We start from the raw sequence: 144,179 nt of genomic DNA on the forward strand, positions 1-144,179 counted from the left end.
TGCATTTTTTTATTAGCACTAACAAAACACTACTATGTATTATTATGTTTTTGCAGAGTTTATCAATCTTATTTCTTCAGAGTCCAACGAAGTATGTGGCAAAGATGAAAGATGCACAATTGTACCTGAGCATGTCCTCAAGGCTCTTGAAGTTTTTCATGGATCTCATGTGTTTATTTCCTTATGTTTGAATTTTAACGTCCGTTGTCTATCGCATAACTTAATATGCTCATTTTCTTTTAATCTCATTGATTTTTCATTTAGAGTTGGGTATCAGGGTCATCTTATAAAACTTCCAACTAAATTTTACTAGTTACTTTCATTTCATTCTTCCATGGAGTGAGTATTATCTGGGAAAGGCAATATGCATACTCATAGACTTACTCAGTTTTGAAATTGATGTGCCATCGAATTGATGTGAACAAAATAATCAGTGGGTCATATAGGTCATAGTTTCACATTCAGTTACTTAATTAGTATAATAGCTCTTACACCAGAGAATAAGCAACTTATTTTCTTGTCAATTCTGTTTATGTTTGAGATAGTTGGTCATCCAATATTATGATAAAAATAGGAATGGTTGTATTATTTTTACTAACAGAGAGATTTATAAATTTATCAATTCGATAACACATCAATTTCATAGCTAAGTAAGTCTATGAGTATACATATTGCCTTTCCTAGATAATGCTCATCCCATGGAAGAACGAAATGAAAATAACTAGTAAAATTTAGTTGGAAGATTTAGAAAATGACCCTGATACCCAATTCTAAACAAAAAATCAATGAGAATAAAAGAAAATGAGCATATTAAGTTATGCAAGAGACAATGAATGCTAAAATTCAAACACAAGAAAATAAAACATGGGATCCATGAAAAACCTTAAGAGCCTTGATGACATGCTCAAGTGTAATTGTGCGTTTTTCCTCTTTGCCACATACTTCGTTGGACTCTGAAGAAATGAGATTGATAAACTCTGCAAAAACATAATGATACACAATAGTATTTTATTAATACTAATAAAAAAATACAACCAAAGATCTGATGGTAGTGAACATTAAAAATTAGCAATCCAAAAGAGTAAGCCCAGGCATATATAAATAAATTAATACATAAGAAAAATACAAAAATAAATTAAAAATGGACAAAAATGAGTAGAGAATGATCAATAACTAGCAGAAAAGATAACAATAAACTTAAAAAAATTAATTTGATTTTCTGTACAAAGAAAAATAGATATAATTCTTTTTTTTATAGGTCATAATTCTTGATTGGGAATTTGAGGGAGGATAATTTTACCTATGTAATCAAATTAAATATTCTTAATCTAACATCATATCATTCCCCAATCTCTAGTGAAGCAAGGTTAAAGATTAACAAACTCACGCCTTTCTGATTCGAGAATATCATTTCTCAATCTCCTTTAGTACTTCACTCAATTGTAAAGTTGACAAATAAGCAGTAATCCAAAAACACTCTAGAAAAAGAAAAAAGAAATAACAATCCCATAAAATAATTCATACCATGCCTAGAAATAGAGGATAATATCACTGAAAAACATATAATAAATACAATCATGAACAATCTCATTTTTTATTTTCTTACCTATACAACACTTATACGGTAGAGATGAAACAAAAACCATAACTCTGAGATGAAACAAAAATCATACATCAACTTCATTCAAGTCGACTTGAGATGAACAATCGCATATGACAGAGATGAAGAAGACGAGATTGAGATGAGCTTTTTATCTGTCGTTGTCTTTGAGGTCAGAGTGTCATAGAGATGGAGTGGTAATGTTCGCCTGCACATTTCCATTTTCTTCGTTGCGATGGTCGAAACGATAGTGAGTCGTTGTCATCATCGTAATAGAGAGGAAGAGGGTTAGGGTTTGAGGTAAAACGAGAAGAAGAGAGAAGATAGAAGATATGAGAGAAATTCGATCTTCGTTTATAATTAGGGTTTGACTGTTGGAGAAAAGGCAAAATGAAGGAGAAGAAATAAGAGATAAGAGAAAAGAGAGAAATCTTATATGAGTTTAGTATTTCTTCGGGGAGGTGTTTACAATTTTTAAAATTATTAAATGTGAAAAATCACACGTGAGTTATTAACATGTTAATTCGATCTGCACTGTTATATTTATGTTGATCCAACGATCACGATAAGTTGTATGAATGTTGGTTTGAGATTTTGGCTGTTGATTCCTTCCCTATTATATATATTGAATGTTTAAACTATATATTTAAATTATCAATATTATATATATGATTCAGTCGATACTCTATGCATATATTATCAACATAATATGTATGATATGTCAATATTTAGTTTTACGAATGTTTTGTCAATGATTTAAGAAATATCTATTTAAAAATTGTCAATGTTATGTAGATTGGATGTTAAAATTATATATATTATTAACATAATAAGAAAAGTATATCAATATATAATATCAATTTTATACAGATTTGACACATACCACATTTAAACATATTCATTGCCTTCCATGCTTCCCTGCAATTGATATTATTTAATATCACAAATTTTATCCTTGGACTTTAAGTTTGGATTGTCACTTATTTTCATCTTGATAAAATATGTGACCCACTTTGCTGAAATTTGTAAAATTTTCAAATTCTTCATATTTATTTTATATGAATGTCTATTATTGAATGTTTTTACTTAAAAATCGTATGTTTTCAAGACAGACCGATGAGTTATAATCATGCTTGAAATAAAAAGTATTATGAATGACAAATATTCTTAAATCCTTTTTTATTGCTTGTTTATTCCCAATGTTTTTGTTGTTAGATCTTTCATATATTTAACATATTTGAAGTCGATTCTTTTAAATTTATTATCTTCAATTTCATTTGGTACGTACATATATTTTTTTTATCCTCCTCCAAAATCTTAATATTCAAATTTGTGTCCATTGATTCTAAAATTAGATCGGTATCTTCCCTAATCTAATAAGTGTTATCCGATTTATCATCATAATTTAAAATAGTATGATGAAATTCTTCATTGTAATATTTTACGTCTACTTCTTTAATGTTATTATTGTATCTTATTTTTGATGGAATATAATAAATTCCTTTATTAATTACAAGTCTTATATATTCTACTTTCACTTTTTCAATGTCAATATTCCCTTTTATGTGCATGCCATCCGTTAATCTAGATAGTGATGAGTGTACTTCATTCAAAATGTATGTTTTTGGTTGATTTGAAAATAAAGAAATTTTTGTTGTTAGACTAAAGTAAATTTTTTTTTTCATATTTTAAAATTTATATGATTATGAGAATGTCGGGATATTTCGATGTCTATTCATCATTGCAATGTAGTCGTATTCCCCATTAATATCACATTAAAATCAATTTTTTTAAGGTTATCCTTATTTTTATTTATTTTTGAATAATTTTAGCTAATCTCATAAAATTATAAAAATTGATTGAACTAAAATAATTTTGAATCTTCTTACAACATTTTTTATATATATTTCTTCCATCATTATCTTATATAATTCCATAAAAATAAAACAAAATCAAGTTCATTTTTTATTTCATATTTGATTTCAAACTGTAAAGGAAAACATAATTGATTACTACTCGAATTGCATTTTTGTCAATGTGTTGCTTAAAATTTATTAACATAACAAATCATTTTATCAATTATATATTAAACGTCTATCATCATGTAATATATGTTTAATTAAAAATGAACCCAATTTTTTTAAATATATGATGGATATAATGTCAAAAGAAAACATAATTGATCAACGTTTATATTGCATCTTTATCAATGTGATGTTTAAAATATATCAATGTAATGTAATTGTTTAATCAATAATATATTAAAAATCTGTCAATATTTACTGTATATTTAATTATCAATAGACCCAAAATCCTTTAAAATTATTAATAATTGACCCAATATTTGCCAATATAGGATGAATATAATGTTAAAGGAAAACACAATAAAAATACAATATATGAATGTTCATATGATAGGTCTCTCAACATATTACTCAACGATTGTCAACATAATGTACTTTTTGAGTCAATTTTATTTTAAACATTCATCCTTATGTAATATATGTTTAGTTATATATTAATAATATGTATAAATCTTTTCAAATTATCAACAATAGACTCAACATATGTCAGTGTATTCTTGACGCTGAAATTTTGTCTATTAACAATTTGTAAAAGTTATTTGCAATTTTTATGTGTTTTTCTTCAATCTTTTGTCTATTTATTTTAAAATAATTAATACATCACACATTCATAATTTAAAAAATCATTGAAACAACACCAAATTTCATTAAGTAAAATTTCGATCTCATATTAAAATGTGTATAAAAATCTTAGATCACATTAAAAAATGATGAAGAAGATGATGCTTTCAACTTTGATCGTATAAAAAAATGGAGGAAATTTTTTTTAATTAGATTTTAAACTTTGACCAGTTACACGAATGAAATTGAAAAAGAAGAAAAAGAAAATAAAAGAAGAAAGAAAGCAAGTTTTTATATTCTCTCTCCTTAATCAAATTGAAATATACACTCTTTCATCTATACCAAATCTCATAGCTATTTTATGAGAGTAGTTTGATCATTTTTGTAAAAATACAAAAATCTTTAGTCAAATTGAAAGATACACTATTTCATCTATACCAAATCTCACAGCTATTTTATGATTATTTTTGTAAAAATACAATCACGTTTTGGTAGTACGCATAACTTAGTAACGTTTTGGTAATAAAGAAAAATATCGATAATTTCTTTTTATAAATTACCCATATAATATTATATATTTTTACTAATTAATATATATTTAATTATTTCTTTAATATTTTTATTTTATTTATTAATAATTATATATAATATTATAATACCATTCTAATTTTTATTAATATTAATAAATAAATAAAAACATATCTGATATCATAAATAATGCCTAAAAGGACATATTTTAACAAGAGAATTGAGAGAAAAGTAGATAAGGATTAGAGATGAGTGGACGTGTAGAGTGAGTTGAGTATAATGTTTAAAAATGCTAAAAAATTGACACAACACACATTTTCAAGTTGAAAACTGGCATTCCAAATATCGATTTTCAATATGAGGGTAATTTCATTCATTCAATGCAAAAAAATCAAAACTGTCGATTGTACCATCGATTAATAAAACATCATACTTTAAAATAATAAAACTAAATTTGATTTATACTACTATTGTTGTCTACTAAGATGATGGGGTGTCGATAAGAGAGACAAGTGAACATCCCTTGAGTCATAAACATAAGTATATACTAAGCATAAAAAACATACTCGCATACAAAAATTTTCATAATCTTGTTCTTAAAAGCAAAATCTTTTATGCGTAAAATAGGTTGTTTGATGCAGATTGCCATCACAATCCCCTTTGTATATTGAGATACATGCTTCAATCCTCTTAGATATCTTAACATCGACTTTATGACTAACATACTCATCATGATTATGTTTATGTACAATGTTTTGTAACTTCACTGATTAATAATAAATATTATGTTAATTATATTATATGGTGTGTCGACGTTGTGCATCTACGCTCAATGGACGCACCAACTTTAGACATCTGTTGTCTAAATTTACGTACGCAAGTATACGTATCGAAACAAGTAATAAAGTGATAAGAAAGTATCGTTCCCACGGAGACTAAATACCAATCTATTATTAATTACCAATTTATCTCAATCTAATTTTATCCAAACAAAAGTAAAAATAGGATTTAAGACTAAACAAGAAAAGTAACGGAGAAAATAAATTTGTAAATTAAAATCAATGAGTGATGAAATCTAGGTTTATAATTTCCCCCAAACAATCCACTTAATTAGATTATCTTCCCTTCTATGATAAATTAATCCACTATAATTGTCACCCAAGAACACTAAATTCTCTACAAGCCTCTGTCGATGGTCATGTAAAAATACCCTTCTAAATTAACTCCCTATATGTCTATGAGAATTAAATCAAGAAGAATTCATTAAGAATAAGCTCTCATAAGGGATGCACATGCAACTTGAGTATATGTCTATCTCAAATTAGCATATGTTACTCTATCTAGGTCATGAACACAAAATAACTCTGTCGATATTATTAAGGTTCACCGAATCAATTCAATCAATGGCCAGTTAATTAAATCGCATTAAACATAGGATAGAATAAACAATCACATGTGGAATCAGAGAAGAAAGAAATAAAACTAATCAAATATCATGAATGGGTTCCATTATAACCCTAGAATAGAAATTAGTTCATCCTTGAAAAGAAAACAAAATCACAAAAGTATTCAGCCATTCTTAGAGATTACAAATATCAAGAGAAGAGATAAAGTTTAGAAAGATAAAACTCAAAAGTCGAATCTCCAGCTCTCGTCCTCCTTCTCGATCTTGTGCCTCCAAGAAAAACCCCAAAACTTCTGTCCCCAAATAAGGGTTAAACTTTCCTATTTATAGGTATGGAGTCATTAGGGTTTAAGAGTCCCAAAATCCGTCTCTAATTCGGTCACCACAAATTAACGTGTAAAGCTGGAAACGTAAGCAGGCCATGGCCTCCCAATATATCATGCCGCGGCTTGTATTTCTATATTTCTGTTATGCCATTCTTGAATTCCCGCCGCGGCCTCGTTTTCTATCAAGCTGCGGCTTGAAGACTTTTTAGCTTGTATGCTTAGCTTCCTTCTTCCGAGAGTGAACCAATTTGAAATCAGAATTTCTCCTAAACGTATGCACCTATCCCAATGTTCCATATTGTTCCTAATCTGTAAAATAAGCATAAAAATCAAATAAAAACATATAAACACATAAAAAGTATAAAACTAAATAAACTTAAATAAAAATAACTAAAAGACTCTAAAATTAACAAAATATTATATTTAAAAGTGGTTAATTCGTAGGTATAAAACCTACTCATCAACATCATACTTAAAAATTTGTAATACAAAAAGACTTTTATATAATTAAAAATAATTATAAACTCAATAATTAGATTATGACTACCGTAAAACTGCAATTACATTATGTGATCATTAAATTAGTCAATTTGAGATTTTCAAAGTAGCTTTTAATTTAAAAATTTTAAATAATTTATGAGTTAAAAATGATTATGTTATATTATAATATTATGTTATTATTCTATTATTAAATAAGATCTTATGTTATAATACTATTATATTATGTCATAATATTATCATTTTATTTTAATATTACATTAAATTTTATTATTTTATCAATAATTTCTTGTATAATATATTCTATTAATTATATAATATTTTGTTATTTATGTTGTCATATTATTATAGATTTTATAGTATTATAAATTGATTTTATTATTATATAATATTGAATATTATATTTAGAAATTAAAAATAATAATAATATAATAAACATTACTTATTTTTAATAGTTTTTTGTATATTGTAGATACGTGATTATTGATTTTCGAAGATCACCTCTACGACGTTTTGGAGTTTTCACCATTCTTTTTTGTAAAAGGGTGTGAATGGTCACTTAGAATATATTTAAAAAAAAATGTTATTTTGGCGTCTTAGCGACTTTCATGTGGATAAAGTACTAGACTACTTAAGATCTAGGTAAGTGATTTAATTAAAGAAAGGGAAATATGATAAGCACCCATTTCTCTCCATCACATGATAATAATCTCAAAAGCTTGGTCACTTTAGAGAATAAAAGAAAATAAAAAAATTCGGTTAAACAACGATTTTGTGTCATTGAATAAAGAGGACTTTAAATGTGGATTTAAACTAGGAGTGTCATCTCATTGAAAGAAAAAAAACATTACTATGTTTTGTTTCAAACTTACATGATTCTGAAAAAGTATAGGCTTTGTGATTGTGGGCCTATTCTCATAGAATGAGAATGGCCCAATTATTGATAGTCTCAAAACGATGTTTTATGGTGTGTACAAATTGTGGATGGGCATAAAAAATAATAATATTTTATTTTGGAAAAGGCATTTCAACATTTATATTTTCTACCGAATCGTAATCTGATTTATCGAAAATAGGGGAGGGTTGACATTACATCTTAGAGGATTTCTAAAAATAACATTAAAGGAGTGAAGGTGGGGGAGATAGAAGTAGGAAATAGAAATGAGAGAAATAGGATATTTAAGTAAATTGAAACCCTATTCTAGACCTATCTTGAGGCTTGAACTTTCCTTCTTTTTCATCTTTTCCTTCTTTCTTTCTTTTTCTTTTTCTTAAATCTTTTGTAGAATTATGAGAGTAGATGAGTAATAAGAAGAGAGAAGAGTTGAGTAAAGAGTTAAAAAAAAAATTAGTATTTTTCTTGATGATTGATAATATGTCCTTATTTTGAAAGATGATAGAGGTATTTATAGGTGTTGAAGGTTACTTTTAAAGGTAGGATGGGGTGAAAAGGTAGAAAGGTAGGAAATGACATGAGGTTTGAAAGTGAGGGGTGTGAAAGTTAGGGTTAATATGAAGGTATTTGTGGAGGGGAGGTAAGTGGGTAGTTTTTTATCCAAATGGGTTGGATTTCTCAACCCATTTGGGTTGAATGTTAGGTAGGGTGAAGGGGTGTGGTGTTTGGTTAAAAGAATGAGTCGTGTAAGGGATTAGACAGTTAAGTTTTGGGAAGATGAAGAAAATGGTGACAAGTGTCCAAAGAGTATGGGTTAAGTGAGTTGATTAAGGAGAAGGGGTGTGGGTTGAGGGAATGGTGGGAGTAAGTTATGACATGGGGTGTGGGTGGATGTATGGATTGAGATGTGAGTTATTTTAATTTTTGGGGTGAGGATGGGGTTGATTAGAAGAATGTGGGAGGTGGGTGGTGGTGATGACAAGTGTTTCCCTTGATGATCAATGGTTGCATGGACCTTAATTGGTTGTGATTAGGGGGATGAGTATAGATAAAAATATAGATTTTTGGTTTTGGGCTTGAGGGTGTTAGGCTTTTGTAATGATGGGGGCTTAGGTTTTAAGATTCACTTGAGTTTAGGGTTTGAGTTGCATGGGATTAGGGTTAAGTTAGGTTTGAGCCTTGACTAGGGTTGAGTTCATTTTAGGGTGAGGTAGACAACGATTTTTAGGGAATTGAAGGTTGGTGGGTCTTTAGTGGGCTTAGAGTGATTCCAAATTCAAAAATGGAACAGTGAAGAATGGAAAAGGTGGGGACCATGCAAAATCTCATTGTGAGTCCATGAGACCTTTTGGAGTCTTAGGAGCCTTTGATTCGATCAAAATGCCGAGTATCGGCGATTTGAACTTTTTAGGCATGTTAGCGAATTTTGCTAGAAAATTACTTTTTTTCGGACCCTTTCGAGTGGGGGCCTGATCAAATTGGGGTGTCTACATATATAATATTATATGAATTATAAAATATTTTGTTGTTATATTACATTTTATTATAATATTATTGAAGTATTTTCATATTATTTGATAACGTTATAATATTATTTTAACATTATGTAATATGATAATAATATTATATTTTTATTTTGTAAAATATTAAATTTTCGAAAATGATGACTATTTTTTTATTTTATAATATTGTATTAAAAAATATAAAATATTTTATAATATTATAATATTAATTTATCATTACATAATACTATTATTATAGGTTATTATGATTACTTTTTACAAATTAATAAATATTTAATTATTTCTTTAATTTTTCGTTCAATCTATTAATAACTATTTATAATATTATACTATTTAATTATGTTATTTATATTTTATTAACACTATTTTAATATTATTAGTATAAATAAATAAAAAATAAAACTAAAAAAATTTAAAAGCATACTTGATTTAAAATCGACGAACAAAAAGAAGCAGACTTGGCATAAGTGGATAAGATTGTTGGTTTGACATTTGGTATGACATTAGAGACTGTGGGAGAACAAAAAAATATTGAATGAAGATTTAAATTTTTTTTACAATGGTTTTTCTTGAACCACAGCTGAGCCATCTCACTAAAATAAGAAAAAAAAATTCTTTATTTTTGTAGGAGATATAGAAGATAAATAAAGAGTAGTTTGTCACATTAAGAGTAGAAAGAGATGGATTTTAAAATCTAGAAAGTGACAATTAAAAATCAGTCAGAGAGGGATCATTTGCATATGAGAAACATTTTCCTATTATTAGTTACTAGGTTGCTCCCAACCTCAACACTTAAATCGAAAAGGAGCATTTTACTTACTAACTTGATGAGATTTTGTGTCTTTCCAAGGGTTTGCTCAAATGAAATATCACATTAGTCATCCAACACCACAACACCAACTTTCATTGAAAAACTTAGATAAAAAAAACATTTCAAAAATAATTTCTTTTGGGCTTGGTCCAAGGTTTTGAAAATGGACAGCTATCAAACTTCCACCGTACTCCACAATTTAAAATTAAAATTCAATGGTGAAAAATAGCTTACTTTTGAATTGAGGTTAAGATAGGAAGGGGATTACTCAGCATTACTAGTTGCTCAGGGAGGAAAAAAAAAAGGAGATGGAAGAGCCATCAAAGAAAGATAATGGGCCTGAGTTCGGCAATCGGGCACATGGAAAAGATTTGAGTAATGTCAAATGTTACTTTTGTAACATAAATAGATATTTGAAGAAAGACTGTCTCAAACGTAAGGGTTGATTCGAAAAGAAAGACAATGATTTTTTCTTAGTATGTTTTGAATCTAATTTGACTGAAGTACCTTCTAATACTCGGTGGATTGACTCTAGAGTCACAATTCACATTACAAATTCAATGTAAGGATTCCTTTTATACAGGAAGTTGATAAGAAATGAGAAGACCATCTACATGAGAGAACCGGTTTGGAGCGGAAGTGATAGTAGTTGGGACAATCGATTAGTACTGGAGACCGGTCGTCAGATGGATCTTCCCAACACATTTTATGTTTGATCTATTTTATGAATTTAATTTCATCGTCTAAAATCACTACAACAAATAAGGGTTATGGCAATGGCCAGAGCCATTTCTATAGAGCATTTCATGGTCGCTAAAGCTTATAGCGATGGCCTACGTGGCCGTCTTTGGTGGTGGTTAAAATTGTGTCATAATTTTACGCAACAATGGCCATAAATCAAATTTCGTCTCTATAGAAATTTTGCGAACATTTTTTTCTCAGAATTTTTTTTTTCTTAAACATATAGCAACAGCCACTAACCCTCTCTATAAGGTGTTTTGTGAAAATAAAAAGCTTTCTGCAGCAGCCAGCATTGGCCGTTGTTATAGATGTTTTAATTCAAACAAAAATTTAAAATAATTTTAATGAAAATATAATATTAAAAAAAAAAAAAAAATGGACCTCCCTTTCATGCAGCCTATACAACAAATACTAGTGAATCAATATAATCATAGAAAAACATTTCTTATGCCCCTTCCCAAGTCCCCTCAATCCTGTTATTGTGTCTACTTCCATTGGGTCTCAATCCCAAACGATATCAAATTACAAATTAAAATATGCATCAACTAAGATCAATAACTGGACTAGAAGTAAGAAAAGGTAAGTGTGGCATTTTGGAGAGAGAGAGAGAGAGATGAATGAGTTAATGTCACTGCACATTTTCCAACTGAGTGTTGAGTGTAATATTGGAAGAGTGGTGAGGAGATGGGGGGGGTGGGATGCAGCTAACTTTGACAGACAAGTGAATGTATTCTTTGATAGCTGTCCTCTGGGCCTAGAGATAAGTTGTCATGGACATTGCCTCTTGACCTAAATATCCTTTTCTTCAACTTCTAACTAAAAATCCCTGAATTTCTCTCTAAAATCATTCATCTTCAAGTTCTTCAACTATACAACTAACCATAATTTGCGCCCACTACAAGAAAATCCTGGCTCAGCCCTTGTGTGGGCCCAATTGGGCTCTTTGAGCCCAGGTGTAACGGCCACATCATCTGTCACCTAGAGTTAGGTGTAAGCTCGCCCCGGAGCTACCCGGGAGCACTCATGTAACAGTATGTAAGGCTCGTTATGAAGCCATGTCAGCCCCCGTACCAGGGCATATCTGTTAGCTTAGGGTACGTGTCAGCCCCGTGCCAAGGCACACTTGTTAGCTTAGTGGCATTTTCGTAATAAGGGAGTATGACCGGCCTCTACTTTTGATGTTTCCTTCTGGAAACCAAGTAAAGACTTAGCATACCTTTGTAGGAAGGGTGTCAGTGCTGTCCCAATCCCCGGTCTACACCCACGTTGTTGAAGCCCTTGAAGCCCAGCTCCGTGGAGGTCCCGCGTGTCATAGGATCATCAATTGCTTGTAACGCATCTATTTGCTTTTATAACGCGTTACACCGTGTAATCAATATTATATCAACAAAGTTGCCTTCGGGCTTTATCTCGTGTTGCCTCGTTTACTTGTTTGCTAGCTACGTGTGTGTGGTGCACGATCATTTTACAGGCTTGCAAGTGGATTTGACCCCCTTGCGCCGCACGACCCCGCTTCGAAAGAATAGGGCCGTGACAGTTGGTATCAGAGCAGCAGTTGTTTGAGCATAGTTGGTATTCCCCCTAGCTATTCCCCCGAGATTCCATTTAGTTCACGCGAACGATGGCAAGAGGAACTACTAGTACCGCGGACCAACCCGCTCCAAACACACCACCACCACGTACAAACAAGGAACGCATCGAGGTATTGGAGGAAAGGATATGTATGCTATCCGGTATTGTTGATGGTATTGCGCATTTAGATGATCGCCAGAGCACGCTGGAGGAAGGATCCGAGACATTCAGAGCTAGAGTGACAGCCCTCGAGGAAGATACCCGAGACAGTCTAGCCGTCTTACAGGAACAAATTACAGAACTCACTACGAAAGTAGGTCTCCTGGTCCACGCCGTCGGTAACGAACGACCTACCAATAGTGATGCTTCTCCCTCGCGCTTGCGAGTACCCGAGCCACGTACCTTCGATGGTGTTCGTGATGCGAAAGAGCTCGAGAATTTCTTGTTCGACATGGAGCAGTACTTCCGTGCAGCTCGTCCGGATTCCGAAGAGGTAAAAGTAACAACTGCTTCTATGTATCTTGCAGGTGACGCCAAGCTATGGTGGCGGACAAAGTACACCCAGATGGAAAGTGGCCAATGTTCCATCGATACATGGGAGGACCTCAAGAAAGAATTGAAGCACCAGTTCTTACCAGAGAACGTTGAGTTCATTGCCCGCAGAAAGTTGAGGCAACTCCAACATACAGGTACAGTTCACGAGTACGTCAAGCAGTTTTCCGCCTTGATGCTTGATATCCGTGATATGTCAAAGAAAGACAAGCTGTTCTCATTCCAAGAAGGACTCAAGCCTTGGGTTCAGACAGAACTCCAACGGCAACGTGTGGAAGATCTCGCGTCTGCAATTGCAGCAGCCGAGCGGTTGACTGATTATACTCCCGCGGGAGGGAGCCAACAGTATGTACATCCTCAATCGAAGGGTTACTACCAGCAACCTGAGTACACAAAGAAGTCTTCGAATGGCAAGAATGGAAGGCATAGAAAGAGTTCCAGTCCGGGATCATCACGGAACTCCTCTCCTTCACAGAGCAGAAGTACCTCGCCAGTCAAGCGTCGTCACAAGCATGGATGTGTTTTGTGTGGTGGGCCTCACAAGACATTCAAGTGCCCACAGCGAGCCAAACTGACTGCACTATTAGCTTCCCAGAGTGACCCTAGTCACGAGAGTACGAGTGGGCGAGATTATGAAGATTCTCCTCACATGGGAGCCTTGCATCTTTTGAATGCAATGAAACAGACATCTGAGACTCAGAATAGCCGGAAACGGAAGGGTCTAATGTATGTCGATATTGAAGTTGGTGGGAAGACCACCCAGGCAATGGTTGATACAGGAGCTACTCACAGCTTTATTACCCCTGCAGAGGCGAAGCGTCTCAATATCCGGCTCGATAAGGGTTCAAGCCGTATGAAAGCTGTAAACTCCCAAGCCACTCCTATCCAAGGTTCGGCCAAGTCAGTGTCCGTCAAGATAGGTACATGGAAGGGTAAGCTTGATTTACTCACAGTTCCGCTCGATGAGTTCAGAGTTGTCATTGGGATGGATTTCATGCGACAGAACAGGGTTGTACCAATGCCATTCGCCAACACCTTGGGCATGCTAGGTGAATGTCCAAGCTTTGTTCCCGTCTCCACAGGCAAGGAAGAGGGAAATTTGATTTCAGCCATTCAGGTGAAGAAAGGGTTGAAGAAAAGTAAGCAACCGTACCTTGCTTCCTTGAGAGTTGAAGCCGAAGAAAAGGACCATAGTTCAACTTCCACACAAGCCACACAGGTTTTAGCAGAAGTTGATGATGAGATAGCGAATTTGCTTCCGAAGACACTACAGCCACGTAGGTCGAATGATCATCAGAATGAATTGCTACCTGTTGCCACACCTCTTATAGAGAGGCCTTACAGGATGAATCATCCAAGACTAGCTGAGTTGAGCAAGCAGCAGTATGGGTCTTTGAGACGTTGTATCGATTATCGAGCAGTGAAGAAGATCACCATCAAGAACAAGTATCCTATCCAGCAGAGTGCCGACTTGTTTGATAAGCTTGGGACAGCCAAGTGTTTTTCAGAGTTAGGTCAGAGATCAGGTTACTGTAAGATTCAAGTTGCAGAAGAAGCCCCTCAGCCACTTAGTTAGAGTGTCAGCAAGAATTGTGATGTACCTCAAAGTGTTGTCAGCGTCAGAGATTCAAGAGTCAGAGGGAAGTTATGGAACGGACCATGCAGACTACTTAGATTCCAGCTTGATTTTCCGAGCAGTGTACATCATCAATCAGCTTGGCCAACGGAGAGATTCAGTTCTGCGTTGGAGTATTTTAGGCATCTTGCCAATGCCGATCATCCGAATTGGGCGAATTTGTTCAATTCCACCACTCAGAAGAACTCTTCCTCCAACAAGAGTGCTTTTGAACTTATTTCAGGCCAACAGTGTTTAACTTCTCACACTATTGTTTCAGGCTACAGGAGACACAGTCCAAGGACGTACAGGTTTGCTAAACTCTGGTTACCGTACAGGTTACACAGCATCTACTCTGTCATCCATGCAAGAAGTCTCAAGCCGTACCAAACAGATCAAGGAGATCCTGCGCGCAGCATTCCAACACGTACCACTTCTCATTCAGCTTTTCAGCCAGAGCGTGTTGTCGACAAAGTTCTCGAAGACGTCATTTCAGCAGCAGTTCCATCCAGCAACAGCAGCAGCAGCACGTGGAGTACTTCGTCACAGTGGACATGCCAGAATTTGAAGCTACACAGGAGAGTGCAGAGAACCTACAACCTTTCAAGCAGCCGATTGAAGAGTTTGCCAGGTCAATGCGACGAGGACGTCTGCAGAATAAGTGGGGGAGACTGTAACGGCCACATCATCTGTCACCTAGAGTTAGGTGTAAGCTCGCCCCGGAGCTACCCGGGAGCACTCATGTAATAGTATGTAAAGCTCGTTATGAAGCCATGTCAGCCCCCGTACCAGGGCATATCTGTTAGCTTAGGGTACGTGTCAGCCCCGTGCCAGGGCACACTTGTTAGCTTAGTGGCATTTTCGTAATAAGGGAGTATGACCGGCCTCTACTTTTGATGTTTCCTTCTGGAAACCAAGTAAAGACTTATCATACACTTTGTAGGAAGGGTGTCAGTGCTGTCCCAATCCCCGGCCTACACCCACGTTGTTGAAGCCCTTGAAGCCCAGCTCCGTGGAGGTCCCGCGTGTCATAGGATCATCAATTGCTTGTAACGCATCTATTTGCTTTTATAACGCGTTACACCGTGTAATCAATATTATATCAACAAAGTTGCCTTCGGACTTTATCTCGTGTTGCCTCGTTTACTTGTTTGCTAGCTACGTGTGTGTGGTGTACGATCATTTTACAGGCTTGCAAGTGGATTTGACCCCCTTGCGCCGCACGACCCCGCTTCGAAAGAATAGGACCGTGACACCAGGGCTGTGGGTTAATTCTTCTATCTTTTTCGACAAAATTTCATTTCTATTTAATTCCTTTTATTTCCCTTTCCCCCTCAAATATTTCACATTTTCTTTGATCTTATCTTTGATTACTTTTTATGCTTTCCTGCTTAGAATGAGAAAGAGGACTTGTTTAGCATATCAGTCCACTACTTGATTTAATCTTCTTAAACGTGTGCAACACATGTTCCTCAACGAGTAAGTGTTGATGATTTCTTTTCACGTGCTCTAGAGACATTGAGCACTAGCTTTCCTTATAAAATCGCGTCTGTAGTAGTGTTGCAGCCATACAGATCTACTTCGACTCTTCTGATCTCATATTCTATTTGGGTTTTGGATTTCCTCTTTAAACACGTGTCTGAAGTATATTTGAGGGTTCTAAGATCTCTTCTGCTGTGCTAACAAGAAGATCTAAGCTGTTGAATCCTAGAAGGGAAATCGCAGCAACCTGATAGCACGTTGAAGGTAGGTTGATATTTCCTTTAAGACAACGTGTACCACACGTGCCTCGGTCAACTATTTACTTTCTATTCTGATCATACAGATCTCTGGATAGGCTATTTTGATTCATTGCGGCTTGGATATATATTTCGTTCAGAATCTTCATTATGGGTCAGTTATTTTAGTTTCTGTTTTGGTTAATTTGTATGCCATAAGTATTGTTTAAATCAAATTAAGATCACAATATACAGATTCTCTCTCTAGACTCTCAAATCAGGGAACACAAAACCTTGATTTTTCTCTCAAAATCAATTGATTTATACCTTAATCTTCAAACCTCAAAATCAAGGCATTTCTACCCTTCCCTAAAAATTTGCGGAAAACAAAAACCCCAAATCTTTCTTCCTTGAGTTTTGAATGTTGAAGTAGACGGATTATTAGGTTGATATCTTAATGATGAAAAATGGAGGGTTGAAAATCTCTGGTTTTAAGTTTTTTTCTTCTACATCTTGAAGACGAGGGCATTCATGGATCATAGTATTTGGATGGAATCGGTTTCGAATTCAAATGTGATTTAGAATATCCGTCGGATTCGGGTTCGGATTCAGATATATGCGTATTCAAACCAATAAGCATTCGTCGACAGCCCTAGAGCAAATAAAGGATCAAGATCTATTTATATAAAGAGAAGCACAGTTACAAACGTGAACTAAGCAAGGTTCTTTATGGAGGACAAACGTGCATAAATTTTTTTTTTTTTTACGAATGAGGGTTAGGAGCCTGAATGACACCCGTATAAAAAAGGATCCGATCACTAGGGTTCTACCTCACTCAGACCCAAACCATCTATACAGAACTAGAACAAATACTCTGGGTACACTTGTTCACTCTTCAACAAGATCACCTCCAAAAATGCTCTCAATGACAAGCACCCTCTAATTTTAATTTCCTTTAAAATTTCTAGTCCTTCAAAACCAATATAGATTCTTCAATTGCACAATATGGAAATGTAAAACCTTTGTTTATGACATCATAGCACATAATTATTATTCTGACAAAAAGAAATTGAACATTCTCATACCAAAACAGCTGATTCCAACGAACTACCTTCGGATGATGTACTGTAAGAAAAATGGGTAGAATCAACATCACTCCATATAGATTATAATTTAAATGAAGCTCCACTCTTAATAAAACTAGCTTATTAGTTACTACTTAGTACCTCTTGGCGTGGTCGTCTTTTGGAATGTTGAGCTCTTCAAATATTGGGCTGTCAACTCCCACTCCCATTGCATTCAAACCGTTGTCCACATAAATAACTGCACCTGTGATGGCAGAAGCCAACGGTGATGCCAAGAAGGCAGCAGTGTTTCCAACCTCATCTGCCATTTTAATTTATTTCAAAGCTTGTTAAGACTTGAGAACTAGTTAAAAAGCGAGAGATGATGAGTACATAAATGAAAACCGATCACACCTGCGGTTAGTTCTTTCTGCAAGGGTGCATTAGCTAATGAGTAGTCGATCATCATGTCAATGAACCCTATGGCTTTCGCAGCACGGCTTCTTAGTGGTCCTGAGAAAATTTATTTTTTGGTTGAGACAGAAACATTACAAGACATAATTTAGCTATAATGAGTATTCAATCATGAATTAAGAGACAAGAAAAAAGCCCCAAAACCAAGAGAAGTAAATCATCATGAGGTCCCATTGATGGATGTGCTTGGGCCGAGTTATGTAGAAAATGAGTTGAGTCTCGGTTAGAATAACTCCAACCCAACCTTAATTCGGGTTAAACTCAGGTTGACGGTTCGGCCAACCCAGCTCAGCCCAAACCCGAGGCTATATAATAAATATATGAATATTTTTATTTATTTTTAAAATATTTATAGTTTAAGATATACAATTTATTTACTAATCAAAACAAAATTTGGCTTGTTCAACAAGCCCGACCTGCCTAATATTACCTAACTCAGACTAACCCTAGTTTAGAAGCTCAAGCTTGGGTTAATGTACTTCAGCTCAATGCTCGGGTTAAGGGCTTTGCGAGTGAGCCTGGGTTTACCCTCCAACCTGCCCAGGTTGCAGCCCTAGGTAATGGGATCCACCAACTAATGAATTTGATAATAATCATCCAAATTTATATATATTATTACCTGCCCTGGTCCAAAAATATAATAAAAGGTCCATAATGAAGTCTACACAGGATGGTTACAGAAATCCAAATTGATCCATTAGGTATACATTTCAAAGGTCATGTCCACCATGTGATTTGAATAAGGTCCATGAGACCTAGAGATGGATACCTTAGGTGCACCCGGAGAAACTATAAAATTATGAAGATGAGGTGAAGGGATACCAGCAGATATCGTATTAACTCTGATTTTGTGGCGCCTTCCTGCTTCGAAGGCCATAACCTGTGTCATGCAGAAAGTGTAACAATAGTGCCTGATCCCAATAAGAAGGAAAAAAATAAAATAAAATTACAAGTAGACATCCATGGAAGAAAGACTCACTCGAGTGTCACTCTCTAAGGCGGCTTTAGCTGAACTCATTCCGCCACCATATCTGGATGTAAAACAGTTTGAGATTAGATCAGTCCCAAAATTAGGGCACAAAATGGGTCGAATTTTGGCAGGTGGTTTGGGTCCTTGGAAAAGTTCCAAATAAAAAATGGGTCGAAAATGGTCTGATGTCCCATGATACGAGTTGGATCTGCATTGGATACGGATCCATCCATGCATCCGCCTAGATCCGAATTATATATAGCTTTGAAAATATCCTTTTCTACTACTTCAATATAACATACATTCTGATAAAATAAAGTGATTGTAATGGTAAAAAAAATAGTATAACAATTAACAAACAAGTAAAGAAGAAAAAAATGTTGAACCATCCGGAATTATCCGACCTGAATCAAACAATTCGATCGGGTTGGATCCGGATTAAGTGAAATCAAAACAATTCGGATATGGTTTATCTAGATGGATCCGAGTTGGGTTCGGAAACAGATAAAGAAATTCAGATTTGGATATGGATATACTCAGATCCAAGCCGAATCCGAGCCATTTTAAGTCCTACCCCAAAGCCACAGGAACAGATTCACCTTGGAAAAATGATCAGGGAAAACTAGTACACCATACATACCCTGGAATGATCCTTTCAGAAGCAATATATGTGAGAGAAATCGAAGCACCACCTACATTATTAACATTTGAGTTGAGAATTCCAGCTAGAATTACTTGTACCGACAAACTTTACCAAGTGCGCCCCCCCCCCCCCCCCCCACTCACACCCACAAAAAAATAAAGATGCAAAATGAGCAGAAATTAGGTATTAGATGATCCCAGTGAGAATTGTGCCTGGATTCATTATCGGAATGAAATGCTTGAGCAAAGAAACGTAGGAATAACTTGATGCAGAGATCGCCGCAAGATATCCTTTCCTGGATGTCTCCAGTAGAGGTTTAGTAACCTGTTTGAGAGGTGTTCACAATTTCAACTCCAACATAGATGGAAAAAAGAACAGCAAAGAATCTTTGTGCTCTAATTAGTTTGTGTTTTTGTTAGGTCTGTCACCTCGACTGCCTTCATAAATACTCCTTTGTACTTCCATTAGTTTTACTTTTCAAAATAAAATAAAAAAAAAACAAAAAAAAAACAAAGAAGCCATACATACCTCTGGCCCATTGGCTAGGGAGTGGACAAGGATGTCAATGGTCCCAAAATCTTGTTTCACAGATTCGGCAACTTCCTGTGAGAAGTTCAAAAACCATGTGAGAGAAGATGGCATGCATCAGCTCGTTTGATATATGAAGGTCCCTAGGCAGCTAATTCCAGATACTTATATTATAATCATAAAAGCCTCCCAAAGGGTGAACTCAGCTTGATTGGGAATTCATGTCTCTGAATGAAAGGAGTCAGGAGGTTATCTCCAAAGCCCGAATGTGCTAGGTTGGACTCAGGAGAGTAAAGAAGGAAAAAAGAAATTCAGACACGATTTCCCACCACTAGGACATGTTGAAATTTCCTATTGAAATCGTTTACAATCCTAAAAGTACAAGCTATCTTACAAGAACTTCATAAACTACATGAATGTTTCATTCTAAATCCTTTACAATTCTCAATTTTTGTAATTATTTCCTCTAGTATTATAAACTATCATTACATCTACAAATAACATAGACCAAAGGACCTTCTCCTAGAACCAAGGACCATTCCATAGTGATCAAGCTCCATATCCATTTTGAACCTTTGAACCCTTCACAATCATGTTCATCTTAGCCCATATAGGGCCCAATCTCATTTATTATTAAACCCAACAAGTTTGATCTAACATAAACTGATCATGGCTCATTTGAGGCCTATTGAGTTAAGCTATTTGCTCCTCTTCTGCACATTTCGAGGCATCATATTTCTTGGGCAGACACTCATGATGCAATTATTTACCTCATCAGAAATAGACATTTGGTAAAGTGAGTTTCAACTACAACTCATAGAACAAGATGATCATATTCATAATTGCATCAAGGACATCATTTTCCATTGGTAACTCTTCTTCGATGATAATGCTAATAGAGGCTATTGATTTCAGAAAAATCGTGTTGATCATTAATCACCACAAGTGTGAGGGAGGGTGTTAGAGACTTAGATATGAAAAATTGTTACACGGTGTACTTTGATACACCAAATCATGTTTTTATAGAGATTAAGATCAGATTAAATTGATTTAAGATTAAGAGTAATCTCATTCTAATTCTTTGTTTTTTGATCGATAATCTCATTCTAATTCTTATCATGTACTCATCTCTTGCTTGGATTGCCATGTTTCAATGGTTTGATTGCCTAAAATCCCTTTCAAGATGGGCTTCCTCTTCTTTTTTAATACTTAGACCACGGTCCTAGAGAAGGTGCTAACAGATCATATCATAGCCAGGGCTATCACCTCGGTTTGCTACTTATGCAAAGCAAGTGGTGAATCAATCAATCACTTGCTTATCCATTGTTCCTTTACACACGTCATTTGGTCTCATTTACTATTTCTATTCTATATACATGGGGCTTTTGGAAGGAAAACTAGTTGTTTATTTGATGGAAAGGATCACTCTCTCCATAAGGTGTTTATCAGTATTTTTGGATTCTTGTGTTTTCAATGTAAAGCGTCGATGGATTTCTAAGGGATTTTATTTTGAGGATTTTCTATATGGGATTCAGACATTTTGAGCCTCACAGCTTGAGTCAATGTTTTCTTTGGTTGGTCTCTTGATCACCATTCTTATGTACAATAAAACTTTATAAATAAAAAAATAATAATGTCTACAGATTTACTGGAAATCAATCAACACATGTTTAAGAAAGAGCTCTTCTTTACGACCACGTGCCTATGAGCCATGATTAACAAGCCAACTGCAACCCCCCTGCATTCAACCCTTTTTCAAATTATACATATTCACTTTGTTATAATTTATAGCCCTGCACTATTGTTGAGTAACTTTACCACTGGAAGGCTCTTGTAAGTTTTCTTTTGTAAGGGAATTTAAGAAAGGTTGAATCTAGCAACTGAGTGATTTTACATAAATCAATTCTAGAGTTGGGCCAACAATGAAATTATGATACTAAATTCCCTCCCTAGAAGTGGCTAATCAGGAAATATGTTTAAAGAGTATTATGTGACTGACGTGCATCGTCCAAACTAAAAGGGGAATTTTTACTAGACCGGTTATGCTCTATGAAGATGAATGTTAGGCAATCAATAAACACTATGTTCAAAGAATGAGTGTAGCATAGATGAAGATGTTAGGTGGATAACAGTTGAGACTATCAAAGACACAATTAGGAATGAATATATTTTAGGGAATCTAGGAATCACCCCAATACAGATAAAACAAAGTTGATTGAGATAGTTTGGACATATATGACAAAGACTACTGATGAAATCATTGAAATGGAATGCTATTGTACAGGTTGAAATAATCCAGATTGAGATACTGAAAAGATATAAATACATGTATTGACAGTAGATATAATTCAAGATAGAGCTGGATGGAAAAATAGAATTCTAGTTGTCAAACTTATAAAAAAAATGCTAGTTGTAGAACCAAATATTTGGGATATTTAATAAGTGATGATGATGAAGATGATTGCAAGTCAAATTCAATACCTGAACAGTCCAGTTCGCGGATCCTGCATAACGTTTATTTGTTTTAACCTGCAAATGACACAATGTACAAATTTAGATAAGGACCTGATCCAACCCACTTGAACAATTTTTGTACAAGCCATAAAAGTAAATTTCAACATTACATCTTCGGGAACATCCTCGAGGGTGTCATAAACAGCATCCAATGGGTATACTTTGGTAATCTCCATTAACGAACCATCTGGCAACCTGTGTGACACATTGAATTCTCCATCAAAGATAGCTCTAAAGGCATTGAGTTACACATGTTGAAGTACTTACACACGTGACTCATCAAACTTCCCACGACGTAAACTGCTCTCAAAGATTTTGAGTGCCTGATGAAGAAAAAACTGTATTAGAAATTGATTTTTTTTTTTTTGGGTGGCCATTGCAAATACTGATAATGAGTATGGAGGGTTCACTATTTTACATACAGGCACCCATGTACCGACGAGGATTTCAGCACCAGCAGCAGCAAGAGATTTTGCAATTGCCCAACCATATCCATTGTCATCAGCTACCCCAGCAATAAATGCTCTCTTACCTGCAAATAAGACGTGATTTTTATATATAGGTAAATGTAAATTGTATTAATGTGGTCAAGATGACCAACAAAAGCTTACAAATATAAAATACAACTTATATAGGAGGTAATGAAAGGACCCACTCCGATTTACCAACAAAATCCTCAAAAAAGACTCCTCCAATTTCAGAATCTTACACCCAAAAAAAAACGACCCAACTCCACCAGACAAACATCGAAAACTGAACTCTCCTTATCCCCGAAGATGCAAATAAGATGTGATTATCAACTGAATGTGTATTGTCATCAGACAACGTGACCAGGTATCGCTGACAAAAAGAATTGCAATTTCATATCTACTTTTGGTATAAAAAAAAAGCCACAAACTTAGAATGACTCAAGCATAATTTTAAGTCTGCAAGTTTCTTCGGTAGTTTAACATGCAAGTTTCTTTAGTAGTTTAACACTCAAAATGGCATACAAATTCATTTGACTAGACTCCCATGTGCTGGAATCCAATAAAATTGTTGAGGATAAATATGAAGCAGAACAATATAATATCAATTAAGTATTAGAAGATATGAATGTGTACTACCTGAAGCTACCATTGTTGTTATGTCAACTTGAGAGTTTGAAACATATCAGGGTGATCGACTTAAGGAAAGATATAGCATTTTCTCAAAAGCTCGTACTGGGTTATTGCCTCCATAAGGTGCAATGTGTGTTTTGGGGAAAATAAGTGATTCGTGTGAACTTTTTTTTTTACAAGCATAAAAATTTTATTAAAAGGAAAGAAAACAGGAGGATGAGATGGCCCCTTAAAGTACAAAATAACAACAGCAAAATGCTAGACAACTAAGAAAAGCAAAAGCAACTAAAATAACAACAGCACAAAGCAAGCAAACACTCTCAGGATTACAAGGAGCACAGCTCATCTCATCTGAACACATCCTCTGAAGCAGAGAATATATGTATGTTGTTATATTGTGGCATGCAAGGTAGATATAGTTTGGGTAAATAACAGTAGTATGCTAGAATTTAATGGGAACTCAATACTATGATGTATATATACCAAAATGTAAATTGGCTCCATCTTTCTCAAATTTTATTTTTTTCATTTGTTTTTTCTATTTTTTTATTTTTTTTTGATAAGTGTAATGTATTGATAAAAAATAATAAAGTACAATGAGGCCGAGGAAGCCTCTCAAAGAACTACAAAACAAAAAAAAAAGTTAAAGCATCAATGATTACATAAAGAGTTCCATCTAAAGACAAAATCATCAAAAGTAGTCCCTTTGAACTCTAATTTCTGTTTTGACCAAAAGTACATCAAGCCCAAAATCTCTAAGAAACTGCCATGAGCGCTTCTCATCTTGTTGTTGAAGACCCTATTATTTCTCTCACTCCACACCCCCCAAGCAATGGCCGAGGGAAGAATAGCCCAAAGGAATCTCTTTTTGGAAGAGAAAGCATTACTGGCCCATCCTTCTACCAACGAGGAGAACTTACAAGGAAAGACCCAGTGAATACGGAATAAACCAAGAAAATTTGACCAAATATGATGAGAAAAGGGGCAATGGATTAAAATATGATCGACAGACTCCCCATCATTCAAACATAATGGGCAACAATTAGGTGTAATCCAACCTCGGACAATCAACTTATCCATCGTTAGTATTTTACCAAGAGAAGCCAACCACACAAAAAAAGAGATTTTAGAGGGTATAGAGTTAGACCAAATGATGGATCCCAGGAATGATCGCTCGACATAAGGGTTAAGCCACTTCTGAAAAGAACTGACAGAGAATCTCAAGTCTTTCGCCCTCGTCCATTCCCACCTGTCCTGTTCCTGTACATCGAAAAGACACGATTGCAAGAGATCAAGGAAAGAGGTCACCTCAGTTAGCTCCCAATCATTAAAATTTCTCCTGAACCCCAAATCCTAAATAGAGTTGGAGTCGTTGCGTATCAAACACCGTTGGATTGTTTCATTTTTTTTCCGAGAGCAAGCGTACAAGGACAGGAATTGAACCGCTAGAGGTGATGTGCCACACCAACTATCCTCCCAAAATCTGATTTTATCCCCCATGCCCACCTTGAACCTAATCCCTTTCTCAAACTCCTTTCTTACTTTAAGAATCCCCTTCCAGACACTACACCCGTACGTACCTTTAGCCTCACAACTATACCAGCCTAATCTCTCTTCTCCATCGTAATGACCCTCCTCCACAAACTATCCCTTTCCTCTCCATACCTCCAGATCCACTTCCCCAATAGCGCTCTGTTTGCTAGTCTAAGACCCCTAATCCCCAAACCACCGTTTTTCTTGGGCATACAAATAACCTTCCATCTAACTAGGTGATACTTCCTTCTACCATTTTTGTCGTTCCACAAGAAATTTCTCATAAGCTTTTCCATTTTTGTCCAATTTGTTTCATATTACTTTCGAGACTACAAAGATTTTACCAACGAGACAATAAAACTAAAAAAGTTTTAACTGCAAGAAGTCATTGTGGTCAACATCAAAACTAACTTCCACATACTTATATTCTCTCTATTGCATTTTTCATCATGAGCTGAAATTTAGTTAATATCTTAATTGATAATGCTATCATCCTCATATATATAAATATATATATTTTTTTAAACAAGGAAATAAAAACAAAAAGACAAAACAAAAGAACTCCAGGGAATTATCATCGGAAACGTTACTATTTTTTTTTTTTTTTGATAAGTAAAACTTTATTAGAGTTACCAGTCAAAAAAAATTTCAGTCTTGAGATTGACAGAAAAGTGCAGTCAATTGAACCGCTAAAAATCTCAACTATAACCAATCAATCATTTTAATCACATATTTGAACAGGCATCAAAACATCATTTGGACATGGAAAATGCTGGAGTAACATTAAAATTCACATCGCTTCACACATTGCTGACATGGATGTGTACGGAACCATAGATGCTTTTCATCGAGATACGAGTGAAAAGCATTAATGGTTATGTATGCACCTCCACGAATAAGAATTTCATGCACATCTGATATAATCTAAAAACCAGAAGTCCAAACCTCTCAGATCGATAGGCAACCCTGGAGCAGACTTGTTCTCACTAGCTTCAGCCATTGCCTTCGTAACAACCTTATCGGATTTCACGGGGGTGGATGTGAAGCCCCGCAGTAAAGGTTGCAATGATGATATATTAGAGGAGCTCGTAAGCTTAGAACATGAGGAGGACCCAAACACCAAAACTGGAGTTTTTGGATTGAAAATCCTTGGAGCAGAAAAAGAAATGCAGGGCCTCGTTGTGGCCATTTGCAAACCAGAAGCCATGGTTACCGCCATCTTAATGAAACTGAATCTGCAAAATAATATAGCAGAAACAGAGCTAAAAATTTAAGAGAAAAAGAACAGAAAAGAAAAATTAATGTGTAAGTTTGAAAAATATAATTAACATGAAAGCTCAATTCTGAGTACAAAAAGTTTAGAACAAAAAAATCAAAAACATGTTCTATATTAGCATCATTTTACAGTAAAACTCAAATTTCTGAACCAATTCATGCGAAAATCCAATTCAAAAAAGAACGAAGAAAAGTCTCGATTAATCTCTCGGATCTTGTCAATTTTACATAAATCTCTACAAATGAAGCTTAATCAGGTCAAACAAGAAAATTTGTAATTAAACAGCGGGAGGAAACTACAAAAAAAAAAACGAAATTCAACAAACCTAACATCTAAATCACCAAAAATATAAATCACATTTGCAACAAATCTCAAAACGATAACAAATCCACACTATTACAAGAAAATAAAAACACTCGTAATCTCTCAAGAATCTCTCACCTCTTTGAGACAGAAATTGCCGTTGAAATCGACCGATTGATGGATAAAATTCTAGGGTTAAAAAGGAATTAAGAGGAAATCCTGAGCTTTCTTTGTTATCGGCTAGGGTTTGTATGTCGAACACTAAATTTATAATAAAGTTTCGATGAAATCGAGGCTCTCCCTTACTGCTTAGTCTCTAATCTCTCTCGCGCGTCCGTTAAAAGCTTTGGAAATGCAGACTACAGAGAAAGTCTGAGAGACACTAGGCAGTTAGTTGGTATGATTAGCTGAGTAGGTTTAGAAAGAGTATCTTTTGTCAGATATACCCTTCGCTTTTGCTGTATATTAATTATACCCCAGAAGTCAAACTAATGACCTGACCCTTGACCTATGTCTTCTGTGAGAGACTAATAATTTTCAATTGGACAATGCTGACGTAACATCGTGAGGGGACATTTCTGATGTGAAAGTGCGTAGGAACCAAGATGCTTTTCATCGAGATCTGAGACCCCCCATGATGTCCCCACAATGTTAATCCAACACGACTCTTTCTAAAATTATCAAAACACAACACCCCTTCAACTTTCCTATAAATTAAAGATACCCCATAATTCAAACTTATTACCACCCCCACACCCACTTTGTTATTTTCAATCTCTTACCATGCATTCTTGAATTTTTTTTTATTTTTAAAAGACCTTAACAATGCATATAATAGAGAAAGAGGGGTGAATGGGGTATTGAAGTTTGATGGTGTTTAATCCATATTCAATTTTATGGTTTAAGTAGATTATTTTAAGCTACTCATGATTTAGGGTTTAAATTTCATAGTTTTTGTTCCCTCTTTGATTACTTTTATAAGATTCCATTTACCAAATGAAGGGGAAACATATTTTGCTTGGTTTTGTGTGTTTTTGTTTTTCTTTTGATGTTTGTCACGTTAAGTTTATTCTCTTTTGGATAAAAATATTTGTTAGGTTATTTAATGGAATTCATTTAATATAAACTAGCATAAGTACGTTGCTTTAGACTAGTTAAGTAGTTGAGCCCAGCTCCTCTTTGCTCCTAGTAGATTACTAGACATATTGTCTACTCTATTTTTTATGAAAGAGCTAAGTGAGAAAAAAACGCACGAGCAAAAATAATATAATCGTACAAAACACAAGGATTTACATGATTCAACAATGTGTAGTAGGTCCACGGAACAGAATAAGAACAATCACTATTTTTTCTATTAAGTTTTGTAGTCTAAAAAATCTCTATTTATATAACTGGGAGTTACCAAAACAAATAAAACTCCCCAAAACAGAAACCCACAAATAGTAGAAAATTCTTTAAGAAAATATTATATGATTGCCTTTTTCATACTTTTTAAAAAATTTTGAAATGAAGACTCCGCCTCCCAACTCTTGGGAAGGGGCGTTACCCCCTTCACCCCTACCCGTTGATCAGGTAACTCTGCGCAGTGCAATGAAATACAAGACATTTACACAACACTAAGTCCAAGAAAGATTCTCCAAAGTAAATTATCAAACTTTTGAAGTCTCCTTGAAATTGATGAATGATTGCACGACTTGCAACAAGCCAAAAATAATGATAAGTACTATTTGGAAAAATAATGGAAACTAAGTAGGCGTTTGGATAGGACTCATTGGCTACTTCTGACTCTTGCGGGGAGTTAGAAGTCGTTTGGATGCGTTTTGATGAACAACTCCTTCGAAGAGTTACTCCGCGCAAGAGCAAGAAATTACTCTTTGTGAAGAAGTCGAGAAAACCTATTTCTCAAAACTCATCTTGCGGGGAGTCAAAATCTAACGGTTCATTTTACCAAAATACCCTTAGCTTTATTAATTTTCTATGAAAATATTCCTAATTCATTTGTCCTTAAATCAAATGAAAGAAACATTTATTAATATTAAAAAAAAAAATTTAATTTTGAGTATAATGGATTTAAACACATTATATTAATATTTAATATTTAAAATATTATATTATATTATATTAGTATTTATTATATTATATTATATTAATATTTATAGTTAAACACATTATATTAATATTTAATATTTAAAATATTATATTATATTATATTAATATTTATAGTTAAAATGTCAAAAACAATATAGTTTGAAGGCATATTATGACACTAAAAGACAGTCTGTCAATTTTTTTTAAAATTTTGAGTATAATGGATTTAAACACATTATATTAATATTTAATATTTAAAATATTATATTAGTATTTATTATATTATATTATATTAATATTTATAGTTAAACACATTATATTAATATTTAATATTTAAAATATTATATTAATATTTATTATATTATATTATATTAATATTTATAGTTAAAATGCCAAAAACAATATAGTTTGAAGGCATATTATGACATTAAAAGACAGTCTGTCAATTTTATTTTTTTAAATTTTGAGTATAATGGATTTAAACACATTATATTAATATTTAATATTTAAAATATTATATTATATTATATTAATATTTATAGTTAAAATGTCAAAAACAGTATAGTTTGAAGGCATATTATGATACTAAAAGACAGTCTGTCAATTTTTTTTAAATATTATGTCATACCATGTCAAAAACAGTTTGTCAAATTTTTTTTAAAATTTTGAGTATAATGGATTTAAACATATTATATTAATATTTAATATTTAAAATATTATATTATATTATATTAATATTTATTATATTATATTATATTAATATTTATAGTAAAAATGTCAAAAACAGTATAGTTTGAAGGCATATTATGACACTAAAAGATAAAAAACAGTAATTGGTATAATATAAGGGTATTCTGGTCATTTTTCTAGAAGTCATGAGAAGTCAGTATGGTTCCCAAACAGACTTCCAGCACAAAAGTACTCCTGCTAGTACTTCACAGAGTTGATTGCCAAACGCCCTTTCTACACAGAATTACTTTTCCAGCTCCTCCATAGAGTACTTCAGCTCCTGTTCTTTGGAAGAGTAGTTCTGCTCCTGGTATCCAAACAGGCCCTAATTATCTAACCTAATACAACCAAATATCATGAAAAAAATTCCAAGAAATATCAAACAAAAATAAATTTCAAGAAATCATTTTGTTGGAAGTTAATGTCTTCAAAAAATAATGTTCTAATCAAAGCATCCAAATAAAAATATGATCAAAATAATAAATTTGTCTTCCTACAAAAATCGAAAGAAAGTGATTTTTCATTAAAACCCCTTTTCAATAATTTTTTTTCCATTAATATAAAAGGTTGAGAGAGCATACTTCGCCCTAGGTCGCAAGATGGGTCATGATTGGCCCGAAATATGATCCAACCAAACACTTGTAACAAATTCCCTTATGGGCGCCACTGGAAATGAGTTGGTTTTAAAGTATCCAACGGTCCTAGATCTAGGATGGATATGGGCATATCCCACCATTGATCCGAAAAACCATTTGATTTCATGCGAGTTGAAAGATTACAGGATTACAGGACTTAGTTTTTTCTTTTTAAGAAAATAAGAAATTGGGGGAAAATGATCATTGAAAAATAAATATCACCATTTCATAACACTTAAGAGGAAAATGTCAAATAGATATGAGTTACAGTTTTGGGGTTGAGGCGAAAAATAAATTTGGGCAGAAAATTGAATTCCAAGTAAAATGTGCAATCTCTGACACCTGAAAATCACAATTACTGGGGGAAATCATTTTGCAAACACGAGCATACCGACCCCAAGGTTCTATAATCCAAACCCATATCTTAGATGCATTTGGATAATTATTTTAGGTATTAAGATACCATTTAAATCTGTGCTGTTATTACAACAAACAAAATTTTTTTTTCCCACACAAATCATAAGAATGGTCAGTCAAGGAGCCTAACAATATGCTGTCACTAGATCACCTTTCTGGTCCATTCATCTCACCCATACTCCAAAGTTCCAACTAAGAAATTTCATAAAATAGTTGAAAAGGAAACAAAACCTAGAGAGCCTTCATACACTGTAATCTTGTTTCTTGGCCTAAAGTTGCATTAGACAACCAAAACTCAAACAGTGGTCCTAAAAATACTACAAAAGCATAAATACAAGACGACAGCGATATGTCCTGAAAATGAAAACAAGGGAAGAAATACAGTACAAGGGCTCAAACACCTTGCTTACGCATCTCACTTGCACCATGTGCAAAGTGACATCTTTCTCCGAATGTGCACGAACCCTTGGCGAAGTTCCCACATAGCTTTGTTTTAAAGTTATTGGCTGGAGCAACCGCCGAGGGTACTGCTCCAGTAGGGTTGTTCTTCATAGCGCCAGCAGTTGAACCAATGTTCACAATTAGCTCACGAACCATTGCACTGGCTTGCTTGATCTGATCAAAGGTCCCTTCAAGCTCAATATTCCTCAAGTTGGCATCCGATTCATGCTCTTTTATGGAAAGCTTGGCACCTGTGAGTCGACATATCTGCTTCGAGTTCACACCGCCCTTCCCGATAATTGCTCCAGCAAGGGAGGCATCTACACTGATCTTAGCGGTAGCCGAAGCACCAAAACTAGCCGCGGCAGCAACTCCGGGTGGTGGTGGTTCGAGCCGGCCGGCTAATCTTCCTCCTGTATGACCCATAGCTCGAGGGTCTTCATGAGATGGAACGAAAGGCGTGCCAAGTTCTCTCTCACCATGGGCAAAATGACACTTGTCCCTAAATTTGCACCCTTCCGGGGTGTTAAATTTTTTGCAAATTCGGGTCTTAGTAATTGTCGGAGACAAGCCATTGGACATCGGTGGTGGACCGATTGGATTTCGAGAGGAAGGGGGAAGAGGTAGGTTGCCACCCAAGTTGGTCATCTGAGCAACCGTGTTTATTCCACCCGGAACATAGTGCAGGAAGTGACAGCCCTCACCAAATGGACACCCAGCAGTGCTGCACAGCAAACCATCATACAAGAATAAGAGCCCAAAAATTACAACAAAAAAAAAAAATGAAAAATGGGCACAATCAGAACAGGGGGAAGAAGGGGGAATGAGACTAGAGATAAACTAGGCCGCCAATATAATAGGATCACAACATGAAAAAATGTCTAATAATACAAGTACAGAAATATTGAATGAAGCAATTTAATAATCTAGAAAATTCCATTAATATATATTGTTAATAAGATACAAGCTGCCAGTATTCCTTACAGATTTTCCTCAGTAGGAGGGCATTGCCACAATGGCAACCCTTGACCTGAACCCACCTGTTGACCGGTTGGGTACTTATTGGGTCACAAATGGCAGGTTGAAGTTGGCCCAACCCAAACCGACCAGGTGGAATGATGAACCCAACAAACTTGGGGGTGGTTGGGAATCCCAAGAAATGAAAAGATTTTCATTTAATAAAATAACACAAAAGTGTTGGTGTACAAATAGAAGTTTTACTTTTAATCATGTAATGTAAATGACAGTTTCATAAAATCACATTTTAAGAGACACAGACAGTTCTTGGTATTCTGTACTGTGAAATGAAAATGAAATATTCAAAATATCCACAACAAATATATTAAACAATGGAATAAAATAAGATAAAACATTTGCATCTTCAGCTGCCTCAGTATATTTTTCTGTTAATAATAATAATCAACACTGCTTACTCACAAGATTTATACAAAAAGATTTTATACGTTATTTTCTTAATGCTTTCGTTAATTTCAAATTTTCACCACTCACTACCATTGGTGTCATTCATGATTCATGACTGAGATGAGATGGAATACAAAATTTTAGAACCATAATATATTCAAACAATCATTCATGCACTCATACCTTGTATTATAAAAAACCTTCCTGGCTCCATCCTTTATGCATTATTTTATGATGCAACTAATTTTCCAGATCACTAAGCATGCACCACAAAGACCCTTCTTTGTTGAGGTTGACATCGATAGGATATAGGCACATCAAAGCCTTGAGATAAATTACTCATAAAAAAAAAATGAAATGGGATGTAATAAGTAAATGACATGATTTAGACCTCCACATTGTGATCAATATTAGATATATCCCCCATGTTTTCAAACTGATGACATGCTAGCTTGATCAAGATCTTCTTTTCTAAGAGAAATGTAAATGACTCATATAACCTCATCTTCATCCTCTAGCCAAAGTAATATGGAACGCAAATCAAGTCAACAGTCAAGGGATTTAAGAAAATTTGTAATTATTTAGGTTTTCACTTATTTGGGTCTAGATTTATCGTTTTATCATTCAAGATTATTTTAGATTAGTTATTTATTTACTTTTCTATTTTAGGACTTCAATTTTATATTTTTGGGACTTATTTTGATGTTTTATTGATTCATGGTCTTAGTATAATATTTAGGGGCTGTTTAGTAACTTTAGTTCGTTATATATTTAAGTTTATTAGGATTTGAAACTTAGGAGAGAGAAAGTTACGAAGTTAGGTTATTTATTTGGTATTTTAGTTTGATTAAGATTCTTGGTTTTATTTTCTTTATATATAGAACATATTAGGATTTTTTAAAAAACGAGGATCTTGAGAATAAATAATGAATTTCTTTCATAGAGTGAAGTGAATTCTCCACCATTCTTGGTGTGATTCCAAGGTTCTATCTTTCTATCACTTCTCTTTTTTCTTTTAATCTTTACTTTTATTTTTATTATTTTCTCTTTTTTCTTTAATTCTTGATTCTTGAAACCAACAAACCTCAACCTTTAATACTTCTCATATTTTCTTAACCCTTTAATCCATACCCTATAAACCTTAACCTTTAACCCTTTACATTCATCGTTCCCACTAAAACTATCGTAATTGCAAAAATATTATTTTACTTTTGGGTGTACCCTATCTTAACCCAAATTCTTAACCCAATCCCCAATCCAAAACTAGAATTCCCTAAACCCCGTTATTTTCTTTTCTCCCCTCACCATCCTGCATCACAAAGCCCACTGATTTTCTCCCAAAACCAGTCATCTTCAAGTTGTTAACTTATTGGTAATACTAATTTTAACCAATTCAATTCGTCTTGAATCCATCATAATCAATTCCTAGAAAATCCTTGATTTTTCTTCCCAAAAGTTCATCATTATTCTTCTCCAAAATCCTATCTAATTTTTGAGATTTGAAAGTTGAAAGAGATAGCCTCTTAAGATTGAAGATGAGTTCAATATAAAAATCCATCATCTTCAACCTGTCAGACTCGAGGGTAAACTATTTTTAACCTCTTCAACTCACCATCTCCAACGTCATGTAAAAACTCTTGTTTTTCTATAAAAAAATCCATTCTTCTACTTTACCAAAATTCCACCTCGTTTTTGAGGTTTGAAGGTTGAAAAGACAGAATCATAAGGTTGAAAACAAGTATAAAAAAAACAGATTGGAGATGACTGGTTTGGGAGGGAAACAAATAATCAAGGCATTTAAGACATTTACAGTAGTTTCAAAGGAGACCTAGGTCAAGGGGGTATGGCTTCAGTTTGAAAACAAGGGTATCTCTAATACTTATTGACCAAAATGTGGGGGAGGGGCATGTCATCAGTTGGAAAACACGGATGGGAAGGCCAGGTACAAGACGTGTAAAAAAGGTTATAAATTTGAATTTAAAAAAATCAAAAGGGTATTTTGTGAATTGTATTAAAAATGAGAGATGAAAGCTATTGGATAAGGTTCGTCAACGTGCCAAAAAAGTGTGGAGAGTCAAACTTTAAGCACACGTGGAAGGGGCTGCCATGGGAGAGTTTTTCTTCCAATCAAAATTTTGTTGTTCCTAGTCTTCATAATCCTTTCAAAGCTTCTTTGAGTTTGGCTCTAACTTCAGTAGGTTCAGTACTCTTCTGAGAAGGAGATTCTGTTTCTTCAATCCGTAAGGCCATTATAAGACCTTTTTTCAATCCTACAAGTGTTTGGATTTACAGCCAGAGGAGAGTTGTTTACTAGACAGAGGGAGAACAAAGGTAAGGCTGAAGTCGATTAGAGATGATTTGATGGTCGTCCTGATTGACTTCTATGAACACAAGATTTTGGATCACGAATCGAATTGCACCTTCGTAGCTTTAATTCCTAAAAAGGTGGGGGTGAAAGACCTTACATCAATCATTTTGGTGGGAGCTACCTACAAGATAATTTCACAGAGTGCGGAACCTACTAGGGTTCCCTTGGTTACTCAATTGCAATTTGCAGATGATACATTGATTTTTTGGGATGCGGATATAAATAAGGTTAGAGTTCTTGGGGTTTTTTGTGTTACTTTGAAGCCGTCTCAGTATTACCCGTGAACTTTTGCAAAGTAAGGTTTTTCAAGTTGGCCATGTGTTCGATATGAAGTTGTTAGCAACTACTTTGGGTTGTCTTGCAAGGACTCTTCCCTCTTCTTATTTGGGTTTACCTTTGGGAGCATCGTACAAGATCAAAAGCATTTGGAAGTCGCTAATTGAGAAGATTTCTAGACAATTGAGTTCTTGGCAAGCTAACTATCTTTCTAAAGGTGGGAGGCTAACTTTAATCAAGAGCGTGTTATTTAGCATTTCCATCTATTATCTTTCTTTGTTTTCGATTCCTATGTGTGGTATTGAACTTGGATAAGCTGTTTATAGATTTTCTGACATGATAAGGATGGGACAAGCAAAATTCATTTGGTCAATTGGAGGAATGTGTCCACTTTGAAGAGTTTGGGGGGTCTTAGGTTGAGGAGTTTGGGAAGATTGAGTGGAGCTTTGCTAGGAAAGTAGCTTTTGGAGGTTTGCTAGTAATCGTTAGCTTATGCATTGCACGTTGACAGAGGAGGTGTGGAACCGCTTTTTATCATTGTTCAGAGTTGTTTATTGTCTTCCGGGTTTGGAGAGGGAAATCTTTGGAGAATGGCTTCAATTGGTCATGAGCTTTTATATTTCAAAAAGGTTAACTTGAAGCTTAACCCCATTTGCAGTTGTGTGGAATATTTGGAAAGATAGAAACTCAAGAATCTTTGAAGGAAGGTTTCAATCAATCGAAGAGTTAATTTTTTCGACTCTAGGGTTGCTTTTTCATTGGTGTTAAATTTTCAAAGAGTTCAAAAGGGTGTTTCTTTGAGGACTTTTAGTTCAGTGGGATTTTTTGTAACATTATCGAGTCTCTTAACTCTTTGTTTTTTTGGGTTGGTTACTTGACCTTCCCTTTCATTTGTATATTTGTTTTTTTTACTTTATCTATCAAAAAAAAATAAATAAATAAATAAACAAACACAGGATCTCTAATATTGACCGAAACATGGGAGGAGCGTTTCTAAAGAACACTCTTATATATGTTTTCTCCACATTTCCTCACTTTTTGAGGTTCATGGGGAAAATAGACCGCCATGGATTTCAAGACAAAAACAACAAGTAGCAATTGAAATCAACAAATAGAAACCACCTTGATATATGTATTTTAAAGATTTTTGAAAGAAATATGACATAACAAATGAGCAAATGCATCTTCTCTACTGCTTTTAGTTATTTACTAGAATTTATGGTAAGAAAAACAAAAAATTGAATAAATTCCACAATTTCTTTCTATTCATCCAAAAAAATCACAATTCAGACCATAGATTAATTCGGCGATAGAAATTTTAGATTTATTTATCTAAATGATTTCATCTTTAATAAGTACTCGTAAATTTTGTTTCTCTGATTCTTGATCCTATAAATGTGTTAGGATGCACAATTGAAAATTTATTATGTTTAATGATGTTTTGGCTGAAAGGTATTGGTATTTCAAAATGTCGGAATAGAACATTGAAGTTTCTTCAAAAATTTTGAATGCATCAAAATGTTTCTCAAAACATATTGGTTTTATCCATCATGTTGGGCTTACAAAATCACAAGCCTTTTGACTGGAAATCAAACATTGTTTTGGATGATCGGAGCCTCATGGCACTCAAAGTAACTAAATTAGAGTGAAAATGTCATGAAGAAAGACAAGGAGTGAAAGATTGTCAAATTGAAGAAAAAATTTGATATTTTACTTATAATAAAATCGCTATATGACGATTGCACAATCATTATATATAACGATTGTGTATATATAGCGACTTCACAATCGTTATATAGCGATTGCAAAGTAGTTATATTTCAATTATCTACCATTTTCACAATTTTAAACCCCCTCTATTTTGGGTTATTTGTAAAGGCCTCCCTCTATAAATAGAATAGGCATATTTCAATTGAAAAGAGAAAAGAAAAGAAAATTTAGAAATATAATTTTTTGTAATTTTGCTTGGAAGTCTTCCATTCGAAAGAATTTTGGATTGTTGTGGCCAGATTGAATAAATAAATTTTGTTTCGTGTCAAGGCTATTTCAATCACCATATGATAAGAACTCGTATCATGAAATAATTATTCATAAGACAAAACCCAACAACAAAAAGCGACTGAGCTACATGTCTTAAACAGGATATGATATAGCAGAGAAGAGTAAAAGTACCATTTTCTAACGTTAAGAGTACAAGATACGATAAAAATCGAAAAGCCTAAGTTTAGTTATTAAGCACATCCAATTCTGAGAAAGGGAAGTGGATTAACGTTAAAGCATCAAGGAAAGTTAACGATGCCACCCGGATCCGTTTAAATTTGATCCAGACTAAGGTAAAAGGTGAGGATTATAAACATACACCAGGGCATCCTAATGAAGGTTAAGTCAACTGGAATTCGAACTCGGTCCATCGAAAAACTTAAGAGCTTGAAGAATATCTTTAAGTCTAAAGATCTATCAGGCCAGTCAGAGGATAACTCGAACCAAGAATCTGTTCCTTAATAAGACGAAAAATTAAATGTGATATGAACTCTTCCGCACAGAAATCCTGTTAGTTAATGCAAGATTTAAGAGTGCTTATCACATTGGGAATGATTAGGACATTTTCTGACTCACCTACTCTCAAACAATGAAATCCTACCCTCTGTTGTAATGGGACTGAGACACTGCAAATCAAACTCGATGGGATTATTAATGGAGATATTGACACACGCCTAAAAAACTAGCCAATCTCCATCCAATTTGGGTAAACCATATGGTTAGCCTATAAAATAACAAGAAAGAGAAGAAATGGGGGGCTGAAGAAAATTAAAAGAAAAAAAAAATAGAGGAACTTTATGAATTCTACTACTCACCTTCATCTCCATTCTTTAAATTTTCTATCATTCTTTATTGTATTTTGTGGACAAGTATTTAGGCATTTCCACTCCTTGAGTTATACCTTAATCCAGGTGATGCTTATGATCTTGATCGATATCCTATTCATTGAATCCTTCTTGATCCAAGTAGTTGAAGACAACAGGAATAAGAATTGAGGCCCTGGTGTGATGCCTGCCAATGATTCTTCAATGATTTTGTTAGTAATAAAATACAAGGAAAGACAAAATCTTAAGAATGGAAAAGAAGATGAACAATAGAATTGTAGAGAGTTTCTCTATTTCCTTTTTTATCTTTTTTTCTCTTGATTTTCTTCAGTCATTTTTTCTTCTCTTTCTTGATACTTTATATACCAACCTCTCTAAACAAGTGTCACCACACGACTTACCCAAATTGGATGGAAATTGACTAACTTCTTGGGAATTGTGTCAATATCTACATTAATGCTCTCATCAAGTTTAATTTGCAGTGTCTTAACCCCATTAATGCAGAGTGGGTAAGATTTCACTGCTTGGGAGTAGGTGAGTCAGAGGATGTCCCAATAACCCACACTGTGATAAGTGCTCTTAGATCTTGCATAAAATGATAGGATTTCTATGCGGAAGAGCCCATATCGCATTTAATTTTTCGTCTTATTAGGGAATAGATTCTTAACCCGAGTTACCCTTTGATTGACCTGATAGATCTTTAAACTAAAAGTGATTCTCCAAGCTCGTATGTGTTTCGATGGGCCGAGCAGGAGCCCTAGTTGACTTCTTAACCTTTACTAGGATACCTTTGTATACGTTTATAATCCTCAACTTTCACTTCAGTCTAGATCAAATTTAAACAAATCTGGATGACATCATTAACTTTCTTCGATGTGTCAACATGAATCCATTTCACTTTATCAGAATTAATGATGTTTAACTACTGAACTTAGACTTTCCGATTTATATCATATCTTGTACTCTTGACGTCAAAAAATGATACCTTTGCTCTTCCCTGTTATATCATATTTTGTCTAAGATACGTGGTTCAGTCGATTTTTGCTGTTAGATTTTATCCAAAGAATGATTATTTCATGACATGTGCTCCTATCGTATGATGTGACAGAAATAGCCTCCACAATTGCCCCCTTTTTGGCATCTTAGTGTGTGCCGAGGTGGCAAAAAATATCTCGACTTCTAATCCTTTCGTTATTTGCAAATACCTGACTAGTGCTGAGCCCAAACCTGAATTCTATCAATTGGGGTTCAAAACGCCCTTTGGGTAATGATTCACTTCTTTCTAGGCAACAATATTGTGGGTGTAATAGGGCAAGCTGAATCTTATTTTCTGAAAAGACATGATATACGATGCATTTAATGCGTCTTTTGAATTTTCAAGGCGTTAATGATGATGGATTTGAACGAGAGAGTCCTTATAAATCTCCCATTTACTTTTTCTCTGGTTTTAGTCATTTCTGAGCCAAGGTTTTGTTGCTCCGAAGGATGGCAAACTCTAGCAGTCGTAGTAGATTGATTTTCGGACTACCCTTTTTCAAATTTACTGTTTGTCTTCTCCCCTTCTATTTTGATCCTTATTTTCTTGTGTACTTTTGTTTGCATGAACCCCCCTATTAAGCGCTCACACTTACCTTTTGTGTTGGGCTTTTTGTGTACCTTTTTTTTTTTTGCTTTCACGCTATTCTGCTGCATCTTTCTTTCCGTTTTCACTTTGTGTAGTCCTTTAATGACGAAACGTTATTACCCTGACTTGGTCAAAGTTAGGAACAAATTTGATATTCCTCCTGTTGTTCCAATGAGGTGGACTGAGGATACAGTAGAACCTACGTCGATCTTACCTTATGCAATCGGTTGTTTTCTAGGTCAAATTTACGTTGGTCTTCGACCTTTCCAATCTCCTTAGGGATCTTCTTCAACATCTCAACCTTACACTTTTTCAAATGAATGCTAATTTTTTTAAATTATCCAATTGTATAGAAGAATTGAATAGTAGGTACAACTATAGCATAGACTCAGACATAATCATACACATACATTTCCTCAAAGATATGCTTTGATCCATGATTTCAAGATATGCTGATAAGATGTGGTATAAATACCCGGTGATCATCTCGGGTGAATGGGGGTTCGGTCCAAAAGCACCAATAGAGGGTTCCAAGTACCAATGTCTCGAGGAAAAAATCTCTCCCAGGTAACTTGCAGGGCTTTTTTCCACCTTCCACTAATTATTCTGCCTCAGATGATTAGAGCTCAATATTTGAACTTTCACTAACATAAATGTAGGGCAACATTTGAATGTGGCAGTCTTCCAAAATGGAAGGAGTTAATGGATTGAGTTCTTAGACTATACAAGGGTCTTAAGATCGTACAAGGAGCTGTTGCAACTTCCTACTCCTCTTAGGCCTAAACCGGTGAAACATACTATTGAAAGGTTTAGATCGTTCCGTCTCAGTGTCTTCATCGCCATCCCTTCACCTTTTTTTGTTTTCGTTGTTCCTTCTCACTTTGTTGGAGTTCCTCTTATCGAGCCTATGATCACAGAGATTTTCAATGATAGTACTATTGAAGGATTTAACAACGCTCATTTCAATAAGTCTTCCTCAAGTTCAATTGAGGGGTCAAGACATAGATGACGACTCTTTCAAACTTCCTCCACTTTCTCAGACTCGACATCATCCTAAGACTTTCTTCCTTGGTCGGTAAGAGGAAATCTACTGATGTTCCCCTTTCACAAAGAAAAAGATGTTTAACAAAGTTATCATCCAAAGACCATGCTCCCCCTTGATCTAAGAATAAGGGGAAAGCTTCTTCTTCTTCCTTGATTCCTACCGAGGTAACTTGATCTCAATCGGCTTCCTTTTTACTTATTCCCCAGAGAGTTGGTCCTTGGAGGCCTCGGGTAGATACATCGAACAGCCCTATAAAGATTAATAAAAGTATTCTCTCGTCTGCTTCCCTTGCCAAGAATGTGACCGAATCAATGATTTTGTTGAATTGGTACAATTTGACCGTCTCTCTAAAGATCTGATTGGTGTAAGTAAACATAGCTTTTTCTTCCATCTCCTTTACTTAGCTTGTTTTTATTCACTTAACTTTCAACTCTTTTGCATCCTCTTTCCTCTTTTCCAAGTACTCTTTAAATCAACGGAAATGTCTTATCAGGCATAGGCAAAGCATGACCAAGCTTTTAGGGTGACCTTGGACTTTAGCTCGGACTAGGTTCGAAAGGGATAACTTGAATAAGAATTTGACCGGGGCCCAAGCAAAGATTGCCGAACTGGAAGGAAAGTTGGCAAAAATGAAAATTGATCTTGATAATGCTAAAGAAAACTCTCATAACGAGAAGCAAGCTCTGTTTGATAGGTTGGTTACTCAGAATCGACAACTTGTGGAATCTCTTGTGGATATTGAAGCTTGTTGAAAAAAAAGTACAGGATCGTGGACCCAGTGACAACCGTTGTTCCTGAAACGGTTCAATCGGAGGAGATAGGGGCGAAGGAGAGAACGATGACAAGATGGTGGTTTTAAACAGAGAGGTCAGTGTGTCCATGAAGGACGGGGTTGTTGAACAAGGGGGAGTTGCAGGGGGTGGCGGAGGATTCCGAAGATCGATTAAAGGTATCAAGAAAAGATGCCAATGTTGATCCTACTCAAATCGGTGAAGCGGTCATCCACGACGATATTGACAGATTCCCATATTCCTCTTCTTTTTCTAATTTTTGGTGATATACTACACCTCAGGGGTCTTAAACACTTTATGTTACGTACTGTGATGGTACTGTTTGAACATTTATGACAATCTGACCGTGATGGTCACTAAACAATGGTATACTAACCTTGGGGATGGCCAGGTTGGTGAACCTTTTTAATTTTCTTTCTGTTAATTGGTCATGTCTCTGGTTACAAGTAGCCCTTATATTTTGATTTTACATGCCATCCTCTACTCTCCTTCCGTGTTTTTTAGCTTTGCTCATCTATTTTGATGCCCTATTCATTTTTTTGTTTGTGTTTTCAAGAAACTCGTTCAGCTCGAAGACGAGGGATTCAAAGTTCATGTCTCGTCATATTTTAACTTTTGTAACCTCGTGGTATGCCCCGTATAAATGTAACAATTCTTTGAAAAAAAATAAAAAATGAAATTTGTTTCTTTCGTTGGTTATATTTCCACTCATCTTATGTTCCTTGTCTTAATACGTAAAATACACTAACATTTGCAAAAACAAAGCTTATTCTTTTAAGTAACTTGTTCATTCGTGTTTTAACAGGAATAAGAGCCAAGATTTTGGTTTCAGACCTTTTTCCTTTAAAATGTTTTTTGTGTGGAAACTTCTTTTCTTTTGACTAATCATCTTGCTTGACCCAACTTCCTCAAAGTAGCAATTGCACGATAGATACCTCGGCGTGTTACTTTATTTGAATGCCGATAGCGACCTCGGTCTTACTTTCCCACGAGTGCATAAAGTGACCTCGGTCTAACTTTCTTCTGTTCTTATTATCTTGAATATGAGATTACACATACTTACTATCCTTACATATACTCACATTTCCTTCTACTTTATTACATTATGAATGATTTTGCTATTGAGAACATTTCCTAAGTTGTATATCATTCCAAGGTTTGGAAACCACATCCCCTTCAGAGGTTTTAAGGTAATAAGTTGATGCCTTTCTATGTCTTTCTACTATATAGGGTCCCTCCCAATTTGCACTGAGCTTGCCACTATTTAGTCCTTTCGTTCATCTATAAAAAAGGAAGGTACAAAATAAAAAAATACAAGAAGATCAGATTTTAGGAGGAAATTTGGTGTGGAGATGCTCATCTGAAAGTTCAACTCCCCTCGCTTTTTGCCATTTCTTGTAGGAAGGAAATGCTTAAAGAGTCTTTTATCAAAAGGGCACTCAGGGACAACTTTTGGGACTTAGGCTTCCGTCAAAGTTTTAATGATTGGGAAGTTGGTGAGGTTGCAAGGCTTTTGGAATGCATTGAGGGGATTCCTCGATAATCGGATAGTGATTATATGTTGGTTTGGTAAAGAAATAAAGATGGCAGATTATCAGTTTGTTCCTTCTCAGGCATGGTCCCTCCTCCTTCCCAACTGTGGTGATTTGGGCTTTAGAAAGTGCCATCCCAAGTTTTGTTCTTTGTTTAGGCCATGATGTGGTATTAGATCTTGACTATCAACTAAGTGATTAAACGAGGATTGTGTTTATTTGTGGTATTTTCCACCTTTATAATTTGGTAGGGATATGGAAGAGAACAAAATCGTCGTACTCTTGAAGGATCTACTTGTTCGACTCAGAAGATTCTTTTTTCTGTCCTAGGGTTTTTTTTTTTTTGTGTGCATGCGTAAAGCTTTTAAGGAATTTAGGGGTATCTTCTATGAAGATTTTGTGGGGTGGTGGGATCAAGGTATTTGTTGGGTATTGCAAAGTTCTGTTTTTTAGTGTTTTAGTTGGTTCTCTTGTGCACCTTACTTTATACATTAATAAGATCGTTATACTTGAAAAAAAAAAAAAAAAAAGTAGATTTGGTGAAAGCATATAGTCATGCTTTTAGAGGTTTTTTTTTTTTTTTTTTGTCGATAAAAAGAAGTTTTCTAGGTTCTATAAGGAACATCAGGTTTTAAATTAACATGGAGAATCAAGATCCAAAATTGGGTCTATAGTCACAATTTTGACGTTGGTCAATGGGTCTCCAATTTGTTTCTTCAAGAGCTCCAGTGGTTTGCAATAAGAAGCCTCCCCTCCATGTCGGTTTGTGTCATAATGGTAGAAGCACTCAGCAGAATGACATCAAGAATAAGTCAAGATTAGTGCCATGAGGGTTCTAAGATAAGGAATAACAACATTAACATATTGCACTTACAATTTGCAGAAGATACCCTTGCGTTTATAAGGGCGATTCATGAGCAACTAAAGTTCCTAATAGGCCCCCTTTGTTGTTTTCAAGCAATTTCACATTTCCATATAAATTTGGGAAAAAGTAGGTGCTTGATTTTGGAGATTGTGAAAATATCTCAAGTCTTGCAAATTTTCTAGGGTACACTGTGGAAACCTTTCTCTCATCTAACATTAGGCTCCATTACAACGCTAAGAACCTCTTGAAAACAATTTGGAATCCCATTATAAAGAGGTCCATGAGTAAATTGGCTCTTTGGAAGACTAATTGCAACTCCAAATGAGGCAGACTTATTCTGATAAATAGCGCCTACATTAGATTCCTATGTATTACATGTATACGTATATATATGGGGAGCGTTCATCTGACAATCATAGGATGACAAAACGATACCAAAACTTTTGTCTAATGCGTGTTAGAAATTTCTAATTGAGCTGAGTTTTTGTGAGGATGATCTCTATGGTGAGGAGATCATCCTCACCAAAAATCAGCCCAATCTGGAACTTCTAACCCCATTAAAATTATTTTAGAATTGTGAACCGTTGATTTTTTATTGAAAATTTGTAAACCACTTTTGATGGACATAGAAGTTTCGGATTAGGCTGATTTTTGGTGAGGATTATCTCCTCACCATAGAGATCATCCTCACAAAAAATACCCAATCCGAAACTTTTAAGCCATATAGGACAAATTTTGTTAGCCAACATTGCCATCTTAAGATTGTAAGCTGAATACTCCCCTACAAATAATTTTTAAAAAGCATTGCTCACAAATTGGAGAAGCTCATAAATGACTTTCTTGGGAATGCTAAAGACAACACTTTTTAAAATATTGATGCAAAATGTTGAGGGAAGAAGAGGAAATTTTATTTAGGATTTTGGGTAAGGATTAAAATTTGATATTGGGTTTACAATTTGGGTCAGAATAAAGTAAACCCAAAAGGTAAAATGAAAAATTTATCATAATTAACGTAGGATAGAGAAAATGATTAAAAAGTTACGGTTATAGGGTAAGGAAAGGATTAAAGGTTAAAGTTCATAGGGTAATGATTAAAGGTTAAGAGAATTGAGAAAGATTTAAGAGTTGAGGTTTGTAGGTTTCAAGAATAAAGAATCAAGAACAACATGGATTAAAAGAAAATCAAGAAGAGAGGATTCTTGATGGATTCAAGATTTCAAGAAACTCAAGAAACAATAAATAAAAACGGAAAGATGAGAAGATGTAGAAAAAATAGTACATTCGAATCACACCAAGGGTCTCTTCAAATCACAAAAAGAGTGGTAGAGAATTCACTTCACTCCATGACAGACCTAAGTCTTCATTCATCAAAATTCTTCTTTTAAAAAAAACCTTAACACAATCTATATATAAAGAAAATAAATCCAAGAATCCTAACATTAATATACCAAATAAATAACCTAATCTCGTAACTCTCTTTCCTAATTTTCAAACCTTAATAAACTTAAATAAAAGATAAACTAAAGTTACTAAACTACCCATAAATATTATCCTAAGATCAAGGGCCAATAAAACATAAAATTAAAGTCTGAAAACAAAAACCTAAATAAAACTAAAATTTACTCTTCAAGCTTTGACATCCCCACCACATATCTTGTTATATTGGAAAATCATCTAAGAATTAGGGACAAGGGCTTAGAAACATATACATAACTCTTCTAAGAATACATTGATCGAGGTTCAAGGAGGAATACAACATAAGAAAACTCATCGAGTCAAGATGTGGAACAAAAACTTTGTTGGCATAGTAATGGAATAATTCATACTTACGGTATAGTTTTGGAAAGTTATTCTAAAGGTTCATCATGAATTCTCCAATAGGGTTCATTTCTTAGTAAAGAATAGAAATAGGTAGATTTTGAGAATATAGATGGAGCACTCTGATAAAGGAACTCCCACTTCCTTGCACTTTCTCATCAAGAAAGAGGTTGCATGATTAAAAATTTCATGATTAGGAGTAAGGAAAATGTATCGAGTAAATTGGAATCTCGGTTTTAGGACAAATGTGAATGTGACTAAAAGCCCTTTTTTATCAATCCTCTCGATGAAAACAAGAAAGCTTTGTTTATGTGAGTTATTTTTACCATTCTTTGCACTTATCCAAAATTCCTCCCTAGGTTCATTTGTTGGGAGCTCAAGGATCCCCACAAAACATATCCCTTTTTAGTTTGGAGATCTATCTTAAATACAATCCTAACAATTGACCATCTCATATCTTGAATTGAACTGTAACAAGTTTATGTTACAAGCATAAAGTAGATGGTGAAACAACTAATTGTATATTCTTTTGTTTAGTTTTACATTTACTTTCCAGTTTGCATACCACTGCCTTTTTGCCAAGAGACCGCATGATGTGAAGACCGTTAAAATTTACAATGCTAAGGTAGAGGCAGCACCCCATGCCATCATTATTCACATCAAAGGAAGCCCAGTAAAACTATAATCTGGACTTCTTTTAGTCATCTGTCGTTGTGGTTGTAGACAATTATTGATCTTTGATCTTCACATGAAATCCAATTTTTTCCCACATCAGTGCTTCATTGAAAGCCTGCTAGTATTTATTTGCCAGGTTTCCCTCCCAGAAATCCTTTTAAGATTTGTCTCCTATCATGGTTGAGAACAAAAGCTTCCATGTTGATCACAAAGAAGGAATTATTCCATTTTATTGTTAAACCTTCACACCTTAGCTAAGTCTAAAGATTGAATAATTCTCTAGTCCATCCAATGGGCCAAAAATTTATATTATATGATTAATATAAAATCTATAATTTCTATTTTTATATCATTTACATTAATAATTACATATATATAGTACAAATTAATGCAACTAATTATAACAGAAAAAAAATGAAATGCATTTTCTAAACATGCATGCAACTAGTTAAGCAAGAAGAATAAAGAAAAAAATCCTTATGAATGCTTGAAATATCAAATAAATGAAGCTGAAAGAACTGGAAGACTTGAACTGGAAAAGATGGAAATTGAAGTCATCCTTCCTAGGGATAGTAAAACTGGGGTTTTCACAGGGTTGTCAGTATGGGCTTTAAGGGGGACAAAGTTAACCCTTCCCCCACCACTCCCCTTTCAAAAAAAAAAAATAATAATAAAAATAAAAACTGACCATCTTAATTTAAAAATAGCATGTTAAAGTATAAAAAAATAGTAGAGCTACAACATTTTATTTGATTTTGTAATATGAAGTTTCAAACTCACACAAGGGTCTATACTGACCAAGTTGGATAAGAGAATAACTTAATAATATTGTACAAAATAAACACCTTTGTCAATCAAATAGAAGCTGACAAATCAAAAATAAATGCAATGCAATGTTATTTGATCAATTTGTATGGGTAGATTATATGTACTGATTATTTGAACTAAATGCTACAGAATATAAACATTATATACAGAGAATCTTTGCCTCCCAATACAAGTGCCTTTGTACCATAGACAGCCAGGTAAGTGGTTATACCCAACTGCACTCTTGTAAATCAACCGTTATCACAGTTCAATAATCGTCATTAACTCACTGATCAAAAAGAAATATCTTTGTTAACTTGATTAGTGCAACAAAAGGTATAAACCTGTATCACAACTTTAGATGCCCAATTCATTAGTCTTGATATCTTTGATTGTGAAAATTGTAAAACAAATTATTATTATTATTAAAAGTTACAATCAGTGGCAGCAGGGAAAACTTTACATTTAGATATTTTATATTAGATGAGTTAAGATTAGAACCTGAAAAACTTGGTGCATGGCTTCGATTTGCTTCCTATACCAGATGGAAAGGACTCCATTTCTGTTGCAGAACATTAATTCTTTTTCTCAGTTAAAATTTCATTCAGTTATTTATCTGAGTACTTCAAGAACATTCAAGGGCTCATCTTTATTTAAAATCTCGTGAAACAAAATTGTTAACAATAACTAACTCCCCTTAGCACAATGTTTAACATGACTTCCTTTTCTTTCTTTTTTTTCTTTTTTCCTTTTACTTTTTTCAAATGGGTAAAAATTACACAAATGTTAAAATCTTTTCACAAAATTTCCCTGATTTAATCAAGCAATAACCCTAAAGTATTTCCTTTCATGAGGTAATGATAGTGAAAATACTATGCAACACACCACAGAACATCATAATGACAAAACCTTTGACATCTAATGAGACTTTCTTCTTTTCTTTTCTCTGCTATATTTACTCGAAGCATGCATGTCTGAAATTTCTTAGGCGCAGCTTGAAATATATATAGTTTGATAAAATACTAGTGTGGTTTGATGTATTATCCCCATTTTAGGATTACCAGTTTAGAGTTTAGGGGATGATTTGATAATGCACATATATAGAGCATGGTAACCAAGTTCAGATTCAGATAATTATTCGGCAGGGGTTCGATGATAATTTTGGGAAATTTTTGGGTCAACCTCTCTAGAAACTACATCCTGTTCTTGAGTTTTGAGTGCTGAAGAAAATATTATTTTGAAGGTGAAGGTAAAAACATAACTATATTTGACAATTAATTCGTGGTTTCAATGATATAATCCGCTGGTCCCCTGTTAGGAGAATTTTAGAATTTTTTGGAAAAATTCGGAGAATATTGTGATTATGAGTCAGAAAAGAACATAAGTGAACTCGACATAAAGCTCAAATACTGAAAAATTAAAAACAAAAACCTAATTAACAAAAGGAAGCAGAAATATCTTAATTTACAATCATAAACTAAACCGAGATTATGCTTCAATTATCAATATTTCAGCTTTAGAAACACAAGACATAAAGCTACGAAATCCTTGAGACTAAGAAAACAAACCCTAGAATCCAAACAGTAGCAAAAAATCATACAACAAGAAGAAAACAGAGCCCTAGAATGTGAAATTAAAGCATAAAAGATACAGAAAACAGGGAGAAAGACGAACCTGGTTTGTTTCGCTTGACTCCATTTCCATTTAAAGCAGCTTCAGGCCTCCCTCTCTTGCGACCTGGTCCGAAATTCATGGCGAAGAACAGATCCGACGACGAAATCAATCGATTGATCCAACAAAAAAAGAATACAAAGAAAAGGGAGAAAATCGAAACCCTAAAACAGTAAAACCCAAGAAATTAAGAGAGAAACTAGGGTTTGATAAGAGGGTACGAAACGAAAGGGCGCGGGTTCTCAAGTCTCGACTCGGGAGATTAAAAATAATGGAAAGAGACAAAGAGAGAGTGACACAGATCGACTCTGAGTCTCTCAGAGAATAAATAAAGGGATGTGTTACTACCACACCATTAATTATGACTTCACTCCAAGCATTCCGATTTTTTGTAGAAGTTTTGGAGAAATTCTATTGCAATCCAACTTTTACTTATCACAACCAAGTTATTTCAAATTATTTATCACCACTTCCTGACAAAAAAAAAATTAACATGGCATTTAAAATAGGAATTAACATTATGACATTGCCACCATCAACTATAACTTGTCATAAAGAACAAGTTTACCTCAATGAGGATCGTTTACTCTAAGATCTTGATTTTGATTTCTTTTAACGTTCTTTCCTAAAGTAGGAGGATAAGATTCTCACCATATCAATTTTTATTATTTTTAAAATCTAGATGGGAGTGTAATAAGTAAAAGTTGGGGTGCCAATAAAAATTCTCTTTATAGATAATCCCATGTGTTTTAAAATTCGAAGTTCAAATTGATGACATTATCTTTCTTTGGTCTTCCGTGAAATATTGACATAAAATTATGGAAATACCCTTATCTTCAATATTTGCAAAAAAGTCTTGATCTTTTCTTCAAAACACACACCATCTCAAGTTCTAAGATAAAAAAGAAAATTAGGCTTGTTTTTTTTTAGCCTAAGGATTCAAAGACAATCATAAGAGGTTTACTTTTCATTAAATGATGGTTGAGATAAAAGGAAAATAATTCAAATTTGCCATTGATGACCATATATTATCTGTTTAGAGACAAGTATAATTTGTTTTCAGAGATATATTTTTCTTACAAATCCTTGATATGATCTCAGCCACCTATTTGATGGAAAGTCTTGGGGGTGACTATTGTTTTCCAATAGGTTTGGTAATTTATTGTAAAGTTCAAAAAATTGAGTTTGGGAGGAAATCAAGGATTTTTTTCTTTGATATTGAAAATGAGGGTGTTTTAGTCATTTTCTCACATTAAAAAAGATAATTCAATTATGTTTCCAATTTTCTTTTCCTCCCTTAAAAGTTTTGAAAATGAGTTTTTTTTTAACAAGTTGTCTAGTTATAATAAACTAGAGTTACATCTTTGAACTTAAGGGGGTAAAAAAGGAAAGACAAAATTGGGAGTCTTGTCTAAAAATAAGGGGACATTGGAGGGATATTATTGAAAAAGAGAGACGAGGCAAATGCAATATGTAAAGTTGAAAGGTATCATTAGATATGAGGTAGAAGAGAAAAAAACAATAAAGTTGGAAGTATTCTTGAAAAGAAAAAGAAAATAAAATAAAATAAAATTAAAAATTATTCTTGAGATACATTTCTTATGGGGATCAAGATTGAGACAGGGTGGACAACAGTCCTCTTTAGTTTTATAGATTTAAGGTAATATTACATTTCTAAATGAATAATTCCCATAACAAGTAAATAAAATTCAACCTAAGATTTTGAGACCTATTATTTAAATAATTTGATTTCTTAAAAAAAAATCTTTTATTTTTATTTTTTTGGATACATATCTAAATCTTTTCAATTGTATCTCATGAGAGTCTTTGCAACTCCTTCAATCCATGTCATCCTTTCATGTTCCTATTTTATTATCATCACCACAAAGAATAGCCAATTGAAGATTTTGACCTATCAAATAATAGTGATGACATCATATACAAGAGACTTATGATGAAGGTGAGCCATCATTCAACTTCATGAATGTTTTTAGGAACATAACAATAAGAAATTAATGAACCATCATATTCTACTACCACATTGACCTCAATGAATTTACGTTAAGTTACTTAACAAAATACCACTAACAAATGATAATTAATTGAATAAGTCTAATTGATCCGAATCCAATCTTTAAAAGTCCCAAAATGTTACTCGATAAAATAAAATTAGATATTGATATGGCGTGTCTCATAAATACTAATTTTAATGCTCTATCAGCAATTTGAATCATAATTATTTTTCAAAATCATTAATTGCAAATTCTAATATTTTTTCTAAATTCATCTGAATACCTTTTAATCGAAGTGTTAGATTTTCCCAACTTACCATATTTTGATAGAACTTCTAAAGAGCCATAATATAATTTTTATTACGAAATTATATATATCCTTTTTTGCTCCATGGGATATATATTTCTCCCTTGTCAATTTAAAACCATGAGTGATTGGCCCATATTATTTGGTGGACTTTCACTTGATAAAGCGCCAAGTAAACAAATGAAGAAAAGTAAAGCATGCATCAATGGCCCCAATCCATTATGAAATTTAAAAACCCAAAGAAAGGTATGCTGGTTATTGTTTGATTCAAGCCTTTATTCAACACCACCACACAAGAAAAATCAAAGGATCACTCCACCCTAGTACTTGGGTTTCTTGTGAGGGTTGCTCACATTGGCTTCTGTAGCCCTCATCTTCATGATTCTTTTCTCTTCCTTCTTGTACCGAATCCCACAAGCATTGCATAGAGTCTAAAATTCAAGAACCAAAAAAAAAAAAAAAAGTTTAAAAAGATATGCTAAGAATAAACAAGCAAGAAATTAAACAAAATAGTTTTACTAAATAGATGAAAATAAGGAAAATTGTAATCTCAATGTAATTTGTTTTGCAAGAATCTTATACCTTTGGACCATTGGGGCCCTTACGCCATAACGGAGTTGTGGTTGTTTTACATGCAAAGCAATTACGGATGGAATCAGTGGGAGGCTCTGGTTCAGCTATCCTCTGAATGATGTTGTTTACCGGGACATTGTTTTGTGGTTTATAGAAACCTAGATATTGTCCATAGTTGTTACAAGGGTAAGAACTACTGGGAAATGCCATTGAGAGACCTCCATTGAATCCAAAACCACCCATGTTGTTGTCAGGGCTCATCATCCTTGGAATCCAAGGAAATCTAGTACCATAAGTAACACCCGTTCCATTTACCACTCCATAGTTGTTCAACACCTGTTAAAGAAAAATCAAATAATAAAGGTGTCAACTTGCTAAGTTGGTAAGGATTGAGTAGTTGATGATTCCTTGACATAGTTTTTAAATTCGTCTTCCCGCATAACTACAAATTGCTAATTTGTGTAGGTGCCACTTAGCGAAGTGGTAAAGGCTTGAGGAAAGCTAATCCCATGACCTAGGTTCAAATCCCGTTGAACCCATCTTCAATAAAAATTTGTAAAACCTTTCAAAAAAATGCAAATCTGTTTGCTTAAATAAAAAGAACAACGATCAAATATAGTGTCCCATTCCAATCTATAGGAAGTTAGGAATGGAGTTTATGTTGTACAGTTTAATTGGAGAATAAGGGTCTATTCTTTACAGAAGCCAGTTCCAGAAGTTGGCTTCTAGAAGAAGCAGAAGCTCAGAGCTTGAAAAGTCACATCCAGTAGAAGTTGTTCGTTACAGAAGCACAGAAGCTAGAAAAGTTTGTTCGTTTGACAGTTTTTTATTGCTAGATTCTGATAAAATGACCAAGATACCCTTAATGTTGATAATGCACCCAAAATGCATAAAAAAATGATTAGAATACATATATATATATATATATATATATATATATATATATATATATATATAAAATAAATTTATATTAAAAAATTATAAAAATTATAAAAATAATTATTTTTAATTTAAATAAATTTATAAAGTTTATAATTCTGTCGAAATTTCAACAGCATCTCCTATTAAAAATAGACATATTAAATTTTTTTGATAAAAAAATACCTGCATAATACATAATCTATCATCCACGTAATATCTCATACATATTAACATTAAAAAAATACATAATACGTACATCAACATGTTTTAAATCATTATATCTCATCATTGTTGAAAGAGAAATGTTACTATTAACACTATAATAAAAAATGACCAGAATGCCTGAATAAATATATAATTACACTATATATATATATATATATATATATAAAATAAATTTATATTAAAAAATTAAAAAATTAATTATTTTTACAAATAAAATTTGTAAATTTTTTAGTTCTATCCAAATTTCGGCAACATCTCCTTTTATAATTAATTGATTGACACATTGACTATGAACTATCCCATAGCTTTATATTTGTGAAGCTTACCCCTTCTTTTCTTTTCTTTTTTTTTTTTTTTCACATTTTGCTTGTATTATACACTTGAACTTTATTACAAATTAAATACATGATTATGATCATATATAATCACAAAGGTGCAATGCTTAGTTATAAAGAGAAACTAGACTGATGATTTCTAATCATTTAATTGAAGAAGCATAAACAAAATATCTAAATCTAATGAGTAGAAATCGCAATTAAAATTGATAAATTCTAACAACCATAAATAACTGAGTGCGAGTAAATAATTTGGTCCAAAATTATAGGATTTGTCTAGCCACTTCGAATGTGGGGGCTTTAATAGAAAAGAGCTTAGAACTAGTGGATACAATGAAAAGAAGAAAAATTAACCTAACTTGCTAACCATAAATAGTCCCTACGAACTCCAAGTTAGATTATGAGAAACCATATCCAATACACAAGATGACATAGATGAACTAATTCAAAGAAGTCCTAACAAAAAGAGGATATTCATAGGAAGAAACTTATATGAAAACATAGGGAGAAAGGTAGATAACATGATAAGGTAACACAAAATATTTCTTTAGAGAAAGAAATTATATGAACAATCTACTAACTATAGTTAATTCATAAAAAATAAATGGCCTTTCATCAAGTGGGCTCATTTCTTTTGCAAATGTATGAATATACGTTATAGTTGAAACTCATGGTGACAATATACATTTTTTTGACTGATTATTTCCACTTGCTTAATGTAATATTATCACACGTTTATCTTATTAATTTAACAAGCAATTGTATACAAATTTTGAGTCTCTTGTACCTATTAAAATATAAAACTCAATTTTCTAAAAGTAATAATTTCAAAAATTTCCAAAATAGTAAAAAAAATGTCATTTTTACTATAAATAATGAAAACTCAAATTATTGTAAATATTACATATCCTTAAGCCACTATAACTGTGCATATAGTATGCTTATCCTTAGAAGCGTAGCACCACTATATGGTTCTCTGCTGTGTGTTCACTGCTACATTAAGATTTAAAAAAAAATTGGGATATACAGGAGTAGCAGATAGTAGCATATGTAGTGAAAGTAATAGTTTTCTCACAGCTTATACTTAAATCTGTAAAAACCTAACTACGACAAGGATATGAGTTCCCAATAGTATAGCATCTCTTTTGAACCATTTGGGGGGTATCATAGCATAAACCTATTAGATTTAGCCATTTTCACAACTTAGCTTTAAGCTTGCCTCTCATTGCTCAAGTCTCCAACTAAAGCCTCTTGATTGGATGGTGAGGATAATCCAACAGTTGATAGTTTGGGTTGTGGCACATCCAAGAGGAGATCTGAGGATAGTTCCCAATGGTGAGCAAGTAAGTCACACATGTGCACCATAGGTTTTTTATCATTATATTTTGTTTAGGTAGCCTTATTACATTTCTATGAAGTTGTGGTTCAAACATTCATGAATTAGATGCTTACCGAGGCTATATTTAGCTATAAAAACCTGAAATTTGAAAATTGTACTGCTCAACTATGATATTAGAGTTGATTCAAAATTTGGCTGAATACTGTAAGCATAGAATTCAGACTGATTCAATAGGTTTCCAAGTAATTGGATGGGCGAGTGGGGGCTATAGCTCTCATAATTAAAATTGATAAATTCTAACAACCATAAATAATGTGGCATTTGAAGAGTGATCTGCCTAGATAAACAAGATCAAAACCAAATAAATTCGAAAGATTTTAGTAAGAATCCCAATAATAGTATATAAATCCGATTTTAGACGCCACTCAAAAAGAATCGGAAGTAGTATTTGTGTGGAAAATTATAACTGTACATTAAAGATTACTCATAGAAAAAAAAACCCAAATAAGAAAATTTGGGTTTAATGAGATGGAACCTTGAGATTGAAAACGATTCTAAGTGTTGGTTCTTATCGATTTCTCAATCGACTCCATTATAAGAGATTATATTATAATCGATTCCAATAAAAAGGAATCCAAAACCAAGGTGGATACCCATTCACATAACACATATATCCCAAAAAAATCAGAGAAAAAACTCTAACAGAGTTGGTGGAGTTGAAAGAAAACATCTAAAAATCAACATCAAAATTCTTAAAAAAATCACTAGAACAAAACTTAAATTAGAGAAAAAAAGAAAACATCTAAAACTTGAAAGTGATGTGAAAGAAACTCACCTTTGTTCGATTTGAGAAACCCTAACGGAGTTGGCGGAGTTGATGAGAAATTTTGGGGAAGAAGATGAGATTACAGAGAGGAGTTGGCGGAGTTGATGAGAAATTTTGGGGAAGAAGATGAGATTACAGAGAGGAGTTGGGAGATTCAACGAGAGTGTCGCTGTTTGTGCTGTCGTCTGTGTTGAAAATCGACAAAACGTAAGGTTTTAGGTTTGTACTTTTATTGGAAATTTAGATAAAGGTGAAGGGTATTTTTGTCTTTATACCTAAACCGTTTTTCGGTGATTGGCTTTGCGCAGAAGCAAAATAAAAAAGCCTTTTTTAGAGGACTCTTGATAAGAGCTATTTTCGGGCTTTTTTTGATATTGATAAGAGCAGAAGAAGCCCAAACGAACAGTGTTTATTGGGCTGTTTTGGCTTAAAAGCTAAAAAAACATAAGGAGCTGACTTCTGAAGCCCAAACGAACAACCCCTAAGACATATCGACTGCTAACCAACACATTGGGCTGCTGAGTTGTTCTCTTTGGTTAGCAGCTAGCCCGATGTGTTTTAAACTCCAATTAAATTAAGCCATGTAGACTTCGTTCTATCCTAGGAACGGGACACCTTACCGTATCACAACATATTTCTTTAAACTAATTTAATATTGTTTGTCCCAACACATCCATTGGCTCCCAAATATTAAAAAATGAGGTGTAAGCTGAGAGGCATGCCCGATCAATGCTCTCATTTTTTTACTAAGCAAGCAAGGGATAATATTGATATAAAAAAGTGCGATCCTGATTACAAAAGTCTAAATGATGGGAGACTGATTAGATCTCCACTAAAAATTTTCCTAGCAATGAGAGGGAGATTTACAGAAGAATAAAAAATAGAAGAAGTAGAATTCAAAGAGGCAAAATTAGCCAAGGCATTAGCAACACTATTTCCTTCCCTAAAGACATGACGAATTTTCCATTGGAAAGGCTAAAGAAGCTGCCTTACTTCATACCATAAGGAGATGGAACTTTTAGACCTTTGAAGATGTCAACAATGAAATTTCAAATATGATGGTTCAATGATCAATCTTTTACCCATCAGGGGCATCAGGAGAAGATGATAAAATAATGCTTTAAGCTCTGCAAAGTAATTTGTTCAAACAATAATGAAAACACTACAAGAAATCGCCATTTCTAATATTTTTGTTATTAGTGCATAAAGTAGGGATACTTTGGTACAATTAATGTTTTTTTCTAAATATCCTTTGCATTAAATGCTTATGTAATAAACATGGTTTTAAATCTCGATTTGATGTCTCATCTTGTAAATGGACGAGAATGAGTTATCTCAGACAAATAATTATATCCAATAGCATATATATAATTAATAAGGGGGGGGGGGGGTGTTCCATTCAACCCCAGCTTACGGATAAAAAAAAAGTTATCTCGGACAAGTCTTCTTATTATCTTAGACAAGATAATATGAAGCTTGAGACATAATGCAAATTCGTTTCATTAGTGAATGATACTAAGATGACTCGGCTGAGTCTTCTTAGCCTTGGACAAGATTTGAAACTATAATAAAAAAATGCAATAGAAGTTTTATAAAAATAGCATTTGTGTTGTTGATATTTACATAAATTTCATTCAATTGAAAGACAACATAATTGTACAAATAATCAAAGTATCCATCTTCATGCACTATAAGACAAAATGCTAAATGTTATTTTCATCCAAAATCTGTTCTTGAAGATGCTAACATTTCAATGGACCATTGAATGTTATCATTCTATATATATAGCTAGAGATTGCTATAACTACAACAAAATGTGGGTGTGTGCATGTTGTTTAGGTCAATAAATGAAAATAACAAAAGCCGTACATTAATAACTTTATAAAGTATTGGTATGTTGATATTGATAGAGATAAGGTGTATGCATTATAATAATGTGTATGAGATGCACTAGATCAATGCTATGATGCATCTCAACACATATCTTGCAAATCTTAGATTTGCATCAATTAGCATTAATTAGGTATATTATGTTGGGTTGATTGATTATATTTCCATATTCATGGATATTTTGAATCTATATAAACCATATGGGATATGTAATCACCATCTAAGAATTCTCAATAAAATCTAGAATCTTACATGGTATCAAAGCTCAAGCTCCATTGAGCACACATCGATCCTGGTGCAATGTTTTTCGGTGATGGCACCACCGCCATCGCCGAACCTAAATCTTTTTTTTTTTTCACTTTATTATTAGTATAGTTTTCTTCAATAAAGCCAACCACACCTCCTTCTACATCTCTAAAAATCTCTCATGTTCATACATTTTTCTCATATAATCTTTTTTTTTTCTTTATAAAAATCTTTCTAATGAGAGTTCTTTCATTTAAATCGTACAATCCTAATTTTTTTGCTCTTTGGAGGGATTATGACAGAGCTAGTCTCATAAGCCACTGGCTCCAATAGACTAAAAAAAATAGTAGGATACGACAGTGATGGACTTCACAGATATGCAATGACCATCATGAAACACAATTGGATTTTTTACAATCTAATAACATGTGACTTAATGAGATCAAGAGAGATTATTTGGATAAGCCAATAGCATATTCCTTCTTCAAAGGACTATGCAATTGCGAGAGGATTTAGAGAATTGGATGCAACATACTATGATACGTGAGATACATTGTATCATTATCAATGTATCTCATCTCAAAAGTAACGTACGTAGTGTTGGAGAATAATATATGTAGCAATATCAATTAAGTTATTTTACATTAAGAAGTTCTAATAAATGAAATATTTATGTTTAGCTAGTTTCCGTATCGTGGTTGATGTAATCCCAATAAATATCCTATCAGGGTTCATGTAATATTTATCCAAGATTTGTCAATAAAATTAAGTTTATACATGTTATCAGAGCTCAAGCTCCATTGAGCACATCGGTCTTGGTGGCCCGTTATTCGGCGATAGTGTCATTGTTATCGTCAAACCTAAGTCATTTTTCAGTATTTAGTTTTTTTTTCCAATAAATATCCCACCTTTGTTTATGTTTCTATAAACCTCTCAACTTCACAAGTTAATGCCTCATGATCTCAATTTTTATTTTATTTGAAATCTCTTCAATGAGAGTTTTTGTATTTAAATTGTGATTATGGGAGAGATCATGATAAACCTAATCTAGTGGACCTCCGACTTCGACAGATTAAAACATGAGTGAGATGCAACAGTGATGGACTTCATAGATAGACGGGTGACCATCAAGCATGATCGAATGTTTGTGGCTATCCCTCATCAAGTTCTTCATGAGATCAATGGCTAATATTTTATGTAATCAATTGCATAGTCTTTTTCTAAAGGATCGTGAAATTTCGGGAGGGTAATAGATATAAGGTGCATGCATTATAATAATATACATGAGATACAATATATCAATGCTAGGGGTGCAACTTGGTCTGGTTCAAAGCGAGAGCCAAACCAAATCGATAACTTAGGGGTGGTTTGGTTCGATTTAGAACAAGTCACGGTTTGATTCCAAGTTATGAAAATGGAGAACCGGTCAATTTGGTTTAGTTCTCGTATCAAGCTTGTATAGAATCAACCAAAACCGAGAACCGAATCCTTATGCAATAAAAAAATATATATGTATATAATAATTATTATGAATTATTTTAGGTGTAGGATATAGATTAATGATCTTTTATGGATAAATTAATGATTTTTTATAGATAAATTAGTGATTTATTGTATGAAATTTTATATTTATTCTATATTTATCATTTCATTTAAAAATGTTACTTACAATTTATAGAATATTGGCAACCCATAGAACCGAACCGAACCAATCGACTTTATTTTGGTTTGAGTTGGTTTGGTTCCAATGGAATTTGGTTCAGTTCTAGTTCTTATTTAGTGGAACCAATTATGTTGGTTCGATTCCAATTTGACCTCAAACCGAACAAATTGCACCCCTAATCAATGCTATGGTGTATCGCCTAACATATCTTTCAAATCTTAAATTTGCATAAATTAGGATTAATTCGGGATATTATATTGGGTTGATTGATTATGTTTCCATATTCATGGATATTTTGAATCTATATAAACCCTATGAGATATATAATCACCATCCAAAAATTCTCAATAAAATCAGATTTCTAAAGATAACATAAATTAGGTACAAAATCCAACCTTGGTTACCACATGGATTCTTACAAGTAATAGTTATGATGACGATTGTATGTTTATATTTTTACAGTCATTAATATTTTTTTTTTATGACAATTGTTCAATGCCAATACATGGCATTCAAGCTAGAACGAATTTAGGGACCTCTTATAATAACTTCAAGCACTTTAACGAACATAATACAACTTTGATCTTTATGACGGCATTTTTTCTTCTTTTTTTAATTTTGTTTTATCGATAAACTATACAACAACTGGTACTATAAATTTTTTAATTATAAATTAAATTCCAAACCATTTATTGTACGGAGACAAGTTGAATTCCTAAACATGGATGGTTCAGCTATTGGCAATCCAGGCCTCTTAGGAGGAGGAGCTATCCTTCGTGATGAACATGGAGAATTGGTGGAAGCGGGTCATTGGGTATTTGGAGAGTCGATAAACAATATTGCAGAAATACGTGCTTTGGTAGCGGCATTGGAAAGTTTTGAATTAAATGGAAAGAAAGTTATCATAGAAATGGATTCTACTATTATAGTGACAGGCCTTGGTAGTCAGGTCGTCTCTTGGAAATTAGATGAATGGGTGCACAAGACAAGGACATTGTTAAGGAAAATTGATGCTCGATTATCACACATTTGGAGAGAGGCGAATGCAACAGTGGACGCCCTTGCTGCAGCAGCAATGCACAAGTCGATGATATTTAAACGAGCAACTGATTTACCTCTAATTGCAAAAAATGCTTATGCTGGAGATAAGCTTGCTCTTCCCCAAGTTTGTTTTGTAATTTGTTAGGGCCAACCCTTTGTACAAAATTTTCATATATAATATATTGTCTCTTGCTTGCTTAGCAAAAAAAAAAAAAAAGAAATTCAAATATGTATGTGGTGTTATGGTATCCGAAGGTGTTGTGTTTGTAGAAGGATTAGGAAAATTTAAAATTTTGAATCATAAAATTAAATCTATTTAGATTATATATTTTATAAGAGTAAAATCATTTTGGTTTTTAGGGAAAATTAATGTGATAAACGTTAACTTTAATGAGTAGGTTCGTTGGTAGAGAAAATCATTTAGAGTGAAACTATACAGAATAGTGATGGACCTCAAGATTGACCTCTATTCACACTCTGTTGATGTGAAGTTGTGTATGGAATTATAAATGCTTTTCATCGAGATGGAAGTGAAAAGGATTGAGGTCACTCCAGTAGGACTTAACTATTTTTTTTTTGCTAAGCAAGAAAGATTGTATTAAGTATAGATTAATGATTTTCTGACTCCCCCACATGGCATGCTCAAAATACTCTCTTGACGTGGCATGTGCTAGAACCATAGATCTTTTTTCCCTCGGGTTACATAACTACACACATTTATGAGGATGTGCCAGTGTGTATCCCGAGGAAAAATCTATGGTTTTAGCACATGCCATGTCAGGAGAGTATTTTGATTATGCCACTTGGGGGAGTCAGATTATCACGATTCTTGAGTATAAAGTAGTGAGTCGTGATAAAATGACTTGGCAGGTGGCATACTCAATCGACTCACTGAAGTGACAACTTCGGAATAGTAGATCTTTCCGCCTCAGGATACATGATTGCATTTCCCCATAAAAAAAAAGTGTATCTAGAGGGAGCCGTATATCCCTAGGTGGAAAGATCTACTGTTTCCAAACTTATCCACATCAGTGAGTTGATTGAATATGCCACCTGGCAAGTCATTTTATCAAGACAATAAAGTAGTTTGTAGCAAAGGGAAGACCCTTCAATTTACAACCCTAATTATGGGGAGCGAAAGTCGATTACCCATATAACAGCTTTTTGCAATCAATGGGAGGTTTACAAAATTGTTGACATTAGAGAGAATTGTGACTCGATTACAGCATTTGCAAGTGTATTTGCGAATGCCGAACCTTCCACATGAGACCTTTCAACACCTTTTCCAATTCGGAAGATCCAAGGCTCTAAATGCCAAGGGAGTTTAGAGTGGTCTTTGAGGCCATTTACTATTAGCAGCGAGTCAAGTTCTAGAAAATTCAAATCTATATCGATAAATAGATATGATTTGTTTCGAATAAATGAGTGGCATGCTGCATCTGAACTAGATCAAGTCTTTGAGTTGATATAGGAAGATTTATAAAGGGAAGATCGAGGAGAAGAAGGTATTGGTCTCAATAAGTACAAAATCCAAATAGGCATCAAGAAGATTATCGTTTTGCCAACCATAATCTAGTTAAGTGATCATGGTTTTTTTTTTTGGTGTGTATTTTGGGACTGTTTTAATCCCTCGTGGGAGCAATGCACAGTTTAAGAAGCTTATTTATTTTTAAATTAATTGTTATATAATCTTAGGGTAAAAAAAAAAAAACATGCATCACCACCACCACCCAATCAAGTAGATGTTTAATGTTATCCAATCAAAAGGATTTGCAACCTAATGAGGTAAATCCCCATCATCCATGATGGATTGCCGCTGCATGCAATGAATATTAAAGGATTGAAGAGATCCATCATCTGATCATGATTCGTTCATCTAACATGCACCATTGGACAATTGATCATATCCATCACACAAAATAAATGAAAATCTTTCCGAAAATAGAAACCTTTGATCCGATCAAGATTTCCTTAAGAACCCAAAACCAGAAAACACGATTTAATTACCTGAGAAGAACGATTGTACATGTTTGAGGTTGGTATCACTGTTGTTGTGGGCATCTGATGATTGGTTGTTGGAACTTGTTCGGGTGGATTATAAGGTAAGCCGAGTTTTAGAGTACAATCAAGCTCACCATCATCTGGATTCTCTCCTGGAAATCGCTTTAGCTGCTGATGATCGTTGGATGCTTTCATCCCCTCGTTTGATCGAGTAGTATGGACGGTGATCTGACTGTTTCCTAGAAAGTCCATGGCTTTGGGGAGTACAGGATCATAAGAAAGTCTTTTAGAAGAGAAGGTAATATAGCTCAATTCTGTGGCATATAAACAAGAAGAAGATTATTATGAAGGATGAACGTATGTAACGCCATTTAATCGATTAGAACGTCAGAAGTAACTGTTACTCTGACACACAAGTTCCATTTGGAAAAAAAATGGGGTAGAGAGACAGAGGTTGGTGAAGAAAGTGATCCAAACCCTAATGAGAAACTACAGGGACACAACCATGCAGAGGTCCCCTGTGAGAGAGGTTGGTGAGTGACATACAAGCAATAGAGTAATGCCACGTGTCGCATTGGACCGGGTGATCCAACGGTGGTGTAATAATTGGCCCCACACAATTCATCTCCCTCGATACTTTTCTTTTTTTCTTACCAATTTCAAAATATATATTTGATTTCCATTATGTTATTCAGTTTTAAGTTTAAAAAAAAAAAATTGTGTTTTTTTTTCATTTTTTTTTTTCGTTGGTTGTGTCGCCAGAGTTTGTTATGATCATAAGGCGTTTCTGTTCTTACTCCACTCGTTCTTCTTGTTCTCTGTACCAATGTTCCCCCTTAAATGCTTTATTTTCGATAATACCCTTAGATTTTATTTTATTGACTAATCACCCAATAATTTCATAACTTTAAAACGAGTCCAAGTACCGTTAGAGCTGTGCAAAGTCTCGCATGCTTGCCACGTCAGCTGAATTATTTAATGTCTCCACCCTATGCTTTCGACGTAACCTCCACAATTTAGAGAATTTCTTAGACACCCCCACAAATACAGAATGACATTTATACCCTCATTTCACCCGATAACTACTACAGTACTACTTTATTTTTTTATTTTTGTTCTTCAAAATTAATCATATTCAATTATAATATTCTATCTACTTTAATCTTCAAATATCAATACTAGATGAGAATTTTGGAGAAATAGAAAATCAAGATTTTTTCTTCTATGAATACGTTGGACTTGAGCGCACAACCTCAAAGTTCTTTTGCAATGTGTCAAACCAATTTAGCTATGGATAGACTAAAGATAGATCATAAATATGAGTCGTGCTGGAGTGACCTCTAGATTGGACCACATATCACACATCTTGATGTGAAAGTGGATGAACCATAGATGCTTTTTAACTCATATCTCGAAGAAAACATCTATGGTTACCATACACTTTCACGTCATGGTGTGAGGTCCAATCTTGAGGTCACTTCAGTATTATTTGGGAAATATTTATCACCGAAGGTAAAGAACTTGAACATAATTGAATTTGGAAGAAAAACAAAAATACTTTTCACCTCATTCTTTCTAAAATTGATTCTTGAATTTTTTTACCTATAATTCCATACTTTTCTACTTCTCCAAATATTCGATTTACTCTTGAAGTTTGAAAGGTTGACGTAGATTTAAAATTAAAGATTGTAATGAAAAATAAAGGATGAAGATGATTATTTAATTTTCTACCTTAAATTCCATCATTTTCTAATTTCCCAAAAAATTGATTTATTCTTTAAGTTTGAAAGGTTGGAGCATATTAAATGCTAAAGTTTGCGTTGAATCACGGATGAAGACGACTGATTTTCAAGAAAAAAAAAAGGAGTGGTTTTTTATATGAGGATATATGAATCATTTATAGTTAGTAGGGGTGTGTAAAATATTTTTAAACTCATTAAGGGCATGTTTAAAACAATCATGGCTCTGTAATGGAATTGTGAATTTCATGACGTGGCAAGCATGCACTTAGCACAATACTTTTCTTGTGAAACCTTCTCATCAAACTCGGACCCCTTTTGGAAACTTCTCTACTGTTATAACGACTAGAGAGAGAAGGTGTGGTAGTAGTGCTTCATCATCAAAATTTGAATCTAAAATATGCCCCCTTTACATTTAATTTAATATAATCAAGGTTATTTTGGTAAAAACAAAGAAAATTGCAACCCAAATTGATTAATTTTCAAAAATCACAAAATATCCTTTATATTATGTAATTTTCGAAAACATTTAGTCAATATTCTAAATTATAAATAAGCCCTTTTGATACATGTGCGTTTGCACTTATCATCTTTTAGTATGTTTTAAGTTGAATTGGATTTGTAGTAAAAATGCCTGAGTATTGATTTTTTATTTTTTATGCATGCTAACTTTAGGTGTTGTTTATTTGGGGTTTACCTCATCCTGGAAGAACAAATCTGTTGTTGAAACCCTTGGAGGGCAAATCCTTTAAGAGGTGGACGAAGTAGAGGATTGATCGGTAGGAGTTGGGGTTCTTTGTTATTGAAACCCTTGAAGAAAATTCAAACTTGAAGGAGAAGGAAGAAGGAGCCGTTTGGATTTAAGGAAGAAGCTCCAACGGTCATCAACCCCAACAGTTGGATTCCTTCCCACATAGTTTGAGAAAGAGAAACTCGCTCTCCTCTTTTGCCTCGTCTACTTTCACTCTCTCCAAAAAATCGAAGTAGCGAGCGCCAACCTGAGTGTGTTGGAGCACTTTTTTAGGGCTCTAGCTTTACATAACAACGGTTGGGAGGGGATTCCAAGCCTGAGCCCTATTGCGTTGGAGTTGCTCTAAGTCATTATAGTGCTCTACAAATCACTACGTGAAAATTGTGGAAATTGAAGAAAAAAATTGTTGGGCTTGGCCCGATGAATTTTAGAAACATAAATTTGACGGCCATGGGCCCACGAAATTTGGAAAAAATTTGCGTAGATTTTTTCCTCCCTCATCTATGTTTTTTTCCCCCCTCTCTCTCTCTCTTTTCTCTTCTCTGCATTTTCCCCTCTTTTCACTTTCTTTCTCTCTGGTTTCTCTTCGTTTTTTCTCCTCTCTCACACTCTCTTTCTCTGATTCGTGAGAATCTCTCCCGATTGTGAGAAATTTCTCTACGTTCTTTTTCCCTCTCTCACTCTCTCTCAAACACTAACTTTATATGGAAGAAGATGATGAAGATGATGGGGAAGAGAGTATTGTGTAGATCAATGAACAACCTTTCGTTTGGATTAGAGCTTTAGAGTAGAGAAACAGATCTAGATCTGAGAGTATAGAAATAGATCTAGATTTGGTCCCAACTACTTCAGATCTCCAATGTAAATCTTTGGTAATTTTCAACATATTATGTTGCATTATGAGTACTTTCACTTCATTTCGATTAGTTTCTGTTAATACGCCCTTGATTTCAAGCTTTTCTTCTCTTTATTTCCATATCTAGGTCTGAATCCTTAGATTTGTGGATTTATTCTTGAATTTCATAACTCATATTTGAGTTTTTTGCTTGAATTTTTTTAATAGAAAAATGCAGCAATTTGAATGGTTTTCTCATCCTTTCTTCATCAATTTTTCTTCTTTTCTCTTTCTTTGTTCTTTGAAGAAATTCTGATTCTTAATTTGTTTTTAGTGGAGGAAGAGGCGATTGATCGAAGCCTAGAACGAAACAAGCATGAGCTACAGGTTTGTGCCTCTAAGAAGTGTACAGATTTCAAATCTAGGGCATTTTTTTAATATTACAATTGATTCTAGGTTTATTTTTTATGTTATTTTCTTATGATTACCAGTTTTGATCCATCTCCTAAAAAAAAAATGAAAAAAACAAGACCTATGTTTAGGTTTATATTGAAAGTACACGAATCTTTGGCTATCTTGGAGAGTTCGTACTTATTTTCTTCATACTTATTAGATGATTTAGATGACAACTTGGTATCATCCAAGATTGTCAGCTTTTCATTTCCTTATGCAAATGAAACTTCCATATGCTGTGTGATAGTTAAAGGTATTACCTTGATTTTATTGTCATTTGTGCTTTATAAGAGGTACTTGTAGATTCTCCTCTTTTATTAAAAAAAAAGAAAAAACAGGGCTCATGCCGAGTGTTTTCCCTATAAGCCAGAACAGTGAATTCGTGTTGTTAGCAACCCAAAAGCAGATTTTAGTGTATCATCGGAAAAGTACGGTGTGGAAGGAGATGTACTCTGTGAAGAACAATTATACCTATCCAGCAATGCTTTTGATGTCAAACACATGGCTTTATATGCTTATGGAAGAGTGTATTTTAGGTAGTCCTCTATCTGTCTAAAAAACTTTGCTGGTTTCTAAGGATGCCTCATGCATAGCTAAGTAGTTGTGCTTGCTTTTATGTTGGTTGTTAGATATATAGATTATTTCCACCAACTTTAGACCCTTTTAGTTCCTCTTTTCAATTAACAAACTTTACACTTAAAAAAATGGAATTGAGATACTTCAGTGAGATTGAAAGGACCTCATCATTGCCCATGGACGTAGAAAATCTTGTCGAACCACGTAAATTCAATGTCGTAAATGTAGTTCTCTCTTTATTACTGATTTTGCATATTGAGAGTATGAATCAATATCATGCTTTGGTGAAGAGAATTCAGAAACAAACTCTCACTTGTTGCATTTACATGAAATCATGATGTTAATATGAACCCAATCATAAATGCAATGAGGAGTATTATAACAATAGCTTAATTGGTTTCAATGGAAAAGAAAATTACAAGAGAGTCATTCTTAGCTTATGCTGATGTTAGAAATTTTTTTCTAATCTGCATCCTTTGCGGTATGAGAGAAACAGAAATGGTTATGGATCTTCTCACTAATTCATGAATATGGTCTTAGTTATTTGCTTGTTGGATTGCAGGGTCATATGTACTTGTTTGTTCATCATATTTGGGTTTGAAACAAAGGTATGTTGATTAACTTGTTTTCCCATTGTTTTTCATTTATTTCTGTTCAGATAAATTAGATGTTATATTTGAGAAAAAATGATATGCTTGTGCATCGAGATGCATGTTGAATATTTATTTGTTTCAATGCTCTTATCTTTGTGCTCTATAGTGCATGTATTCTACTATAATAAAAAAACTCTAAATGCCCTTTTCTATTCTATGACTTTTAAGGGACATTTGCTTTTTAAATGAAAGGTGCAAAAGGTGGCATGATTGTGATCATTTTTTGCCCTCTAAATTATTTCTTCTTTGTTGCCCTTATTTTGGCAGAACTTAGAATCTGCCTAGATAAAGAACTTAGTAGTAAAAAGTTTAATTAATTAGTGGAGCTTATAGATCCAATTAGAAAGATCTCCTCATTGCAACCTTTAGATTAACAATATATCTGTGTACCTAAATCAAATAAAAAGAAGTGAAAAAATATGAATCAGATGGTTTATATTTTCATTTTGGGAGAATGAAAAGACCTCATTATTAATTAAGATGTGTTTATAATGTTTATAATAATATGAACAAGGGCTTAGACCCATAGCTAAGTCGGTTTGACACGTTGCAAAACAACTTTGAGGCCATGGGTTCAAGTCCAGCTTACCCATAAAAAAAAAGATAATAATATGAATAAAATATTTGAATAAATTTAGGTTTGTTTCAAAAGTGTTCAAGTATGCATCTGAAATAGAGTAAAACATTATATAATGTGGCAAGTTCTTATGTAATGTGTTAATCTCTGTTACGTAGAGTTTAACAAACAGACAATATGTATCATAACTGCAAATGGTGAAGAGTCAATTATGTTAGACTGAGGTGGAGTAAACATGCATGATACATATTCTTTGTTTATTTATTGGTTCTGTTATTGTACAAGTATTACAAATACAGGGATAGCCCATAGATCCTTGCATAACTCTAAATAATGCTTGGGCTGAACATGTTACTTTCACTATGATTAATTAACTTCTACTTGAATTGTTTGGTGATGCTTTGATATTCTTTAGGCTTCTGCTGATATTGTGTACTTAACCAATGTCATATTCTCAAGTCAACTTATCTCTATATCATAAGTTCCGTGGTGAATGAACATGTAGATTCATGGTTTTTGTTTGAGCATATTTTTTGCAACAAATAACCGTACAATAGTATTAAGTGAGATGCATGTAAGCTGTCATCTCTGTTTATTGTTAGATCTGTAAAAAATTGCAGCCAGATAATGTGTTATCTTTTGTTGTGGTTTTGTTGCTCTAGGTTCTAACAATGGTGTTTATTAGTAAAGTTAAATCTTTTGAGTTCGGATTAAAAGTTAAATCTTTTAATCCAATACTAATACTCTTTTCTATCCCATTGTTAGAACACTGGTGTTATGTGATCTATAATCATAGAAATGGCCATTAAGTAGTGTTCACATTTGAGCTCATTTTAGTTTGTGTAAGCGTATTCGTGTTTGATAGTTACCTAACAGCCTCTTAGAAGTTAGAACCTTACCGTAAAATATCATTTAATTTTTATTTTTAATCTCTCTCTCCTGTGGGTGTGGCTCACTGTAGCTTTATGGGTCACAAATAAAAATGCCCCACTATATATATTATTAAAGAGAATAATTAAAGAAGCAGATTTATTACCATGACAACATGTGAATTTCAGTTTGGATAATTTTCCTAGTATTCGAGAGAATACTCGTGACACTCATTTCACTTTCGCTGATGGTTGAATGTTTTGGATTGGCTCAATTGTTAATTCTATTGCTGACGATGCATTTGAACTTTTCTTTTCCTAGGTGCCATGTGCCACCAGAATCTGATTCTGTGGTTTGTTCTATGCTTATTCCCGTTTTATTGGCTTACCATATTACGTATTTGTTTAGTTATTGTTTTCGATCCAGCCCAGTTTTGAATGATCGACATATTTCCATTTGTTTTTTTTCTAGGTTTTCCTTGAATGATTTTATTTTTTATTTTTGCTTACAGTCCAATAGCCGTTTGACATGTGGTGCAAATGACATCAGCAATATAGAGAATATCCTATTACTTCTTAAAAAATGACCCTTCTTAGCCATTGTCAGAAACAGCCCTATAACATCAGTGCTAAAATTCTTACCTTGATAAAATCATCCTACAACAAACCGTATCCCTAAAACCTATTTTTCAACCATGAACCTCAACTTCCAACACCTTAAATCCTACTTAAAGCAAACCTTAGGTTGTTCTACATCACCATGTACTTGTTTAGTTTTAATAGAGTTTTAAGAATTCTATATCTTTGGGTGCAAGGATGGCCGATGTGTGTGGTCATCGTGAGGTTGTGTTGATGCAATGCCTAACTTAAGACTCATTCTAAACCTTAAATCTTTGTTGTTGTTGTTTTTATTTATTTTGGATAAATAAAACCTTAATCTTTCCTAGAGAGAGTGATTTGTCTCATGTCCTTCTTCCTCTTGTTTATTCTATGTTTAAAGCAATGTAACAATAACAACGCTTCTAAGAATTTTGTCATGTAGTACATGTATCAACCCATGGACACAACCTGATACACAGCTTAATACATAAAGTAGAATCACCCTTTACTTTTAACTTAAAAAAAAAAAATTATGAAAGACTCGTACACTAACTGATTAAGAACCACGGTTTTATTTTAGAAATCTATTTTTACTAACTACTATGTTACGGTATATAAAACTGTGTTCTCTTCTCATATATTTCCTTCTTTGTATTTGAAAAAAAAAAAATAACTAACTTAAATACAGCAGCTTCCTTCATTTTTTTCTTGATAGGTATATACATCTCTTTCATACTGTGAAACACATCCACAGGTGCATTGGCATGTCAAGTTCTCAAAGACATCGTGTCAAACACCTAGTATCCTTGCCAGACACCAACATATTGACATACGTGTTTGTTTCCTTTTACAAAGACTTAAGGCAATTAATCATTGGAGGATCTGTCTACGCCTGTCGCTCAGTCAGTTAATAGGCAACATAAAAGAAGTGGAATTCAGAATATCAGTGGATAGGTTTCATCCCAAGTCTCAATACCCTTACACCTAAAACACTCTTTTCCTAAATCCATCAGTTCCCAATCCCCATTAATCCCAGTCAAATCCCATACCTCTCCAGCCCCTTACCAATAACTGAACCTAAAATCATCCCAAATGACATCAGCCATTTGACTCGATTTTGTTATCACATGCATATTTATTGATTTTCAAGATCTTTGATTGGTTGTATCTCTTGAGTGTTTGGATTTGGACGAGTCCAAGTATGGTATCCTAGGTTCAAAACTCTGGTTATAAACAAAATAAGCCCCATGGACATGATAAATAAATTTCTAGTTCTCAGACACACTGACAAGCAATTTCATTAGTATTTTATTTTTCAGAAATTGTTTCAATATGATCCTGTTCTTTAATAAATGTTGGTTCTATATGTGTATACATAAATTTTCTTGGGCTATACTGATGGAAGTGATCACAGATGGGGCACATACCTTTCCTTGCATTTTCAAGTCTTTTGGTTCCCAATGATCATTGATGGGAGTTTGTGAATGGCTCCTACAACTGGTTTGTGTTTACAACAATGATGGAGATGATGAGAGCCCAAGCATCTAGGAATGACATTTTCTAACAGTTAAATGCGTGGGTATTCTTTGCATGTTGATACCTAACAAGGAGGTCTTCCTGTAATATAGTTCAGCAGAACGTAGCTTTTCAAGAGCTGGAGCTGATTCATAATATTCATTGACCTTTTTCTGCTTACTGAGTTTTCGAGGATCTTGGCTTTTGACATTATTTGGTGAAGGTGAATTCGATGTTAAGTTACAGGAACCAAGTTTGGGATGATTAAGTAGTTAATCTGTGAGAATTAGAGTATTTATAGGGTGTTTAGTGAATATATTTATGGAGGGTTCAACGTCACTCTTGGGCCAAAAGCAGAACCAGCAGACATCTGTACGTAGAAATACTTCTGGAGGGTGCCAGAAAGATTTGTGGCTTGTTACTCGAGAAGGGTCATTGCATGAATTAGACTCTGCTTTGGCACTGCTGAAAAAGAATGGAGGGAATATTGATTAAAGGAACATATTTGGGCTTACTCCTCTTCACATTGCAACATGGAGAAATCACATTCCCATTGTGAGGAGGTTACTTGCAGCTGGAGCTGATCCTGATGCTAGGGTATGCTGCTCAACTATTCCTTTACTTCATTTTTATTTAACTGTTTTATGTTATTTTAAGAAATCCCCTTAACCCCTCAAACCCCCTTCTCCCGCTCTGAGAATGTTAATAATTGTGATACAAGCCATTCATTCTTCATTGTTTTACACATCTAGTTTAATTGAAATCTGTTACAGGTTAAACGTTTTTGGGTTGGAGTTTTTTTTGGTGTGGTCAATCTGGCCCCAGCAAATCTGTGTAAAAACCATGTAAATATATCCTTTATATTGACATAATTTAGCCTAAGGTGTCCAATTATGCTCCATAAAGTGGGAATCTTTATATACAAGATTGTGGGTGTAGTCTGCTAAGTAAAATATGATTTCTAGTTATAAATTTATGGTGCAGTCCCAAGAACAGATCTAATCATCTAATTTCTTGTTCTCCAATGACTAGGTGTATTTGGAGTTAAATTGTAGGGAGCATGCTTTAGCATATTGAGTTAGCTGGATTTCACCTTGATACTTTCCGTGCGATAAAGCCTCGAGTTACCCATGCACCTTCAGGTAGTAAGAATTAAATCTAATTCGTTACTAGTACTGTTTCATTATGAGTTTCTCTATCTAATATAATTTTGTTCTTTTTGCTAAATCTGTCTCTATTCCTCACAACTTATTATTTGATGAATCAACACATTGTTATTGTTATTGTTAGACTTCATTGAATTCTTGATTACAAGAAAGAAAGTAACAATGGAAGTTACAGTACCAAACATATCAAGTGGGGGGGACCTTATGGTTCCAGTTAGGACTTTTTATAATTCACCAAATCAAAATAGAAAACCACATGCCAAGATGTATACCAAATCAAAAGAAAACTACACACACACACACACACACACACACACACACACACACACACACACACACACACAGAGAGAGAGAGAGAGAGAGAGAGAGAGACCTTAATCCATGAAGAAGGTCTGAGGAAAGTGAAACCCTCATTTGTGTCCGTGTATCTCTCCAAGACCAACTACTGCTCTTCTGAAGCCATTACATTTGAAGGAGCAGATAAGATTATTGAAATGGCAGTGCTAGGGAAGCCTAGTAGTAGGGAAAGGCAAACCTTTCTCTTGCTTGTATAAACTGTTTGCAGTTGTTTATGAGGAGTTACAGCCATTGTTGTTGAAAACAGGACTGACGGTGCAGACAACAGTCTTTGTTGTAGTTGTTGTTGAGGTATAAAGAGATTATGAGTTAAGGACCAAAGCAAACACTCAAAACAGTTGCAGAAGACAAAAATAGAGACACTCCTATTTAAGGCATATTTTTGAACGTTAGTCTACTAATTTGGTATTGAAGGCTTTGTTCTTATACAGTCTAGTCTTCAGATTCCCCTTTGAATGGTTTTTACTTATCGATGGATGCAATATAGGGAAAATGATTAATGAAATGCTGCATGCAGGAGGATGTGCTGGAAAGGGCGAAAAAGGCCAAGGAAAAAGCGGTACGTGAAGCACAAGGGTTCATTCCCAATCTACAACGATAACAACACCGACCTCCACCAAAGATGTTGCCGATCCAGTAATTTCAATATCATTTGGTCTTATTTAGTTTAATTATTGTCAGTTATTTGTAGCTTCGACAGAATTTTCGATCTTAACAAAGAGGTTTACATGTATATTAATTTTGGGTTATTTAATTTAATTTGGAGCTTGTTTTATGATTTTTCTTTTGTTTTTTCTTTTTCTGATTTTTTTTTATATTATTTCGTTCATTGTGATTGGTGAATTAGAGGACCGTGCTATTGTTTGTTAAACCTCCAAATTTGACGGTCATACTCTATGGATTTTTTTTTGTTTTTTTTGAAGTCCATTCTCCAATAATTTGATAGTCCAGGGCCGTCAAAAAAAAAAAATCTACAAGAGAATATTTGACGGGAGGGTCCGTCAAATTTCTCAAAATTTGATGGGCTAAGACCGCCAAATATGGGCCTTTTTCACATAGTGAATGTCTATATGTGCGTGCCTTGTATAGATATTTGCAACTCAGCTGCAAGTTGCGTGTATTATTAGCAAAAAAATACAAATCAGATTTGTACTTCCATAACTCTGTCAAGAAACTTTTATTGCCAATAAACAACTCAGTAATATTATACCATAACAAAACATAAGTTAGTTATAAAAAACGAGAGTAGTAAAGCTAAGGTACAAATCCATCTTACACTTTCTTATGGATTGTTAAACATATTCAATAGCTCCCACGCCAGTAGATTTCAAGTATTAGAAGAAAAACACCCAATTTGATAAATGACCAATATTAAAAATATTAAAAATAATTTCACCATGGTGTTAGTGCCATATATGTGGGCTGTGAGTATGCTGGGGGTGACGGTCAAAGATAGAATGAGAAAGAATTTTGCTACAATTTGATAGTATTTTCCATTAATTTGTATAAGTGATGCATTGTTGAATATTTAGAGTTCTTGAGTTCCCTTGCATAGGTAGCACGTTTAATTTGTAAATGCGTTATGTCTTTGAAGCACCTATGAATGCCCTCAAATATCATATTGGTTTGAAGCTTGCAAAGAAAGATCGTGTCCTCCCACAAATTGGAGGTAAGGGACAAGCAAACACTTTCCTCACCAAAAATCTTTTGGGAAGCTTCCATTTTATACCTTTCTAGTGAGCTTATTTATCACTTTTCTTACCAAGATATATAGGAAAATCTTTAGAATTCCCACATAGATCAGTTGGAGTTTAAACTCTCACCCATATTTTCTATTTTATGTCGAACTTCAGTTTACATACTTGTACTACAAGAAGTCCGTAATCATGCTATTGTAATTTTTTTCTATGTCTACGTTGCATGTTTTACCTAGTTCACTATGTTGACTTCTTGGATTTAGTTTTTCAATTGCAAATATATTTTGTGAAGAATTTGACACTCCTTGATAAAGGTGCCATTGAATGGTAATATGATTGTGCCCATTCTCTAGCAGTAAATTCTAGTGATACTTCTAACAATGCCTATTGATGAAAATCTATTAATCGTCCACACTTTTCTTATAAATGAGAGGTAAGACCATGTTTTTGGAACATATATCAAGATATGCCTCCTCATAGAATTCTGCCACAGTGCCACAACATTCATAAATCATCCTTGATAACACCTCATCACTCTTTGAAGACAGTAGGAAAGAAATTTCTTAATGTTTATTTGAGTAACTTTGCTAAATTGTGATGGTCAACAGGGCCTAGGTAATTTTCACTATGAAATCTTCCTCCCGCTGGTTTAATTTAAGGATTTAATCCATTTATAAAAAAATTGCAATGTGTAGAACTTTTTCTCTTTGAGAGCAGGAGATGATAGTTTTTAAGAAAAAATGAGGGAATCTGAAGCAAGCTTTAATGTAGAAAGCATGGTGATATGCACCCTCTTCCGCACATGATCTCTTTATTGGCACTTGAAAAATTATGACTAGTCAAAGTCTCTTCTGCAAAAATAATCCTAATGTCATCCACAATATTAGCAAACCTTTAAGGGCCACTGAGAAGTGCATTCCGCTATGTTGAAATCCTAGTATTGGTTATAGTTGGGTATTATTTGATGATATGTTGAGAACTAGATATCATTATATAGTGAAATTGGGAAGGAAGGATTGATCAACTATGAGTATGAATTCTTTTTTCATTGGTTTATAATGAACATTTGAAACTTGTTGAACTTACTTTTACAGGTTAGACTTTAAATGGTAGCAAGATTAATATTTGGATGTCAATTATGGGGAAAAAAAAATTTGACACCTATTTTAAAGAATAGGGAGATGTGGGGAATAGCACTACCTATTGCAGAATAATATTCTAGAATAGGCTCATGGAGAAAAAGAAAATACAAGAAACAAACAGATGCTAACTTGGCTTCATGCCAGAGAGAACAACTAGAAAGATACAATTGAATATTACATGGATTATTTCAGAACCTTTGAATATTGATATTTTATGATATAGCTTCACAAAATAGCTTTTGTTTGTTTTTATTTTTAACTAAATTTGGAACGAAAAATTTAATTGTATTTGAACTTGTCTTGTCCGGAATTTTTGCTATATTTGATATTATCAACTAGGTTTGTAGTAGTGTGAGTTATGGGTGAGGTGCTTTAGGTCTAGTAGTGTGTAATTGATAATCTTATGTTAAGGAAAGAAGATTCTAGCTGCTTATAATCTTGATTTTGGGTTCCCTAGTTGCCTCCAATATGACTATGTTAGTGACAAACATCATTAGTATTTTCCTGTCATCCTCTTTTGAAACATATGAATTCCAAGGTATTATTATAACACTGTTTTTAGAATACAACTCATCATTTATCTTAAATGGTTCTAGCTGATTCTACTTCAGGGCACTTTCTTAGGAAACAAAACTCCTCCTAAACTGTTGTAACACCTAATAGTGCCCTGTTAGTAAATCTGAGCTGTTTAATACTTTTATTTTCAGTAACATTATTTGGCTTGGAGATTTAAAGTATCGGCTTTCATCCCGTTGTGGAAACACACACGAGCTTCTGAAGAAGCACGATTGACAAGCGCTTCTAGAGAAAGACCAAGTAAGAGATCTCTCTTGAGCAACCACCATTTGATACAGTAGACAACAAAACTATAATATTTCACACAATGAATTTGAAGGCCCAAATTTGTTGTTTTCATTACTAGGAAAATTTTATTGTGATATTCCTTGAAATGCCCTATTAGACATTCTTTTGACCCACCAACAAGTAGAGCACTTCTAAACTATTCCTTGTTGTAAGTAATTATAAACAAATTTTTGTTGCTTAATTAATGATATATAGACATTAGATATGAGTATCCCAAAAATATATAATTAAATTACGATTTATGAATAAATTAATAAAAGTCTTGAGGATTTTTTGGGAACTAGTACTTGTCTCTAAGAAATCTTTGTTTTTCCTATCATCTCAATCTTGTGTTTGATGGAGAGCCTCAAACCTCGGTTGAGGTTAGGGAAATCTCATGGTACCTATTATTATTCTCTTTTCTTTTGCTTTTCTGCAAGTTTCATATGCTTTTAATGAGTTTGTTCAAGGTTTTAACTAGAATGTTAAATTAATTAGCATTTCCGAATAGAGCGGAGAACGGGTTGCATATTTGAAGGTTGAAAAGAAGGAAGGATATATTTCACTCTTACCTACAAATACCTTGCTAACTCCGACCATTATGTCGTTCAAAACTCCAAATCTACTCCAGCCTGGTAAAGTTCCTTCTCTTTTCCAATAATTTCCAATTTATTAATTACCTCATATAATGCCTAGTGTAATTATAATATGCTGACCATGGAGTATAATATCCTCCTTACGCATTGTTCATGTTAGAACGATAGTCCCACATTGCCTGTGGGAGCCCAATGCATGGATCCGTAGAGAGAATGAGTTTTTCACGTAAGATAATATAGAGTCATGGAGTTGTATATCACTTGTGTATTTCTCACTCGCTTACATCTTTGCTTATCTGATGTACAAAGTCTCCTAGTTTTGTTGTTTATGCACACATGTCGATTATGAGAATTGACGATTATTCAGTTTAATTCTTTGGATCGCATATTCATCCTTGCATTAGGTAGTAGCTCTGTCGGACCAGACACACTGCTGCCCTTGACACTTCTTGATTGTGTTTGTTTTCTTATGATGTGGAGATACTTTTTCTCACCCGTAAAAAGAATCTGTTGCCTACTCTATTTACAACTTTTGGTGCTTGGCTTGAATTAGATTAGACATGCTGGTTTGACAATCTTACCCATAAATGAACACTTAAAATAGTTCAATTTCTACTTTTTGATGACTCTCACACTCCTAACATAGATCCATTGTAGCATTTTAGGCCACTCCCAACATAAAACCATGTTCTAGCACTTTCAGTAACTAAATTTTAAATCAACTACTATTGGCATCTGCTTTGTGTATTTTCTAAGTATTGAGCAATGAACATTGGCTGTGGCATATCAAAATAACTGGTTCTTATGGTGGTGGGTTTTGGTTGCTTATAGCCGTTTTTCATTAGTGGAGGACTGCTCAATTACAATTAACCAAGTTAGCCTAGAATTGGTTTTCTATCGACTTGTTTTTTGATTTGCTATTAATAGTCATAAATATATAGTTTTTGAAGATCTTAATAGTATTTTGCCTTTATATAATATTTCTTGTTTTTTAACATTTGTGAATAAAGTCTAGTTATGTTCCTCTATTACTTTTGGTTGATATCTCGATGTACCAAACCTTTTTTGTGTAGGTACGAGAGTGCCATTAGGATTTCCTTGGGAACAGTGGTAATGTAGGGAAAATCCAAACCTTGAGGAAAATAAGAGGACATGAAAGAACGGAGAGAGCCAGAAGAGATGAAAGGCATCACGACCATTTGCTTCTAATTGTATTTTATTTCTAAATAATTATGTGACGTAATTTCATTTGTAAGTGTCCAATTGCTTCAATTAAAGCTTGTTTAGTAATGTAATTTCAATATATAATATAAATTTTGAGTTGTTTAGTTTAATTTGGAGCTTGTTTTATGATTTTTGTTTTATTTTTTATTTTTCTGATTTTTTTATTACTATTTCATTTATTGTGATTGGTGAATTAGAGGACCATCTTATTGTTTGTTAAACCTCCATATTCGATGGCCATACTCTATGGAATTTTTGTTTTTGTTTTTTTGAAGCTCATTCTCTAATAATTTGATAGTTCAGGGTCGTAAAAAAAATTCTACAAGAAAATATTTGATGGGGTGGTCCGTCAAATTTCTCAAAATTTGACAGGTCAAGACCGTCAAATATGGGCATTTTTCTTATAGTGAGATATGTGTACCCAAGACCCATTTCTTTCATGGAACAAAATGTCTGAAGGAAATATAAGAATTATGTGTAGGCTTGATAGAGCCTTGGTGAATTGTGAATGGATGCAGAGTTGGCCGAACTTAAAATTAAATTATCTTCCAACCAGAAATTCAGACCATTCTCCTATTTTGTTCAATTTGGAGAAGCCGAATTTGATGGCGAAATGGATCTTCAGATTTTTTTAATATTTGGATTGGGCAACCGGGTTTTAAAGAAATTTCTAAAGAGGCATGGAGGATTCAGATTGATGGTAACCCTTCTTACATTCGTGCTTGTATGCTTCATAATGTAAAATCTGCTATCAAGGTTTGGAACAAGAACATATTTGGTAATAGTGGGAGGCTCAGAAGAAATTGGAGACTGTCCAAAATAGTCTCTAGATGGATCCTATGAATGATTTGCTTGTCAGATAAGAAAGAATTGTGGTGAAGGTTGAATAAAGAAATGCTGATTGAGGAATCTATGGTCAAACAAAAATCAAGAATCCAATGGTTGAAAGAAGGAGATCGTAATACAGGATTCTTCCATGCTACAGTAGCTTCCAATATAGCCCATAATGGTATTTATGAAATCTTGGATGATTCACATATGATTCTTAAAGGCGAAAGTGATATTGAAAAATTTGTAGTGGAGTTCTTTAATAAGGTATTTTCGTCTTCCTCTTTTGCTCCCTGCTTGGTAATTCCTTTTAAAAATAAGTTATCGAGTTCCCAATCTTCATTTTTATCGAATCTTATTTCCAAGAAGGAGATAAGAAAGGTGATTTTTGAGTCCCTTTGTAATAAATCCCTAGGTCCGGATGGTTTTGGAGTCGAGTTCTTCATTTCTTTTTTGGTATTTAGTGGAATTAGATGTTTGAAAAGCAATTAAATTTTTTTCTCTCATGGGAAAATGTTACGGGAAATCAACTCAACTCTTATAGTATCAATTCTTAAGGAACCTAATGCTAAAAACCTAGACAAATTCAGGCCCATTTCTTTGAGTAATTTTAGTTATAAAGTTATCATGAAAATTATGTCTAACCGTTTAGCTTTATGCCTCCCTTCGATTATTAGTGAAAATCAATCTATTTTCATTAAGGATCAAAGTATTTTGGATAATATTTTGTTAGCCTATGAAATTGTTAGAAAATCCCATCTTCATTCTAGCAGCCAATTTTTTTCTATTAAGGTGGATCTTAAGAAAGCTTATAACAAATTTCGTTGGGATTTTTTTTATTAAATATCCTTGTTCAGTTAGGTTATGACCTTACTTGGATCAGATGGATTAAGGAACGTATTATCACTCCTAAACCTTAGTTAAAATTCCATTCAACTTATGCCCTTCCTTTGGATCAAATCTTAGAGAAGATTGTCTCTCCTCTCTCCACACCTTGAAAGTCTTCTCAATTCTCATGAGAGTCTAACTTAGGTGAACCACTTCAACCCTCCTAAACTTCTAACTTGATCCCTCTCCAACCATCAAACTTCACCTTGCATACGCACTAGTACATTCATGGAGCAAGGAGCAAAAGAAGATGATAGTAGGAGTAATCACAAGGAGTCGACTAACTTTAGAGCTTGATTGGAAGATCCAACCGTCAAGACGTACTTGTGAGCCAAGGACTCGAAGAAGTCAAGATCTCCGTAGGCAAACCTTATAGAGTTGAGTGAGTCTTTGATTTTATTTTTTTTAATTTTAAAAACATATTTATGTGGTAACTTGGTTTATCCTACAAAAACCAAGCTCTTGTTAGAATCGAGGATTCTTAATAAGAGTAGATGTTCATGAATTTTCGAGGAACAAAATTCATAAATTTCGAAAAGATGCATTCTCTCGATCTTAAAGTTTTAGAATTTAACCTAGGTATAAAAATTCTATGTATAAGGTTCGAGGTGAACCATAAACCTCTTTGATAGTGAACACCAAATTCCTAAGTAGGAACTTTGGGAGTGGATGTAGGCATGTTGGCGAATCACTATAAAATGCTTTTCTCGTGTTTGTAAAAATGCCTCTATCAATTTATACTAAGATGAATGCATGTTATGAATGAACACTATGCTATGTGTATCATGCCATGAATGTTTAGATTTTAAGTGAACTTCAATTGTATTGCAAACTAGAGATTAGTTGTGAGAATGGATGTAAGCATATTATCGATTCATTAGATATCTTATGTCTCGTGCATGTTTTCATAATTTCGCAATTTACACTTGAATGTTTTGAATGTCATGAGATGTCATGAATGTCGAATAGATAAATTGTATATGAATATGTCATTGAATAACATGGTTAAATGAATGTTTAAATTTCAAGTATATTTTCATTAAATGCAAATTAGAGACATGAGTGCAAAATCGAAACTAGGTGAATGACTTAGAAGACATAGTTCAATTATCAATCTAAGTTAAAATTATATAAATTGAAAGAAATTTTAATTATCCTATTCACCCACCTCTAGGACTAAATATGGTACGAAGCACGTATTTTCATCATCTTCAACAGAAGTGCACTCAATAGTGAACTATTACGTATTCTTTCTAGGATGGTTGCTTTTAGGTAAACCACTTTGTTGTCTCTGTACTCCTACTACTTTTATCATAGAGTGGTCATTTAAGGGCTTTAGCTTCTAATCTAAGTTGTTTCTTTCTCAATGGTGCGGGCTTTAGCTTCTGATCTAAGTTGTTTCTTTATTGACAGTGTGGATGATAGCTTGTGAAAACTAGCAGTTGCGGAGTTATTAAAAAGGAACCCACTAGCATCTAGCGTGAGTGGAACATTCACCGCCACAACACCAAATCCCAACGAGTCCTTTCAGGGCTAGAGGAAAGTGATAACCAGCAAGAAGATATCCAAGAGCATATGGCCGATTTGGGGCCTCATGCTACACACAAAGAACAAGGTACTGAAGACGACAACGATTATGCTATTGCCTAAACCAAAGGCCATGAGTTCATAACTCGAGAAAAGTCTACGTCATGGTCCAGAAAGAATAGAAGAGAAGATGACTTTTTCTTAAGGGGGCGACAATGGATCAATTGGCTCAGGTCGCTACTTTCATGACCATAAATAATGAGACAACAATATGATGGTGAGTAATCTCCATGACACCACTATACCAATCAACTAAATGATTCAATGGCAAGTCAATGTATACATAACGTATATAAAAATTTAATATGGATCACAGAGTAATAATATATATATATATATGGGAAATGTTCAGCAACAAACATTTTGACAAACATTTTGGCAAAACATTTTTCAAAACATGGGTTAGAGGTTTTGGAATGGGCTGATTTTTGGTGAGGATGATCTCTATGGTGAGGAGATCATCATCACCAAAAATCAGCTCATTCCAAAACTTCTAACCCCATCAAAAATGATTTACAAAAAATGGACCGTCCACGATTTTTCAACTTGTAAACTGGGGCTAGAAGTTTTGGAATGGGCTGATTTTTGGTGAGGATGATCTCCTCACCGTAGAGATCATCCTCACCAAAACTCAGCCCATTCCAAAACCTCTAACCCATGTTTTGAAAAATGTTTTGCCAAAATGTTTGTTAGTGAACGGCACCATATATATATATATACAGAGAGAGAGAGAGAGAGAGAGAGAGAGAGAGAGAGAGAGAGAGAGAGAGAGAGACCTACATAAGAACCAGTGGGGGCTATAGTTCCACTCAACATTTTGAAAAAAATCAAAATCAATTATTTAGCCCTACACGTTGATCTATATTTGTAATACCCTTATGATTTTTTAAACTCACTATATGCATAGCCCCTCTCGCACTGAACTCTAAAAAGGATTAGAGAAAAATTTTCTAGTAAGATTTCAGCTCTTACTTTGGGCCGTTGAGCTCAATTGGATTATCAAAATGGCAATTCAACACCACAACCCTCTAGATTTCATGGAAAAACTCAACTCCAACAAAAACAATTTATTTTTGGACATAATCCAAGGTTTCGAAATTAGTTGGCTACTGAAATCCCAACAAAATCCCAAACTTAACATTAAAATTCAATGGTGAAAAATAAGATTTTTCGAAGAAAAAAATATTCAAACTTCATAAACTTTTGACCTCTACATCCCTCTAACATCGGATCAAGTTTTTGGATGCCACAAGGTGAGCTCAACGGCCCTTCGTAAGATTTGAAATCTTACAAAGTTAGTGAAGCTTGACTTAAAAAATTACTAGACAAATTCACTAGGGGTGCAAATGGTTCAGATTTTGACAAAATTGGAACCGAACCAAACATGATTGGTTCTACAAATTTAAAACCAAACCAATCCAAACCAAACTTGGATCGGTTCGGTTTGGATCGGTTCTCCGTTTCCATACTTTCAAAATAGAAAAAACTAGTATTTTTTCTTTCAAAGAGGAACCTTTGGATCGAAACATAAATAATGCCTATTTTTAAAATGAAAATGATTTTATGATTAAATTTTAACTGCAATCCATATAAATTGAAAATTAGAGGAAGCTCAATGAGACTAAAAAAAATTACAATTTTAAAATTGGTATTTTTAATGGATTAGTGAGGAAACTAATCTGCAAATGATAAATTAATGAATCCAAGTCTAGGTTCGTATAGTATATTTCATCTAACAAAATGGCATAAAAAACAAGGAATCAAATTCTTTGAGAAAGTTTCTCCATAAATGGGTAAATCCATTTGAGAGTTGAGAGAGAGATTTGTATACATTTTTTTAAAGTTTTTATTAGAAAAATATAGAGGAGATGGAGTTAATGACTTTGATGAGTTTTCTCTTCGTAACATACTAACACAGTTAGAGAGAGAGAGAGAGAGAGAGAGAGAGAGAGAGAGAGAGAGAGAGAGAGAGAGAGAGATGGGTTACCTCTTCATTTTCTTACGAGGTGGCGAGTGGCGAGGTGAGGGAGATAAACGGTGGTTAGGTTTTCTTCAAACTTGAAGAAGAGAGAAATGGAGAATAGAAGAACAAAACTAAAAAAAGATTTTATTTTTAGATAAATATATATATTATAATAGATACTTCGGATTGATTTGGTTCTATTATACCCCTAATCCGGAACCGAATCAAATCAATCGGACTTTTTTTTTACAATCCGCAATCAAACCAAACCATGCTCAATCCAAACCAATCCAATCCAAAAGGCTTCAGATTGGTCCGGTTCTCGGATTTACCCAATCCAATGTGCACCCCTAAACTTCACTGTGGCATTTTTGTTACACAAAACTCTCTTGGAATTCTAACAATTCCAAGGGAACCTTACTTTATCATGTTTATTACCCAACAAATCTTAGTGTTGGACTCACATTCTTTATAAAAATAAAATACCTATAATACCCTCAATCTTTAAATCAAATACATGTTATATCCTCTCTTGTCTCAACATCAATTGTCTCTCTCAAAATCCTTATTAGCCCACATACATATTATATCCTCTATCATCTCAAGTCTCGACTCGGGAGATTAAAAATAATGGAAAGAGAGAGAGAGAGTGACATAGATCGACTTTGAGTCTCTCAGAGAATAAATAAAGGGATGTGTTATTACCACACCATTAATTATGACTTCACTCCAAGCATTCCGGTTTTTGGTAGAAGTTCTGGAGAAATTCTATTACAATCCCAACTTTTACTTATCACAAGCCAATTACTTCAAATTATTTATCACCACTTCTTGACAAAAAAAATTAACATGGCATTCAAAATAGGAATTAACATTATGACATTGCCACCATCAACTATAACTCGTCATAAAGAACAAGTTTACCTCAATGAGGATCGTTTGCTCTAACATCTTGATTTTGATATCTTTTAACGTTCTTTCCTAAAGTAGGAGGATGAGATTCTCACCATATCAATTTTTATATTTTAAATTTAGATGGGGTGTAGAAAGTATAAGTTAGGGTGGCAATAAAAGTTCTCATTATATATAATCCCGTGTGTTTTGAAATTCAAAGTTCAAATTGATACCATAATCTTTCTTTGGTCTTCCATGAAATATTGACATAAAATGATGGAAATACCCTTATCTTCAATATTAGCCAATAAGTTTTGATTTTTCCTTAAAAACACATCATCTCAAGTTCTAAGATAAAAAAGAAAATTAGGCTTATTTTTTGAGCCTAAGGATTCAAAGACAAGCATAAGAGGTTTACTTTTCAACAAATGACAGTTGAGATAAAAGGAAAATAACTAAATTTTCCATAGATGACTATATATTATCTATTTAGGGACTAGTATAATTTGTTTTCGGAGATATATTTTTCTTGCAATCCTTGATATGATCCCAGTCATCCATTTGATGGAAAGTCTGGGTGGTGACTAGTGTTTTCCATTAGGCTTGGTTAGTTATTGTAGAGTTCTAAAAATTGGGTTTGGGAGGAAATCAAGGGTTTTTTTCCTTGATATTTAAAATGAGGGTGTTTTAGTCATTTTCTTACATGAAAAAAGATATTCCAATTACGTTTAACAATTTGAAAACACAATGAGATATCTCTAATTTTCATCAAAATCTAAAAGGATATCTCAATATTACCCTTGTAGCTCCTTGGGTCCAAGGCTCCTTGGTATGTTTCAAGTTTTCTTTTCCTTCCTTAAAAGCATTCAAAATGGGGTTTTTTTTATTTATTTTTCTTTTATTTTTTTATTTTATTTTATTTATTTTATTTTTTTTAAAAAGTTGTCTAGTTATAATAAACTAGAGTTTTGTCTTTTGAATTTAAGGGGTAAAAGTGGAAAGACAAAAATTGGGAGTCTTGTCTAAAAATGAGGGGAGATTGGAGGGATATTATTGGAAAAGAGAGAAAAGGCAAATGCAATATGTAAAGTTGAAGGGTATCATTAGAAAGGGGTAGAAGAGAAAAGACAATAAAATTAGAGATATTCTTGAAAAGAGAATAAGAGAAAAGGAAATAAAATTAAAAATTGTCCTTAAGATACATTTCTTATTAGAATAAAGAGTAAGATAGGGGGACAACAGTCCTCTTCATTTTTATAGCTATGTGGTCATATAACATTCCTAAATGAATAATACCCATAACAAGTAAATAAAACTCAACCTAGGATTTTGAGACCTATTATTTAAATAATTTTATTTCTGAAATATATATATATATATATATATTTTTGGATATACATGTTAATCTTTTCAATTGTATTTCATGAGAGTCTTTGCAATCTCCTTCAATCCATGTCATCCTTCCACGTTCCTATTTTATTATCATCACCACAAAGAATAGTCGTAGGCATCTTCTCTTGGCATCATGTATAGCCAATTGAAGATTTTGACCTGTCAAATAATAGTGATGACGTCATATACCAGAGACTTATGATGAAGGTGAGCACCATCATTCAACTTCATGAATGTTTTTGGGAACATACCAATAAGAAATTAATGAACCATCATAATCTGCTACCACATTGGCCTCAATGAATTTAGGTTAAGTTACTTAACAAAATACCACCAACGAATGCTAATTAATTGAATAATCATACATAAATAAAGTCCCAAAAAGTTACTCGATAAAATAAAATAAGGTATTTATATGTTGGTTATTGTTTGAAAATGGATTCAAGCCTTTATTCAACACCACCACACATGAAAAATCAAAGGATCACTCCACCTTAGTACTTGGGTTTCTTGTGAGGGTTGCTCACATTGGCTTCTGTAGTCCTCATCTTCATGATTCTTTTCTCTTCCTTCTTGTACCGAATCCCACAAGCATTGCATAGAGTCTAAAATTCAAGAACCAAAAAATAAAAAAAGGTTAAAAAGATATGCTAAGAATAAACTAGCAAGAAATTAAACCAAATAGTTTTACTAAATAGATAAAAATAAGGAAAATTGTAATCTCAATGTAATTTTTTTTGCAAGAATCTTATACCTTTGGACCATTAGGGCCGGTACGCCATAACGGAGTTGTGGTTGTCTTACACACATAGCAATTATGGATGGAATCAGTGGGAGGCTCTGGTTCAGCTCTCCTCTGAATGATGTTGTTTACCGGGACATTGTTTTGTGGTTTATAGAAACCTAGATATTGTCCATAGTTGTTACAAGGGTAGGAACTACTGGGAAATGCCATTGAGAGACCTCCATTGAATCCAAAACCACCCATGTTGTTGTCAGGGTTCATCATCCTTGTAATACAAGGAAATCTAGTACTATAAGCAACATCTGTTCCATGTACCACTCCATAAATGTTCACCATCTGTTAGAGAAAAATCAAACAATAAAGGTGTCAACTTGCTACGTTGGTAAGGATTGAGTAGTTGATGATACCTAGACATAGTTTTTAAATTCGCCTTCCCGTATAACTACAAATTGCTAATCTGTGTAGGTGCCACTGAGTTAAGAGGTAAAGGCTTGAGGAGAGTTGATCCCATGACCTAGGTTCAAATCCCGTTGAACCCATCTTCAATAAAAATTTGTAAAACCTTCCAAAAAAAATGCAAATTTGTTTGCTTAAATAAAAAGAACAACAATCAAATATGGTATCCCATTCCAATCTATAGGAAGTTAGGAGCTGAGTCCACGTTGTACAGTTTAATTGGATATTAAGACATATTGGCTGCTAACCAACACATCGGACTGCTGAGTTGTTCTCTTTGGTTAGCAGCTAGCCCGATGTGTTTTAAACTCCAATTAAATTTGGCCAGGTAGGCATCATTCTATCCATAGGAATGAGACACCTTACTGTATCGCAACTCATATAAAAAGTAGTTTAGACAGGTTTGAAACATATTTCTTTAAGCTAAATTAATATTATTGTTCCAACCCATCCATTGGCTCCCTAATATTAGAAAATGAAGTGTAAGCTAAGAGGTATGCCCGATCCTCTCATTTTTTTACTAAGCAAGCAAGGGATAATCACCATGTGAAAACTGAAAATTTTGACACAAGAATTTGACGGGCAAAGCCCACAAATTTTAGAAACTGAATTTTGACAGTCCATGGCTGTTGAAATTTTGATATCCCCCAATTCGACGGCTTAGAGCCATCAAATTTCTGCCATCCTCCATTAATTTGACAGTTTATGTCCGTTGGAAAAATTTTTTGACAATGAAATTTTGATGCCTTGGTCCGTCGAATTTTATGAAATTCGATGGCCTTGGGCTGCCATACATAAGTTTTTTTTTTCACATTGGTGTGAACCCGATTACAAAACTCTCAAAGATGGGAGACTGATTAGATCTCCACTAAAAGTTTTCCTAGCAATGAGAGGGAGATTTACAGAAGAATAAATAATAGAAGAAGTAGAATTCAAAGAGGCAAAATTAGCCAAGGCATCAGTAACACTGTTTCGTTCCCTAAAGACATGATGAATTTCCCATTGGAAAGGCTAAAGAAGCTGCCTTATTTCATACCATAAGTAGTCGAAAACCCATGGAACTTTTAGACCTTTGAAGATGTCAACAATGAATTTCAAATGTGATGATTATCAGTCTTTTACCCATCAGGGGCATCAGGAGAAGACGATAAAATAATGCTTTAAGCTCTGCAAAGTAATTTGTTCAAACTCTAATGAAAACACTACAAGAAATCACCATTTCTAATATTTTCGTTGTTAGTGCATAAAGTAGGGATACTTTGGTACAATTAATGTTTTTTCAAAATATCCTTTGCATTAAATGCTTATGTAATAAACATGGTTTTAAATCTCAGTTTGATGTCTCATCTTGTAAATGGATGAGAATGAGTTATCTCAGACAAATAATTATATCCAATAGCATATATACAATTAATAAAGAGGAGGGGGGTTCCCTTCAACCCCAGCTTACCGATAAAAAAAAGTTATCTTGGACAAGTCTTCTTATTATCTCAGACGAGAAAATGTGAAGCTTGAGACACAATGCAAATTTGTTTCATTAGTGAATGATACTAAGATGGCTCAGGTGAGTCTTCTCAGTCTCGGACAAGATTTGAAACCATAATAAAAAATGCAATATTTTATAAATATAACATTTGTGTTGTTGATATTTACATAAATTTCATTCTATTGAAAGACAAAAATAATTGTACAAAGAATCAAAGTATCCATCTTCATGCACTATAAGACAAAATGCTAAATGTTATTTTCGTCCAAAATAAGCTCTTGAAGATGCTAGCATTTAAATGAACCACTGAACATTAGCATTCCATATATATAGCTAGAGATTGTGTTTTCTAACAAGTGCATGTTGTTTAAGTCAATAAATGAAAATAACAAAAGTCGCACGTTAATAACTTTGTAAAGTATTGGTATGTTGATGGAGATAGGGTGTATGCATTATAATAATGTGCATGAGATACACTACATCAATGCTACGATGAATCTCATAACATATCTTGCAAATCTTAGATTTGCATCAATTAGGTTCAATTAGAATTAATTAGGCATATTATATTGGATCGATTGATTATATTTCCATATTCATGGATATTGTGAATCTATATAAACCATATGGGATATGTAATCACCATCCACAAATTCTCAATAAAATCAAGAATTCTACATGGTATCAAAGCTCAAGCTCCATTGAACACACATCGATCCTGGTGCACTGTTCTTCGGTGATGGCACCACCGCCATCGCTGGACATAAATCCTCTTTTTTTTCACCTTATTATTATTATAGCTTTCTTCAATAAAACCAAACTTCCTTCTACATCTCTAAAAATCTCTCATGTCTACACATTTATCTCTTACAATCCTTTTTTTCTTTATAAAAAATCTCTCTAATGAGAGTTCTTTAATTTAAATCACACAATCCTAATTTCTTTGCTTATTGGAAGGATCATGACAGACCTAGTCTCATAAGCCACTTGCTCCGATAGACTCAAAAAATAAAAAGAAAAAAGAACGGGATACGATTGTGATGGACTTCACAAACATGCAAAGATCACCATGAAACACGTGACGATCTAATAACATGTGACTTAATGAGTTCAAGAGAAATTACTTAGAGAAGTCAATTGCATATTCCTTCTCCAAAGGGCCATGCAATTGTGAGAGGAGTTAGAGAACTGGATGCAACATATTATGATACATGAGATACATCGTATTATTAACAATGTATCTCATCTCAAAAGGAATGTACATAGTGTTGGAGAATAATATATATAGCAATATCAATTAAGTTATTCTACATTAAGAAGTGCTAATAAATTAAAATATTTATGTTAGATCTTGGTTGATGTAATCCCAATAAATATCCTATTAGGGTTTACGTAATATTTATCTAAGATTTGTCAATAAAATTAATTTTCCACATGTTATTAGAGCTCAACTCCACTTAGCACATCGCTTGTGGTGCCCCGTTCTTCGGTGATGGCGTCACCATCATTGTCGAACCTAAGTCATTTTTTAGTATTTAGTTTTTTTTTTTCCAGTAAATATCCCACCTTTGTCTATGTTTCTATAAACCTCCTTGCTTTATAAGTTAATGCCTCATGATCTCAATTTTTTATTATCTAAAATCTCTTCAATGAGAGTTCTTGTATTTAAATCATGATTGTGGTAGAGATCATGACAGACCTGATCTAGTGGATCACTGACTTTGACAGACTAAAAAATGAGCAGGATGCAACAGTGTAGACGTCACAGATAGGCGGGTATCCACCATTAAGCATGATCGAATGTTTGTGGCCATCCCTCATTAAGTTCTTCATGAGATCAAGGGCTAATATTTTATGCAATCAATTGCATAGTCTTTTTCTAAAGGATAGTCAAAAAAGCGAGAGGGTTATAGATATAAGGTGCATGCATTATAATAATATGCATGAGCTACAATATATCAATGCTTGGGGTGCAACTTGGTCTCATTCAAACCGAGAACAGAACCAAATCGATAGCTTTGGGGTGGTTTGGTTCGGTTTAGAACAAGTCGTGGTTCAGTTTCGGGTTATGAAAATAGAGAACTGATCAGTTTGGTTCGGTTCTCGGATCACGCTTGTATAGAACCGAACCAAACCCTTATGCAATGAAAATATATATGTATATAATAATTATTATGAATTATTTAAGGTGTCAGGATATATATTAGTTATCTTTTATGGATAAATTAATGAATTTTTATAGATAGATTAATGATTTATTGTAAGAAATTTTATGTTTATTATATATTTATTTTTTCATTAAAAAGGTTACAATTTATAGAATATTGGCAACCCATAGAACCGAATCGAACCAAACTGACTTTATTTTGGTTTGGGTTGGTTTGGTTCCAATGAAATTTGGTTCAATTATGGTTCTTATTTAGTGGAACTAAATTATGTCGGTTCAGTTCCAATTTGAACTCAAACCGAACTAAGTTGCATCAATGCTATGGTGTATCTCATAACATATCTTGCAGAACTTAGATTTGCATCAATTAGGTTAAATCAGAATTAATTAGGGATACTATATTGGGTTGATTGATTATGTTTCCATATTCATGGATATTTTGAATCTATATAAACCCTATGAGATATGTAATCAACATCCAAAAATTCTCAATAAAATTAGAATTCTAAAGGTACCATAAATTAAGTTCAAAAATCCAACCTTGGTTACCAAATGGATTCTTACAAGTAATAGTTATGATGATAATTGTATGTTTATATTTTTACAGTCACTAATATTTTTTTATGACAATTGTACTATGCCAATACATGGCGTTCAAGCTAGATTGAATTTAGGGACCACTTATACTATCTTTAAGCACTTTAACAAACATAACACAACTTCGATCTTTATGACGACATTTCTTCTTCTTCTTTTTTCTTTTTTGATCAATCGACTATACAACATCTAGTACTATAAAATTTTTCATTATAAATTAAAATCCAGATCATTTATTGTAAGGAGACAAGTTGAATTGCTAACTCCCTTGGATTTACTAACTTTGTGCGTCCTCTCGAACTAATAACCTCATTTATTTTTCGTTATCATGACCGTATCGTTCATCAAATATGTATGTGGTGTTAAGGCATCTGAAGGTGTTGTGTTTGCAGAAGGATTAGGAAAATTTAGAATTTTGAATCATAAAATTAAATCTATTTCGATTATATACTTTATAAGAGTAAAATCTTTTTAGTTTTTAGGGAAAATTAATGTAATAAACATTAACTTTAATTAGTAGATTCATTGGTAGAGAAAATCATTTAGAGTGAAACTATATAGAAAAATCTTGGAGTGACCTCAAGGTTGACCTCTATTCACACTTTTTTGACATGAAGTTGTGTATGGAATTATAAATGCTTTTCATTGAGATGGAAGTGAAAAAGGATGTTGTGTGCTCACTTCCACGTCAACAAAGTGTGAATTAACAACTTATGCTCCAAAAAGTAATAATTACTATTTTTATTCAATAAAAACATGATAACATCATAACTAGATGCAATCCATTTTGACATTTCTAATATCATTAGAAAATTTGATCTAAATTATATGAAAATTTGGAATATTTATTCGTGATGGTTATAATGTTAAAAAAGAGTGATTTTTGTTGACAATGATCTGATATCATGTCAAGCATGACAACTCATATGCTGTTGGATCTTCCAACATACTTATGGGCTTCAAAAACAGGAGTACAAAATTTGATTTTATATAAAAAGGAAAGAAAGTGCTAGCCTATAAGGTGGCAAAGTCCACGAGTGATTATACCTCAAACAAGGGTTCAAAACCTTCGCCTCACTCTATAGAATGTATTTCATTGTTGTTGGTCCTAAAAGGTGTAAATGTGATGAACTAAAAATACAACAAAATTTCAAATTTATCATTCATTCATAATAGATTTCAATTTAATGACAAAAAGTCATATACGTCAGCACTTCTATGACTAATGTGAATCAAACTTCTTGTTTCAGACCTGAAATCTTCCAAAATATAGATTTCAGCCTAACCCACAGACTAAACCTTCACTAATATCTACTCTAATGAATTAAAAGCAAATAATGATCAATTGTGAAGCTTAGAATTGAAATCTGAAAAATCATATACTCAAATAAAGAAGAAAACACAACAAAACTAAAAAAAAAAAGAAGCAAAAACAGAACATAATTTTCTGTGTTATGTATGCGATTAAACAAACCCTAGAAAGATATCATAACAACAAGAACAAACCCCTCTACCCTCAAAACACAGCTAAATCAAACAAAATAAGAACCAAAAACCCTAAATTTTTGTCGATCAAGTAGATGAATTACCTCTACACGAGGTAAGATGAAAGAGAGATAGTTATTGAAATCAGGAAATTGACTATAGTGCTGAAGTTGCTGCCAAATCCGAGGTTTATCTGAATTGGGAGAAATCTGTTGTTCGGGAAGATGGTTTTAGGTTAGGGTTTTGGGGAAATAGGTTAGGATTTTGCTGCTATTGATCAAAGAGGTTGCTGATGCGGCGTGAAGACGAAGAGGAGCTGTTGCAGTGTGACGAGGAGGAGGAGCTGCTACAATGTGACAATGAAGATGAGAAGTTGTTGTTGCGGCATGACGACTAGGAAGAGGAGCTGATGTGGTTGATCGAAGATGTCAAAACCCTTAAGAAGATTTTTTGTTTTGGTTTTAGGAACAAGTCGTGGATAGTGGTTGGAATACAAACATTGGGCAAGGGTATTTTCGTCATATGAACCGCAGTGTTGATGAGATTTAGTGCTCCCCGCAAACACACTTTTGAGAAGTAGTTGCAACAGTACATCGTGGAAAAAAACTAAATCGACTCCAAATTGAGAAATACTTCTTCTTTCCGGGAGTCATTTTTCCAAACACTATTAAATGCTTCTGGCTCCTCGCAAACGTTAGTGAGTCGATTGAGTATGCCACTTGGGGGAGTCAGATTATCACAATTCTTGAGTATAAAGTAGATAGTCGTGATAAAATGACTCGCCAGGTGGCATACTCAATCGACTCACTAACGTGACAACTTTGGAATCGTAGATCTTTTTGCCTTAGGATACACGATTGCACTTCCCCATGAAAAAGTGTACCCCAAGGGAGTCGTGTATCCCTAGGTGGAAAGATATATGGTTTCCAAACTTGTCCACATTAGTGAGTTGATTAGTATGCCACTTGGCGATTCATTTTATCAGGACGGTAAAGTAGTGTATAGTAAGGGGAAGAACCTTCAGTTTACAACCCTAATTATCGGGAGTGAAAGTCGATTACCCATATAACAGCTTTTCGCAAACAATGGGAGGTTTACAAATTTATTGACGTTAGAGAGAATTGTGACTTGATTACAGCATTTGCAAGTGCGTTTGCAGCAGAATTTCCCTCTCTAAATGTATGCCGAACCTTCCATGTGAGACCTTTCAAAACCTTTTTCCAATTCGGAAGATCCAAGGCTCTAAATGCCAAGGGAGTTTAAAGTGGCCTTTGAGGCCATTTACTATTAGCAGTGAGTCAAGTTCTAGAAAATTCATATCTATATCTATAAATCGATATGATTTGTTTCGAATAAATGGACAAGTGAGATGTTGCATCTGAACTAGATCAAGTCTTTGAGTTAATATAGGAAGATCTAAGAAGGGTAGATCGAGGAGAAGAAGGTAATGGTCTCGTCTGCCCCCCTCAATAAGTAGAAAATCCAATAGGCATCAAGAAGATTATCGTTTTGCCAACCATAATCTAGTTAAGTGATCATGTTTTTTTTTTGGTGTGTATTTTGGAACTGTTTTAATCCCTTGTGGGAGCAATGCACAGTTTAAGAAGCTTATTTATTTTTAAATTAATTGTTCTATTATCTTAGGGGAAAAAAAAAAAAAACATGCATCACCACCACCACCCAATCAAGTAGATGTTTAATGTTTACCAATCAAAAGGATTTGCAACCTAATGAGGTAAATCCGCTGCATGCAATGAATATTAAAGGATTGAAGAAATCCATCATCTGATCATGATTAGTCCATATAACATGCACCATTGGACAATTGATCATCTCCATCACACAAAATAAATGAAAAAATCTTTCCGAAAAGAGAAACCTTTGATCCGATCAAGATTTCCTTAAGAACCCAAACCAGAAAACACGATTTAATTACCTGAGAAGGACGATAGTACATGTTTGAGGTTGGCATCACTGTTGGTGTGGGCATCTGATTGGTTGTTGGAACTTGTTCGGGTGGATTATAAGGTAAGCCGAGTTTTAGAGTACAATCAACCTCATCATCATCTGGATTCTCTCCTGGAAATCTCTTTAGCTGCTGATGATCGTTGGATGATTTCATCCCCTCGTTTGATCGAGTAGTATGGACGGTGATCTGATTCTTTCCTACGAAGTCCATGTCTTTGGGGAGTACAGGATCATAAGAACGTCTTTTAGAAGAGAAGGTAATATAGCTCAATTCTGTGGCCAAGCATAGAAGATATAAACAAGAAGAAGATTACTATGAAGGATGAACGTATGTAACGCCATTTAATCGATTAGAACGGCAGAAGTAACTGTTACTCTGACACACAAGTTCCATTGGAAAAAAAAATGGGGTAGAGAGAGAGAGAGAGAGAGAGGTTGGTGAAGAAAGTAATCCAAACCCTAATGAGAAACTACAGGGACACAACCATGCAGAGGTCCCCTGTGTTTGAAAAATATATGGAGGGGTCGCTTGGGAGTATCCCAAGTTGAAGGTGAGAGAGGTTGGTGAGTGACATACGACCAATAGAGTCATGCCACGTGTTGCATTGGAGCGGGTGATCCAACGGTGCTGTAATAAATGGCCCCACTCAATTCATCTCCCTCGATAATTTGTTTCTTTCTTCCCAATTTCAAAATATATATATTTGATTGCCATTGTGTTATTCAGTTTTAAGTTTAAAAAAAAAAAAAAAAACAAAATTTTTTTTTTTTTTTTTTTTTCATCGGTTGTGTCGCCAGAGTTTGTTATGATCAGAAGGCGTTTCTGTTCTTACTCCACACGTTCTTCTTGTGCTCTGTACCAATGTTCCCACTTAAATACTATATTTTCGATAATACCCTTAGATTTTATTTTATTGGCTGATCACCCAATAATTTCATAACTTTAAAACGAGTCCAAGTACAGTACGAACTGTGCGAAGTCTCGCATGCTGCCACGTCAGCTGTATTAATTAATGTCTCCACCCTGTGCTTTAGACGTACCGTCCACAATTTAAAGAATTTCTTAGACACCCCCACAAATACAGAATGACATTTATACCCTTATTTTCACCCAATAACTACTACAATACTATTTTATTTTTTTTATTTTTGTTCTTCAAAATTAATCATTTTCAATTATAATATTCTATCTACTTTAATCTTCAAATCTCAAGATTAGATGTGAATTTTAGAGAAATCACTACGAAAACGATGTATTTTTAAGGTGGAAGATTCACAGTGTTTCTTGCAATCCGTTGTTAATTATAGACAAACAACGACTTTTAAAGTTAAACCATTGGTAATTCTTCCGCCAATATTTTTTTAAAATTTATTAATTATTGAAATGTACTAATGGTGGTTTGTAAATGTTGGTAATACCATAAAAATAACAGCGTTTTTAAACACCGTCGTTAATTTCCTCGGTTAATTTTTAAATACATAAAAAAGAGTTAACGACAGTTTAATTGTGCCGATAATACCCATGAAACAATGGCATTTTATGTTAAACCGTCGGTGATCCCTCCGTCAATAATTTTTAAATTTATTAATTATTAAAATGAAACTAACAACGGTTTGTAAATGCTGGTAATATCATAAAAATAAAAGCGTTTTTTAAACATTGTCGTTAATTTCCTTGATTGATTTTTGAATACATAAATGTGATTTAACAGCAGTTTGGTGTGCAGATAGTACCCATGAAACAATGACATTTTATATTAAATCGTCGGTAATTCCTTCGTCAATAATTTTTAAATTTATTAATTATTAAAATATAACTAACAACAATTTGTAAATGTTGGTAATATCGTAAAAATAACAGCATTTTTTAAACACTATCGTTAATTTCCTCGATTAATTTTTGAATAAATAAAAAATCCGTCATTTTTTAAATTAATTAAATTTACAAAATATCCTTAACAATGTTTTTTAAATGTCTGTAATACTCTATTTAATGGCATTAATTAAGGATTCGTCGTTAATACGATTAATTTGACGTTTGGTTAAGCGGCAAAATTTTTCCTCTCATTATTTCCCTCTCTCTCACGCACTCTTTCTTATTTCCAAACCTCTTTAATGATTCACCCCTCCATCTTTCCCTTTCTTTGATTCCAAACCTCTTTAAAGATTCGCCCCTACATCTCTCCCTTTCTTTGATTCCAACCTTTCTGGAGATTCACCCCTCCATCTCTCCCTTTGTTTGAGCGTCTCTATTGCGTTTTCTCTTCTTCGACTCGAAGCAAAGGAGAAAGGGCAGCTCTACAATTTTTTCTCATTTTTCCTTAAGGAAAAGGTGAGAGTTTTCAAATCACCTTCTTCCTATTCTTGTTCACAATCCACCCATTTCTCCCCCATACTTCACTCGTAAGGATGAGCAGTACCAGCTCAATACATGTTGAGGCCTAATGATAGAAATCCTTTATAGAAATTATATAGTTTGTTTTTGTTTCTTTACTAAATTTTCAAATCATGAATTGGTTTTGATATGTTCATGATTTCAATAATAACATTTGATTCGAGTGTGTCTGTTTTGCAACTATAATGTCAGTTTGGATATGTAATAAGATCTATCCAATGACGAGGTCAACAAATTTACCAAATTTGGAATGGGTATAACTAAAAAAGATGATTTCAATTGTTTTAGTAACACACCCAAGTCTATAAAGCTGATTTTCCTCAAGCTAAGCTATCAGATCAAACTTTACACTTCTATTCTTCCAAAACCTATGTCAATATAAAAGCAAACATAAATACAGGTGAACTTCATCGGAGTTTTTAGTTCTAATGGTTATTGTGAGGGAAAATAGTGTGAACCATATGCTTCCTATGATACCCAGAAACTTCAGAATTTCTTAGCATACTCATGTTGAACAATACATATACTCACTACGTCATATTGCGTTTTTTGCGACTCCACAATTGCGCTAAAAATGACTATTAAAGGCTATCGTTAATTGCGACAGTTTTTAGTAGTTGTTTGATCGTTATTTTTACTCTCATACATATTATTAGTTATATCAAATCAAATCTCTCTCCCTCTCTTGCATAGCTCGACTTGTATCTCTATCTCTGGCACTATCTCTATCTCGCTCTCATTCTCTCGTACAGTCTCTCGAATTTTCTCGATCACACTTGATCTCTTTGTATTTGTATCTATCTCTTGCATGCACTATCTCTCCGCAACTTCCAAGATCTAAGGTTTTCCTTAAAGATCGCCACTCTAGGTACGCTTCTCCTCAAAGATCTGCTAGAGGTTTATACATTTTTTCTATTTGCCACTTAGTTTTTCTTTGAAATTCTTCTCTGTAATCATAGGTTTTTCCACAATTTATGGGCAAATTGATTGTCTTCGCCTTTTTCTCCTAATCTTCGAATTGAAGTAAGGGTTTAATCTTTTTAAGATTTATTTATTTTCCTAATATCTTGAGACACAGACCCAAAAGGCCTCGTAAGTTCATAAAATTGTTCGAAGAGAGATCTACCATTCTCTTTACCATCTTTGAGAGAGAGAGCACAACCTAATTGAAATCGCCTCGACCCCTCTTCACTAAATAGTGGATAGGGGTCCGATTTGTAAATGGGGGACTTTTGAGAAATGAGAGTCGCCACCTAGTTTAGGTCCATGAATCATAAATAACTCCAAACGGATATGGATTGGTCCACGGATTAAAGATATGGGTAAGGGGTCAGATTACGGATTTCGGAAGGTGTTAGGCACCAAACCCGTCCTATCAAAATGATCGGTCTCTACTACTATCCAAAATCATCCTATGGTCAACATACAGAGACTACAGTCAAGGTCACAGTCCAATCATCATCATCAATTTATGTGGGATTTGCCAAAAAAATCCTATGGCTAAAATCCTTCAATTATTACATGATTGTTCCTTGAATTTTGAAAAAATGAACTTTGAAAAAGCCTTGTGTGACATCTCACATTCTAGAATTCACATGGCAACATTTTCAAATTATCCAAAATAGAAAACTCCTGCAACATTCTTCAAGTAGGAAAGATCATAAATACCAAAACTGCTAAGTAGGAACTCTTGAAGTTTCTAAATTAGGAATGTGAATTTTCCTAATCTAGAATTTGGAAAATATACAATGAGTTACCAAAATTTAAGTTTAAAAATCGAATCCTCCCAAAATAGAAAGTCTCCATAAAGGTCGAATTTTTGAATTAGCAATTTCAGAATCTATGAGCATGAACTTTGCAAATGGAAAAATACAAAATCTTCCGAATTGGACAATTGCGAAAACATGAGATTTCCAAAATAGAAACTTGTAAATGTATGTTTTTCCCAAAATAGAAAATCATGCAATTCTCAGATTAGAACATTCAAAATATCGATTTTTTAACATAAAATCATGAGTAGGAGTTTTCGAATTAGACAACTGTGAATTTATGATGAATCATCAAATTGGAAATTAACAAAATAATAATGAAGAATTCCACATTCAACCAATTCTCAAAATAATCAAACAGGCATACATTCATAATTTTCGATCTTTCCAAAACATCTATTATTCGATGACATGCATGCTCATCAAGCTAAAAAAATATCATCACAAACTCATTGTAAAAGTATAGGATCATCATGCTTCAATACAATGATCATGTCATCACAAGTTCATAAAAAATGCATAAAAGTAAAAATAAAATAAAGACGAAAACAAAACACTTCTTTCCTAATCCTATCAGTATGCAAAAAAAAAAACACAAAAAATATATATTAACAAAATATCCTCCTAATCCTACTAACATGCAAAGAATACAAATAAAAATAAAACATAAAAAAATAAAAATGAACAACAAAAAGGAAGCATAAAACCTAAACATTCTCCTCTTCCTATCAAATATGAAAATAAATAAATAAATATAAAGAAACCCCTAACCCTATTAACATGCAAAAATGAATAAAGCCTAAAAAAAAACCTAAAAAATATATATGTATTGTATTCATCAATATGCCAAGAAAAATAAAAAAATCCTAGACAAGTATGTATAAAAAAAAAATCCTAGACAAGAGACGAGGACAGAGAAAGCTGGAAGTAATGTGAGAGAGATGAGTGTTGATCCTCTCCAAAACGTGGCTGGGTTGCAGAGACGCGGACTGAGAATGAAGAAGAAGGCGTTGGTGATGGTGATGGCAACAAGAGGGATGAAAAGGGGCTGGAAAAACGTTGGACAGCAAGGAACAGAGAGAGATGATGGTTGCGGCGTGCTAGAACGTAAGATTAGAGATGATAAGAGGACTTCTATGGAGGGCTGTTGCAGTGAGTTAACAAAAAGATGTGAGATGTTATAGGGGCTGTGCTGAATGTGAGAGAGAGGAGTCTGGGTTGCAGGTTTATGGAGATAATGGAGAGGGCAGCAAGAGGTCGTGTGAGTGTGGTGAGAGAGATGATAGGGACTGTGCTGCTGTCCTCTCTAAAACGTGGCTGGGTTGTAGAGATGTGGGCAGAAAATAATGTGAGAGAGATGAGTGAACTAGTTGCTGTCCTCTCTAAAACATGGCTAGGTTGCAGAGACGTGGGCTGAGAATGAAGAAGAAGGTGTTGGAGATGATGAAGGTGAACAGGGAGAGAGACGTGTGTGAGCTAGCCCAAGGACATTCCAGCCTCAATGACATTGAGAGAGATTGAGTAGGAAGGGAGTTGCAGGTTCTGCCCAAGAATATTGATAGAGAGAGAGCCGAGAGCCCTCAGCCAAAACGGAGAGAAGAGGAAGATAACAGCCCTATTTTTTTTTAAGAGAGAAGACGTCTTCTCTTTAATAGAAACGAAGTTTCTATTTTCGTTTTTTCTCTTTCTAATTCTTTTGCTTTTCTTTTTTATTTTTTTTACACGTTTTCTACCCTTTTTTTTTATTCCCTTTTAGGAGAATGGTGGTGGGGCGATCCCACGCTACTCGTACTTTGTTTGTCGAGTTATGGTTGGCCGATTGATTGGTTAATTATTTTATTTCAAGTTTTTGTTGATTAATTAAAATTTTATTTATTTATTTTAATTTTGAGTTTTATTAGTTGATAAATTTTGAATTTTTGGGTTTAGTTAAAAATTTTAATTTGGTTTTTAATTGACCGTTTGATTTCGATTTTATTTGGTTGCTCGATTGAATTTGACTTCGAATTTTAAATTTGTTGATTAGATTTTGGTAGAATTTCAATTTAACTTTAATGGTTGATTAATTGATTTTTTTTATTTATTTTGGTTGATCAATTTAAATTTTTTTATAGGGTTTAATGCGTTTTAATTTGATCAGTTGAATGATTTTTAATTTGTTTTTGATTAATTCGATTGCTTGATTTTAATTATTAGATTGTTTGGGTTTTGAATTAGATTTTAATTTTTTAATTATGAATTAAATTTTAAGTTTTAATTGCTTAATTTTGAAATAGGTTTTAATTGTTTAATTTTGAATTAAATTTTAAGTTTTAATTGTTTAATTTTAAATTTGAATTTTATTTTTTAGTTTAAATCGGATTTTTAATTAGGTTTGATTTTTGTTACATTTTCCTAAGGATCGGAATCTATAAGTTGAATTTGAAAGTTGAGGGGCATTTCGGTCATTTTTATGATTTTTCTTAAATTTCTCTATTTTCGTCAGTTTGGGTCCCGTTAGACTCGAAATCATGTTCTGAGTGCAGTGGAGGCACTTTCAAGGTCTGAAATTTATGAAGGGTATTTTCGTCATTTTGTCAAATTTTGCAGATTTTTACGAATTTTAGCGTGAAGTTTCTTTCAGTCCTGACGTGATTATTTCTATTTTTAAAGTCGTATTTTCCTAGCGTGGCGAGGTCTCTAGGTTATTGAACTGTGTAGCGAATCTAAGCATACGTGCTTGCTAAATCAAGTATAAGGTGTAGCGATCCTAAGCGTGTGTAAATTTCTATGTCGAGTCATAACGAGTAGGGGAGATGAAAAGATTGGAAACAGAAGAAAACATGGATAATACTCATAAGCCTTCGAGTTCTTTATGATCATCATTAGGAATTCTCGGTAATTAGATGACGAATTGTCGAATTAGGCAGATGCAAAAATGGGGTATCTACACTAATACCATGGATGGATTCAGGAGAAATCGCAAATCTTTGATCTCGTTAGTAGTCATTGTCTGTTGTAAATGTTGTTGTTTTCTCAGATATGATAGATCTAGTTCTAGTAGTTATAGTTTTGAGTATCAATTTCACCATCTTTGATCTATTTATACTTCTTCCCTATGTTTTCATTGATGATAAATGTTCTTTTTAGGTTAGATGATAATGATAATAGATTTTTTTTATCTTTTATGAGTAGATTATAATAGGTTCTGACCATTTCTAAACTATCTTAATCTGTAGTTCTTAGGAGCTCTCTTGTTGTTGAACTAGACCAGAGATCCATTATGTGATAATTGGGATAAATTTTAGTCATGGGATTTGGTTGGAAAATCCAACATGAATTGATAATGATGATTGGATTGTGACTTTGACCGTAATATTTATATGTTGACAATAGGATGATTTTGGATCGTAGCAGAGACCGATCATTTTGATCGGGCGGGTTCGGTGCCTAACACATTTTGAAACCCGTAATCTGACCTCTTATCCATATCCTTGATCCGTGGACCTATCCATATCTGTTTGGAGTTATTTATGGTTCTTAGACCTAAACTAGGTGGCGATTCCCATTTTCAAAAGTCTCCCATTTAATAAATCGGACCTCTATGCACTATTTAGTGAAAAAGGGTCGAGGCAATTTCAGACACTTGAAGGATATTGTCATGCCAATTGGATATCAAATTCTAAAGAATCAAAATCCACAAGTGGATATACATTCGGGTTTGGAAGTGCAGTTGTTTCTTGGAAATCTTCTAAGCAGACTTGTATAGCCTGATCTTCCATGGAATCGAAATTTATAACTTTAGATAAAATAGGAAAAGAAACTGAGTGGTTTCGACATTTTTTAAAGGATATTCCATTATAGCTAAAACTCATGCCCACCATCTGTGTATATTGTGATAATCAAGCAGTGATTGAAAGGATACAAGATAATATCTATAATGATATGTCTCGACATATTCATTGTAGACACAATATTATTAAGGAATTGCTCTCAAATGGAGTTATTTCTATTGATTATATAAAATCTAAGGACAAACACAGAGATTTACTTACCAATGGTTTAACAAAAGAGCAAGTATACTGCACATCGAGGGGTATGGGATTAAAACCTACACAAAAGGGTCATCTCAATGACAACCCAACCTAGTTGATTAAAGATCTTAAGATCTAGGTTCAACGAGATGACTAGTTGTGGGTGACTCACTAGTAGCACTGAGGAGATAAACCCTCTGACCCACTCCTATGATGTAATAGTCACTATGTCATGATTCGCAAAATACCACAGAAAATTGTCAAACAAATGGTTGTTCCTCTTAGTCGTCTTTAGAGACATATTATCTCAGTCGTTCTAATAGAAAAAACCCCTTTTCTTAAGGTTTTGTTGTCGTCTTTTTCATTGGGCTTCATTTAGGGTAAAATACCACGATTTGAACTCGAGAAGAAGACCAAAATAATATCGATTTGCTTTGCTTCGAGTGAGATCTGAACTTTTCTTGGCTTAGAATGAAGATGACGACATTGATATTGGACAAGATCTGAACTTGAGAAAAAGATACCATGATTTGGATTTGGTTTGCTTCGTTAAGGTGAGATATGAACATTCCTTCATGAAGATTAATTTGTTGAAGATGAAGATGACGTCATTGATGATGGACAAGATCTGAACTTGAGAAGAAAATTACCATGATTTTGATTTGGGAGTTTTAAGGGTTTATTCGATCTCCTCTTCTCTAATCATTTTAACTTATGTTCAATCTTTCAGATTTGAAGCGAGTTTCTATTAGGTTTGTGATCGAATCTTCAAGTATGTTAAAGCTTTTGATCGAATCTCAAATTTTCCTAATTTATTTTAGGGTATCGTAAGTTTTCTTCATGGTTAAGACAGGTTTTAGGGTTTTGTTTGATCCCCTCTTAGTAATCATTTTGAATTACCTTCTATCTTAGAGGAAACCCACATGTGATCGTATTTAAGTAATTAAGTTTTGATCTCTCTTGGATTTGATGCTAGTTTTTGATAGGCTTTTGATCGAATCTTCATGTATGTTAAGGATTTTGATTGAAATTCAAAATTTCTTCAATTATTTTAAGGTTTCACATTCTAATTTTGAAGCTATTTGGTAACATGATTGGTGGTTCTATTATTTCAGTGATTGAAGGAAAATAATTGTTACTATCCTCCACATCTGATATTGTGCCAATTACCATATATCTTTAATTTTTTTTTATTATTATTGAATATATCTTTAGTTTTATGTTAGGGATTTTATTTGGCTGATTAAAACTATGTGATCTATATAGTTCTTTCCTTGCTCACCGAATTCTTTCACGGATACTTCATCTTATAGCTCTTTGAAGAGGGATATCTTTTTTGAGCAATTGTTTTAACTTCCATGAAATACCAAGGATCAAAGTTCTCTGTAGAAGTTCTTGGCTATGAGCTAGCATGGGTATTGATTCCATGGGCCTATGTTCAAAATTTGTCCTCACTGAAGTATTTGATCTCATTAGATGATTATACATTGTGGGAACACCCGAATGTTATCTTAAGCAAAGCCGCATTAAGTCTTTAAAGCGTTCTTTTTGTTATATTTTCAGGTTAAACCACATGTGTCCTTACCTATTGGTTCTATCTGGACTGGAACGCTTTTTTGGGTTTTGATTTTTGTAGGTTTCAAACAGGTTTGTTAAAATTGTCAAAAAAAAGATTTTGTGGTCAGATTGAAATACATCGAATTAATAGCTATCAATATTAACTAGTATCTTTGTCTCTTTACTAAAGTTGCACTCCATATGCTCTGTCTTGGTTTTAACATTTTTCTTCCTTTTTTTTCGATTGGTTCATGGCCAACTTATTTTCAAACCTTTGAAATCCAAGGTATCCTAACATAGTTTTAGTTTGGCATTTCCCTTTATTTAGTCTCACTAACCAACACCATTTCATCTACAAATATCAAATGCCAAGGAAACTCTTGACCATGAGCAGTTAATGTGTCAATTTCGTTATATTTGCAAGTTAAGAATTGAATTATTTTTCCAACAGCAGGAATCCATGAATGCATAATTCTATCCAAAGATAGAAGAGCAACAAAGTTGTAGCTACTTTGGCTTAGATTGGTAAACCGGATAAAGAAGGATCATACATGGAAACCTTGACTTATTGGGTTATACAATATGACTTCTATAAAGAAAAATCTCATTTCTATAGTTCAAGGGTACATTCTTAGAAGGGTTTCTTCACAAACATATAAATAGGGATTATTGATCATAAAGATTGAAATTATCATAACAGTGAAACATGCTTATGTGAAATTGTGTATCATTTTTGGCAAATATCACCCAATTGGTTTCTCTTGACGTCTTACAAATCAAGTGATGTCCAATGCAAGTTTCCGATGTTGTGTATGTTGGTTACTTTTTTTATTACTCAATTCTTTAAACTGTTTACGCAAGTTTAAGCAAATAAGTTACTGGGGATCAGGTGTTAGTAGCTCATAGTTTATCGAGACATTTTGATATTTGTGTCGTCTAAATTCTAAATTTGCGTTTATCAGCTATTTTGTATAGGTGTTATCTTCCCCATCTGAAATGTCTAAACTACTTTACTAGGGATCAGGTTTTAATAGCTCATAATATATCAAGGCATTGTTTTTAGGTCATTATATAATTTAAAATTTACTTATATAAACTATTTGTCATTATATAATTTCAAGTTTACTTTTATCTACTATTTTGGTATTAATAGTGTTCTAGATCTTGCCCATCAGCAGACAGTGCAATATCTGAAGCAGAGAATGATGTGATTCTTGATTTAACTATTTTGGGATACCTTTTATTGTTATCAGTGATTTTTAATTTCAACTGTTTGCTCCATTGAGCTGTTCACTTATCTTTCTTTATTTTTATCTCTGTTACCTGCAAAGCCTAATTGATATTGCATTTTTATCTCAGGCTTGTAGTTTCAATTATTCCTTTTGTTATGTATAGTTGAATGTGCATGTTGGGTAAAATCTTCAATATGTGCATTGTTCATGATGTTCTATTGCCTCTTCTTACTATACCTCCTAAAGCCAAGGTCTTTAATTTCATCTCTAAACATTGTATTGGCATGGATAAAAAGCTGAGACTGCTCCTCACTGAGTCAGTCCCAAAAACTAAAATGTTTTGGGATCTATATCTTGTAAGGTCTTAGCTGAGACATTCTAGGACGTCATGAAACTTTAAACCATGATTATGAACACATCAGATTGTTGACATGCCTTGGAGTATTGTTGAGAAATTTATGTATGGTGGTTGGATGAAACTTAATGATATTCGTTCAATAGATCAACATTATTCTTTTTTGCATGACCATCCCTTGTGATTCTTTGGTTTGTTTATTTATTATATCTTATTCTATATGGTTATTAAATTGTTTAATTCTTGCATTGTTCCTAGCTAGGAACTAGATGGTGAACTTTTTGAAGATGCTCTTGCACGTGTTTGCTGTTGCGTTGGGGGTGGATATTAATGCTACAGATAATGCGGATAGGGACAATGATTTGGAAGTTGTTGCTGATTCGATTACTGTTAATCTGCGCTGCCCTATAAGTAGTAGTATTTTGTAGGTATATCCATTTGTTATTGTTGGAATTGCATAAGTGATGATTGATGTGTTCAAAAGTTTGTTGCCTACTTAGGTTTCCTTCTGTTTTCTTCCCATCATCTAGAACAAATGGGTCGAATATAAAATGTTGCACTGCATGAATGTGAGGTGAATTCCCAACTTTTCCCAATTTTCTTTTTCTCTCCATTGTATGTCATAGTAAGAAGATTGCATCATTAGTTGACCTTCTTGGCATAAAATCAAGTTGGTTATCTAATATCCGAGTTTTTTTGTTCTTTCATTCCCGCCAATAATTTTCTAACATGGTTCTTAATTATTTCAAACCATGTCTCTAGTAATAGGGGAGCAACTTGGCTTTGTTTGAGGCCAAATTGCACCCCTAGCTAGTAATACTAACTTTCTCAATCCAACAGTCGTGTAAGTTTTCCATATAAAGCTGCGGAGATATTCTCTCTAATGCAGCATATGGGATGTGAACTGGATAGAGCTTCATATCACTATGGGAAAAAAGCACATATTTGATGGTCTTAGCCCGTCAGATTTTGAGAAATTTGACAAACTCTCTTGTCAAATATGCCCGTCAAATATTTTCTTGTAGAAATTTTTTTTTGACGGCCCTGGACTATCAAGTTATTGGAGAATGAATTAAAAAAAAAAAAAAAAAAAAAAAATCCATAGAGTATGACCGTCGAATTTGGAGGTTTAACAAACAATAGCACAAGTCTCTAATTCACTAATCATAATAACGAAATAATAATTAAAAAAATCAGAAAAAGAAAAAACAAAAGAAAAATCATAAAACAAGCTCCAAATTAAACTAAACAACTCAAAATTCATATTCGGAAGTTTGAAGTTTCTTACAAGACCTTAGAAAAGCTTCTGTCTTGAATATAAGGTTTCTTCCTTCTAAATCTCTTGTTATCAAAAGATACTCTACAACACATCTCAACCCAGATATGTTTCCAACAGTTAGATCAACAACTATGTCATAACAAAATTTTACGGCAAGCTCGAAAGCTTCGGGTCCTCCTAGAAGATCATCTAATTGAATCCTATTTAGCTTTACATCGTGTGAATCATATATGATTTTGTTCATCCTTCCACATCGGGAAATCAGAGGATACTTCAGCACAACACAACATCACATGAATCAAAAAATCAAACAAACAAACAAATTTATTGAATTTTGTAGAAAAAATGAAAAAAATAACAACCTTGTGTAAATGGAAACTAACACATTCACGTTGGACAAGAAGGTCACTTGGGATTTCAGTATCCACATACCCATTTACAGGAAATAAAAAAGAAAATAAAATATAGAAATAAAACCCATCATTAATTTTGCAAATAAAACATGCCCAAAGATGTAAATCTTCAAAAATAATAAACTGGACACGGTATTTTTATGTAATAGAACATTGACTTTTAAATAATAAAACTCACAGAAACTTCCAATGATATACGTTGCTGTCAACTTTAAGAAGAAGTTTGTTGCCCATATAAAGTGCACCCATCAATTGAAGAACAGGAATCTCTAGGGGAAAATTGAAAGGAGTAACAATTACTTGTTAGTTTCTGATCTATCAAAACCCACGAAAACCCTTTTTTTCCAGATTTAGTGGCCCGCAGTGTCTTTGATGACACGTTTCTTGAAGTTAAGAAATGTGACCCACGAATGGATCACGTTGTGGTAACTAGCCGATCGTGAATGAGTGCTTGATGGAAGCCTCATTCAAAATTGGTTATTTAAGCTTGGTTTTGATCCCCAAACTCTATACTCTCTCAATCTTCTTCAGTCTACACCATCTAACGTGAGTGTATCCGAGTTTAGAAGTACCAAATCGAGATTGACAGATCTGCAGTGTAAGAGGATCAAAATCAATAGCTGGAGGTATTTATTTATATGGATTTTGGGAAATTTTCAGATTTGATTCTCTTGATTTTATTTCTGCATTTGTTTTGAGAATCAATATTTCAAATTCAGATTTGATTTACATTTGGTGTCAGAGCCTCCATAATCTCTGCCTTGATATTTATTTTTATTTTATTGCATTCGGAAATTCGCGATTCTCGGATTTTGGATGAAATTTGGAGTTTAATGCTTATTAATGTTAGAAATCATAAGGTTAATGGATTTCTAAAATTTCTGTATTTTTAAACTATATTTATATTTTGGCGTTAAAATGGTGATTTTTCGGACTAGTTTTATCTGATGAGTTGAATCGGATAGAAATCAAATAGAAATCGATTGAGAAATTAGATTTCTAATTTTTTATGTAATTTTTAAAAAATCTTTTGGAGTTTTATCTGATGAGTTGTATCAGATCCAAATCGGATAGAAATCAGATCGAAATCGGATCAAAATCAGATCGAAATCGAATAGATATCGTATAGATATCAGATCAAAATCGGATACAAATCGGATAGACTGAAAGTTGAAAAAGACAAATTTCTATAAATAAAATAAATAAATAAAGTAAATTCTAAAATTTTTTAGGCATTTATTTAGCAACATGCCTATCTTTATTTATTTATTTATTTATTTTGCATATGATATTTAGTTTGTTTAATTGTATGCAATTTATTCAGATTTATATATATTTGCATGAATTAATTATTCTACTTAAATTAATTATGTAAAATTTTGGATGAATATTTATGCTTGAAATTTAAGATTGATTATGCATAATAATGATATGTTAGTTTCAGTTAATTTTTATGCGAAACAATTTTAAGCACAATACAATGATGTCTAAGTGATCCATGTAATTTTAGTTAATTAGAGAATAGCCACAACATCTTTAATTAAATAAAACTATAATTAATTAGGATCACATAAAGTTTATTTAGACATTAATTATACTTAATATAATAAATTTTATCCCACCGGAATTTTTATTCTATTTATATAATTAATTTTGATAAAATATCAAATTATTCATAACTTACCCACAGGAATTATGAATTAATAATTTGGTAGTTTTATCATAAACTTTAATCTAAGATAGAATATATATCAAATTTATAACAATTATATACCCTTATAATTATAAATTAAATAAATAATTTGATAAATTCTATCATAAAGAAGGATTGAATATTTTGAATTAAAAATTTAGCCCACAGGCAATTTTGGTCATTAGATTCAATTTTTAAGCATGATTTACATTGGTAAAACATGAAATTATTTAGGTATCAATTTTAACATAAACATGTAATTTTTAATTTATGCAGTTTCACAAACTACGAATTTTTCTGATATCCGATGTGATATTTCCGAATTAAAGGGTGATAACTATGAAGTATGGAAAGAGAGAACTCTCCTTCACTTAGGATGGATGGACATTGATTATGCTATTAGGAAAGACGAATCACCTGCAATTTTCGATACCAGCTCTACAGCAGACATTACGCTTTATGAAAAATGAGAGTGATCTAATCGCCTCAGCATAATATTCATTAAGACAAAAATCTCTGCTGGTATTCGTGGTTCTGTAGATCAGCATGATAATGTCCGGGACTTGCTGAAAGTCATTGATGATCAATTCGTCACTTCAGAGAAGGCACTCACAAGTACCTTAATCATGAAGTTCTCATCCCTAAGGCTCACCAATGTCAAAGATGTGTGTGAGCACATCATGCATATGAGAGATATAGTGGCTCAATTAAAGAATCTTGAGGTTGAAATGTTGGAGTCATTTCTGGTGCAGTATATACTGAATACCTTTCCGCATCAATACGGGCATTTCAAAATCTCTTACAACACACATAAAGACAAATGGTCAATTAATGAATTCATGACCATGTGTGTTCAAGAGGAAGGAAGGCTAATGATGGAACTGGGTGAGAGTGCAATGCTGGCTACGCAAAGAAAGGGCAAATTTCAGGCTAATCAGAAAGGAAAAGGTAAAATACCTCCCCAAGCTGATATCAAGAAAAATTACAAGTGTTTCTTCTGTAAAAAGACGGGACACGTGAAGAAGGAATGCGCCAAATTTAAGAAATGACTTGATGATAAAGGTAATTCAATCTCATTTGTTTGTTATGAATCTAATATGGTTAATGTAAATATTAATACATGATGGATTGATTCTGGATCAACAATTCACAATTCGAATTCCTTGCAGGGTTTACAAAACCTAAGGAAGCTAGTGAGAAGTAAACAAAACATCTTATCTGGAAACAAGATGGGCTCACATGTGGAGGATGTAGGGACATGCTGTTCAACTTTAAGTAGTGGTTTTGTTTTAGAATTAGAAAAAACCTTTTATGTTCCAAGTTTTTCTAGAAATTTGATTTCAGTTTCAAGACTTGTACCTTTTGGATATTCCTATCACTTTTTAGAAACATCATTTAATTTATTTTATAAATCTGATTGTGTTGGGAATGGTGTTTTGTCTGATGGTCTTTACTGCATTAATTTACAAAACAATACCACTTATAATATTATGCATGTTCAAACTGACACTAAAAGATGTGTTATTAATGAGGATTCCTCTACATTATGACACCGGAGATTAGGTCATATCTCCATAGAGAGGATTAAAAGATTAGTAAATGATGGGGTACTTAGTACTCTAGATTTTACTGATTTTGATACTTGTGTGAACTGCATAAAGGGAAAGCAGACCAACAAGTCAAAGAAAAGTGCTAATAGGAGTTCGACCATATTAGAAATCATACACACTGATATATGTAGTTCAGACATGGATTTACATGGTAAAAAATACTTCATCTCTTTCATAGATGATTATTCACGATATATGTATCTCTACATACTTCATAACAAGAGTGAAGCATTAGATGCCTTTAAAATCTTTAAGGCTGAAGCAGAGAAACAATGCGGCAAACAAATTAAGATCGTGAGATCAAGTAGAGGTGGAGAATATTATGATAGAGACACAGAAAATTGACAAGCACCTGAGCCATTTGTAAAGTTTCTTCAAGAATATGGGGTTGTTGCCCAATACACCATGCCTGGTTCACCGGATCAGAATGGTGTAGCAGAAAGAAGAAACCGAACATTATTAGACATGGTGCGGAGTATGCTAAGCAACTCCAATTTTTTTTAATTCCTTGTGGGCTGAAGCACTTAAGACGGCAGTGTATATATTAAATCGAGTTCCAATCAAGGCTGTTTCTAAAACGCCATTTGAATTATGGAAAGGTTGGAAACCGAGTTTGCGACATATGCGCGTTTGGGGATGTCCATCTGAAGTAAGATTTATAATCCACAAGAAAATAAACTGGACCCAAGGACCATTAGTGGGTATTTCATTGGATATGTTGAAAGGTCTAAAGGTTATAGATTTTTTGTCCATCTTACAGCACTGGGATTGTGGAATCAAGAAATGCAAAGTTTCTTGAAAATGACTTGATCAGTGGGAGCGATCAAATCAGGACTATTGGTTCTGAGAATGATCATTCAGAGTTTCAACCTTCCACTTCAGGTGATAGATTGGTTATTGTTCACAGCGTCCCTCAAGTACAAACTGGTGTTGAACAACCAATCATTAAAGTTCCACAAGTTATTGACAACATTCCGGTAGATCAGGTTGTTCAAGAGTTGCCCGAGACTTCTGAATAACAAGTTGAACCCCATACTTTTGAGGAAGATGATGGTGTGACATTAAAAAGATCTGTTAGAACTAAGAGGTCAGCAATTTTTGATGATTATGTTGTGTATCTACAAGAATCTGACTACAACATTGGAGTCGAAAATTATCCTGAATCTTTTTCGCAAGCCATGAGTTGCAAAGAATCAGAATTATGATACAATGCCATGGAGGAAGAGATGAATTCTATGAAGAGTAATGGAGTCTGGAACCTTGTTGAGTTGCCTAATAGTGCAAAAGTCATTGGTTGTAAATGGGTCTTTAAGACAAAGAAAGACTCATTAGGCAACATTGAGAGATACAAGGCAAGACTCGTTGCTAAGGGATTCACTTAGAAGGAAGGAATCAATTACACGGAGACTTTTTCTCCTGTATCTAAGAAAGATTCCTTGCGTGCTATTTTGGCATTAGTAGCCCTTTTTGACTTGGAATTGCAAAAAAATGGATGTGAAAACAGCTTTTCTTAATGGAGATCTAGAGGAGGAGGTTTACATGAAACAACCTGAAGGATTCCCCTCTAGTGATGGTGAGCAATTGGTTTGCAAGCTCAATAAATCTATATACGGTTTAAAATAAGCATCCCGCCAATGGTATTTGAAATTTCATAATGTAATTTGTTAATTTGATTATGTTGAAAATATTATGGATCAATGTATATACCAGAAGGTCAGTGGACGTAAAATTTGTTTTCTTGTTTTATATGTGGATGATATTTTGCTAGCAACCAATGATAAGGGTTTGCTGCATGAGGTGAAACAATTCCTTTCTAAAAACTTTGATATGAAGGATATGGGTGAGGCGTCTTATGTCATTGGTATTAAGATCCATAGAGACAGATTTCGAGGTATCTTGGGTCTACCGCAGGAAACTTATATCAATAAGGTTTTAGAGAGATTTCGGATGAAAGATTGTTCACCAAGTGTTGCTCCCATTGTGAAGGGTGATAAGTTCAATTTGAACCAATGCCCGAAGAACGATCTTGAGAGGGAACAAATGACAAACATTCCATATACTTCTACTATTGGAAGCCTAATGTATGCTCAAGTCTGCACAAGACCTGACATTGCATTTATTGTGGTAATGTTGGGACGATATCAGAGTAATCCAGGTTTAGACCACTGGAGAGCTGCAAAGAAAGTGATGAGGTACCTTCAAGGAACTAAGAATTACATGCTTATACTTATATATAGACGGACGGACAATCTGGAAGTTATTAGTTACTCAGATTCGGACTTTGCTGGCTGTGTTGATTCACGCAAATCAGCATCAGGTTACATTTTTATGATGGCCGGTGGAGCTGTATCATGGAGAAGTGCCAAGCAGACCTTGATTGCCACTTCCACTATGGAAGCCGAGTTCGTTTCTTGTTTTGAGGCTACTTCGCATGGTGTATGGCTTAAGAGTTTCATATCTGGGCTTAGAATTATGGATTCTATCTCTAGGCCATTGAGAATGTATTGCGACAATTCAGTTGCTGTTTTCATGGCTAAAAACAACAAAAGTGGAAGTCGAAGTAAACATATCGACATTAAGTATTTAGCTGTAAGGGAACGTGTCAAAGAAAAGAAAGTGGTTATTGAGCATGTTAGCACTGAATTGATGATCGCTGATCCTTTGACTAAAGGCATGCCACCATTGAAATTCAAGGATCATGTAGTGAATATGGGACTTGGTTCCATTATGTAGTTTTTCATTGTATGTACAATGTTATTTAATGAAACTCTTCTAATTGTAATGTTTCTCATATTTATGTGCACCTTAATTTATTTTGAGAAACTTCATTTGTTTTGGACCAGAATAAACATAGGGTTCATTCATTAAGAAATGTTACCACATAAAGTATAATATTAAGAAATAAATACATTGTAATACATGGAAGATAATACTCGTCATTAGAGGACTTATCGCTATGATTCATGTATTTATTACTTAATACTGATTATCGATGGGTTCAAAATAAGACATTTGTACTGTGGACTAAGTAGGAGAATGTTAGTTTCTGATCTATCATTTTCGATCTATCAAAACCCACGAAAACCCTTTTTTCGGATTTAGTGGCCCACAGTGTCTTTGATGACACGTTTCTTGAAGTTAAGAAACGTGACCCACGAATGGATCACGTTGTGGTAACTAGCCGATCGTGAATGAGTGCTTGATGGAAGCCTCATTCAAAATTGATTATTTAAGCTTGGTTTTGGTCCACAAACTCTATACTCTCTCAATCTTCTTCAGTCTACACCATCTAACGTGAGTGTATCCGAGTTTAGAAGTACCAAATCGAGATCGACAGATCTGCAGCGTAAGAGGATCAAAATCAATGGCTGGAGGTATTTATTTATATGGATTTTGGGCATTTTCCAGATTTGATTCTCTTGATTTTATTTCCGCATTTATTTTGAGAATCAATATTTCAGATTCAGATTTGATTTAGATTACTACCTGCACGTTTCAAATTGTCAAGGAAAAAATATCATGAAAAGGTGATATTACAATTACGAAGAACAGTAAATTTTAAGAAACATACAAGTATACTTATAAAATAGAGTGTTTTCATATTTGTGTTTCACAATGTTGATTAACCTTTCATCATCTCAAGACATATTTCTGAACAAATATTTAGTTCTTAAACATCAAAATGGGTAAAGGAGTTACTCTTGCATTTCTTTCACAAGTTCTTAAAAAAACTTGTGGAAAAATTATAGAAAACCCTTTTCTTTATAGGTTGTTGAGGCAAGGTTTTGATCTCAGGTCTATAGTATTATTCTTCACAGACTTTACCACCTCACCAAGGTGGCACGTTCCCTTAGCATAACCTAACTATACAATATGTGATTTTTTCTTCCTACAAAATTGAGACTTGTCATTGTTAAAGAACAAGAGGATTGTTCTTCTACAATTAGTAGTGCTTTGGGGTTTCTTTCTTATTGGCTGTCCTTGCTTGAGTACATGTACATATTCCACAAAGGCGCACTTTCCTTGTCAGTCAGACCTACCCTTTGAAAACACATCTTTCTCACTCAGCCAAATAATATAGTAAGTGGCCTAAAGAAAAAGAATGCAGGGAAATATCCCAAAGGATATATGTGGAAAAAAAATTTCCCTAGTGAAAATAGAATACATGAAATACTTAAAATAAAAAAAAAAAAAGAGTATAATGCACTCCATACTCCATAGTATGTATTTCCATGTGTCTATCTAAGCATCATTAATGAATGGAAAACATGCAAATTACTATTAAGCGGTGAAATACAAAAATACATGTCTTCCTTAGGATTTCAAACATTAATTTTTTTCCAGGATTTGCTGGAGAAATAAAAACTTCTCATAAAGGCCTAACAATAGAGCTGTTAATAAGATAAAATTAAGTAGGTTTAAAGAAGTTGGGCTTTACTAGACCATATGGCCAACGGAAACCATGACTTTATTGCCCGAGATGATTTCCAGGTATCGCAAAAGACCTTGCCAGGAAACGAACTTGACAAATCAGTAGAAAAAAGAACAACTTCATTAAAGTCATAATAGAGTTTACTATAAAATTGGTCATCACTTTGCTCATGTGTAACATGGGCTTGATATAAATCAAAGTGGGAGAAGACAAAGTGAAAAAATAGAACTATTCTACACGTGAATGATACATAACGCTGTTAAGCAAAGCTGATAAAGAGGGCTTGACCATTTCTAGCTAATGTGATAATATGTAAACACCACCACCAACTAGGTTGGGCACCTCCAACACATAAATACATGAATTGACATAAAGAACCTTGAATGGGGAAAAGTCCAAAAACAAGTTTCCGTGAAACACATCTTCATCTTATATTTATGTTATAAGATCTCCAACACCTACGGATGCAAGCACAACTTATTTAACTGTAAAATATTGATATATTAATATTTCACTCAATTATTCTCTTCATTTACTTGGTCACCACAGAAATTCTCCAGGAATTTTTGGGTAACATAAACCTCACCAAGGGCCTGCTGATAACTCTTTGGAGAAACCCTTTGAATTAGCCTTGTGAAGAAATTGGACACCTGAAAATCATGGAAAATCTAATCACTGCAAACTGCAGATGTGGATGCCTGTGATATTGCAGAATCTTATTCTAAAAGGTTCCGAATATGGAAAAGGAGACATTCCACCTTTACTGTAATTGGTAGATGTTACCTCAGGCTGAGAAAGCATGTGAGCATCTCTTGAAGATATGTCCCCAAACAAAAGATATCTGAGAGACACGTTATTTTTGAGTAATTACAATATTATAGATTTAGTCAAATACTTGGAATGTCAGAATCAAGTTAAACCAAAGATATCAAACAAATTTTTATTAAAAGATACCTAAAACTATGAATTGAAAAAAAAAAATAAACAACAATACCGTAAAATTTTAACTCTTACTAAGGGTCCTTGAGCTCAAATGGATTACCACATTGGCAATCCAACAACACCGCCCTCTAGATGTCATGGAAAAACTCTAATTAAAAAAAAAATCAAAATTTTTTTTTGGGGGGGGGGGACTTGATTCAATGTTCTGAAAATGGACGACTACCTAACTTCCACGGAACTCCCAAATTTCACATTAAAATTCAACGACAATAAATAACAGTTTTCTGAAATTTGTTTTTCAAAGTTCATAGAATTTTGTCCTCTACAACGCTGTGTCATCGGATCATGTTTTTGGATGCCACAGGGTGAACTCAACGATACTTAGTAAGATTTCAAATCTAACTAAAGTAGTAAGGCTAGTCAGGCTGAACCAAAAAGTCACATTTTCAAGAAATTTTTGAAGTACCATGAAAAGAAAAAGAACTTCAATAATAATAAGAATGAGAAAATTAAACCTCTCTGGAGCTTGAAATGGATTGTGAAAACCATATTTTGGGCACTTGGACAAGCTCTCCACGAATGGCTACACACACAGGCGTGTCAACCAGTTGGAAAGATTTTCTTAAGGCATATACCGTAAGAGATATGCCAGATCTATATGAATTTAGATTTCATAGATGTAAGAAAGAATGAAATTAAACAAAATATGATTCTGACATGAAAACCTGTACCCCTGTTTCGTCCACTTCAACAACTTTGATGAATGACTCTCCATTTAGCAGATCAACAAGTGTACTCCAATTAGATGATTCCTTCCAACTACCCTGCACTGAACAAAATTGAAATCCATTTTCATGCCATTTGAAATTTTAGGGGTAATATTAGAGGAACAATGATCAAGAACTAAAAAAATCTTCTAGGGAACTCTTGAATTCCAGTAATAATCTATGTCGAAGGGAATTTGATTACTCTGTCTTGCCGATTGGACAAAATAAATCAAAAGTGAATTAGCATAATTTGATAATGAAATGAACAAAATTAAAGGAAATGGAAAAAGCGACAAATGAATTAATAGGACAACAAAATTTTCAGAAATTCAATATAATTAGTTTGGACATAGAATTATATTTTTCATATTCTATTTATGGTTAAGGATGACCAACTTTTATATTATAGAGTCAACTCCCTCAACTTTATGCCGATATTCTTAGGTTGTAGACCTACCCAAGTTGTGTACTTTAGCAGGTTTAGAGACCAATATTTCTTCAACTTCTATGGTAGTGAGAGGCAATGTCTGTAAAGATCTAATGTGTATCAAAAAAGAAATATTCCAAAATAGAAGATGTCAGAATAAGAACATATAAAACGAAAAGCAGTACATAGCAAAACTGGTGCTTCTACTATCCCAATTAGCCTTAACCAATATCAAGGATGAAAATTAGGAGGATTGTATAGAAGTTAACTCAGTTCAAATCAAATTGATATTGTAACAGTCCTGAGTTATGGATTAGATTGGTTCCATGGCTGCAAAAGTGCAATTTTATAAATTATTTGAATTCTGATTAGACGTATTGGACAATGCAAAACATAAATTAACTTGCCTCTATTTGAGTAGGAACATATAACAAGTTTGACATTCGACGGTCCAAACATCAAACAAATACCAAATGAATGAAGGATCATCCATCAAAACCACCTTGATCAAACTATAAGCTATATATATTCAGCTATTGTTACTACACAAACTGCTTGCAGAATTAATGAAAGAAGAGTGCTAAACAAATAAAATATATTCTAGTGATCCCATCTACAGAGACAGAGAACAGAATCAAAAGCTTAACCATGATAAGAGCTAATGAGGGTGGCTAGAGCACAGTAACACCACCAATAGAACACAAATGTAGTTCAAGACATGACCAATAACACAACCAATTATTATTTTTTAAATAAAAAAAAAGAGTCACTTTCAGTGATTTTAAAACTTCAATCAATTATCATACACACACACACACACACACACACACACACACACACACACACATGATTTGTATCATCTTGAAACTATTTTTGTGTTAGTTTAGAGAGTTAGTTAGGGATTTATGAAGATCACCACCTTTGAATCTTAACTTCTTTGAAAAGAAAGGCTGTGGTGTGTGAAAGTTTGTATGCATGAATGGATTTACAAAGAGAAGATCACCTCAAAGTGGGTCAACTCTCTAGCTCTTAAGTCATTGAAATAAAAGAAGAAAGACATTACAACTAAGAATGTAAAATTTCATAGAAAATAGATTAACTAACCAATACTTGCTAGAAATTTAAAAAGCCCTCAAAGAGCTTATTAAGGATTTATTGGACGAGATTATCAAAGTAGGAGGGATATCTCTCTACCTCCAAATCTTAAACTAAGAGATCTACAAGTCTACATTGCTTAGAGTTGAATGAAAATAAAACTAAAGGTACTTTTAATGGAAAGAAAGAGATTTGGATAGAAGTGGGAAATGAGAGAGGGTTAACTATATAAAGAATATTGATAAGGTCCCAATATGTCGATTTTGGGACCGTAATTCCACAAAGATTATGAATGTATAAGTGTTAACTCCCTTAAATAATAGTGAATTTATTACAATTCCAAATTAATGAAGCTAATGAAAATTTCTTACTAATTACTGGTGAAAAATGTATATTCGGAAGTCAACAAAATATGTAACAACTTTTATTATAACATGCGAGCAAAGAGGGAGATTCCAACCAAATCTCGAAGCAATTCGTCGCCACGTCACCGCACCGTGGCATCACCCTAGTGCTCTATGCCTCGAGATTCGATCTGTAATTTCTAGATACTTCGATCGTTGTAACAAAAGGCTCTTCTCGAAATGAATCAATCAAAAACCCGACTCAACAACCCGATTAAGAAAGCTATAAATTGAGGGGTTATCCCTAAGAGAAGGGGTACCTCTTGGGCCCTCTTGGTCTTCTAATTTTTTCATTTTCTTTTTGTAAATCTTTGTAGTTCCTTTGTTTTTTGAGAGAACTCTTGATTATAGTGAGAGCATCAAGAGTGATTTTGCTAATTTTTCATCCTTTAGTTTTTTTTGTAACTCTTTTGAGAGACCATCAAAGAAGGAATCAAAGTGCAGGAGGGTTTTACATTCTCTTCTCCATCTATTATCTTCTTTCTTTTATTAATTGCTGCAATATGATCATTGCGATGATCGACTAGACTCTTCTTAGAGAGGTCAAGAATACCGGAACAAGTTCATTCTACTAAAGTTGTTTCAATTCTATATCTCTGTTTTACATTATAATTCGAATCTTCTTATGATAAGATCAACTAACTCATACTTCTAAGTCAAGCTATGAGTATTACTTAGATAAGTTCAAGAACACTCATACTCTGTGATGAATGGAAGTATAAGTCAGATAATCTTGTCTAAGTCTAAGATTTTCATGGATATTCTTGGGTTACAATCAATGTTTACATCGATTCATCTTCTGATCCACAAGCAATGACTTGCTACTTGGATCGAGTTATACTTAGAATTAATCAGCATTATGGATGACTTGCAATGGTTGAATTGAGCTCTCTACATTCCTTCTTCATTGTTTTCAATCTTTTTTTTCTATTGCTAATTGCCATTTTCTATTGTGTTACAAATTTGTTTTGTTTTTAAACTAATCTATTTTCAACTCTGTTTTGATTTTCAATTCGAATGAACATTTGAATCTTCATTGTCCCTGTGGAATGAATCCCACTTACCCAAGTTTCATTTTAAATATTTGTTCATCTGCAACCTACACAAGTTTACAACTATCAAATATTAGAAAATTAGAACTCCTTCCCACCTTGGTCTCTTCTTGGTTAAGTTTTCTTAGGGATTGAAAGAAGGTTTTGGGCAGAATTTTGGTAGGCTAAAAAGCTTTGAGGAGAAAGTTTGACAAGATTTCAGGATCACTTGAGCCTTTCTTTTTTTTTTTTATCCTTTGATAGGGGTCTTACTTATAGATTTTTTGGAGACTCTCTTGGATAAACTTGTCCAAAATCATAGAGTTCCCAATAATCATACTAAAATCACAAAGAAATACTCTAATTGTCCTCCATCATGTAGTCTTTGAGTGTCTTTTATACACTTATGAGTTTTAACAATTATGATGATCAAATAATAGGATTGTAAAAGATGCCAAGTTCTAGAGAATTTTTGAGGGAGGTTAAAAGAGTCTAAATACCTTTGGTTTGGGTCAAATAAGAGAGAATTAGGTTATATAACATGTAAATATAGATTTGGATTTTGGATTTTAATGTCATTTGGCTTGAGAGTGTCTCTAACAACCTATTGATAAGGTAGTCTTTGTGCACAAGTTGTAAATGATTCTCAAGGTTGGAAAAAAGAGTCAAAATCTTTTGACATATGTCTAATTACACTGAAGTCCATGAGAGTCTCTTGGATTTAAGATAAGATCGATGGGCACAAGAATAAATCACCCTCTCTTTGGCTAAATAAGATGAAGTTAAGGTGGTAATTCAACTCATGTGGGGAGCAATACTTGACTAAGGGTTTTTGTTAGAAGATTTGGGAAATTACTTGAAGACGAATGTGGGAGAATTATTAAAGGGTTAATGATGGGATAAGAAGGTAAAATAGGGGGATTTCTTAGGGGAAAAGACAATTGGAAGGTAGTTTAGAGTGTCATTTCCATTAAGCAAATTCGAACCCACAAGATTTGTAACTACCCAACAGAATTGGGTCTGGGTGTGTAATGGACTGTGCAAAATTATGCTTGGCTGTGGGTGAACCCATACTATGCAAAATTAACACTGGCCTTGGGTGAGGCAAGGCTAGGCCCAACTAACTTGGCCAAGGGTCAACCATGGCCAGGTTTAGAATCAAACTTTAAAATGACCCTTGGGGCTTCGTGGTTTCTTGATTGATGGAATTTAAAGCCTTGTTGGGAAATGCCTAAGGGCAAGCTCATTTTCCAAAGGTTCTTAGTGCTCTTAGCCTTGATCAAGGCAAAATGAGGTGTTTACAATATTGATATATATCGGCTGATACAATCCAATATTTTAAACGATTGAGACTATCACCTAGAAAATTGAATGTTAGATTGTTCTTACTTGGGGGTGAGTTCAATGCACATCTTCATAAATATGGATAAGATGTGAGGAAAAGCTTAGTTTTCTTAGGGATCCATATAAAATTTCCGTGGATCAATTTTTAGGGAATCTATATGAATAATTTATCAATGTAATCATACATTGAATATCCAGACTAGGTTTGGATTTAGTTGGACATATTTTATATTGCTTTAGGAGATTTCTAAGGTTTAATAATTGAAGTTTATCTCATTGAAATTTGGAAGAGCTTCTTAATCTAATTCTAAATTGAGGAAACAATTTTTTTTCACGAATCCATATGCAAACTATTTTCAATAATTAAAAAAACAATCACACATTATTTCAAGTGCATTTTACAAGTTATTAATAAAAAGAAAATGATAAAGAGGAGGAGAATGAAAAGAATTTCACACAGAGAAAACCCTAAAAGCATCTCCCCAATAAGCTTTAGGGGCTAGAAAGGGCACATCTTCAATGGAATCAATTACAAAATCATTAATTTCACATTCTCATAATTTTTATTTATTTTTGATTGGTAAGCTGGGGTTGAAGGGATCCCTCCCTAAAAACACTTCTAACGAGTGTAGATACAAGATAAATCTTCTTCTACAATTCTTAGAACATCTTAAGTTACATTAGAACTATCCTAAATTAGAAAAAAACCATCCGAAACAGTACCCAATTTTGCTAAAAAATCCGCTGCCCTGTTTGCTTCTCTCCATTGGAATTCAAATTCACATTCTCATATTTTACCTAATTCATTATAACCCAATTTTAGAGTTTCATTACTTACCATATCTTGATAGATCTTATAAAGAGTTATAATATCTAATATTTCTTAGGAGTTATATTTATTAACTTTCAAAGTAATGAAAAATTCATTCACAATGTTTCGAGGTCAATATTTTGTATCGATCTTGGACAATATCAATATATATCGGTCGATACAATACAAAATTTAAAACCTTGGGGACCTAGAAAATTGAATGTTAGATTTTCTTTTTAGGGAGGGAGTTCAATGCTCATCTTCAAAAATATTGACTAGATGGGAAGAGAACCTTAGTTTTCTTAAGGATCCATATATTGTTCCTAACACTACCTCTCTCTCTCTCTCTCTCTCTCTTTTTGAAGTCCCTCAAAGCCTAAATAACTAGGGTTTTACTCGAATTCGCTTAACAAGTATGGATATTTTCGAGAAGCTCTGAGGTTCTAGAGAGAGAAACTATCGAAAGAAAGGTGTAGGAAGATTCGATTTTCTCCCTCTTTGCGGAGAAGAATTTAGAATCACCATACTTTCTGTGTGTAGTTTTTTACTCTAGGATTTAATGGCGGCCTCTTCGTCTGGAGGTTCCTAAAAAGATCTTCTCAAGGGTGGTAGCACTTCTTTGATAGGAAAAAGGCTTGATTTTTTTCGTGATGTGATCAATGGTGATATGATTTTATTGCCAGAAGAGGAAATAGTATCTGAAGCATCTAGATGGGAGAATTCTCTGGTGGGATATCTCCTGGGGAAAAAGCCTTACTTCCATGGGTTAAAAATTGCAGTTCAAAGAATGTGGAAAATTAAAGGTAATCTTGAGATGTTATCTATGGAGGATGGATTTTTTTTATTTAAATTCAGCAATTCAGAGGACTGTAATATGGTTCTCAATTCTGCGGTTTGGAGTATTGGAGGTAGACCTTTAGTTCTCAGAAAATGGTCTGTGGATGCTAAACCTATGCGTGAAATGTTCTCTACAATTCCAATTTGGGTTAGACTTCCGCATCTGCCAATTCAGTTTTGGTCTCGTATCTGTTTGGGTCGAATAGGAAGCAGAATAGGAACTCCATTGCATTCGGATGAAGCAACTACTAATAGATCACGACTCGGGTTTGCTCGTATATGCGTCGAGATTGATTGCAAATGTGCATTCCCAGACATAGTTATTTTGGAAAAGGAGAATGGAGCGAAATACAATCAACGCGTTGTTTATGAATGGAAACCGAAACCGTGTAAAGTGTGCGCAACATTCAATCATAGCCATGATCAATGTCTGAAGTTGCAAAGGAAGAAACCGGTAATACAAATTACTGCTTGGGCTGCAAAGCCATCAAAGGTAAATGAAGTAATATCAGAAGAGTTGGATGTTTTGGGTGAAATGGGGGCTGTTGCCAGTGCAGTTGGGATGGATCGAATTGGAGAAGATGAGAGTGACGTGGCTGCAACAAATTCCGAAATTCAAGGTCTTTCAAATTCAAAATCAGCATGTGGGTCGGAGTTGGGTGGAGATACGGAGTCTTTTGTGAGAGTGTCAAATACTATGCCGAATTCTACTCCAACGAAAGATGGCTGGAACCGAATAGTTAGTAGACGTGGGTCTTCTTCAAAAAAATCGGGAGCGGATATGGGTATACCAGCTGGAGCGGAGCAGGAAGTGGACAATCCGAATTTGGTTTCAAATCTCGATGTGGTTCTAAATGTTCAACCGATGAGAATGGAAAATGCTTTCCAAGATTTGGAAAATGAAGCTGAAAATCTTGAAACAGAGCCTGTGCAAGTGTCTGGTAGCAGTAGCAAGGAAGGAACAAGAACAAATCTGGAAGGGTCTGAAGCTGCTAGCGCTGTTAATGCAAAAATGGTTAAAAAACAGAGTATGAGAAACATAAAGATGAAGAATGTGGGGGAGATCACAAATAGAACCACGATCAATTTGTATTAATGTCAGTGATAATGTGGAATGTTTGAGGTATGAATTATGCACGAAAGAGACAAGCTATTCGTGATTTTTTTAAAGAGGGGAAAGCTGAGTTGATGGGGTTTTGTGAGACAAAAGTACAGATAGAAGAAGCAGCGAAGTTTCAAAAAAAGCTACGTAAAAATTGGAAGTTCATTGATAATTATGATTCTCATTTTTATGGTCGGATATGGGTGGGATGGAATCCAATGTGTTTTTTTGTGCAAAAAATTTTCGAATCAAGTCAAGTGATCTATTGTAAAATTACTCGAATTCGGGATGGATTCATTAGCTTTATGTCGTTTGTATATGCTGAAAATTTTGAAAACGATAGAAGATTACTGTGGATAGATCTAAGGAATTTAGCCACGCCAGAACCTTGGATCGTGTTGGACGATTTCAATATGGTTCGTTTCCAAGAAGAAAAGGTTGGAAGGACGGCCTGCTTCTAGTCGTTCTATGCGTGACTTTAATGAGCTCATTAATTCGATTGGTTTTCATGATTTGAGAACAAATTATGACTGGTTCTCTTGGAGCAATAAATCTACAGGAGGTAGACGGATTCTGTGCAGATTGGATAGGGCTTTAATCAATATGGCGTGGGTAGTTAAATTTCCTCAGATGAGTTTGAGTTACTTACCTTGTGGAGTTTCCGATCATGCTCCATTAAAATGGGAATTTCCAAGGAATTCTACAGGTGGCCCGAAAGTTTTTAAATTTTTTTCTTTGTGGATAGGCAAACTAGGTTTGAAAGAAGTGGTATTCAATGCTTGGAACCAAGAAATCACAGGTACTCCTATGTTTTGACTCACAAAAAAAATTCAGGCGGTGAAAAATTCCATAAGAGAATGGAATAGGAATTTTTTTGGGTCTATTCACAGGCGGAAAAATGAAGCCAAAGATAATTTGTTTAGAATCCAAAACCAAATTCGAAGGGAGCTGATGAATAATAATCTTCAAGGCCAGGAAGTGGAGGCTCTGAGAGTGTATAATTCTGAGCTGGACAATGAAGAAAGTATGTACATGCAAAAGTCAAGGATATAGTGGCTTCGGGAAGGGGACAAAAATACTCATTTTTTTTACACTTCAGTAGTCGCGAATATTGCAAGGAATGGAATTATGGAGTTGGTCACGGATCAAGGAGAATTACTCAAAGATGAAGGGAAGATTGGAGCATGGGCTACTCAATATTTTTCAGAAATGTTTCGCAACCCGAACACTACTGTAAGTACGCAAGTGCCTTTTAATTTAAAATTCTCTAAGGAACATGTGCAAATATTATCAAATCCTATTACAAAGGAGGAGATAAAATCTGTTATATTTGTTTCCCCAAGGAATAAATCTCCAGGACTGGATGGATTTGGGGGGGAATTTTTCAGTAATTTCTGGGATATTGTGGGTGAAGATGTGTGTGTAGCAGTGTTGGACTTTTTTTAAAAGGGGAAGATGCTGAGGGAAATTAATGCCACATTAATTTGTTTAATCCCAAAGGAAGAGAATGCCAATCGCCTTGAAAAATATAGACCTATTGCCCTTTGCAACTTTATTTACAAGATCATTTCCAAATTACTTGCAAATAGGTTAGCTGTCTATCTTCCTGATATTATTTCTCCTAATCAATCGGCTTTTGTTAAGGGAAGAAATATCCAAGACAATATTCTTCTTGCTCATGACATGGTCCACAATTTTCACAATTCTAAATCTCCAGAAACCTTTTGTGCCAAAATTGATATCAGGAAAGCCCACGATTGTGTTAATTGGGGCTTTTTGAAATCAATTCTCTTTCAATTAGGATGTCCTTCAATTTGGATAGAACGCGTTATGGAATGTGTGTCCACACCCAGTTTTTCAATTCTTATTAATGGTTCTTCTCATGGATTTTTCAGAAGTGAAAGAGGTCTGAGACAAGGAGACCCTCTTTCTCCTTATTTATTTACGATGATTATAGAAGCTTTTTCTTGTATCCTTAATCAGTTTGTTTCTTCAAATCAATTGAGTATTCCTAGAGTTATGGGTAGTTCGGGCATTTCCCATTTGATCTTTGCCGACGATGTTCTAATATTTTCTAATAATGATGAATCGTCAGTAAGATCTATTCGAGATGTTCTTAATTTTTTTTACAAGGCTTCTGGTCTTCAAGTTAATGAAGCAAAGAGTCAGATTTTTTTTAGTGAATCTTGTAAAAATCAGAATGATATTCTTGCTATTCTTGGATTCACGAAAGGAAATCTCCCTATCAGATATTTGGGTCTCCCTTTATTCTCTTCTAGACTTACTCATACGCTTTGTCAACCTTTGATTGATAGAGTATCCAAAAGGGTAGAGGGGTGGATATCAAATCTTTTGTCGTATGCGGGAAGACTTGAATTAATTAAATCCGTATTATCAAGTTTTCAAATCTATTGGTCTACTTCTTTCAATATCCCGGTGAGTGTGTTGAAAAAGATTGAGAAAATTCTTAACAATTTTTTGTGGAGTGGTCCCTTACTTGAGCGTTCTATTCATCCAATCAGTTGGGCTACAGTTTGTTGTTCGTTTGAAAAAGGAGGACTTGGCATTCGACGTCTTAGGGATATAAACAAAATTGATATGGCTAAATTATTCTGGAGACTGGTGGAAAATAAATCCCTATGGGCAGAATGGATGAGGAAGCGATATGTGGGGGATGCAGATATCTGGGGATGCCAACCCCCAAATAATGCGTCTTGGGCATGGCGAGGTATTTTAAATGAAAGAGAATTTGTTAGAAAGCACGTCCGATTTTTAATTGGAAATGGGGTAAACACGTACATATGGAAAGATCCTTGGTTACAAGAAGGGAGTATTATTTCCAGATTTGGCAACTGAGTTATAAATCAGTTCGATAGTCACTCGAATGCAGTTAGTCAAAATTTTATTGTGGACAGAATGTGGGTGTTTCCAAGACCATATAATGATCGCATGCAAACAATTATTGATATCATTTCAGAGAGACCAATCCCTAAGATGCTGATGAGAGATAGAATAATTTGGAAACTTACATCAAATGGTCAATTCTCGTCTAAATCGGCTCACGAGGCGCTATGTGAAAGGCAAGAGTTAATGGGTTGGAAGAAAATTATTTGGAGTAATTGTATTCCAAGGTTTTCTTTTATTGCGTGGTTAGCGGTACAGAAGAGACTTTCAACTGTGGAAAATCTAAATAAGAAGGGCTTCAAATGGGTGTCTCGATGCTCTTTGTGTTATAACCATCAAGAGACAAATGACCATTTGTTCTTTCAATGTTCATATACTAGATGGATCTGGATTCAGTGTTTAAAGAAGTTTGGAATTTTGCGAGTAGGAGTGGACTCAATAGAGGCGGAAATTCAAGTGATTAAGAGTGTGCGATTTCAGTGTAAACAGATAAAGCAATTGCTTTATGCTTCTTTTTGTGTAGTGGTTTACTATTGTTGGAAGGAAAGAAATCAGAGAGTTTTTGTAGAAATTAATTCCCCAAAGGAAGTTGTTTTGAAACAGGTTGGAGAGGTGATACAAAATCGGTTTGATGGCTTATCGATTGAGGAAAGATTTAGCCATGTATATGGGCAGATTTTAAACAATTGGAGCTGCTGCTACTCCATTGTTAATTCAGATTTAACGCTCATTTCTTGGTCAAAACCAGAGGAGGACGTGGTAAAAATTAATACTGATGGAGCTCGATCAATGCAAGTCTCAGGTTTGGGGTTTATTGGCAGAAATAGCGATGGTACATTACTTTTTGTAGGCTGGAGCAATATTTCTACAGATGACATTATCCAAATTGAGTTGCAAGCAATATTAGAAGCTATGAGATATGCAAGAGCGAAGGGATTGAATCGTATTCTAATTTCCTCTGATTCGTTATACTCAATTAAATGCATAAAGAATGAAATCGTTTCATCATGGAAATATGAGGAAATATTGTTGGAAATTGCAGAACAGAGCCAAAATTTTGTTAGTTGTTCGTTTGAATTTATCTGGAGAGAAACAAATTGAGCAGCGGATTATCTAGCGAAATTGGGTACTTATTCAGATGGTTTTTTCGTTATTGAAGATATATGTAATGTTCCTCAAGAAGTTTTGACAATTGTTGAGGAAGACTTAATCTGTACCTACACTCGTTAGTAGTGTTTCAGGGTGGGGTCCCTTTAACCCCAACTTATCAAAAAAAAAAAAAAAAGTGATATATAGTGACAGGATTTAGTGACGGTGAAATTGCATCCATCGGTGTAGAGGACTTATAGTGACGGATCAAAAACGATGTCATCGATAAAGAGTTGACTTTATCGATTTTTTTTCCCTCTCCTTTCATTTTCCTTAAGTAAACAAACCGTTAGTTTCTCTGTTTTCCCAACCAAATGAACTCTCTGTTTTCCTCCATTTTTATTTCTCTTGAACCAAATGAAATCTCTCGATCTCCGTTTTTGATTCGAAGAGATCGAGCTGAATCTTGAGGCGATCGAGCTAATGAGGGACAAAGATTAGATCTGAGGAGAGAGCTGATTAGGGCCGAAGAGATCGATTCGGTCAACAAAATTTGTAGTCGATTCGTTCAACAATTTCAGATTTTCGACTAGAGGTCTAGGGTTTCTAATCGATCAAGCCAAGGTAAATCTATCTGTGTTTTATTTTATTTTTCTAATTGATTCCTCAAAACCTAATCAAAATTTGCTTCTTCAACAGGTGTTGTTGCTGCAAGGGTTTTTTATTTCAATCATTAAGTATATCTCGATTAACTTTCTACCTTTTCGTATTTGAGCATTATTATATGGCTTCCACATTTGCTAGATTATTTGTTTATGATATTTCAAATTGCACAACATGCTTAGATCTATGAGATGTTGGCCATTGATTTCGTCCGAATTGAAATTAGGGTCGGCCACCATAATGTCCAATAGCTTCACTCGTAGATTGTGTCACATGGATTTTTGGTAGAAATTCTTAACTCTTAGTAGCCATTTCTAGTCTAAGACCAACTAGAAATTTCAACTAGGTTTTTGAAGATTTGTGTGTTCCAATTATAAACTATTGGATCAATTAATTTTGAATCAATCGTATCCCGATTTATTGGGTCGAATTCAATAAATGTGAGAAATTAAGTAAATTAGTTTGTCTTATTATTAGAAGTTTATCATGTTTTATATATTAAATTAGGTTTGATCCGTTCATATTCGATCTGATTATCATAGGATAAGATTTCGATTTGAATATTATGGTCATGAATACCATTGGACCAACTACACTTTATATACAGACTTAGTAGAGGATCCCAAAGAGTGTGTCACATGGATTTTTGGTAGAAATTGTTAACTTTTAGTGGCCATTTCTAGTCTAAGACCAACTAGAAATTTCAACTAGGTTTTCGAGGATTTGTGTGTTCCAATTATAAACTATTGGATCGATTAATTCTGAATCAATCGTATCCCGATCCATTAGGTCGAATCCAATAAATGTGAGAAATTAAGTAAATTAGTTTGTATTATTATTTGAAGTTATCATGTTTTATATATTAAATTAGGTTTGATCCGTTCAGATTCGATCTGTTTCTTATTGGATAAGATTTTGATTTGAATATTGAGACACAGCCCTATACTTAATTAACCAAGCCTCACCAATTGGTGGAGTTGGTTTATTAGGTTTGGACTTGATCCATTCAAGTTGGGTTTGTAAGTTAAAGTTCATTTTTTTTATTTATTTTTAAATAAACTGTAAATCATATTAAAAGAGCTTGATTCACCTATAAATAAATATTTTGTGTTACCCCATTAAAAATTATATATTTATATTGGTATTAGAAAAATGTTACTACTCTTACTAGATCAAACATGTATGACTTATATAAGTCTAAAAGATTTATGACTTGATCTCTCTTACATCAAATATTGAAAATAATAATTCAAATATATTCAAGATATGATGAAAGTGAGTCATTTTTAGATATTCTTAACTTTTGAATTGAGAATTGTTATAATGCTAGTTATTAGCTTATACTTACATTTTCATATAGAAAATGTACTATATGGATTTTCAACATTTTTCTTATCCCATATACCACTAAGGATTCTCTTTTTCGTTTCAAATTAACATTCTTGTGATAGGTTCTTTTGTGTGTATGACCATGTGTTATTGGTTTAAAGGTGACGTCGTCGTAAAGTGGACATGCCAATAGATAAAAGTTGGATTCAGTTGCCTAGAAGTACCCTTGAGTATGATGAAGGAGTTATTAAGTTCTTAGATTTTGCATTTTCTCGTTCAAGGTTTAGTAACATGATTAAGTGCCCACGCGTCAGATGTCTCAATGCGATTTTAAAGGATTGAGATAACGTGCATGGTGACTTATTATGGTATGGGATGAATAAATATTATACTCGTTAGACATATCATAGAGAGAAATTTGAAGATGAAGATAATAGTGATGAGTTTGAAGAGGGTGATGATATGCAAGGGATGTTACAAGATGCATTCGAAATTCCTAATTTTGATGATGGAGAGGTTAATGAGTTAAATGATGATGGTCCGGATGAGCCAAACGATGATGGAAACAAGTTTTATGAAATGTTGAAGGATGTTGAAACTAAGTTATACACGGGTTGCACTAAATTTTCGAAATTATCTTTCATTGTAAAGTTGTTACACTTGAACTGTCTTAACGGATGGAGTAATAAATCATTCAATATGTTGTTTAAGTTGTTAAAAGATACATTTCCTGTTGGAGAAAAATTGCCAAAGAATTACTATGAATCGACGAAGATTTTGCGAGGACTTGATTTACATTACAATAAGATAGTTACAAAACATATATGTTGGTAAAAAAAAGAGGAGAATGTTGTGAAGATAAACACAAATGGAGCTCGATCTTTGCAGGGGTCAAGTTTTGGATTTATTGGAAGGAATAGCGTTGGGTCAATGCTTTTTGCAGGCTGGAGTAATATTGCAGCAGAAGATATTATTCAAATTGATCTTCAAGCAATACTAGAGGTGATGAGGTTTGCTAGATACAGGGGATTGAACCGACTTCTAATTTCTTCATATTCATTATATTCAATCAAATGCATAAAAAAAGAAATCCTTCCATCATGGAAATATGATGAAAAGTTGTTGGAAATTGCAGAACACAGATTTTTCTTTACGGATTGTTCTTTTGAATTTGTTTGGAGAGAAACAAATCGAGCAGTGGATTTTTTAGCGAAACAGGGCACTTTTTCAAATGATTTTTTCGTTGATGAAGAAATGTGTAATATTCCTCAAGAACTTTTGAGAATTATTGAGGAAGATGTAACTTGTATTTACACTCGACAATAGTATCTTCAGGGCGGGGTCCTTTTAACCCCAGTTTATCAATCAAAAAAAAAAAAGATAAATGCGTGCCCGAATGATTGCATGTTATTCTGGAAAGAACATGAGAATGTAAATGAATGCGTAGTATGTGGTGAGTCTAGATGGGAAATTGTTAAATGCCAATTAGTTGAAAACCCCTCTGATTCATTTTCAAAGGAGAAGAAAATACCTGCAAATATTTTGCGTCATTTTCTGTTGATTTCTAGGCTTAAGAAGTTGTTTATGTCTTCAAAAATAACTGAAAATATGAAATGGCAGGCCAAATATCGTATAAAAGATGGGGTAATGAGCCATCCAATAGACTCTATGACAAGGGAAGCTTTAGGTAATAAATACCCATCATTTGGGGTAATGAGGCATCCAACAGACTCTATGCCATGGGAAGCTTTACGTAATAAATACCCATCATTTCATTCTGAATCTTGGAATGTTAGACTTGAATTAGTCACTGATGGCTTCACTCCTTTTAGTTACATGAGTACTCTTCACAGTACATGGCCTGTTGTTATGATTCCATATAACCTACCGCCATGGATGTGTATGAAGCAAACCTCTTTTATAATGTCGTTGCTTATCCCTGGTCCTAAGGCTCCTGTCAACGACATCAATGTTTACCTACAACCATTAGTGGATGAATTGCATGAATTGGGGATAGAAGGAGTTAAAACATATGATGCATCAACAAAATAAAATTTTTGGATGCATGCAACAATTTTATGGACTATCAGCGACTTTCCTACATATGCTAACTTGTTAGGATGGAGTATTAAAGGAAAACTTGCTTGTCCATCTTGCCACAAGGATACTTGTTCAATACGATTGCAAAAAGGAAATAAAGAATGTTACGTAGGACATCGTCGATTCTTACTACTTGATCATAAATTCCAACATAATAAAGTGTCCTTTAATGGTAGAAATGAGTTGGGAGTTGCGCCAAAACCATTAATAGGCGAGGATGTATTCAATCAATTACGTGACTACGAGTAAATCATATTTGGTAAGACAGATAAAGATAAGGATGAAAGGAAAAGAAAAAAGGGATGATTGCAAATTATCGAAGAATTGAAAGAAGAAGAGCATTTTTTTCAATTTATCGTATTAGAAAGATCTCTTGTTGCGTCATAGTTTGGATGTTATGCACATTGAAAAGAATGTGTGTGAGAATGTGATCGAAACATTATTGAACATTGAGGGTTCAACAAAAGACAATTGCATTTAATGGGTATAAGAAAAAAATTGCACTCGATATTAATTAGGGGAAAGTTGTTACTACCACTTGCATGTTACACAATGTCTTCAGTTGAGAAAAAGAAATTTTGTGAATATTTGAAGGATGTAAAAATACCAGATAGTTATTCATCTAATTTCTCAAGGTGTGTTCAAGTCAAATAATGCAAGATATTAGGGCTCAAGAGTCACGATTGTCATGTTCTAATGCAACAATTTATTCCGCTTGCACTAAGAAGAATCTTACCTAGGAATGTGTGCTTGGTTTTGATTGAGTTGTCCACATTCTTCAGACAATTATGTTGTAAGATTTTAGGGATAGGAGAGTTAGAACGCCTTGAATCTCAGATTGCGCTAACACTTTGAAAAATGGAGATGATATTTCCGTCGGTTTTCTTTGATATTATGGTGTATTTGCCTATTCATTTAGTCGGTAAGGCCAAGTTGGCCGGACCAGTGCAATATAGGTGGATGTATCCAATAAAAAGGTACTGGCACAGGCTAAACTCATATGTGCGTAATGAAAATCATCCAGAAGGTTCTATTATTGAAGAGTATTTTTGTGAAGAATCGTTGACATTTTGCTCGAGGTACTTGCATGGGATTGAAACGAGGTTCAATTGACTAGTGCATAATAATGATGTTGTTGATGATGGTTAAAGTGAAAAATTATCAATTTTCAAAGAAAATGGCCCTGTTATAGGAAAGGCAATCTCACAAATGTTGGGACGGAGTGAGTGGGAACAAGCTCGCCTATACGTGCTAAACAACTGCGATGAAATTGCTTCATTTGTTCGGTAAGATAAATCATTTCAAATCATTTTTATTTATATTCATACTTGATAGTAGTCCCTAATTAATGAAATAATTTATTGTACAGATAACACAAACAGATGATTAAAGACACTCACAATCACATGAGTATTAGAAATGTGAAGCGAAAACATGTGAAGGAGTTCGCTGAATTGTTTAAAAATCATGTATGTGATAAATATCATCAAAATTAACCCACTTAAATATAGTTTTAAATGTATTAATTTCATTATTTGATTTTAATAGGTTTTACAAATGTGATTAAATGGTGAAGATGTAAATGAACAAATCTATCAGTTAACTCTCGGCCCTTTTCATAATGTAATTTTTTTTAAGGGCTTCATTGTAAATGATTTTAGATTTCACACTAAAGAACGAGATAACCGGAGAAAAACTCAAAATAGTGGAGTATTTGTTTTTGCAGAAACACATAGTTTTGCAAGCACTAAGGAAAGTAATTCGGTGACAGGTAATGTAAGATACTATGACATCTTAAATGATGTTTTAGAGCTGAAGTATCTAGGTGGGAATCAAATCATACTATTCAAATGTCATTGGTGGGATGTCATAAACCATGAGGGATTCAAGCAAGATGAATATTGTTTCAAGTGTGTGAATGTTACACGGACCTTAGCTACCAACAAACCATACATTCTTGCAAATCAAGCACAAGTTTTTTATATAAAAGACAACACCCATTGTGATTGGCGTGTTGTAATAAATACATAACCATGAGACTTATACAATATGGAGCCGAAAGATGATCTAGTAGTAGAATCTTTCCAAGATAATGAGCCAGAGTTGCATCAAAATGCAATTGATACAAATGATGATATTATCACCTGGAATAGGAATGATATCCAAGGAATACTTGTCGAAGGATATGTCGGTGATGATCAAAGCTTCATTAATGATGATGACGACGATTACATCTAGTATATGATTGATTGTGTAAATTGTTATTTTTTTTATAACAATAATTCATTTTAATAAAATGAAATTACTTTGTCATTTGATGAATATATTGATTTTAATTATCTGAGAAATTATTGGTTAGATATGTTGCGTAGAAAATCATCTAAGTAGGTGGTCCAATAAACAGAGAGGAGAAATAACCCCTCAAATTCAGTCTCAGATGCATCATCTAGTATAGCTAGACCATCTATGAGAAGTGGAAATGGGAGTAGTAATACAGGTATGTGAAAGCGCCCTCGATCCATGGGGTGCGCGGATCCGCTTTTGACCTTGAGGTTTGGGAGTCGCCACCTAGTTATTATGGTCTAGGAACCAAACTGACTCTAAAACGGATAAAAAAACTAATCTATTACAGAAAAACTGAATCCGGGGATCATATCACGGGGTTGGAAGGTGTTAGGCACCAACCTCGCCCGGCCAATGCCGGTCTCTACTTATCCCAAATAAGACTAGATCGCTAATGATAAAATCTAGATAAAAAAAATAACAAAAATCTTACCTTCGATCTGCATAGGTTCTGTTCCTTCAGATCTGGTGAAATTGCTCCTTGTACCGTACTCCTTACTTCGTTCTATTTTCAGATCTGATTTCTGATCTCCGAGGCAAGGTATCTCCTTCTTGGATCTGGGTGCTTTGAATTTGTTATGGATTTTGGGGGTGTTTTTGAAAGGTTTCTGGGTATTTTTTAGGCTAAAATTGAAGTAGGGGTGTTAGGTAAGGAGTTGAGACTCCAAAATTAGGGTTTTGGAGAGGTTGTGAGGCTTCTTCACCTAATTTTTCTAGGGTTTTTTCTTTGATACGAAATAAGGTGTGGAGGCTCCTATTTATAAAATTTTTTAGAAGCATTTGGGTTTGATTAGGGTTTCTTTTAGGGTTTCAATTAGGGTTTAGACTTTGGTCTCATGAGATGGACTTAGTCTTTAGGGTTTTAATTTAGGGTTTTGACTTTTAGTCTTATGAGATTGACTTGATTAGCTTAGATTAGGGTTTTGATTTAGGGTTTTGATTTTAGCCTTATTAGATTGACTTGATTAGTGTTTTGATTTAGGATTTTGACTTTAGTCTTATGAGATTGACTTTAATACTTTGACTTTAGTCTTTCTTAGTTGACTTTAATGTTTTGACTTTAGCCATACTTGACTTTGGTCTTACTTGATTGACTTTAATGTTTCACTTTACATTTTTTAATGATTTATTTATTAATTTTGAAAATTTTAATTATTAAAGTTGTAAAATTACCGTTTTGCCCTCGGAGAGGATTTTTTACGTTTTAAGTCGTTTTTCAATATTCTGGGATGTTTTGGAATCAATTTTTCGTAAGGAATTCAATGAGAATGTTAGTTTTTGTCATTTATGAAATTTTTGTGTGAAATGGTTATGAATTTTATGAGGGGTATTTTCATAATTTTTAGTGAAAATTGGCGAAGTTGTTTATTTGGTTTCGATTTGTGGTTTTATGTTTTTGAATGGGTCTTCCTAAGCGTAACGTAGGTTCTAGGGTTGTTTTGATGTTAGGGGTATTTTGGTAATTTGGTCATTTTTAGTGATTTTTATCATGAAGTTTCTTTTTGGTCTGCAATATGATGATTTCTACGTTTCTGGGATCGTATTTTCCTAGCGTAGCGTGGTTTCTAAGATTTTGTCAGTTCGAGATACCTCATCTGGATTTCTGAAACACATCTGGTGACAAAATAAAGCACTGGAATAAACATCCATCATTGGGAACTTTTGCGATCGGATTGACGACTTGATTAATCAGGCGGATGCAAAAATGGGGTGTCTGCAGTATGATATGTTTTATTAAGTTATTTTGAATACCTTGTAGTATCATTAAAACAATGTTTGTCTAAATAAGTTTTCATTGACATATTTTTTGTTTTGTTATATTTTTTGAACTCTTTAAACAGCTTCTAGCAGCACTAGGAGGAGAGGGCCTACGCGAGGTGTAGAAAATTTTGGGCAAAAAGTAAGGCGGAAGATGTTAGTGGATTGGAATGCTTATTGTCAGTCAAAAGGAAAAAATGCTAGCCATTTTACACATTTCCTAGGGTACGTTGGGAAACACTCTGGTCATGCCCCATTGCAATTCAAGTCATGGACTGAGGTTCCAGAGCATGCGAAGGATTCCTTGTGGCGAGAGGTTTAGGTAAATATAGATTATTTTATATTTTAGATATTGTTTCATGTTTGCCTTAACAATATGACATATGCTTATTATTCTTCTTGTAATGTTTATTTTTTAGAGATATGTCGAGATTGATGATGATAAAAGAGACTGGGTAACGCTATCCATGTCAATGAAATATAAAGATTGGAATGATGACTTAAAATAGAAGTACCTACATTCGATACGGATGAGGAAAGATTGCTCAATATTCCAAACGATGTCTCAAAAAGACGATTGGACCTGGCACATCTACTATTGGAGTACTCCTGAGTTTCAGGTATAAATTATTAAGAATTTGTTAATTAACAACCCTTGAAAATGAATGATATTATTATAATTTTATGAAATTTGTGTAGGTTGTATCCAAGAGGAACAGTGAGATAGGAAAAATCAAGTAATCAAACATGTTGGGGGGATAAAAAGTTGTGCTCAATATCGTCATGAATTGGTGAGTATCTAATATCGATCATTTTGATTATATCACTATCTTCTAATATTCAATAAGATTTATGACATATATTTAATATGATTATGTTTGTATTACTAAAGGGTGAGGGTAGAGAACCGAATAATTTACTTACTTGAGCTGAAGTCTTTAGGAAAACCCATACTAAAAAAATGGGTCACCATCTGATCCTATGTCGGCTGAGCTTATGGTATGTGATCTTCAATAAATTTTAATATAATGCCAAATAAATAAATTTGAATAAGTTCATACTAATTAGTTCATTTTTGTTGCATAGGCTAAAATGAAAATGGATAATGAAAAAAGTGGTGGATTAAATTTTACGCCTATAGGCGAAAATATATTCGCTGACGCGTTTGGACCAGGTGGGCTTGGTTGAGTGTGTACTTATGGTCTAGGCCTGACATCGAAATCAGTTTTTGGCTCCTATACTCGCTCATCTCGTACTAGTTATGCCGAGATGCACTCTCAGTTGATCAATCTACAACAAACGTTAGAGAAAAGTAATCGAGAACATGAAGAGTGGTTTGTTGAGATGAAGAATCAAATGCAGAGTCAAATCCAGAGTTAGGTGCAAGAGCAAATAGCACAGTACTTACGCACCATATTTCCAGATGGCCATCCTCTTAGCCAGGGATTATGAGACTTTTTCTATATGCTTGCTTGTCTTTCCCATGACATTTAACATTTTTATTTATTATCTTCGTACAATACTTAGATTATATAAGGTAACTCTGCATGTATTAGGTAAAACTTTTTTTAAATCTGCATGTATTAAGTAAAATCTTTTTAACTCTACATGTATTAGTTAAAACCTTTTTAACTCCGCCAATGTACAATTAACGTTTTACATTGCCGGTCCCAAGCCCGAATAAAGGAGGAGGGAGAAGGTATGCCATGGATTCATTACTGTGAGTTTATTTGCTGCAGATTTTAAACTCATTGAAATGTATTTTATGTCCTTTTTGTCTTCTTTTTCCCATCTTATTGTACCTATCTGAAATTGGTAGCTTTCTCCAACAGACCATAAAGTTATGACATTTTGGATGTTGGGATCATGCATCTTGAACTCAAACCTACTAGAATGCTTTTGACTGGACAAGTGGGTTATGTTGTCAGTGGCATGCGATCGACCAAAGAAGCACGTGTTGGTGATACTCTTTATCATACTAAAAGCATTGTAGAGCCTTTTCTAGGTGTTTCTTCTTTTATCTTTACTTCACTTAGTAATGCCATTCTCTTATCATGTCCAAAGTTATGTATTGTGAAAGATTTGTTCTTTCAATACTAAAAGAATTGTAGGTACCACCATTGAAGTTATCAGAAATTATTTGTTCCATAGAGAGCAGAAAGGCAATGGCTTGGAACTGTTCAAGAATGAATCTATATTGTCATATTTGCCCATTTTTTGACTTGTTTTTAAGTGCCATAGTGAATAAAATATCAACATAACTTACTGTATTCCTTGATGGTTATGGTTAACAGTTATATAGCCTCTGATATGGTGAAGCTCGATATCCTCCTAAATTCTTAACCAGTAGATGCTATGGCGACCATTGTTCACAAACTGAAGGCACAACGGGTTGGTCGTAAACTAGTGGATAAGCTGGAGAAATTCAATGAAAGGTTTAACATAACTAAGCTTATTCAAAGTGCATTCTCAGATTTCCACTTAATCCTCTATTGCCTAATGAGTCTAACATTTTCTTTAGCGATCCCATAGCTATGCAAAATATTTACCAGCTTTTATGTCAAATTCATGTTGTTTATTCTATTCTTGTAAGTAGTAATTTGTTTTTTCAGCTTGTTTGATCTTGTTCTCCAATTTCTTTGTTGGTTCAACTATTTTTGAAGTTTTTGTCCTGTTTTTCATGTCTGGTATGAAGCATTTGCATGCTTGTATTGTTTGTTATTCAATTGTAGAACTTTTAGGGGGGGTAGTGTAGACACCCCATTTTTGCATCTGTCTAATTCGACAATTTATCACCCGGTTACTGTGAATTCCTAATGATGATCGTAAAAAACTCGAAGGCTTGTGATTACCATCCCTGATTCCTTCTGTTTTCACTCTTTTCATCTCTCCTACTCGTTACGACTCGACATAGAAATTTACGCACGCTTATGATCGCTATACGTTACACCCAATTTAGCAAGCACGTATGCTTAGGTTCGCTACACAGTTCGATAACCTAGAAACCTCGCTATGCTAGGAAAATACGACTTTGAAACATAGAAATAATCACGTTGGAATCGAAAGAAACCTCACGCTAAAATTCATAAAAATTGACAAAATGACGAAAATACCCCTTATAAATTTCGGACCTCCGAAAGACCTCGAAAGTACCTCCATTACACTCAGAATATGATTTCGAGTCTAACGGGATCCAAACCGACGAAAATAGAGAAATTTAAAAACAATCATAAAAATTACCGAAATGCCCTCAACTTTCAAATTCAACATAGAGATCCCATCGTTAGGAAAATGTAATAAAAATCAAAACCCAATTAAAAATCCGATCTATTAAAAAATTAAAAAACTCAAATTAAAAATTAAACAATTCAAATTAAAATCAAATGGAAATCAAACTGAAAATTTAATAAAAAGTAAATCCAAGATTAAAAACTTAAACTCAAGTTAAAAATCAGAATTCAATAAAAATTAAAAATTAAAAATGACTCAACCGATTAAAATTTCATCGAAATTAAATTAAAAATCAAAAGTCAAAATTAACTAATCAAAATCAAATTAAAAATTGAAAATCAACCAACTAATAAATCGAAACCCAAGTTGATCAACTCGACCGACTTGGCTTTGTTTCATTAATACAATACTATTTATCAAAAAAAAATAAAAAATTCGAAACCCAACTAAATTAATAAATTCCAAATCCAACTCAATCGAGCGACGAAACGAAATCAAAAATCAAATGGCCAATTAACAATTAAACTCAAATTAAAAATTAAAATCAAATTAAATTTTTAGCCAAACTCAAAATAAAAACTAATCAATTAATAAAACTTAAAATTAAAAAATTAATCAACAAACAAAAAATCAAAATAAAAATTAATCAAATCGATAAAATAAAAATTGAACCAACCAACCGTAACTCGACAACTCAAGACTATAGTAGTACGAGTAACGTGGGATCACCCCACCATCATTCTTTAAAAAGGAAATAAAAAAAAAAAAAAGAAAGAGGAAACACGTTAAAAAAATAAATAAATAAATAAATTAGAAGGTTTTTAATGTATATAGAGAAGGACGTCTTCTCTATGGAGGGTCTTCTTCTTCGGTCCTCTTCTCTTTGGCGATCTTCTTCTCCGTGGGCTGAACGGCGGGACACTTCTTTCAGCCCTCTTCTCTCAGACCATCTTCTTCTCCAACGTTCTTTGGTCTCCCTCTCTGCCTGCAACTGCTCTCCCCAGACCTCATTCACGTTCTACCCTTCAACAGCCCATTCCTCTTCATTCTCTTTGGCTGTACCTACCACATAGCCCACTGCTACAGTACTCATAACGCCCAGCCCCTGTTCTACTCGTGGCTGCCATACCAGCGCCCCTGGCCATTCATCCTGTGCTCTACAGCCCTCATAACTCTCAGCCCTCCTCTCTCTCTATTGGTGGCTGTACTAACACCCAGCCATTAATCTTAGACTCCATAGCAGCCCCCATATCACCTCTTTCTCACGTCCTACTTGCTCCAACACAGCCCCATCAACACCCTTTGCTGCCTCCTTTTTATTCACCATCAAACCTGCAACCACTATGTCATATTGCGCCAAAAACGACTGCCGCTACAGTCCCAAATGGGGTCGTTTTGAAAGGAGTGGTTTTTTAATTGCGACTGTCCAAAACAGTCGGAAAAAACGACTGTCTTAGACAGTCGGAAAAAAACGACTGTCTTTGGCAGTCGGGAAAAACGACACTTAACAGTCGGGAAAAACGACTGTTTTTGACAGTCGGAAAAAATGACAGTCGTTTATTTACAAATTCATCTCACTGACTTTTTTTTTTTTTAAAAAATTTAAAAAAAATAAATAAATCAATATCTAAAAAGTGAAAATTGAAGACCAATGTAATAATGTTTTTATTAAAAAGAATGCGTGAGATCCAATTGAAGACCCAACAATGTCACAACAAATTAATGGCACATTGAATTTCTCTCCTATTGTTTTTATAGTTTGAACTCTCTTTGCTGATCTGACAATTCTCTGGCTGCTCTTTCATAACTGTATTTTGATGACCCAGCAATCCTCCTCCAACTTATTTGACACCGCATCCAGACATTATACCCACATCTTGGTCAAAGTCCAAGAAAATTGAATCAGACTTCTCGGCAGATGATGAGGACTCAACACTTGTCGATGTAAAAGGCTGTGAAGATACCACGGACACGGAACAAAAAGATCCATAAAATATTACAAATAACAAGTGATAAATCAAGAAAATTAAGAAAATAAGGGGGGAAAAAGGATGGTAATACTAGAAAGAGAGTTGCAGACTACAAGACATCACAAGAAATTAAGAGATAGACAGATGAGAAGTTACCTGGAGTAGTTTCATGGAAACTGCAAGGTGCAGGAGCATGTTACCATGCCGATCCATCTTGTTTCATCTGCTTCAACTCTCTCAACAACCATTCAAACGCATCACAGTGTTTATGCTCCAGAGTATATGAAGAACTGTTTTAACCGAAACTGTTACGTCTTGAATAGCTTCCGGACAAGCCAAGAGAATTATTAACATGTTATCGATTCTCCCTGTACTGGCCGCCCAGTGGAGTGGGGTTCGGTGATCATCGGTACCTTTCAGCTTGCATAGGTTGGGCATATGTTGCACCAGTTTCTTGAGGATCTCCTCATCACCATTTGCTGCAACAAAGTGAATAGGGCTAACTCCACCCAATTATCTGAATTCTCTTCAATTGCTACTGCAAGTTCCTTAGGCAAATCTGGGTTAGATTCGATTAAGGAAATAAATTTAGCTTTGTTATTTGCATAAATGGCCTCCACCAACTCCTTAACTTTGGCCATCTTTTGTTGCTGTTTGTGACTTTGCAGGAGATATTTTTGATCATAATAAATTAGATTTATTTACATTTTCTTCCATTAGTTTTGATATTATTGGCAAAGAAAACAAATGTTCCTAGAAAGTCAGTTCTGACCCCACCAAGGAGAGGTATATATATATTGGATGGTTCCTTGTTGCTTCCCAAACTTCATAAAGAATTGTGATAAATTGACTTGAAAAAAACTACTTGAACATACTTACTCCATTACTCTTTGGGCGTATCCTTCCAGTCATTTGTGTTGCTGAAGTTAAGTTTGAATGCACGATCAACTGGGCTTCTAAGTATGGTTACCACTGAAGTTCTCTCCTTTGGTAGCCTGGACATCATGCTATAGTCGTCATGAGTAACCATCAATCTGCAATTTGGTTTTCTGCATACAAAACCAGAATTCGGAAATATTATTTGCATTGGCACAGTCTATCAGAGACCTTACCATACCATGTCCTACTTATTTAGAGCAAAAACACAGTCAGCAAAGCATATGCATTGGCACAGTCAATCAGAGACCTTACCATACCATGTCCTACTTATTTAGAGCAAAAACACAGTCAGCAAAGCATATGCAGATCGACGACTAGTTCAATAAAACAGCAGAACAAATGCAGATCGACAAGGCTGTCATGAACCCCGCCCCTTGCATCCAACAAATAAGATCTAAAAATACCACGTGGCATGGGCCCACTGACCCATTAATGTTTGGGTTCTCCTTTGGTGAGCTAACTCACAAAAAAGCACTTTGAAATTAGTTCCAACTTTTGACAACAAATTCTCGAATCAAACAGCTAGAAATCACCAAACCAACTTATTTTGGCGTGGGTGGACTGAAATGTGGGCCTAACAATCTGAGTGGAAAAGTATGCCATGTGGAATTTTGAAAGTAAAGGTTCCCAATTCTACGGTCCTGATTGATTCGACGTATGGTTCATCCTAACAAATTTATCTTTGGTCCCTCAAGTCTCAAACTATGTCTAAACCAAAGCCAAAAAAAAACAGGAGAGAGAGAAAAAAAAAGAGATGTGTACACTGAAAATTATGTTTTAAGGGAATATTTTCCTTGTCCTTCTGATCTACCAAGGATTCTTAGTCAGCGCATGATTAAAAAAATATATATATTTAAAACATCAAAGGTAAGACATTAACATGTGGGATGAGCGGATTACCACACACACTTGGGCTCCAAAATGTGCGCTTTATTAACTTGTGAAATAGACTGTAAATGCAATACCACAAATATCAGCTTAAAGCTGCCAGAACCATGAGAATTTTAATACTTAGAACTGAAATTGGTCACCTGACCTCTGAGACAGCTTGAAGATCCTTGAGACACAATGCATTGCTGGGATCTACATTGACATACTCTTCTCCACAATTGTTCCTTGTCGACTAGAAACAGCAATGTAAACAATAATTTTTCTTATAATTGTATTTGTGTTCACTAGCAACCTTGATAATATATTGTTAGATAAGAGTATAAGAAATTGATTTACCTCATAAAGTTCATCAGAGAGAAGCGCCATACCATGAACATATGAGATTAATGAGTTTTGATCGAACTTAGTATCTGTTGAAGGGTTGCCAAGCAAATATCCCTGCACCAATTTTGGACACAATGATTTAGCTATTAATCATAAGGTAGAGAACCGTATCTCCTCTTCTCCTTCCAGTTTGTCTATGCAACACATGAAAACAGCTCAAATACTAAAGCTAACGCTTACTTCCTCACCTACATGTTTCAAACACGGCACACGTTTTAGAGGCTTGGTCACATTGATCAATTGATCCATGTCTTGGATTAGCAAGCTTAAAAAAATACCCTGATCAAATGTCCTAACAAGTAACAATCTAGCTATATTGATAATAGATTGCCTTGATGAAGTTAAAATCTGTTTTAATGTGTGCAACATCTAACATGGATAGGTGGAATTATGAAATTTGAGATTTAGAAGTAAACTGTCAACCTCCTCTGTTACCAAATATTATTTCTAAGAATGGCATACCTTAAGGTTGATGATTGGTTTATCACCATCTTGGATACCTGTAATACAATAAAAACTTCAAAACGATAAATTTGGGGGAGTAAGTGCTGGTTCAAAAGACCTTACGTTGGGAGTTGCTTCTGAACAAATTCAGTGCCAGCATTCATCCAGACAGTCTTGGAACTAGTTCATCAGTTAAATGGGCCGTGGTAGGTCTGGTAAGGTTTTTGGGACACTAGTAAAAAATATAGGCAGCAAAGTTAATGGACCTGGCGGTTCCTGATGGCCACTCCTTCAGG

General features: G+C 34.0%; 4 protein-coding genes and 2 long non-coding RNA genes across 20 annotated transcripts in view; 2 read left to right on the top strand and 4 right to left on the bottom strand.

Moving 5' to 3' along the window:
* Nucleotides 1-17,346: 17,346 nt before the first annotated feature.
* Nucleotides 17,347-27,233, bottom strand: LOC147386844 (enoyl-[acyl-carrier-protein] reductase [NADH], chloroplastic-like). The gene is made up of 14 exons (XM_086422268.1): nt 26,973-27,233; nt 26,201-26,490; nt 23,045-23,154; nt 22,890-22,945; nt 22,733-22,817; nt 22,590-22,637; nt 20,109-20,183; nt 19,793-19,904; nt 19,578-19,629; nt 18,947-18,998; nt 18,790-18,847; nt 17,908-18,006; nt 17,656-17,815; nt 17,347-17,554 (listed from the first exon to the last, which is right to left on the bottom strand). The coding sequence occupies exons 2-14, from the start codon at nt 26,472-26,474 to the stop codon at nt 17,509-17,511; spliced, it is 1,227 nt and encodes a 408-aa protein (XP_086278394.1). The 5' UTR covers nt 26,475-26,490; nt 26,973-27,233; the 3' UTR covers nt 17,347-17,508.
* A 3,656-nt stretch (nt 27,234-30,889) lies between these two features.
* Nucleotides 30,890-49,217, bottom strand: LOC147386845 (zinc finger CCCH domain-containing protein 14-like). Its single transcript, XM_086422086.1, has 3 exons — nt 48,906-49,217; nt 47,733-47,793; nt 30,890-31,868 (listed from the first exon to the last, which is right to left on the bottom strand). The coding sequence occupies exons 1-3, from the start codon at nt 48,982-48,984 to the stop codon at nt 31,097-31,099; spliced, it is 912 nt and encodes a 303-aa protein (XP_086278212.1). The 5' UTR covers nt 48,985-49,217; the 3' UTR covers nt 30,890-31,096.
* A 2,202-nt stretch (nt 49,218-51,419) lies between these two features.
* On the bottom strand, nt 51,420-94,838 carry LOC147386846 (uncharacterized). Of its 4 annotated transcripts, XM_086423756.1 has the most exons (4): nt 94,299-94,838; nt 86,181-86,507; nt 85,920-86,031; nt 85,457-85,585 (listed from the first exon to the last, which is right to left on the bottom strand). In XM_086423756.1, exons 1-3 carry the CDS (start codon nt 94,539-94,541, stop codon nt 85,921-85,923), a joined length of 681 nt encoding a protein of 226 aa, XP_086279882.1. In that variant the 5' UTR covers nt 94,542-94,838; the 3' UTR covers nt 85,457-85,585; nt 85,920. The 4 variants fall into 4 exon arrangements, with proteins under 4 accessions (XP_086279880.1, XP_086279879.1, XP_086279882.1 ...); XM_086423754.1 differs by lacking the exons at nt 85,457-85,585; nt 85,920-86,031; nt 86,181-86,507 and adding exons at nt 51,420-51,652; nt 51,804-52,130 and having other exon boundaries at nt 94,299-94,817; XM_086423753.1 differs by lacking the exons at nt 85,457-85,585; nt 85,920-86,031; nt 86,181-86,507; nt 94,299-94,838 and adding exons at nt 51,420-51,652; nt 51,804-52,130; nt 62,288-62,596.
* LOC147386847 (uncharacterized) lies at nt 65,143-73,150 on the top strand. Of its 6 annotated transcripts, none has more exons than XR_015172101.1 (7): nt 65,143-65,643; nt 65,946-65,993; nt 66,430-66,595; nt 67,198-67,243; nt 70,749-71,446; nt 71,882-71,991; nt 72,601-73,150. It is a non-coding gene; the product is annotated as an uncharacterized LOC147386847 (long non-coding RNA). The 6 variants fall into 6 exon arrangements; XR_015172100.1 differs by having other exon boundaries at nt 72,620-73,150; XR_015172103.1 differs by having other exon boundaries at nt 72,641-73,150.
* LOC147386848 (uncharacterized) lies at nt 75,764-77,870 on the top strand. The gene is made up of 3 exons (XR_015172279.1): nt 75,764-76,027; nt 76,566-76,689; nt 77,724-77,870. It is a non-coding gene; the product is annotated as an uncharacterized LOC147386848 (long non-coding RNA).
* Nucleotides 94,839-140,916: 46,078 nt separating the features above from the next.
* LOC147386849 (serine carboxypeptidase-like 6) overlaps nt 140,917-144,179 on the bottom strand; it is a 10,295-nt gene continuing 7,032 nt past the window's right edge. For 2 of the 7 annotated variants that reach the window (XM_086423618.1, XM_086423619.1), the window contains exons 2-8: nt 144,007-144,179; nt 143,902-143,939; nt 143,392-143,493; nt 143,201-143,287; nt 143,065-143,114; nt 142,105-142,274; nt 141,285-141,763 (exon numbers count right to left, since the gene is read on the bottom strand). The exon at nt 144,007-144,179 is cut by the window's right edge and continues 92 nt beyond it. In XM_086423618.1, coding sequence (XP_086279744.1) covers nt 142,274; nt 143,065-143,114; nt 143,201-143,287; nt 143,392-143,493; nt 143,902-143,939; nt 144,007-144,043 — 315 coding nt within the window. In that variant the 5' untranslated portion in view covers nt 144,044-144,179 and the 3' untranslated portion in view covers nt 141,285-141,763; nt 142,105-142,273. Of the gene's footprint in view, nt 141,208-141,275; nt 141,764-142,100; nt 142,275-143,064; nt 143,115-143,200; nt 143,288-143,391; nt 143,494-143,901; nt 143,940-144,006 lie in introns of those variants that run through there. The other 5 variants (XM_086423616.1, XR_015172054.1, XM_086423617.1 and 2 more) reach the window with 5 other exon arrangements.

Source organism: Akebia trifoliata, chromosome 14 (genome assembly GCF_017979445.1).
Source record: "Akebia trifoliata isolate Shusen 1 chromosome 14, ASM1797944v1, whole genome shotgun sequence".
NCBI lineage: Eukaryota > Viridiplantae > Streptophyta > Magnoliopsida > Ranunculales > Lardizabalaceae > Akebia > Akebia trifoliata.

Coding starts and splice junctions, on each gene's coding strand:
- LOC147386844 (XM_086422268.1), bottom strand. CDS start 26,474: ATGGCGGTAACCATGGCTTCTGGTTTGCAAATGGCCACAACGAGGCCC. Junction 19,630..19,792: donor CATTCCGATAATGAATCCAG/GCACAATTCTCA, acceptor TTAATAATGTAG/GTGGTGCTTCGATTTCTCTC. Junction 18,999..19,577: donor TCTGAAAGGATCATTCCAGG/GTATGTATGGTG, acceptor TTTTACATCCAG/ATATGGTGGCGGAATGAGTT.
- LOC147386845 (XM_086422086.1), bottom strand. CDS start 48,984: ATGAATTTCGGACCAGGTCGCAAGAGAGGGAGGCCTGAAGCTGCTTTA. Junction 47,794..48,905: donor AGTCAAGCGAAACAAACCAG/GTTCGTCTTTCT, acceptor GTTCTGCAACAG/AAATGGAGTCCTTTCCATCT. Junction 31,869..47,732: donor CCATGCACCAAGTTTTTCAG/GTTCTAATCTTA, acceptor TTTGCTGTGCAG/CACTGCTGGGTGTCCATTTG.
- LOC147386846 (XM_086423753.1), bottom strand. CDS start 62,533: ATGGACTTTCTAGGAAACAGTCAGATCACCGTCCATACTACTCGATCA. Junction 52,131..62,287: donor TGTACAATCGTTCTTCTCAG/GTAATTAAATCG, acceptor TTTCTTTAACAG/GTGTTGAACAACTATGGAGT. Junction 51,653..51,803: donor AGGGCCCCAATGGTCCAAAG/GTATAAGATTCT, acceptor CTTGAATTTTAG/ACTCTATGCAATGCTTGTGG.